The 144,179-nt window shown below is 36.6% G+C and overlaps 7 protein-coding genes and 1 long non-coding RNA gene across 11 annotated transcripts in view; 3 read left to right on the forward strand and 5 right to left on the reverse strand.

Annotated features, from left to right (window-relative positions):
• Nucleotides 1–8,258, reverse strand: part of LOC134540589 (uncharacterized) — an 11,514-nt gene extending 3,256 nt beyond the window's left edge. Inside the window, exon 1 of the mRNA XM_063383415.1 lies at nt 8,095–8,258. The gene's annotated coding sequence lies outside the window, so the exon portion shown is untranslated. The remainder of the gene's footprint in view (nt 1–8,094) is intronic.
• A 2,937-nt stretch (nt 8,259–11,195) lies between these two features.
• On the reverse strand, nt 11,196–14,880 carry LOC134540590 (uncharacterized protein PF3D7_1120000-like). Of its 2 annotated transcripts, none has more exons than XM_063383416.1 (2): nt 14,748–14,880; nt 11,196–13,307 (listed from the first exon to the last, which is right to left on the reverse strand). In XM_063383416.1, exon 2 carries the CDS (start codon nt 13,196–13,198, stop codon nt 12,593–12,595), a length of 606 nt encoding a protein of 201 aa, XP_063239486.1. In that variant the 5' UTR covers nt 13,199–13,307; nt 14,748–14,880; the 3' UTR covers nt 11,196–12,592. The 2 variants fall into 2 exon arrangements, with proteins under 2 accessions (XP_063239486.1, XP_063239487.1); XM_063383417.1 differs by having other exon boundaries at nt 11,524–13,295; nt 14,748–14,859.
• Nucleotides 14,881–19,700: 4,820 nt separating this feature from the next.
• On the reverse strand, nt 19,701–24,244 carry LOC134540682 (uncharacterized protein PF3D7_1120000-like). Its single transcript, XM_063383560.1, has 2 exons — nt 24,117–24,244; nt 19,701–21,482 (listed from the first exon to the last, which is right to left on the reverse strand). The coding sequence occupies exon 2, from the start codon at nt 21,249–21,251 to the stop codon at nt 20,106–20,108; it is 1,146 nt and encodes a 381-aa protein (XP_063239630.1). The 5' UTR covers nt 21,252–21,482; nt 24,117–24,244; the 3' UTR covers nt 19,701–20,105.
• Nucleotides 23,145–43,082, forward strand: LOC134540687 (uncharacterized). The gene is made up of 3 exons (XR_010076487.1): nt 23,145–23,226; nt 36,615–39,543; nt 42,667–43,082. It is a non-coding gene; the product is annotated as an uncharacterized LOC134540687 (long non-coding RNA).
• LOC134540683 (sorting nexin-21) lies at nt 39,159–67,486 on the reverse strand. 3 transcript variants are annotated; one of them, XM_063383561.1, is made up of 5 exons: nt 67,347–67,486; nt 61,494–61,634; nt 49,107–49,255; nt 42,653–43,038; nt 39,159–39,485 (listed from the first exon to the last, which is right to left on the reverse strand). In XM_063383561.1, the coding sequence occupies exons 2-5, from the start codon at nt 61,609–61,611 to the stop codon at nt 39,188–39,190; spliced, it is 951 nt and encodes a 316-aa protein (XP_063239631.1). In that variant the 5' UTR covers nt 61,612–61,634; nt 67,347–67,486; the 3' UTR covers nt 39,159–39,187. The 3 variants fall into 3 exon arrangements, with proteins under 3 accessions (XP_063239631.1, XP_063239632.1, XP_063239634.1); XM_063383562.1 differs by having other exon boundaries at nt 61,494–61,685; XM_063383564.1 differs by lacking the exon at nt 61,494–61,634.
• Nucleotides 66,046–75,685, forward strand: LOC134540953 (zinc finger and BTB domain-containing protein 24-like). The gene is made up of 3 exons (XM_063384042.1): nt 66,046–66,102; nt 66,343–66,438; nt 74,117–75,685. Exons 1-3 carry the CDS (start codon nt 66,046–66,048, stop codon nt 75,683–75,685), a joined length of 1,722 nt encoding a protein of 573 aa, XP_063240112.1.
• Nucleotides 75,686–81,803: 6,118 nt separating this feature from the next.
• On the reverse strand, nt 81,804–84,694 carry LOC134540684 (uncharacterized). Its single transcript, XM_063383565.1, has 4 exons — nt 84,483–84,694; nt 83,564–83,799; nt 82,849–83,039; nt 81,804–82,169 (listed from the first exon to the last, which is right to left on the reverse strand). Exons 1-3 carry the CDS (start codon nt 84,602–84,604, stop codon nt 82,885–82,887), a joined length of 513 nt encoding a protein of 170 aa, XP_063239635.1. The 5' UTR covers nt 84,605–84,694; the 3' UTR covers nt 81,804–82,169; nt 82,849–82,884.
• Nucleotides 84,695–84,981: 287 nt separating this feature from the next.
• LOC134540703 (uncharacterized protein KIAA1143 homolog) lies at nt 84,982–92,599 on the forward strand. The gene is made up of 3 exons (XM_063383585.1): nt 84,982–85,160; nt 87,396–87,528; nt 92,199–92,599. The coding sequence occupies exons 1-3, from the start codon at nt 85,056–85,058 to the stop codon at nt 92,378–92,380; spliced, it is 420 nt and encodes a 139-aa protein (XP_063239655.1). The 5' UTR covers nt 84,982–85,055; the 3' UTR covers nt 92,381–92,599.
• The last annotated feature ends 51,580 nt before the right edge of the window (nt 92,600–144,179 follow it).

The following is a 144,179-nucleotide window of genomic DNA, read 5'->3' on the forward strand; positions in this document are numbered from 1 at the left end:
ATCAGCCATCAGCACTCGTGGGAGGCCATGAGTGCTGAATACTTGTTGCATGGCACTGATGACGGCAGAGGAAGTCTTTTTGGGAAGTTCACACACATCTATCCATTTGGAATATTTGTCCACAAGAACCAAATAATCTTTCCCAGCGAAGTCAAAAATGTCTGCACCTACTGTGTCATATGGCAGCTTTGGAATGGGATGTGGGCAGAGGGGCTGTCTGTAGTTGGCTGGGCGAAACTTCTCACACACAGAGCATTTTTGAATGAACTGCACAATATCAACTGACATAGATGGCCAGTAAAACAACTGACGGCCCTTGGACTTGGTCTTCGATTCTCCACAGTGGCCTTCATGAAGCAGCTGTAGAACATATGGTCTTAGAGCCTCAGGAACAACAACCTTATCGCCGAGGAAGACTAAACCACTTTCAGCACACAAGTCATCCCGCATTTTGTAATAAGGTTTGCATACTTGAGGAACTCTACTGTAGGGGGGCCAATCTGACTGACAAAATTGGGACACTTGACAGAGAGCCGCGTCCTTAGTTGTTTCCAACTGGAACTGAAGCAAGCGTTTGTTTGACATAGGCAAGTGCTTACTGACGGAATGTACTACCTCAACCATTGCAGGATCGTCGAATACCTTGTCTGTAAGATATGACCGCGACAGGTGGTCTGCGAAATACATGAGTTTACCAGGTAGGTAAGTAACGTTTAGGTCATACTTCAACAGTTTAAGACGTAACCTCTGAAGGCGTGCTGAGCCTATATGATGAACTGGTTTGACCATAACATTCACAAGTGGCTTATGATCAGATTGCACTAGGACCTGCTTACCATAAATATAGTAGTGAAATTTAGCTGAGGCAAAAGAAACTGCTAAGAGCTCCTTCTCAATCTGGGAGTAGCTCTTTTCTGCTGCTGTAAGGGACCTGGAGGCAATGTGCACAGGGTGGAGACCCTTTGGGCCCTCCTGAAACAAAGTAGCACCAAGCCCACTCTGTGATGCATCACACTGTATAACAAGTTGGTTTGTGGGATCAAAAGTTGCCAGAACAGGGGCACTAGTGATGAGCGACTTGAGTTTACAAAAAGCCTCTTCATGACACGGGAGCCACAACCAGTCTACATCTGCTTTAAGAAGTTCATACAATGGGGAACACACACTAGACATACCTGGAATATAACAGCGAACAAAATTGAACATCCCCAAAGTACGTTGAAGTTCTTTGCGATTGCTGGGAGCCTGTAGACTAGTCAGAGCTCGGATTCGCTCAGGATCAGGTGACATGCCTGCGGCGGAGAAGATCTGGCCCACATACCTTACTTCGGAAACCTTATATTGAAGCTTATCTGGGTTGAACTTGATGCCAAGGCTGGCTGCACGCTCCACCACTTGCTGAGCACACGTATCATGGTCACCTTCTGTTTCGCCTGTGCAGAGGATGTCATCGAAGAACGTCACCACTCCAGGAATAGAGGCAAAGTTCTCTTCGATAAACTTCTGGAAATTTTCTGGGGCATTGGCAATGCCGTATGGCATGCGTAGATAGCGATAGCACCCAAATGGTGTCGAGAAGCAGCACTTGTGAGACGAGTCTTCATCTAGTTGCACTTGGTGGAACCCTTCCTTAAGATCAAACACTGAATAAAATTTTTTTCCTGTGAGCTTCTCGGACATTTCTTCCAATGTCGGTATTTCATGGTAGTCTCGAATCACCACCTTATTGAGGTCAGTCGGATCAAGACATAACCTCAACTTCCCACTTGACTTTTCCACAACAACTAGGTTGCTCACCCAAGCGCTAGCACTGAGCTTGTCAACTTTACATATAATGCCTTTCTGTTCGAGTCTGTCCAGTTCTTGTTTTAACGCAGGTCTGATTGCTCTAGGGACCCTTCTTGGAGGCTTACAAACAGGGTTGCTATGGTCGCGAATGTTAATTCTACATACTTGGGGGAAACAGCCAAAACCAGTGAATACTTCATTGTGTTCTTTAATGAATCTGTCCTTTGCCTCGTGGCAAGCTGAGTGAACCCTTTTCACAAGATTGAAGTCAACACAAGACTGTAGCCCTAACAAAGGAGTGCTGTCAGAGTCAACTATAACAAATTCAACATAAGACTCTTGGCCTTTGACAGAACAACACAAATTAACTACTCCTTTTGCTGCAAGAATGGTCCCACCCCAAACCTCAATTTTTAGGGATGTTGGCCTGACCTTGAACTGTTTGTCAACCATCCTGAACAAACTGAGTGGCAAAATATTTATTTCAGAACCGGGATCCAATTTTATGTTCACTGCTTTGTCCTCAATCAGTATACGCTCCCTCCACTCATTGATGTGGGTTGTTCCAGTCCCTCTAGGATACACAGAATTGACTGTCACCGCATCACAGTATAGACTCTCACTAGAAGAATGCTTTGCTTTTACCTCCCGAACTTTCCGAACTCTGCACGAGGCAGCAAAGTGATTCATAATGCCACATTTGGCACATTTTTTTCCATATGCTGGGCATTGTCTGGCCTTGTGCTGTGTCTGGCACCTTGAGCAGTTGTACTCACCGTTATCACCAAACTTGCTGTTTTGTCTTGGGCGTGACGACTTCCTATCCTTAGTGGACACAAAGTCACAACTTACACTATCGTGAGTAGAACTCCGAGCTTGAATCTCCTTTGCTTGTTGTTGACTTTGTTCCATCAGACGGCAGTGTGCAGCAACTTTAGTAAGAGTAGCATTGTCTAACCTCAGCAGAGACTCCCGAACGGACGAATCTCTGATGCCCTGGACGATGCGGTCAACCAGCATATTCTCTTCCTGCGAAACTGGGCGCTCATAGCCACATGTTTTAATCAGGCGGCGGCAATCAGTCAAGAAATGATCAAAAGTCTCACCCTCAAGTTGCACACGCTGGTTAAAAACAAACCGTTCATACAAAGGATTTGTTTTTGGTGCCACGAACACGCGATACGCTTCCTTTACTTTAGAATACACAAGCTTGTCCTCCGGTGGGATGTCGAAAGTTTCAAAAAGGGCTCGTCCTTGGGAGCCTAACATGTTTTTGAGTAGGGCGATCTTAACCTTATCTGGGCCCTCATCCTGGCCCGTTGCGATTAAATAATTTTCAAAATCTCCTTCAAACACTTCCCAGTCTTTTCGGGCCGTGGGACTCTCCAAGTCGACAGAGTCAGGGAGCTTTACAAGATTGAGGCCTGCCATGGCACAAACAGAAAAAAACTATACGATTCAGTCTGTCAACAACATTGTTCGATATTCACTATTAACCACCGACGTCCGACTAACATGGACGAACTGAAATATGAACACAATTCCACACGACTGCGCCATGTTTTACTTGAGATCATAGGTTTTAAGTTGTAGATAAGCAAGTACATGTAGTTAGCACTTAATATTCTTTATTGTCCGTTCACCGTGGTACATATACAGGCGCCATAACCGGAACTGACATTCACCTGTTATCAGTGATGCCAACCATCACGAGCAAGGCAGATGTACAACAGTAAGGATATATTTTTGGGGGGGGACTTCAATTGATTTAGTTGTTGAGGAATATCCATCCCCTGGAAAAAAAGCAGGGGGCCGGGGGTTCTCCCCTGGGAAAATTTGGGGTTTGAAGGTGCAAAAAGGTGGTTTTTAGGTATTTTTCTTTCCTAAATATTCTAATTTTAGTTGGTTGCAATATATAATTTATTTTTTATAAAAAATATTTTCAGAGAACAAAATTTGTAAAAACACAGTTAACATATCTGCTGGTGCTATATCCACACAAAATCGTTAATTTAAACATCAGGAGAAACCTGAATTTTACACTTAAATGCCGCAGCAGTATCTTTGAATATATATACTGTATAGAAGTCGCGAGTGGATATGATTTACTCTACGTTTTTCAGAAGCGTATGAGAGCAGCTTGGGAACTTCACCGCTGCAGTGCGCTGCCGTAACGCCCTGTATCGTCTTAGTTGTTATTTACACGTTAGAGCGCAGCACTGTCGCCCGCTGTCATTCCCTGCACCCCCCACCTATCATTCACTGCAGCTCAAGGTCGTTCAACAGGAGGGGGAAGGGGTGTTTGAAGAGTTCGACACTTGTCCGCCAGGGACCACCACAAGTTGATGCCCCAGAGATGGTGGCAATTGCGGCGGTGAATTAACCAACTACCTCAAAACCGTATTAGAAATTTTAACCTGGGCTGGTGACTTCTATACAGTATATATATTCAAAGGCAGTATTAAGAATATTTAGCACATGTACACAAACATAAGTAATAAAGTGATTATATTCACTATTATTATAGTCCCCCCCGGTTGCGATGCACACGTCAGGTAGACTATCCCTCATTAACTCTACTAGCTGCAGCGTCCCAGGGAAACTTGGCTAACTTCACTGTGGGCGGATGAGTGTTCTCTGGTTTTTCCCGGTTCCCTTACGTACTCATTCTGTCAGTGCTCGTTTGTTTTATCATCTCACCGTCTCTCATCGTCTGCATCACCTTCATGTCGGCAGTATGTTAAACTGTAAATCAATAATTCATGTAGAAGCAACTTCTTATATTTAATTTATACATTGTTGCACTTTTCGTTAGCATGAAGTGTAAAATAACCTTTACCTCTTAAGATTTCATTTAAACCTCCATTTTAAATGTAGCTTGAAACTGTCTGCTACTCCTACAGGTCATTTCCAATTATATTTTGCCCTGTCATAACGATAAGGCATCTTAGTTAAGACGGTGGCTGTAACTAAGATACCACCATTTGAACTATGATGCCTTAACATTATGACAGGGTAAAATGAGATCAGCAATCGATCTGCAGGCGTAGCAGACATATTTTTTTATTGAATCCTAGTGATGTGATATACTTTACATATAGCTATCCATTGTAGGTACTTCATAACTGAACTATATGTGAAACCTTAACGATCGAAAAAAAACCTACAATCACAAAAATAAACCAGAGATGTTACATGTACTCTTGCTTAGCAACAGAATTCATATACAAAATTAAAATTAATTCCTGTTATCCAAAATTTATGTGTTAATTAATATTATTTTGCAGTGAATAAGTTTACTTGATGATTTGTATGGCCATGACAAATAGTTTTTTTTATATAACGGAATTTTCAGCACATACTAAAGATTAGACATATGATAGGTTTATGTGGTTTTTTTTCGGTTTGATTTTTAAAATGTAAAACACAGATATGACAAAAATATGTACTTAATGAATTACGTAACTTGAGAATTTTTGTGGCACCACATAGGGTTTTTGGTGGTTTAATGTTTTTATTAAAGATTTTCATGAATATTTGGCAAATATTATATAGCACACAATCAAATCTTGGGTAAGCCATTGATGAGTGTGGTGTTTTCAGCACCAAAATGAGGTTGAGTTAATCTTGTTAGCTGCCCCAGTGAACAGCCTATGTCTGTAAGGGCCCAGTATGTGGAGTGTTAAGAACCTGAAATTGCATTCCAAAGGATTTGGCTTTGAACCCTGGCTATTCTGACTTTCCAACAAATACTAAATATCACCATTAAAAAAAATTAAGCAGAATTTTCTACTTAAAAATTCTTAGTAAAGTTTTTTCTTTAGCACTTTAGCACAGAACATTCAGTATGTCTGCCTGCCTATCTGGCATAATATACAATATGTGTTGTTAAGTATGGAAACTTACATATGAACTGCCCCGAAAACAATAATAATAGCAGTGAAATTAAATAACCAAACACAAGTTAGTCTGAGCCAAATTCACTATAAATGAAAACTAGAACAGCTGTAAGCTATTAACACAAGGGAGAATGGGAAAATAATCTCGCTGCAAAGGTTGACAATACATTAGTTGTTTGATAATAAATAAGATAGTTCTTTTGAAAGTTTATTTTTATTATAAAATATGAAGTAATAGTGCATTATATTCAACATAAATCTGTGTACTAATTGTAAATGATTTTGCTTAGAGGAAGGAAAGTGGTTTTGGTACTCGTAATTGCACAAAAAATCTAGAGCTGTTCTTACATAGCATGTGTGATAATCTGTAAAATTGTGAATTAACTCTGGTTAGCAATTGGCTAGCCAAACAAGCTGTAGTTTGTGAAAGCTAATGCTCAAACTTTAAAAGACTATCATGACCTTTCTAGGAAGAATCGTATGAATGCTGTCATGTAGTGAATATTGTCAAACAGACACAATAACTAGAAGTTGGCCAGGAATTAGCGTTGTACTTCACTACGTATATCGACAAATGTTTTGCCCACCAGAAGGGGAAAAGAAATAAGTTTTTCTTGTTTTAACTGTAATTATCGACATAGTAAAGATTTTGCAAACTTTTTTATAAATTTATTTATTTATTTTATTTTAATTGCTTACCTCTGTGGACCTGTTTGGTATTATACTCTTAGTGTATCTGGCCAAGCATTTACTCAGGCACATGAGCACCAGGTCAACTATTAGTGCAGGGTGGAACAAATTTATTTTCTTGTGAGCTAGTAAATAGAAAAGATAATTTTTAGAGTTGGTGTTCATCTTGTAAAAAAAAAATTAAATTTATATTTTTCTGTACTGTTTGTTTTGACGTCGACCAGCGCTACGCCCTCCCTAAGCCCGATGTGCCTCACGCCGCTGCCAACCCCCTCTCCTTCCACCGACACCCTCTGTTTCAAACCTCCCGCCCCGTGTGCAGGTGTGTGTGTGTGTGCGTGTGAGGCTGCCGACAAGAGGCGAGAGTAGAGTCTGTGCCACGACCCCTTTTGTTTTCTTATTTAATCTTAATGTTTACGTAATTGCTACATGTCTTTTCTTTAAATTATATTCCCTAAGGATTATGTTTGCAGTGCTAGTTGGTAAGGACGGCACAGCGCCCCATGCGGCAGGCAATGGAACTAACCGCAACCAGTTTGAAACATAATCCTAATTAAAATAATTAATACTTGGTATGATTTTATTATAGAATTTTTAGTGTGTTTGTTTTAGTTAAATATGTAGTAACAAATAACAGGAGAGACTAACGGTAAATCCAGCGCTTTCCAGCCGCCATGCTGCCCTGGCCTCTTCAGTCACTTCCGTCGTCACCCGGGGTAGGAAGCTTGGTGAGCACTGCGCAACTTCACATTTTTTCAATCAACTGATCTCTTAGCATCCGCCGGACTTTTTATAATTTCTAAAACTTTTTTGTATCTGCGAGGCCTACTCCGGGTGGCTGACTTGTTTTAATAAATATTTAAGTTCACTTTGAACGTTTAAACACGAACCACGTCTTAGACTCACGAGGCCAGGCCACGAGGTGACCTGGTCAGCCTGTAAACTGATTCTTTCCCGCCGTTGGCGTTATTAACAGTTTCATTGAGTGTATGTAGATGTAGCGCAACTGGAGACGTGTTTGTAACATTACTGGAATAAAAGGAGTGCGTCGAACCTGTGAGTATTAGTCGAGTGACTACGTGTCTCTGCTCCTGAACCTCGAGGCGTGTGGGACGCCTGAAGAGCCCACTGTAACGATATCGCGTGCTAATGGAACCGGGCCTAGCCTTACACGGGTCATGTCACGCCCTGAAGGGAGTCTCCGCCGGGTCCACGTGCCCACATCACGTGGTGGCGCCCACTCCGACATTTCATTTGTTACGTTCCCTTAAGTCCCTAGTACACCATTTTTGAAAAACCCAGTTAATTTTTTTCACTCTTGCTAACTTAACCAACAGTTCACACCATTCTACAGTATTAGAGTAATTCATATGTAGCTAACCTAACCTGACCAACCTTTTTAAAACATTATTCTACTAGAAAATTACTTAAAATATAGCAATGTAGTGAAACATTATCATCTAATAGAATGAGAGGAACTCAAAAATAACTTTTTTCAGAATTTTATGTTGATTTTTTTTTAGAACACCACCTACTCTAGAAAATAGACAATGATAAAGTGCACTAGAGCAAATAAAATTTTCTATTTTTATGCTAAAGTGTGCTGATTAATGCATTAAAGTCTCAATGTACGAATGATGAGTATAGCAATGTAACACATAAGTTTTCATGCCAATTATTTTACTATATTATATTATTATAAATTTTGTATACTAACCTTAACAGCCAACTAGAAATTTATTTTTCACTGAGAAGCCACATTATTTACTGATGGTAAAAATTATTGATGGAAAATATGATGAGTAAAACAGTGTTGATTGCAAAGAGAAATTAAATGCTCTTCTGGAAAGAAATTTTTGGTTTAGCAACTAAGTGTGTAATATTCATAGAAAAGGAAGCAAAATAGATGTTTGAATTTTACTTTTCTTATTATTTTTTTTGAGTAATTGCTTATTTTTGACACACCATTATTGTGCATGCCTTGTTTTACTCCAAAATTTTGTTCAATGTGCAATGTGTTATGGAATGCGTTTTTTAATTTAATGTTTTAACTGCCCTTTTTTATATGATGCATAAACATTACAAAAAACATTTTTGCACATTTTATTCTGTTCTAGGTAGGGTATATTAGATCAGTCAGTGAACTATAATTTCCTGTTGGTACTCTTTAAGATCTTTTGCATTAACTTCACTTACATTCAGCTGATGTTTCTTCATTAAAATTTTTTTTTATAATTTAATTACTTCTTTTTTAAGTAAATCAAATTTTAGAAATTTTGGCCATACATTAAAAAAAAAATATTCTTGTACTGTTCATTCTTTGTAGGTTTGGCAGATCAGTTCATTTTCTCTCATTGTGAGTCTGTAAATTGTCTGTTTGCTTTGCAAAAAAAAAAATTAATAAAATGTTTATTACTTTTTTTTTAAAGTACCTAAATCAAATTTTAGATATTTTGGCCATAATTTTTTAATGACCTCAATTAATTATTTTTTAGTTAATGCCACTAATAAAAAGTCAGCACATAACATCACACAAAAATTATATCGCTATAACTATCGCATTAAAACAGATTTCACAAAAAACAAAAGTGTGTGCATTTATGCTTAGGTGTAACAGCCTGACAAGTAGGCCACATGTGCAGACATAATAATCTAGGATGACGACAAGCATATCTGAGCCAATGAAGTTCCACACCCTACCCACATTTCCAATCAACTAGCGAGATGTAGTGGAACCAAGTGGTAGGTGATGTTTTGCTTAGACCACATTTAAATATTTTAAACACTTATTTTAAAAACTAGCTGCCCGACCCGGCTTCGCATGGCTATATTAATGGAAAAAATTAAGCCACATCTCCCATTTACAGTAAATAAAAAAAAATTCAGTGAAAATTTATTACAATGCTGTATAATGTACCGGAGAGAAAATGAATAGCACGTACAACTGATGTACCCGTACTTTGCTACGGCAGTCTACAGGCAGATCACTCTTGCGCCGCTCATTATACATGCCCCTCCTTGTGGGTACGCCACTGCCGCGCGATGCCCGTTGCCATGGAGACGCAGAAGGCATGAACAATGCAAAATCCTGTTCTCATGCAGACAAAGTACCCACTGTTGCCTGGTTTTAACCACCCATGGGATCTAATTTTCGGAAAATGTCATCCTGCGTAACATAAGGAACATTACTGTGAAGTTTCAAGTCTGTAAAATATATATACTTGAAAAAAAGGGCAATGAAAAAACAAATTAAACACAGAGAGAGGAAAAAAAATAGTTTAGGTTTGTGATTTAAAGTGATAAAAATTATTTAAATACTAATTGAACTCTTATAAGGGTACTGATTGCTTCATTGTTAATATCACACGGGTGTTTTTTACTTGTATGGGAAAATTAAGAATGATAAGGCATCTAGTGTGTGGCAACAATGTTAATAGGCAATAGGAAATAAACTTCTAGCACCTGCGGCATTGTCAACACACTTCGTACGTGTACTGCATGTTGTATCTAACCCCCTCCAATGCATTTGATTCTAAATTGGACTTTTAGTAAGGATCCCTAATGTTATTGATAATATAATATAGCCTATAGCCTTCCTCGATAAATGTACTATCCAACACTGAAAGAATTTTTCAAATCGGACCAGTGGTTCCTGAGTTTAGCGCGTTCAAACAAACAAACAAACAAACAAACAAACTCTTCAGCTTTATAATATTAGTAGAGATTCACACCAGATAATCCCTTAGTAGCCAACATGTTCTTTGATACATCGTATAAATACCCAGCAACTCAACATTTACAACACTTTCCCAGCTCTCTTCTGTGGCAAGTAAAAATTATTTGCACTTAATGATTGCAACTTTTATATGTTTTGAATCACGCTAAGCCATTTCCTTAATCCTACATATTATGTTTGAAATATGTATATCCTTCACCATTTTTTTTAACTACCTTTGTATCACTTTTTCCCCCCACAAAATGTAGGTATATAAAGATAAGTTTTCTACACTTTGTCATAGACAAATTATTTTTTCTCACCAGAATTGGTTAGGTGTGTGTAATATCAAGCTGTAAGAGACTAGGGCAATGGAGATTCAGGTATGAAGTGATAGTGTAAACACCACCTCAGTAACTAAATAATACCTACCTTGGAAGTGGAGTTGACAGTGATCAGTGAACACGTGACAATGTTGTCCATATTTTTTTTTTTATCACTGGTCTACTGAAAATATTGCACAATTATTGCATTATTTTATTGCATTATTCCACAATGAGTTTTATGAGGTGCAGAAATTCATGGACACACAGAAACCAGTGAAACTCAAATGGATGCCATGCGCATGATAACATAACCACGGGTCTATTTGGTAGTTTTTCAGAGGTTAAGTTTAGGAAGCATTATACGCCATGAATTGATTCATTCAGATGGCCACTGTACCTTGATCTTCAGCTGAGCAACCTGTGGCAAATGGTGCAGAATTCATTAGAAGACTTCAGTTTACTCCACTCAGTATTCCTAGACTTTCTCTCCCCACTACCCCCTACTATCTGTAAGTGAAGTGACTTGGCGTGTTATGAGTTATGGCAGTCGAGAAGTCGGTTTACAGGGAAAAATAAGTTAGGGTCAAAAGCCTTTATTGTCTCCTGCATATCAGTCACCAAAACAGTTTTTTTTTATTAATGATAGAATTCAAAATTTTCTCAAATTCGAATTCCAGAGAGCAGGTACGTCAAATGGACCCCTCAAATCCAAATATAGGTGTCAAGTGTCAAAAATAAATTATGTACAAGAAATCAAAAATACTAACTATGTAACTATGGTGTTAGAACATTCAACCTTTTTAATGTTTGTTTTTCAAACTAAGTTTCCAGAATCAATACATATTGTAGTTTTTATTTTTACAATTAGATGTTTAAAGTACAATATCTTGGAGAATGGAAACTGGACAGGTATTAAGAAAAAATTGACCTAGTAAACTCCAGAGGTTATCAGTGTTGAATTTTTGGTAATTTACTGTATCTCCTGTGATATTTTTCTTTGAATCTTTTTACTCAAATATTGAATCCTTCATTTACTAAGTATTGTACGGTATTTGATAAGCCCAACCCTACTTTTTAAAAAAATAAAAATGGACTTAGCGACTTCTTTAAAGCTCACTTCATTTATTGAGCTGGTGCTCTCGGCATTCAAGTTCGATAGTTCCATTACACTCAGAGCGTGTGGCTTTCGGTTTGTACAGAAGATTGAGTGTAGGAAGTATGAGGTATGTGAAAATAAAAATCAAGCTTTTCTGCTGCAAATGTGTGCCAGGAGAAATGATACTGTGTGACATGTACAACTTCTGTTCTTCAGTTTTATAATGCACCTGGAAACATTTGGCACTTCTCGCTGCCTTGCGCCTTGCTCATAAATCACTGTTTGTGAGGAAGATGTGGCAATTTTTACAGTCAGCCAACTGATTTTCTGAGGGCTCTTCCGTTTACCCCACCCTATTCATTCCTTCGCCGCTACATCTCTGTGTGTGACCTTGATCTCGACAAGACATTAAACTCTAACTCATCTATTCCCTCGTTACTTCGGTCATTCCCAGGGTGGCGCAACTGAATAGGTAGAATATGGCAAATAAAAAAACTGTGCGGTTGATAAATGCCAACAAAACAAAAATTAAGTTTTAATTATAAAGAAAACTTAGAAATTCCTTAAATATAATGACATAAATAAAAAAAGTAATTTTACAACATTATTATTTCAGAATTTATGATTCTGGTTTACCATGTTCTCCTGAAATCACTCGAAGCAACGTTTCCTTGCTAAAATGCCATGGTCAATTTCCTTCTCCAGCGCTACTTGATATGTAATATTTGTTTCCGTCCCTAACAGTTTGGACGTGGAGCACATTAAAAAACTATAACTAATGTTGTCATAACACGATAACAGTTATTAACAAAGGTAAACTGACTTCCTTGACATGTAAAATAAATGAATTTCTTCAATTCAAATACCATCAAGAGATTTTTTTTTTATATAAATGCCAAAGATCATACCGGTTATCACTATAATTCAAATGGATATATGTAAATTTAAAACAGTAAAGTGTCTATTGGAATGTGTTGTTGCAGTTTGAAATTAGTGTAACTTAAAATTTTTACACACACACATAGTATTAAATCGTTTAATCAAGACTGCATTAAACTGTATTGAAAACCTTTTTTTTTTATCCGAAATAATCTGTAAAGTCTGAGGTGATCCCGACGAAAGCCTCCTTCAAGTTGTCGGCCTGCTCCTTGACCTGCTCTTTCAGGTGTGTCGCCATATCCGCCATCGCTTGCTTCATGCTCTCGAACATCTCATCCATGGCCTTCTTCATGTTCTCCACCGCCTGTTGCATTGCCTCTTTCATCTGGTTCATCCTCTCCTCTATCGCCTTTTTCATCTGCTCCGCCTCCTTTCTTATGCGTTCCGCCTCTTCTTTTATGTGCTTCGCCTTCTTTATCTTGGCCGCCTGGTCTTTCAGCTGCTGGGCCTCGTCTTTGGTGAGGTCCAGCTCGCCTTTCAGCTGCTCCGCCTCCCCGTTCAGCTGCTCCGTCTCCTGCTTCAGCTGCCTCCCGTCCTTCTCCATTTCCTCTTTCAGCTGCTTGACCACCTGGATCAGGTTCACCACCGACGTCTTCATTTGCTCCATCTTCTCCGCTAATGACTCCAGCATTTCCTCCATCCTCTTTTTCAGGTCTTCCGCCTTCTGTTCCAGTTGCTCCAACGTCTCTTTAAGCTGCCCCATCTTCTGCTTCAGCTGCTCGAGTGTCTGTTGCAGCTGCTCCATTTCTGCTTTCAGGTGCTGTGCCTCTCCTTTCAGGTGCTATGTCTCTTCTTTCAGATGCTGCACCACCTTTTGCAGATGTTCGACTCGTGTGCTCCACCTGTTGCAGTAACTGATGTTTTCAATATTTTGCGTAAACCCATTTACACAATTTACAACATCTTTGCTTACAGTATGGGGAAGAATATCTTTTTTACAACCTCATCCACTAGTATCAGTATATTTTACCCAACACAAGGTTAATAGCTTGTATCGTGCCATATGTTTGCACGCCTGGAAAGGACAAACTTATTTTGCCGGCTACCACCAGATGCAGTTAACCTGCCAACAACTTTAATATTGTATTTGAATTCTTAATGTTGTTGAAAATTCAAGCGCCATGAAATCTTGTAGCTCGCAAAACGTAACAGATACCTAATGTAATGTGTTTGTAACTTAGTGTATGACCTAGATGATGTTGCAGTGACATTTTGGCAGTAAAAACTGGTAAACTGAATTCAGCAGAGCAATGCTTCAATCCTTTTACATCGACTAGGGCTGTGCTGTCCCTCAATCCCTGTGTGCCTTGCTCTGGTCACCCCCCCCCTCCCCCCTTCTGTGTTTGTCAAACGTCTATGAACCTCCCTGAAGCGAGTTTGTGCGTGTGTTGTGCCCGAGCGGCAGATGTAGAATCAGTGCCTCGCTCCTCTTAGTTGTCATTTTAAATAAGTTGAATAAATAGTGCAATGAACGGTTCTTGTTATGCCCCAGTGTACTTGTTTTTTTTTCCCCCCAGGAATATAAAAATAGAATATGGCTCTGTCATTTGGAACACCATTAATAAAACTCATTGTGATAAATTTTAGAAATAATAACTTAAATTAATCAAAAATTATGTCTACATAAAAATTTCAATAACATTGTTGATTTACACTCCCTTCTTGGTTCTTTGTCATCAAGAAGAGATACATATATTAGATGCGCTGTTTGTAAGTAACTCCTATGATGATAAACTTAAAAAAACTTAGAAAACACTGGAACTAAAATATTATCCTTCAACAGTAGTAATCAACCACTGTTAGGTTCTTTAAACAAAAAAAATTATATTTCATTTAGTTTTGTTAAAAACTTTGATAAATTCAATAGCTAAATTAATTAATAGATTACGATGAACTCAAAAATGCAATTTTGAGCACTTACTGTAGAAAATTACTCAATTATCCACTGCAGTTATAAAGTTAAACTGATAGCCTGCCATTGGGTGTGGAGCAATCCGTGCTGATAATTTAAATGAATTAAATTTACCTACCACCAAGTTCAGAAAGGTTTTTTTTATTAAATATTTCTGAACTTAAAAAAAATACACACACACTAAGTTAATAAGTTTTTTTTTTAAACTTGGAAATGCCAATTGTAATTTCTGGTCTACCCAGGAACATTCATAACAAGTGACATGACTGTTATTGTCTCTGTGCTTCTAGCAGACAGTTCAAAATCCATTGACCAGCTGCTTATAATGTATGATAACTGATCATGTATAGATAGCTACCAAATATATGTAATACATACATACCAACCTGGACAAAGTAAACTCATCAAAACTTTCTAATCTCAGTTAAAATTATTGGCCCGTTAGAACTGTATTTTAGGAATTTTTTAACATTTTTTTTTTCTGGTTTGTTGAACAAAGTTTACCATAGAGAATTAAATCATTCAAGCAAAAAAAAAATTATGTGAAAAATTTGAAATTCATTCAAACTAAATCTTCTCTCATTTTTTTGTGATATTTTTTTTTAGTTCACTGATTTTGGTTTCGATCAAAATGTTGTAGGAGGCATTTTATGTTTGCAAATGTCACATCAAGCCAACAAAAATATCTTTTTGTATGATTATTTTTTACTGTGGCATTATATGTTTCCTTGCTTCCAGTGGCATTAAAACTATTTTTTTTGTTACCTTTGCAATTGGAGTCAGGCCTGTGATTGAATTCTGGAAGGAATGGATGACCATGTCTTTCAGAAAAGTAGCCAAATATATTCCCCTTCCCTCTTTCTTAAAATAATTTAAGTTGCTGGAATCTTGGAACAAATAATCTAATCCTGTTTATAGAGTTTTGTGAATTTTTTCAACTAATTTACAGTTTTTTTCCTCTGTTCTTAAGAAAACACACATTTGTGCTCTTCAAAGAAAATTGAAAAAATAAATAAATAAATAAATAAATAACAATTAACTTACTGCAACCCTTTTTTCAGGGTTGTATTGATATTGGAATACTGAATGCAGCACCAAATTTTCAATCTTATTTAATAAAATTAAACTGAGAATTTATACTGACTATCAAACAACAAGTAACTTGACAGAGAATTAAGCATTTTTTTTTTTTTTGTGAATCAATGCACCAAGTATAAAATGTTAAAAATATTTTGTTGCTAGAAAATCTGTATCAGATTATAAGTATGTACTCAAAAAATTTTCTGTTATTGGCATCAAACAAAAGCTCAGAATGATCATTTTTTTATTTTGTCGTTGACACCTAGAAGATATAATCTCAGTTGTAGTTTACATAAGATTCAGGTCTTGGGTGACCTTTATTTTGTTGATAATGAATATTTATTTACCAATAAAGCTGTGTTGTTCAGTTTTAACATTTGTTGACATTCAAATTGGCACACCTGTCTTTGTGTTTGGTTAGTTTAAAGTTTCCATTATCTCCCACCGAATATAAAGTGCTGTATATGAACGAGAAAGGGAGAGGACAAGATAGAGAGAGACATTGTACTTAATTAAGAAAGAGTGTTTGTGTCTTAACAGTGTCTCGTTGGCGATAAGTTGACCGGAGCCACGTAATATGTCGAGAGCGTACATTTTCTGAACAGCGTCTGCCATTAGTTTTGAGTTCTTGGTGATGTAACCAGGGTTATTGTGCCAGCTGGTAAAGAGATTAAGTAGGTAATCAACACAAAGCTTAGTACATTACATACCAATGACAATTTTTTTAGTTACTCAACATTTGGTTATAAGGATGGCATTGTTGACATAAGGCTGTTGTTAAGAAGGTAAAATCACTTGTTGCTTAAAATCAATTGTAATTAGGCCCCACTTTCTTGGATTCTTAAATTTTATTGCTTTAGTTTTAATTTTTTTATTCAAAGTATTTAATTATCGTGCCCACCACCCAAGTCTTAACGACTGTTGGTCGGCATGTCACCATTCTGAATAAATAAAAAATAAAATCATCACACGGCACTAATAATACTTTACCCATATTTTATACTGCTTACCGCTTGATGTCTTCTGCCAGGTCACTGTCTCGAACCATTGGAAGGAGGAGCTACTACAACTGTTGTAGTTGCTGTGCCAGTACTTCAAGGCTAGGTACGAAGCCAAGTCGAGCCTTAAAATGTAATACAACGCTGTGCTCCAAACTGTACCTTCATATTTAAAAAAATAAAAAGTAACAAATAATTTTAAAATTAAATTTATGACAATAGTATATAAGCAATACTAGTATAAATGAGAAAAAAGCTTGAGGCGCTTTGTGCCATATTTTTTGAATATTAAGCGCCCCATGCTTTTTTCTCATTTATACTAGTATTGCTTATATACTATTGTCATAAATTTAATTTTAAAATTATTTTTTACTTTTTAGTTTGATATTCTTTAAAAGCATGTTTTTTAGTTTTTTAAACTATATTTATTTTTAACTTTTTAGTTTGATATTCTTTAAAAGCATGTTTTTTTAGTTTTTTAAACTATATTTATGTATAATTATCATAGGGAAATGAGTTACCGACACTACCTATTACCATCTGAGATAACTATTTGGAGTTGCAACGTCACAAAGAAATGGTAAAGTCTCTACGAATCATTTGCAGTTAGATGTATGGATATAATATTAGAATTTACCGGGGAAAAAAAAAAACATTTTTTTTTTTCGGCGTGGCCGGGAGTAGAACCCACGATCGCTGAATCCGAAAGCTGACGTCACAGAAGTCGCGCGCCTTAGACCGCTCGGCTAACGAACGTAATGAAATGGGTGGGACATTTTACAGTGATGAGTCACTCACTCTTAGTCGAAAGAGTTACAGACGGACAGACAGAGTTATAGACGGCGGACAAACATACAGGTGAAGCTAATATAAAGCATGTAAAAAGGCAAGATGGTGGGGCCTAATATTCCTTAGGGCGACGCCCTACACTTGATTAACAAGTAAGAACAGGGATAGACATTTTCCAAGGATCCAAGGTACTGAGATTTGTGGCGGCTGAAAGAAAGTTTGCGAACTGATGAATCAAAATGTGACTGCTGTATTGGATGCGGCAAGTATGGAAAGTGAGTCAAACAGCCACGAGCTAACTGTCATTAAGAAGCATATTTACGAACCATATTGGTTATTTAATTTCTATGACTTTTTTTATTTTAAGGGCTATTAGTATGAATTATTCATGACAGCTCTTCGGTATTTGTTATTTTTCTTTTGTCTCAAATGTTGTCACCACATTTTTTTTTTTTTTAATCATATTCAAAATCTGTGAAATGTCACACATGTTATCATAACTAATCATTGTTCTGTAAAAGTGCATCATGTATCAGTCAAAATGACACTTGTTTTGGTGAAATAAGTATCATTGAACAAGTACGTGTCATATTTGTTGAAAATGGTGCTATCTTTAGAACAAACAGATTTCATAAAAAAAAAAACAGTAACACCAAAATCTGTTGTTTTAAAAATGAAATTGGCCTAAAAATAAAACCATAAAATGTTGTCTTTAGTCAAAACTTAGTGCAGCTGGTTCCAAGTGATTATTTCCCTATCCCAGGTTTGACGCCCGACAAAGTCGAACCTTGGATTTCTTGCGAGTGCGAAAAGTGGTGGAACATGACTTGCAGCGGTTTGAAGGTGTCCTTGGCTTATTGTTCCCTCCTCCTCACCATGGAAGATGGTCAGTGCCCATCCGGCTGATTCAACCCTGATCCATCTGGGCATGAACCCGACATTGTACCCTGGATTGTCTGCTCATTCAATCTTTTATTCATCCCTTCAAAATAAAAAAAATTGGTCCAAAGCACTGGTGGTGACGGCAGGCACAAACTCCGACTAATGTTTGAATGAAGAGAACCTGTAAGCAGGGGCGTATGCATGTGGTAGGCAAATATCCATATAAATAAAAAAGAAAATGTTCATTTGTTAAAAATTTCAAATCTCTGAAAGTTCTTCTATGATTGATTTGAAATTAGGAAACAAAGTTGCATTCGAATAAATGCGTGTTTTCATATACCTATGTCACACCTGTGCCAGGAAAAAAGATAGATAAAAATGTAGATAGGTAAAAATATATATAAATTAAAGTTTTTTGTTCATATTGTTTTGTAAATATAAATAATGGATAAGAAGATAAAGAGAAAAAGCTATAGAGAGAGGGAAATATACAGACATAGATAGAGCAAAGGATATATACAGATATAGAGAAAGGGTTACATAAATATATAGAGATGTAAGAAGATACAGATAGAAACATTGGTAGAGAAATATAGTGAGATATATAGGACATATATATAGAGAGGGATTATTTGCAGTGTTGTTAAGTAACGAATTACAAGTAATCGGATTACTTGTAACGATTACTTTTCAAGTAATTTATACTTGTAACGAATTACATTAAAAAAATGTAATTCGTACTTGTAATCGGAATACATAACATTAATTGTAATCGTTACATTAAGGTAATCGATACTTTATATTTACTTGCCGTTACTTTTATTCTCGGAACGTATAATGAATACAGTTAAGAACAAGAAGAACATACATTTTTGTATTAGTAAAGTTTATAATTTTACGCTTGTAGTGCTAATGACTTGCAGTGTATCCAACTTTTACCCTATCCTAAAATCTGCATTTTTAAAATTTAACACATCACTGCCGTCAAGTGCTCCCGTTGAGCGTCTTTTTACTGTTGGTAAAGATGTTTTAGCCATCAAGAGAGGGAATATATTTGATGAGAACTTTAAAATGCAATTGTTTTGTAAGGTCAATTCCAGAATTTAAAGAGTGTTACTTTTATTACAGATAGCTACTTGTATGAAGTCTTTTGATGTTATTCAAGAATGTTTGTCCTCAAATATTATTCATTTAATTAAAGATAATATATTTAATCATTACATGAAATAATTTTTTTTAACAAAACATATATGTATGTTTATTAATGTAACAGTGTGTAAAAAAATTGAATCGTAAGTCAGTTATAAAATGGTAGTGGAAAGTAATTGTAATTGTAATTGTAATTTTACTGATTACTTTTATGTAAAGTAATTTTTACTTGTAATTAGTTACATTGTCACCACAGTAATTGTAATTGAGCCCAATTACTTTTTCCGAGTACTTTTAACAACACTGATTATTTGTATATATGTACCTCTTCAAACATATGACAGAAAAATTGAAAGATGCATTCTAACGCATTCCAAACATTAGCTAGTGTATGTCTATATACACACACTCATACACACACACACAAGCCCCTCCCTTCCTTGAGGTAGTGGTAACTTACCCTGAAGAGAATTTAAAATAAGTGACTTTATTAATATCAATAACAAATAATAATATTTAGTTAGTGAAGTTATTACTTCTCCAGTTTTATTTATAATCATTAAAAACAAATTACCAGGTTTTTTTTAACTATACAAAATCAATAAATTATATACATAGTTGTCAAACCAACAAGAAAAGTTTATAATATCAATAAGCATTAATAAAAAAATAGAAAGTTATTATTTAAAAACATAAATATTTTGCTTTTGAATCCATATACAACTAATCAAGAAATTGTGACTGAAACTTTTTTTTTATTGAAATTGTTATGTAAAGCCAAAGTTTATTCCTGTAAAAGCTTCTTTCATGTTCTTTGCGTATTCTTTTATCGCCACTTTCATTTACGTGTCCTGGTCTTTCATGTGCTCTCTCAGATATTCTATCTGCTTTATGGCCTCTTTCAGTTTTTCTTTTATATTCTTATCCTCCTCTTTTATCCTTTCTTTCATGTGCTCTACTTTACATTCCATCCTTTTTGTTGCCTCCATAATTTTTTCTACCGTATTTGTTTCCTCTTTCATTACCTCATCTATGCATTTGTCATATTTCATCTGTCTCTCTGCAATTTTTATTTCCTCTTTCATTACTTCATCCATGTCTTCCATATCATATTTCATCTGGTTTTCTGCATATATTATGTCCTCTTTCTCTACTTGTTCCATGACTTCATCATATCTGAACTGCTTTTTGGCATCTTTTATTTCCTCTTTCATCTTTTCTTTCATGAGCTCCACTTCGCATTTCATTTGTTTTACTTCCTCTTTCATTTCCTCTCTCATATTATTTTTCAATTCTTTAATCACTTCTTTAATGTGCTCCACCTCATACTTCATCTGCTTTGCTGCCAATTTCATTTCCTCCGACATGTTCATTTTAGCTTCTCTGATCACATCTTTAATGTGCTCCAGCTCATTTTTCATCTGATTTGCTGCCTCTTTCATTTCCTCTCTCATATTCTTTTCCTCTTCTTTCATCATCTCAGTTACATGCTTCATGTTACGTTGTATCTGCCGTACCGGCTCAGTCATTTCCTCTGCTATGTATTTTTCCTCCTCTTTCGATTCTGCTTCCAGGTGCTCTGTCTCTTCTTTCATGCGCTTTGCCTTTTCCTTCATGTGCTCTATTACTTTGTTTAACCGCCCTGCCACTTGTTTTAATAGCTCTGCCTTTCTTTTCACGTACTGTGTCGTATCTTTCAGTTGCTGTACCTTATCTTTCATGAGCTCCAGCTCGTCGTTCAGTTGCTGTCCCTTCTGATCCAGCTGCTCTGTCTCGCCTACCAGCTGCTTGCCCAGCTCTTCCATCTGGTGCCTCACCTCCGGTATCATGTCCAACACTCTCTGGTACAACGTCTTGTTCATGTCCTCCAGCATGTGGTTCAGGCTTCCGGTCTCGTGTTTTATCTGCTCCATTTTCTGTTTCAGCTGCCCCATCTTCAGCTTTCGCTGCTCGGTCATCTGTTGAAGCTGCTCCATTTCTTTGTTCATGTTTTCTGCCTTTCGTTCCAGGCACTCTGCCTCTTCTATTAGTTGTTCTGCCTCTTCTATTAGTTGTTCTGCCTCTTCTATTAGTTGTTCTGCCTCTTCTATTAGTTGTTCTGCCTCTTCTATTATTTGCTCTGCCTCTTATTTTAGTTTCCTGCCTCTTCTATTAGTTGTTCTGCCTCTTCTTTTAGGTGCTGCACCACCTTTTCCAGATGTTTCACTCGTATACTCCACCTGTTGTATAAATTAACATTCTCAATATATTTATTTAAATCAGTGTATGAAATTTATAACTTCTCTGCTTAAGAAGTGAGGGAAAAAAAACCTTAACATCATCAACCAAAACATAAGTGTTTTAGCCAACACGAGGCGGTGGCTTGTATTATACTGTGTTTGGTGGACACGGCTATCTACTGAACTGAAACAACATAGAATCAAATAGGAGAGAGTAACCTATATTGGACCACTTTAGACATAATGGCACTTATCACGGAATCCTGTCAAGCTATAAAAATGAAACATTACTCATAATATAGTTTTATTCAGTAGCTAGGTAATATCAATCTGTTAATATTGTAGCATATTCAAAACTAGTAACAAATAATTATTTATGTAAGGTTGTCATTCGGTCCAATTAGCGTAACCGGTATCTTAAATTGGACTCCCAGGACCCTAATTTGTACCAAATCTAAAAGACATATAACTACACAAAAAATATACACAGTTTAGGATCATTATCATTTATATTTATTCTTTAAATGTAATCAGACTTTCAAAAAAGAACAATATTGCTTTGGTAGTCCGTGGAAATCTTACTTAATCAACATGAACACAATATCTCAAGCTTTCTAACATACTGTAAAGTCATTAGAAACTCATAAGTATCAAATAATTAACTAGAATAACTACTGAATAGGATAATAATATTGTTTAATTAACGCAATCATCACATATGTCAGTGTTTGTGGTGCAAGGTCACATGTAGCCATCTCTTGCACCACACGCATTGCGGCCACTTCATTTGAGGCCCACTTTCGTTGAAGCTGTGCTTACAGCATGAAGTGGACACATTTTCATCATCTTCATTATCATTTAGTTCAATTACATCATTACAATCGACGTAATATATGTCCAACGTCGATACAAAATGGTGGAGTGTTAGTGGCACTGCGGTCTCCTCTTTTTTTTTTGTTGCCAGTGGAAAAAAAGTGTCATTTGGTAGAAATACAGACGTGGTACAATTTAAGCATCGGTCCAATATATGTTACACTTCCCTAGCTTTTGGCGGAAAAAAAAGTAGGGGTAATGTAATGAGTTTATAAATAAGGGTACCTTTATAAAAATATTTCAATAAAGTTTTGCAGTAAAAACTGGGAATAAATTTTAGTAGATGATAACTTTTTAGTGTAAGTTTATAGTAATGAACAAAATATAATCTTTGCTTTACTCATTTTATGTGCCTATAACATCAAAAAATTACAATCTAAATGAAATTGGTCTGCAAAGTAAGCGGATGATATGTGTGCACTAAAGAGACTACTTGTCAGCTGGTTTAATGTTTCGTCTTGTACGTACTAGTAGATTGCAGCCAAATTGTGGTACACAGCATGTTATCAGGCTGGGAAAACTGATTAAAAATTAATAAAACTTACATCTGATCATTTCTCGGTGATCACTGCAGTTTGCTGCATTTAAAACTATTTGAAAGCATTCTTCCTATTCAAAATTGAAGTAAAAAAATACCAACATCTTAGCTTAGAATATTCCTGGATTTATTATTTACTGTTTTAACTGGAATTCTTACGAAAAATAGAACATTCACTCTCAGAGACTAAATTCTTCACTTAATATTCCTCTTTTTGTTCGGCACCGCCAATTGGCAACCCAGGAATATTTGGAACGAGTAACTTTGATAATTATTGTTGACGGGTTGCATGAAGCAGACAGTTCGGAGTTGAATTGCACAGCAGACTAGTATGTAAGGAAACTAAAAATCTGTTATTACGCTTATTACACTTATTACCAAAGTGCATTGTTTTTGAATACTTTCTTAAAGGACCATTAGCAAAACGGATGTCAGTCCAATTAGTTGCAAGGATCCTTACAGAATCACTGATGCAGCCTTTCATGAAAGGGCGAGTCACTCACGTCTTTACATCAAATATTGTAGTAGATTAATGTAGGAAAGTTGAAAATCTGTGAGACAAGTGATGCTCATCATTTTAAACTAGTTATGTTGTTAGTACAAGATTTTTAAGTTTTTATTCACTGTTGATATTTATTTTAGATATATAATTTTGAAGTATGAATACGTTTTCAGAACTGTGGAGTAATATGGAAAATACATAAGAGCATTATTTTCTGTACAAGAGTTTTTTCTTTCCAGAATTTAGAGAAAAAACATGCCTAAGACATGGAGGTATTACTTTCTTACCTCCATGGCCTAATTCACCCATTAAAACATACACAAATTTTAATTTTACGAGTATACTTGCAGCTCACACCGCTAGAAGTGCTGTAATAACGCGTCTTGTGCTTCGCCCATGTTAACAGACCTGAGTTTCCTATATTGTCTTTACAATATTTCCTAACCTTTTTATGTTTACATGTTACAATCAAATAAATTTAACTATAACATGTACAAAAATTAACATTCCCTGAAAAAATTGTGTGGAAAATTTGTAACCACACACAAATAACTTTTGAAAAATTCAGATATCCTTTCATAGTTAGTTTCTCACTGAATGCAGCCTTGAAATTAAACTATCCTTTTGTTAAGGTTGCATCGATAAAGGACACATCCTTATTATTTGGAAACAGCATAAATCCACAATTATATACCGAACATATGCATACATGCATACCAACCTGAACAAGGAAGTTATCCTGCACCTCAGGCTTACAACAAAACTCATAAAAACTTTCTCTTGATGAAAAGAATTTGTTCCTTAGAACTGTATTGTAGGAGTTTCAATGAATTTTTCCTAGTGTCTAACAAATTTTCCAAAGAGCAATGAAGCACTTAAGCAAAAAAAAAAGTTTAATTTGGTTATTGAAATATGATAAAAAAATTGATTTCATACAACAATTTTTTTTTCTGCTTAACATTTTTTTCCATGTTTTCATGCTCGCTAGATTTTGTTAGGTGCAAAGTGATGTAGGAGGCAGCATATAATTTGTATCAAGACAACAAAAGTAATTATTTTATAGTGGCAGTATACATTTCCTTGGCTGCAGTTACATCAGCTCTTTCTTTTCCTGTTTAGATAATCATAACAGCTGCAAATTGGACATTGCGTAGTGTCAGTTTTCTCCTCTTTACAATTGCAACCTCAGAGACTGGGCCAGTTTTTTTATGATACCTTTGTAATGGGTTTTAAGCCTTTGGATTTAAATTCTAGAAGCTACAGATCTGTACATGATTTAAACAAATAGCCAGGTTATAATGAGGGTAAAGTACATGGGGGTACCCAAAATATAAACACATAGACTTATTTTTAAAATACAACTTTAATCTCCTTCAAAGTAATCTCCATTAGCAGTGATGCATGTGTTCAAATGTTGATTCTACTGTTGGAAGCACCTTTCAAATTCGTCTTCTTTGATACCTGCTACAGCCGTCGTGACATTGCTTTTTTGCGTCGTCAACATCAGTGAAAAATGCTTTCCTTTTTTTAGTCCCCTTTCATCCTCTGAGGGAATGGGAAGAAGTCCCGAGGGAGCTAAATCTGGCGAATAGGGTGCGTGGATCAAGCTGGTGGCTTTCGTTGAGGCAAAACACTGGCGAGCAGCGAGAGCCGTGTGCACCGGAGCGTTGCCACGACGCAGGATCCACTCGCCGGGATTCCACAAAGCCAGACATTTTCTTTGCGCCAGACTTCTGTGCACCTTTTCGTAACGGCAGACTGGCTCAAGAGAGGTCCTATAACAGCTCCTGGCGGCGAAAACTGGTGCGCAACTAAATGTTGCGTAACATTTTGATTCTGTTATTTTTGGGTCCTCCCTCATACGTTCCCCCTCCCCCTTTCTTAAAAGAATTTAAGTGGGTGTAAATTTGCAACGATTAATCAGATCATGTTTACAGAGTTTTGTAAATTGTTTAAACTACTTTACTGTTTGAACTTTTCAAGAGGAAACCATTCCAAAGATTAAAATTTTGCATCTCTAGTCGTAAGGAAACGGGTACTTTGTGTTCTTCAAAGAAACTCTAAAATAATATTAAGGAAACTCTAATTTTATTGAATGGAACTGAGAATTTACACTGATCATTAAACAGCAAGCAATATTGACAGAGCATCTGAGGAACGTTTTTTTGGAAATCTTTCTTCCTGAGGCTGCACCTGCACTAGAACAATGATGGCCTACTTAATTTTTTTACGGCCAATATTGCATTTTTTCAAAAAAATATTTATTTTAGTCTTATATGTTCTATACAGTGATTAACAAAAAAAATGTGTGGCATGTACCTAATGAAAGAAAAACTTTTAAAAACTATGTTTAAAAAAATAAAACAATTATTATTAAAAAAATAGATTACATGAATATAAATTATACAGTTTTTCTTGAGTTTATAGTTTTTTTTTTCTGTGAGAATTTTGTGACTTCTAAACACTCCCAAACATTTTATTCTAGACATATGCATACGAAGACAACTAATAAATGACAGTATATACGTATCTTATAAGTGTTAAACTCTGCAGTTACTGTTTTTCAGCATTAATTAATTTTAATTTTGTTTCAAGAATATTATTATACATATTTTCATTAGATTTCTTTGTCATTAATACATGTATCTAAATATTGTTATGAACGTGACATTGGCCGGGACAAGTGCAGGTGCAGAGCTGGCTGGCGACTGCCGCAATATGATATGTGCCGCGCGCGCCTGGAAGATAACAAGGATTGTCGCTTTTCCCCCTCCTTCCCACCACTCCCCGTGCGGCGCACTGCCTTTGACACGTAACTGACACCGGACAGCTGGGAGTTGCGTGAGCCGCCGACACGTGTTTAGAGAGATTTCTGCCGTCGGGTCGGTGCGGAATGATGCGACTGGCTCCGGCCGCGCTCGCGAGTTCTGGAAATTGTGGCTGATAGATAAAACGAGGACGGCGGCCTCGAGAGTTGAGTCTGAGTTGAGAGTGAGAGTTCAGGCGGGAGCTTTCCCGCGGCGGAGTTTCCAGGCGATAGAGCGGCGAAGTCCCTGGACAAAGGTTCCAGGGCGAAGAGTTCAGTTCTGGGCGATAGTGTCGCGGGCGCGGCGGAGTCCTGAGCTAAGTTCCTAGCGAGGCGTCTAATGGGATCCCGGCGAAGGGAAGTGCGGCAGCGGCGGAGTGCGGCGATAGAGTCCTGCGACGTGTGCGGTGTGTAAAAACGAGTGACTGAAGAAGCAACTTTTTTAAGTACAGTTGATTAATTGGCATTTTTAGATTATTTGCTAGTAATGTAAATAGTGGCAATAAATAAAACTGTGTGTGTAATAAAATCTTTAATTGGGCTATCCTTTACGAACCCCGCAATCGTAACAATATACTGGTTGGTAAATATTTTATTAATGGTTTAACTGTGAATAACATGTTTACCGTGGTGGAACGGAAAAAAACCCATCATGAATGTAATTCAGCTGTTTTGTTCACAGCGAAGCGTCATAAACATCTCGGTTGCAGACGACCAAAATCAATGCCATGTTAGAAAGATTATAAACAAAATATATTGGGAAATTGCTGAGGAAGCACACAAGTACTACCTTACAAAACAGGGTTGAAGAAAAAAAAACACTTTTTGTTTATTACATTAGTTATTTTGGTTCTCAGATTGTTCAAATGAAAGCCATACAACATCCTGCTTTCTGCCAGTCACGTTGAACCAAAAAACTTATAATATGAAATAACTGACATCCAGCAAATCATCACATCTGACTGGGACTTAACCACAGAAAGGGTATTTCCCCACAGGAGGAGGATTCTCCATAGAATGGATGTTTCTCAAAGAAAGGGGATTTACAGTAGTATCAGGGATTTCCCAAAAAATAGTAATTATTTAAAATAATAGATTTATTTCCTTTTTGTACATTTACAATTTACTAATAAATTTAATTTTAGAGGAGTTTTTAGCTGGATAGAATTTACAACTTATTCAGATAATTTAAATGATAAGATCTTGATTAGTATATAATTATTTGTTCCCATAAATCACAAGAAACATTAATGAGCAAACTATTGTTATTAGAGTGAATTAGACCTTTAATTAAAATTATTTAAGATACCTATTCTATTTAAAAATATATTATATATTTTTTATAATAAAAACCAGTTGATTTAAAACATGGTTTACACCATTGTTGTTTAAATCACCAAACTCTGCTTTCAAATAAAGGTTTTATTGCAATAACAGTATCACTCAAAAACAACTTTTTTTCCCCTTGCAATGACGTACACGATTTTCTGCGACAATGTTTTTTCTACCCAAGGCACAATTTTATTTTTGTATTTTGAGCTTTTTAACCATTTTAGGATTTTTCAGCAGACGTAGATGATCGCTACCGCAAACCTTCGGCAATCATTGCCATGTCTTCTCACAGAGAAACAAACTCACAAAGCGCAAACTACATGCAAGATGTGCACCGTTCCTTAAGCAGTAGCAGGTCAACCAACCTTGGAGCTTGAAGGAACCTGTGCATTATGCAGCGATGCCATGCGACATTGTAAAGTTTTGAATAAGCCTTGTACCATAATTTTTCAACACACATTTTACGAAAAACTGTGCACAATTTACAGGTAAATACGGTACAAGTCCAGCCAAAAACGTAAAGCAAGACGAGTAATCTAAGTTCATCATTACATTCACCATATAAAATTTTTACTACAGTGCTCAACAAACAATGAATTTGTGATTAGTTCCTCAGATTGCTGTACCAGTTGCATCACGCAAACACATCAGCGTGATACGGTTCCCCTCGTGGCGGCGCCTCTTGATATGGGGGCCATAGTCTCTGATATTTAAAGACTAAATTTTAATGCATGCTCGGGTTTTATGGGCGCCACTGTGCCACGTGCACGGACCGATGTGAGACTCTTTCCCAGGGTCGTGACGTCGCCCATGTGAGGCGTGATTTTAATTTCCCTTCGAATACACCTAGCACGAATCCCTGCCCGCTCTCAGCGTCGGGCACGCTATTACCTACGCAGTGGGCTCTCAAGCGTCCCACACGCCGTCACACTCCACGTGGTCGAACAGATATAAATAAGAAAATAATACATTTGATTTACACACCTGATTTATTCGGCGAATGCAACTTACACACGTACACGATTGAAACTGTTTAAAACGCCCGCGGCACGAATCGGTTTAGGTGTGGAGACCCCCACGTGGTCACATCTTACATTACGTAATACAAAAGAGAAAAGACCGTTGCTGGTCGTAAGACAATTAGTTATGCAGTACCCCGACCGAGAGGAGCTCCGAGGACGAAAAGAAAACGATTTAGACGGAATTAAATTGAAACAGAATTACTTGGCGGTGAAACAAGCGGTGAGGTCATCGGAGTTCTGGCGCGTCTACTCTCGGTCGTTGATGGCGGCGGAATGGGGTGAGATCATGGCTCGGCTCGACTAACATGGCGTCCTCCCGCCGAAACAATTGCCGTTAACGATATTTAGGAATTCGTGCCACGGGAAACTAAATTAACATGACAAAAATGAATTAAAAATTACGTGACATTTTTTGAATAAAGAGAAAGGATTGTACAAATTATAATTATTAAGATTTAAATTTAATTATTGTCTGGCTTCGGGTTTCCTCGGGAATGTCCGGAAACACTATTATATTTTGATACCTTATTTTAAATAAAAGTACATAAAACCCTCCCAGCCGATCTGCCGTCACGCACTTAGGGAACATAAAAACACATAACACAATTATATTTAATTATGTATTAGGGGTGCGGCGCACTGACTCGACAGCGCCCTCTTGCCGGGCGAACACACACGCACGCACACGTACGCACGGGTAGGCGGGAGGTTTGAATGGAGGATGGGTGGTGTTTGGGCGGTGGCATATCGGACTTAAAAGGGGCCGCAGGCCCGGACGATGTCAAGCGAATGGCTAGTGTTTTGTGGTTTATTCGTCAGACATTATGCCTCGAATGAGGTAAATGGTGTACAGATTGAACCACCTCACAAAGGATATGAATGCAAGCAGACGATTGGTTGAAAAATATATTGTAACAGCATGCGACGTGAGGCAAAGGTTTTGACAGTCATGTTTGTTGTTGTTTTTAAACAATGGTTTAATAGTTTTATAGTTTAAGAGTGTAAAGATAAACTTAATTACATTTTTTTTTTAAATAATGAAAGTTATATGCGGGAAGCATCTATAAACGCAAACGCAAGGGAATAATTTTTCAAATGTTATAAAATGGAAAACGTATTGTGCGGGAATGTCTTAAGCAGGATTTACTGTAGTTTTTCATTCTTAAATTCAGTTTATTGTTTTGATTGAACTGGTTTTCAGGTAAAATTTTAAAAAATTTTTCCACAAAAATATACAGTTTATGTAGATAATTAAATAATTATTTTAAATTTAAATTGGGGGAAAAAAAATATTTTACTATGTTAATAAATATTTTTAAAAAAATTCTGCAATTATAATACAATTTTCATCTGATTTTTTTTTTAAATACTACACAAAATAGTTAAAAATATTTATAAGGAATGTTTCTTATCCACCAGAGATTTAATAAACAAAACTGTTAAATGAGAACCTGGATTGAGGTAGTTTTGATGAATGATGAGTAATGCACTTTTGAAGCATTTTTTTTTCCTACTGGATTAAGCTGGATTTGTCCAGATCTGTCTTAAAGTCATAGGAAAAACAGATTCTTTTAAACAAAATTTAAAAATAAAAATAAAAAATTCCCCCCAAAAATTGGACTGAATTGGTTTTCAACCAAATGTCTCTACTTACATATCTGTAATTTTCACCGAAGTATACTCTGGTTTTCTTAGTGCACAATCCCAGGTCTACCTATGTGAAGTGTGAGCAGTTTTCAACACAAAAACATTGCCCTTACTTCGAGTTAATACATAATATGTAGGGATTTTGCAAAGTAAAATTTAAAAAACACAGATAATTAATACAATTTTATTTGGTATTTTACAATTGCATTCTTACAGCTTATACTTATTTTTAAAAACATAAATTAACTTAAAAAAATTTGCTAACAGAACATTAGGTAAAATTATTTGTTATTAATAGTAATCGTAGAGATTCAGCTATAGATAATTTATTAAGTATTAAAATGAGCGACAAAATACCTACAGTGAAAGTCAATGTGATATATCCTGCCTATCAACAATCAGTGAATAAATGTGTGTAGCTTATATTGCATATGAAATTCAACAAACACAGACATACAACTAAAGGTGTTTAAAACACAGCTGTGGTATAAAAAAAACTATACCTAATTTAATTCAAGATAAAAACTAAACTTTGTACTAATGAGTTCTTAAGAAAAACAACAGATCTAAGGCTTGTTCCATATCAATCAACATTTAAAACCAAAACATAAGCAGCACAAAATTGTGATTAGTTATCAGCTCAAAAACTTACAAACTATTTAAAATTATAAACTGCACTTAGTCACCACAGAAAAAAATCATTATAAAAATACTGAAAAGTTTATACTATTTTTTTATACTATTTTTTTACAATGTTAAACTAACAAGGATTACAACATTCTTGAGGCCATCTACAGACAGCTGTAACAAACACAAAATATCTTGAATTCACAGAGTTTTAACTGAAAAAAGATTTTAAGTGCAAAAATATTTCTGTAAGATTGTGCATTCAAAGTCAATGGGTTGCTCTTTTCCCCCAAAACTTTTGCTCATCTAATTTTATGCTGAAATATCAATAATCTGGCTTTTTTTAGAATGCATACATTTTTTATTTTACTGGAAAAATTAATTTTTCAAAACACTTCAGTCAAATTCGAATTCCTGCATAAAAGAAAATATTGATACACACAACACAATTACAAATATTTGAACTGTTTAATACATTTATATTTAAGGATTATAAAATTACAATATTTATTAATTAAATCAATAGTGGGGAAAAACATAAATGAAAGAAAAAATTCATCATTCTGCAACAGTTTCAATGTAGGAATGTTACTTCAACTCTAAAAACTACATACATTAGCCTCCCGATTATCCATGTGTGGGTTAACTGTGCCATATTTCACTTCCATAAACCATAAAACACAAAAATATTTTTTGACTATTTATTGTTTTTTTTTTTTAATTTCTGTGATCTATTGATGTGACAGAGCATTTTAAGCTGGGATTTAAGATAAAAATGTTGCCAAACACGGTGCATACATAGTTGGTAGGAGATAGTATGCATCAAGAACTCTGAAATAGCTAGAGCAAAATGTATGCTTGAGTTCTGTGACTAGAGTGGCCTGTGTAGTTTTTGGCAAAAGTCACAAAGCAGCAGTTTTTTTTTTGTCGTAATCTTTGGACAGTTAACGTCTAACAATAATTGCAAAACGAGAGGTACTTGACATGCAAAAAAAAATTAGAAATTACCGATCAGGCGATCAGCTAGGTGTAAAATACGGCAACATAAATTCAACTGTGTTTTAGTGATACATGTGTACTGATGTCGACCGGAGCTACGCCCTCCCTAAGCCAGATGTGCCTCACGTCTCCCCCCCCCCCCCCCCCCCCAAATCACCTCCCTGTTTCAAACCTCCCATCAAGAACCACCTGCAAGAGGCGAGTAGTCTGTGCCACGCACCCCTCAAATAATACTTTAATTAATATACTTTGTAATTTTACTTATCTAATTATAACCTCTACCGTTTTGTTTTCTTTCAGCCTAAGTAAGGACGGAGTAGCGCCCTATGCGGCAATTGCCAGAATAGCCCCAGCGCGGGCGCCTCTCATTTAAACTTAAATAAATATTGAGCAATTTTTAGTTAATGTTTTATCAGGGTAACATCTAACATGTATAATCTTTAGGCAACTAGTTGCAAAGGGTTTGCTCTCTTACACATTATTCAGCAACTAACGGTAACTAACGGCCGCCATGACACCCTGGCAAAATGCCAGTTCCTCTCGATCGCCACCCGGAGTAGGATGTAGTCGCTACACCTCGTGGACTTCAACTGTTGCATCTCTGATCCGTTAACATCCGTCTGGTATCAGTTGATTCTCCAACCTTTTATTTTGCTTCGGGGCCTACTCCGGGAGGTAGACTGCTTTATTAATCATGTAAGTCCCCAGGCAGACATTTCGAACCGGACGACGATTATAACTGCTAGGCCAGGACTGGGGTGTCCTGGTCCGCCCCTGAAGTTAGCTCTTTGAGACTGTGATATCGCGAGACGAGAGTGTGATTCAGGTGTAGAGTGCAGAGTCAATAGAACCTGTTCAAACTGCGACACGTGTTGTTTTCTACGCAGAGGCTGAGACGTGTGAGCCGCCTGGAGAGCCCAGACAACCATCCCTCGGTAAGATTACAGCGGGCTGGCAGGTTGGCAGGGGGTTGCGAGCCTCGTCGCACTTGGGCCACGTCACGGCCCTGAGAGGGGATAGCTGGGTCAACGTGCCCTTAAACCACGTGGTTGCCCCCATATCCGGTAGATACTCACAAAGCATAGCTATTTCCAACCCCAGTGTGACAGCAGCACTGTGAAATTTTTCGGTTAATGTCTAGCACGTAAGTATTACATTAGTACGGTAATTTTAGTACTCTTTAATACCTTGAACAGCGTTCGACTCGCTGGGATAAAACAAATTTAACAGAAAAGTTTCTTTTCGACATTGCTGTAACCGTCAGTGCCGGTCATTACCACCAACTAATTGGATGTTTACTGTAGACATGTGATGACAAAATAATACCAAACAACATAATCTAAAAAAAAATGGCACGTCTAACTTTCAAAACAATTAAAACACAGATAAAGAAAGGTCTTTGGAAATAACACAAAACTAGAAACTTGCAGACACGTTTCAACCATTTAGTGCTCTGCACATTCGAATACCTCCACAAAATTTTTCTAATGCATTTGAAAAGTAGATATATAAATATAAAATATTTATACAGCAACAATTATGCGGATTAATTAGCTATGTTTTGTATGTGTTGGTCTAATTTTGAACACATTCTCCAAAGTCAAATGTTAAATGTCCAAAGGAATGAAAGCTGATACAAAATTGTTAAATAGCATTTCTTATAGTTACCATAGCACATCTTAAGCCAAACAATTCAAGTAAAATTAGATTTAAGCATTTTATAGCATTTCTGTTCAGAACTATTTTCATTTAATCACACAAAACACTCTTTCTTGCTTACAGAAGAATGCAGAAGTTAATTTGGTAACAACATTTCGCCTCGTATTCTGATCATTTTGGAAAAGTATACAGTGAAAAAATTTTTTTAATTAAATGGATTAGACCCATTCATGTTCAAAATGGTGTACTTCAAGCAAATTAAAATGTTTTCTTTTTAAAAAAGATTTTTGTTACATTGGATGTTTGTTCTATAAACCATAAAATTTTATTTGACTAATGATCATGATATTGACCCACTGAAGAAAACATAAATTTAATATTTACACATACTCAAAAACTATGCATGACTACAAATAAACAACTTGACCATCATAATATGAATGCTATAATCTTGATAACAATTAATTCTTAATGACAAGCAATTAACATGCAGATGAGAATCTTAAAACTACTAATCAGTATACTGCTTGATTTATTTTCATTTAAGTTGAGACTGTTCAAACAGCATAGATAAAAAAAATAAATTTATTTTTACCTCACACACCTGTTATCTTAGATAAGATATTAATCACTGTGATGTATTAAAAACTAGGCCTGTGCGAAGTTTAGACTAAGTGAATCAATCGAAGCTCTTTTTAATATCTGATTGGACCTTGCAAGGAAATTTGCTATTCCTTTTATTTTTATTTAAAGCTTCGGTTCTATGCAAAGCTTCACATTTGATGTAAAGCTTCGTATTTTTTTTTTTGTTGCATATGTATTGTTTGAATAAAGTTGGTTACTTAAAAATAATGAAAAGGTACCACTCTGTTTGGTTTTATGAAAGCTCTATGTATGGTTATTTTATCACTTTTATTGAATTATTATGTTATATGTATAGGGCCCAAAGGTTAATCACCTAATATGTTCAAACATTACAAATGTTAAAAAGTTTTTTTTTACTCCCATCCTGTATTTTATAAAATAAGTGTAATACAGCTTCGCCGAGAACAATATTCACAATTTGATAAACTTCAATAATATTTTTAACATTCCTAGGATTCACACAGGCCTATAAAAACAATAAAATAAATCAATATTTTACATATACATATATATATCATCCACATTACAACATAACTTTTAATGTCAATTCAACACATGGAATTCTGAATGAAATTTTTTTCCAATAAAAATATAACATTTTCAACTATTTAGCTACATACCATCAATACTGTTTCCATTCCTACTTAACAGTGCAAAAACACTGATATAACATTTAACACACTTTAATACAAAATCAAATCAACATACACTTTTGTGCACAGAAATGTAAAATTTTTTTTTTATAAATATGTACAGAAATTTGTTAGCAAGGGAACATTTTTTTTAAGTCTTTTAATTTTTTTGTACTGCATTGATGCATAGAACATCATTAAGCGTTAATGTCTCAAATTAAATATTTGCTATGGACTAAGCACTGAATGCCAAGCTACAGTAATAACATTTTTTTTTCTCAGGCAATCAATAACTAAAATACTGTATTTTGAAAATATACATATAAATTTAAATATTTTAAATTTCTTTCCCCACCTTTCCCCCCCTCAAGAACACAGAAGCTCAAGTAAAAAACAGTCACTTACGTTAGCATTTAAACTATTAAACTTGTCAATACTGATTCTTCAGGAAATTTAATTAACCTCAATCATATATAAAAAAAATTAATTCTAGCACTGTTTTCGACATTCCTAAAAAAGACTTTATGGTAAAGTAAACTTGCGTTTAATTCTCGGACAGAACAAACACATTTTGGTAAAATACACAAACCACCGTTCTTATTTTAGATAAAGGTATTAATAAAATAGATTCAAAATTCTGCTTGCAGGACAGCTAAAAAAACTACATTTACAATGTAGCTGGGGCAAAGCTCGAAATCGTTAAAGTAAAACACATGCTCAGCTATCGCAAATCTGCCACCACAATGCAAAACAAAAAGAAAACCTTATGACACGCGATAATCACAACCTGTGAGAATTCTTTACCATGCTACATGGCAGGAAGCTAATAATGATCTGAAACTTGAATCTGAACACTGCACTGTAAATATAAGGACTTAAAAGGGAAGCAGAATCCACAGTATCCTCTGTTCGCTAAGCATGCTACCGTGAGTTCTTACACAGACTGATAAAAAAAATCTTTGAAGTCATGCGGGAGTTCTGGAGACCCTTCCATTGCCGTGCACGCAACAGGCAGTTGTTACACAGATTGAAGAAGGGCTTGAGTGGCTACAGGGTATCACTACAGTGAGGTAACCGGCTGCAAGAATTCAAAGCAACCCTCCATTCACCAAGCATGCAACAGAGAGCTGTAACGCAGTCTCACAAAGGGCTAAATCAGGGTGGCCACACAAATCTGTAATAAAATTTTCCCTGTCTTTCCATTACCAAAATTACAATAGTGGAAATCCAACATCCTCCTATCACCAGAATCTTGCATATGTTATTTGTAGGGACAAGATTTTATGGTTTTATTTCTAGGACAATTTGGTTTTGAAACAGTAGATTTTGATGTTATTGTTTTATATTTTTATATATTGTCTTTATTCATTTAAAAAAAGTGCATTATACAACAAATATGAAATTACAGTATTTCTTAATACTTATTTTACCAAAACAGTCTCATTTTGCTTGACACCTCATTTACTTACACAGTAAAATCATTAGTAATAAGCACGTCTATAACTGAACTACTCAGAAAAATGAAAAAATTAATTGAAAATTTTTGTGCATTTGAAACACGTGCCATCATTAAAGTAAAAAAGTGTTACTAATGTAAAAAATGCAAAATAAACAATATAATGTATGAGGTGTAACACTTATGTAATAGGAAAACTAGTATGCAGATTCAAACTCGGTATACGGCAGGGCATTCATGACAATGATTGCCTGAGGTGATTTTTCGTAAGTGCCTAAAGTGGGTTCGCAATTGAGTTATGTATTAAGGGCAGAGAGTACGCAGTGACAGTCTTCAGTCAAGGGGCAGTACACAAGCGGTAGTGTGGCTGATCTGTGCGACAACTCTCGTGCAGAAACGAGTGACTGTTCCAACTGCTTGCTGAGCGCTGGGAAGACCTGGTACAGAGAGATCCCCTGGCAGCGAGTGGTTCGCACGCTTCAGTCCGCAGCGAGCGGAGGACGACACGACTGCTGGAGCCGGCACCAGCGAGCGCGAACTCCGCCGCAGCGCAGCAGAAACCAAGGCAAGTTACGATGAGATTCACGACCACCAGAACCGAGCGGTGGTTTTAAAGACTTACTGATGTAACTGTCCAACACTGACTCTGAACACGCTCGGTGCTCTGATAATATATTTATATTTTAATACTTGTTGTTGATTATGCATCTTATTCGCACTAGTCCTTTGGTGCACACAGTTACCTAGCGAATTTGAATTAACAATTGTCTGCTGAAACTGCATTGTGAAACGGGCATTAGTATTAACATAGTATTTATATTTTTGTGTAGGTGAGGACTTGCCCTAATTTTTTTGTCCCTTTTCAATGATTTTCTTTTGGAGTACGATAGGCCATATTTATATGACGATCTAATCGTGTTGTTAATTGGTTTGCATGCCTTTGTATACCGCTTGTGAGGCAAGATTAGTAATGTTGGATTTATCTGTTCCAGTGCCATCTCCAAGTGACACCCAGTATACGTTTCAGAAGCATTGAAGTATTGAATGAATGATTGATGAATGTCACTTATTATTGTGAACCTGTTTATTATAATTTATTAATAAAATTTGTGTTAAAAATTACGGTGATGCCTTCTAGGTTATTTACGGTGTCATTTGGCACCTCAGTGATAACAATGTAATAAATAGTATGAATATAATATAATGTAATAAAATTATTTTTTTCCTATACATTTAGGTAATTAATTTTAGTAAAAAACTTATGCTAAATAAATTACATTCAATGATTTTACCATTATAAAACATTAAATTGTGGTAATTTGAGTTCTTTTTTATCAAAAGGCTGAATGCTGATTTCATGTTTTTGGTTAAATTTTGGTGCTAAATCGTGTGTAATTTGAAGTGACATACTTTGCGATGTTATTTCAATTTTATCGCAATTTACCATATAATCTTGTCCCTAGCTATTCACACCAAACCCTCACTTAGCATGACTAATGCTCCATAAATAGCAAGGCTAATTTAATTAATGTGTTCCAAAATGTGTAGGGAAATATTCTTTACTTAATATAAATGTGTAGAATAACACTGAAAAATAAATATGCCACACCATTTATCTTGATACGCCTACCATAGGTACTTTGCATGACAAATACAACACCGAGTATATGTGGTTATGTGCTTATCACATCGGCTGATTGACTTGTCCACCCAGGCGTGACCTTCAACTCACGTCACATATCTTTCCACAAACTTTCCAAACCATCCTTTACTGCAGTGAAACCGATATTACTGTCCAGATATATTAACATTTTAATTTTTCAAAAATTTAACTGCTTGGTTCACACCAATCCTGACAGGCCTGTGATTTTTTAAATTGCACCATTTATTTAACAACCTTTTCCTTGTAAATCATCTGTTCAATTCTGTTCCAGTATCTAATGCAAAATATATTCCCGCTCGTACAACCAACAGCATCAGACTTTCATAAAACTTTTGATAGAGTCATTTCGTAAAATTGTGCGCACAGTTGACTTGCTTAAAACTAAAGTGCGACCAACATAAGTGTAGTCTTCACGACATTCAGCACGCCGTATTACTTCTAGTTTTGCCTCAAATACTTGAACAAGATGCATTACAATCTCACTTGGAAGCTACGATTACACTATGATTCCAACTGCAGGTGCTCGCGCATGTGCAGTTACCGGCAGATAAATGGGCAGACGTTACTTGTGTTTGCGCGTGCGAGTTCCCTGCCACTGGCTAGACTGAAGTTCATCACGGCCCGGTCTGTGGCTGGGCGACAACGGTACGACGACCCAGTGTTATACGTGCAGACAACATAAACATTTGGTCCTTTACACCCCATAGCCACAAATGAACTTGCCATAGCTGATGTTTGTACAACAGCAATAGCGTAGTCAGACCTGCGTGCGCATCTCTTTTCCCCCCTCGTATGCCACGAGACATCTTTTGTTTACCAAGCTGAAGCAGACTTTTTGGCGTCATTCCAACTTTTTTTTTGTGTGTGGCAATTATTGTGCTAACTGAATTTTACAGCAGTGTTATTCAATACTGGGACAGTAAAATCAACACTGTGCTAAATTAATTTGCGGCACACATTTAAGATGTGCTAAGTGAGGGATTTGGTGTGATAGTATATATATCGCACTGTCAAAGTAATAATAGAGCCATATCTCAAAAAAAATTGTGAAATTGAGTTAAGATCGCCAATGGAAAAAAACATCTGTCAATCTTACCAATGTAATGAGGCCGTACCTGAATTTTGAGAAAACAACGGTGAAAACACGATGCTGCGACGGACGCAACGTCTGAAATATAACCGTGTTATCGCAATGACATAGCCTCCTGTTTAATTATGTTAAAAGTTTCTACTCTTGACATGTGGCCGTGTTACTTCGACAGCGCGATGTGACTACGTGATGAGACGCCAAGGAAGGAGAGACCTCACAGCAGCCCCTCGCGGGCCAGCGCGTCGAGCAGCGGCAGGCAGCCGTCCACGCCGACGCCGCGCCGGCGCAGCTCGCCCAGCCGCGCCTCCAGCGGCCGCTTGTCCTTGCCCAGCCGCCACCACAGGCGCGCGCACAGCTGCAGCAGCGGCACGTAGAAGCGCAGCAGGTCCACGTCGCTGACGGCGTCGTAGCGGCGCAGCGCCAGCTCCGCGAAGCCCTCGGCCCGCGCCGCCAGCGGGTCCTCGCTGCAGCAGGCCACCAGGCGGCACAGCGCCACCATCACCTCCGGGTGCCTGCGACACAACACTCTCTCTCACCTCGCCTGCAGCCTTCCCGCAGGTACCTTCTCAGGTAAATACCATCACACATTTGTTTTTGAAAGGTTGATATAAGTTATCCAATAATTTTTTATAAAGATTTTTAGGTACAGTAAACTCCCTATTATCCGCGCATGCTACGAAAAAAATACAGCACATATGTAATTCTGTATTTTATTACAAGTCAGTAAATTTGAACTCTACTGACGAGTGTATTTTGTGTGCAGTATACAGTAAAAAGCCACAGGCCTTCTCGAAACTCACGCAGTGTCTAATGATGTCTCTGAGTACGTACAGTACTGTATCCTTGTAACGAAGCAAGTACCAAGTACTGAAATATATTGTATGTTAATTATTCAGTAAAATACTATAATTAACATAATTTAAATTTTTTTACTGTTAATTGTAACTTTTACTGTACAAAAATATTTAGATTTATGAGTTGAAATTAATGTTTCCTTTTTTGTTTCCCATTTTCGGCTCTTTTGCAGATTATCCGCGATTTTCACTATCCGCGGTGGCCCTGCCACTTAATTTCGCGGATAATCGGGAGTGTATTGTACTTTATGAACAGCAAGTTTCAGTTCCTATCAGTTCGTAGAAGGTAGCACAGGTTATAACCAAATATTGAACGTTAACGTAAGACCAATGCAGTGATGTTCTTATCCTGCGGATGCATTTGTGAGTTGTAGTGGGAAAACTGAGTCGTAATAGGGCCCGTATTAACGTTATATAATAAAGAATATCTACCAACACCCTTTTCAATAAAATACAAATTAGATGTGCACCAAATGGTTGAACTTTCAAATAGAATTAAATAGTACTGAAAACTTTTAAAAATATATAAGAAGCATAGATTTTAAAAATCGCTTTAAAGTAAGGGATAATCGTTTTGATAACTTTGTAAAATTACTATTATATTTGGTAATGTTAGGGGCGGTTAAAAATAAATTATAAATATCATGATAAACTATTATTTTGTTAAGTAAGCATCCCGTAGACTTATGAGCCATTGATCATTAGTCTATGGGATGCTTACTTTGTAAGAACTTTGGAATATCGCAGGAGGTCTATAATGCCAGATTCCAAAGTTCTTTTTAAATTTCATAGTAATTTAACAATTTACCCTTTCATTGTATTTATCCGCTGTAGTAGACAATATTTCAATGATAAATTAAATCTATACAAAAAACAATGTGTGTCATGGGGGTACATTCTTGTGTACATCCTCCTTTACAGCTATATGTACATTATTTTATTTATTTTATTTTATATTATAAAGTTATTGTTATATATAATATTATTGTAATTATATTTTATCAAATGCAATAATTTCCAATAATGAGCTCTGTTTAAATACAAAGAAGTACAATTTTATGTTAGGAACTTATAAAGTGTGATCAAAAGCTAAATACCACAGTAACTTTAATTTTTACATGTAAAAATATTAACTATGGTGTTTAAACATTCAACCCGTTAAATGTTTATTTCACAAACTAAGTTTCCAGCATCAATACATATCGTAATTTTATTTACATAATTACATGTTAAAAGTACAATATCTTGGGGAATAGTAACAGGATAGGTATGAAGGAAAAAACTGATGTAACTTTAGAGGTTATCAGTGTTGAATTTTTTGATTCACTTTATTTCCTCTAATATTTTTCTTCAAATCTATTCCTTCAAATATCCAAACCTTTGAATACTGAGGATTTGATTGGCCCATCCGTAGATAAAAATATTAAACCTAAATTACCGAAGAGCACTGGTTACAAAATATTCACTGATCTTAGTGGATTATCGCAGACTCAGGTCGACTGCCACCGATTTTGCAGTCAAAAAAATCATTTATTACAGACAGAAAAGTTTTGATGTCACTACTAAGGTACTTGATGTACCCTGCAAAATTAAGTTGCTGCTAACACAAAATATTCGGTGAGGTCTGCATTGTCAAACCGTGTCTTAGGGTGGAAAAAAAAGCTGTTCCCTCTCTCGCTCTTTCACTTCCCCCCATCCTTGCAAGTCGACCATTTAGAATCAAGAAACTCCACGACTTAGAGTTTTCCACCTGCTCAGAGCAGTATGGGGCGTCTCTTATTATAGTATTACTAGCGACCTGCCCCGGCTTTGCATGAGTGCAATGCTGATACTAAATATACTACAGAATGTTTTTATATACAATGTTCACAGCTTTTTTGTCATTAGAAGCTATTCATAGGCACGCGCCGCCGGCCCCCCGGCCGGTACTGCCGCAACCGCTATGTCCCTGCACTTTAAATCTGTAATATCTTCCAAAATATTCATTTAAATTACATGCTGTAAAGGGCCATATTGATCTATATTAAATGCACAATGCATTTAAGGTACTTAATTGGATAAGGATTAATGCTGTATTGCTTAAAATCGCTTCGTAAATAAGCCATTATTTCTCGTAAAAGGTAAAGGATAAAAAATGGTTATTGTGGGTTATTCCTAAGAGATATACACATACCATCGCAAACTTTTTTGTAGACCTATTTAAGATGTACAATACTGTAGTACATTATTTCGATCTATCTCGTAGGGTTCAGCCAGTGTTTGCAATGTAAGTGCAAAAAAATGTGTTTATTTACGACATCACATTAGAAACCTCTAAAATTATCAGTGTTTCTCTACTATATTATGCATGTATTATACATATAAACCTTCCTCTTGAACCACTCTAACTATTTAAAAAAAAAAAAAAAAAAAAGCATCAAAATCCGTTGCGTGGTTTCAAAGATCTAAGCATACATAGGGTCAGACAGACAGCGAGAAGCGACTTTTTTTTATATGTACTAGGTATTATTTATAACATGGATGTAATCGGACGGTCTCCAGGTAAAAGGTAAGAAGTCAAGAATTCACCTTTTTGCAGGAGAAACAAAAAAACTCTTGGATAACAATTGAATTTAATTACTTAAAATTTTTCTTGCATTATTCTTTTATTTACCAACATAGTTGCCAATGATTAAAAAATGCATTACATATTCTAAGTATACTTAAGATTTTAAGTGACTTGTTCTCCAAAAATCACCAAAATGTGACTTGTTACCTCTTACCCGGGGACCGTCCAGTTATCAAACATGACATCGTGTTGTCCTGGAACGAGGTATGCCGCTCACCGGTCCGTGTGCAGCTTGTTGAGCAGGCGGAAGGTGTTCTCGAGCAGCGGCACGGCCTGGTCATAGCGCCGCGCCTCCAGCCAGGCGCGCGCCTCCTCCAGCTCGCGGCGCTGCAGGAAGCGGCTCAGGCCGCGCGAGTTGCGCAGCCGGTCCTGGGCGGCCGCACGGCACAGCAGTCCCTCGAAGCCCGCGCTGCGCTCCGAGATCAGCCCCGGCTCGAAGTTGCCCAGCAGCACCTTCTTGGGGAAGGCCACGCCCGCCATCAGCCCCGCGTGGTCGCGCCTCAGCGACTCGTACAGCTCCAGGAAGTCCGAGTAGCGGCGCTCGATCACGGCCGGGTGCGGGTCCGGCGTCGCCCCGTCCTTCCTCAGCATCACCGTGTACGCCTGCGCAACACGCTCTCGCCCTGAGTTCACCCTGCGTCCGTGCTCCGTCGGCCAGGGGCGCAACAACTGAATTTACAAAGGGGGGGGGGGGGGGGGCAATATACCTTTTTATAAAGAATCATCAATCCCCCCTATTGAAGCGGGGGGTCCGGGTATTTCAAGGTGGAAAATGGTGCTATTTAATTAAGCAGTTTTATTATCTAAAAATTGATAACACAGCACTTTCTTTGCCCCCACTACTTCAAGGTTTCAGAGAAGGGGGGGGGGGGGGGCAAACTACCCTTCCCCCCCCCCCTCTGTTGTTGCGCCACTGCCGTCGGTTCAATTCGACCTTCAAGCAGCAATTCGTCAACTGTATAGTAATAAAAGTTTCTAATTTCATACACAAAGTCCTCATGTACACTTTAGTTACAATTCCTTCTTGAAAGTTATTCGCAATCCCAAACCTATGCCTTTCGTGAAAATATAAATAAATACAATATTTTGGTTCATGTTTAGCTAAAGAAAAAAAACTTCTGTACAAGGACTCCAACCCGCAACCCTGGTATTACGAATCCGAACTCTCACCGCTGCACTGCCTGGAAATCAAGCTAACATAAAATAATTATTTATTGACAGCTCTGACACTCAAATTTTATTTCTAATATGCTTGGCCAACTGGAGCTCCCACTAACATCACTTTCATTTTTCTAGTCAAGCCCTACACATAGTGTGAATCTGGACGAAATCGGTGATGACAAGTAGTCAACACTACTGAACCTGTACATTATAATAAATTACTTTAAAACTCATCATTTTACTTTCCATTCACAATAACTTTCAAGCATTTTTGAGTACTGTACATAGGCCTGCCTACAAATGTATTTATTTATTTAATATTTGTTACATGCCTACCTACAGCTTATGGCCTTGGGTGGTAGGCACTAGTGATGGGTCGTTCGTGAACGATTCGTTCAAAAAGAACGAATCTTTGAGAGAACGAAATGTTGCGATTCGTTCGCGGTGTAAAGAACCGGCTCTTTGAGAGCCGGTACCTTGAAAGATTCGGAAGAACGAAAACGCGGAGAGAACGAGAGAACGAGATGAGAGAACCGGCCACGCGCCCGGTCTGATTCGTTCGTGAAATGATTCATGACGTCAGGAGTCTGAAGAATTAGTAATCACAGCGTGCGCATGTTCACAAGAGCAAACGATAACTGATCAAATAAAATAGTGTAACATGAAAAGTATCTATACCTGAAAATGTCAACTGTTAAGTAGTGGTTTAAAATTGCTTTTTCACATTCACATACACAAATTTGGAAATAAAAAAACTAAAAAAAAAAAAAAAAAAAAAAAAACGTATGAATTAAATATAACAGGGAAAGTAACTACAAATGTTCACACTTACCATTTTTGGGTTAATTAATGTACTTCATTTGTTTCTCTTCATACTGAATCGCAGTAGTAGTATTAAATTTTTGCCTTTTTTTCTCTAAATGTGTTGGTCTACATGTAAACACTTTACTGTCACTAGAGTGTAAATAGCCTATATATTAATATTTGTAACTTAAAAAGTAATAAATTATAAATAATCTTGTTTCATATACGCAACTGTGATTCACTGGCTACGGAAAGCAATGTTCAAATTCAAATACAAAAACACGTACCTAATACTCTAAAGGATGAACGAGTTACGACACCTGATAAAAGAGCCAGATCCCATACACAGAAAAGAACGAATTGACCGAGATGAACGAATCGTTCTGAACGAATCATTTCACGGTACTGATCCAAAAGAACCGATTCGGTCAAAAGAACCGTTCTGCCCATCACTAGTAGGCACGATACAAACAACACATATACATACAGACGGAACAAAACAATACAAAATACAAGACAACAAAACAAAACAAAACGATACACACAACATGCAACATTTAACAATTAGTAAATAATTTATTTGTAAATTTTATAATGTAGAAAATAAGAATAACACACAAAAAAAAAATTATTATTAACCACAAGAAAGAAAAAAAAATTAAGTTAGGAATAGTTGTATTTTTTTAAATTTTATTTTGCTATCTAATTCAGGAAATAACCTTGCATATTTATTGTAATTTTTAGTTATTCTGTTTAATAGATCATTAGTTTTACTTAACATACAAATTAAAGATTGATTACGACTATTGAAAGTAGGTATTCTAATTCCAGTGTTGTGAAGAAAATAGTTACAATTAATTGTATTTTTGTAACAATTGTGTACAAATAATGCATCTAATACTTCTCTTCTTAATGGTAAGGAACCAAGAAGGGAGTGTAAATCTACATTTAGATTAATGTTGCTTTTTAGGTTTATAATTTTGATCAGTTTGAATTGTATATAATCCAATTTGTCACTATCTGATTTATTAATGTTATTCCAAATCAAAGAACCATATTCATACACCTAATTAAATAAATTTATAAAAATATAAACTGTACCCACAGGTTATTCTGATAGAAAATATAAACAACTAGATGCAGTACCCGGCGTTGCCCGGGCTGAACACAGGGTGAAGGGGACCTTTTTCGAAATGAGATGTAGTTAGTAATTGTCTTCTTAATTTGAATGTCAAGTGTGCGAAATAATTTATATCGCTTTCAGATCCCGACAGACATTCTGCCAGTGTATAGTTATTTACCTGTATATATCTAAAAAAAAATGGTGGTCTGTATGTAATCTAGAATCTATAAAGAACTATAGAAAAAAGCTGAAAAATAAGAGATTACTAATATTGGAAAGATTCCATTATCTTGCTAATGCTCAGCATGCATTGCAATGCCTCATTCAGTTTTGTTTTGTAATATGTTTGAAGTAGTTACACATATACAAATAATCTATCCATCTTTCTAAATATATATTTATCTCTATCTACATCTGTATTATCTAAGTATCTCTCTTATCTCTATTTATCTCCTTATATCTACATATATACATATATACCTCCCACTATCTCTATCTCTTCTATATATACATCTCTATATAGCTCTATACATCTATAAATCTCTTTATCTAACCCATTTCATTCTCTATACCTCGCTCTATCTCAACTTATCTCTCTGTCTCTCTCTATCTCACTATATATATATATATATATATATATATATATATATATATATATCACTATATCTGTGTCTTTCTTTTATATTTAAATCAATAATGTCATGCATGCGCACTTATATAACAAAAACAGACGAAGTGCCGCTATATAATATGAAATAAACACATTTTTTGAAACGATTCGTGCTCCAACTATCGCAAAATAGTTATACCGTCTTAGAAACCTTCATGGACATGTTACTTACACTTTATAAAACATTAGTTAGAATTAAACTTGAATATGGATCTGTGATCTCCGATAGTCATAAACTCTAAAACATACAATCTAAATTACTCAAAATTATTTATCAAAATCATCTCTCAAAACCTTCCTTACTTCCCTTAGTTGAACGCAAAAAGCTACTAGACTCTCTCTGTCTGTAACTGTTATAGTGCTATAGTTCTAAAATAAACCAAAATTAATTCCTTAAAAACTCTGGGCTCAGAGTACTTTAATTTAATAGTCGCTCTCAAACATTACTTTGTAGTCTAAACAATTTCAATGATATTTTATACTGATTAATTAATAACTTCAATAGCACAGACAAACATACCGATCTTTTGAATAAGGGAGCGTTCAATTATTACGTAACGCAATTTTTTGATATTTTTGACCCCCCCCCCCCCCCCTAGTAAAACGTTACGTAACCACAAGTGAACATTTTTACCTAAAAGTCACAATTATGTGGCGTAACGTACCGGAATAAGTCACTAAAATACCTTTGCTATTGTTTTAATCGCGTTAATGTTATTTATTAACATTTGAAATGTCTTGTTTTTAAAAGCAAGAGCTATCTAATGTTTTTTTTGTCCTAATAAATTTTTACTACTCAATCATACATTTAGCAATCATACATTTAATTACGTCGTTTTCCTGACTTGGCCCTGTCCTTACACACTTTTTGCTTTATCCGCCATTGTTCTTCTCATGCATTCTCCTATCTTAGCGTTTTACTAATAAAGCTATTAAAATCGAATAACAAATTTTATTTATAATAATTTATTTTTATCTTTGGCAATGCAATTACAAACATAAAACTAACTGAAATAAAATATATTTGTCAAAATATAATCGTATTTAAGAATACAATCGAACGAAAACGAAAATATTTAAAATAAAATCAGCCATAATTAAAATAAATAGATTGTAAAAAAACCAATTCAATTTGAGTTTTACTGCTCCTCTGTCCATGGGTTTGCCAGCCACTCAGATTCTTTCATTACAGGCATCCGGAGAGCAGACGAAGAGGGTTCCGGAATTGTTAACCCGCTTGCATCAACTTCGTCTTCGTCGAGCCAATCGGCATCCTCAGACGATGTTTCACTGCGACGCACAATGCAGAGAAGCTCATTTGCCCTTCTTGCAGCAAGTCGCTGTGGCCGTACTCGACTTTCATGAAGGTCTTGGGCAGTCTTGCCATGCATGTGACAATTGTGCATTTGCACACTCTTGTGGGGTGTAAAATAAATCCCACAGGTTGAACATACTCGGTTCTTTAGGTCGGATTGTCCTGATGGGCAAAATAAATTGTAACGCACCTGCTTAAACCCTTCTCGAGGAGGCGACAGATCAACAGACAACCTCACAAGAAGTGGCGAAAACTTGCATGATCCTTTGTCTATCTGACTAGGTACCACCAGCTTGTTTGTTTTAACTACTTTACTGGAGTGACGAGAAAAACTATCACAGCTGTTGATATATATATATATATATATATATATATATATATATATATATATATATATATATATATATATATATATATGCTTTACGTTTGGAGTTAAAACATTATTCACTAATCCTGTACAGCAAGCAGAAGCAATTTTGTGAAGGTAAAAAAAATTAAGTTATCATGCAATTTGAAATTTTGAGAAAAAAAAGTTTTAAAAAATGTGTGAAAGAATCTGTCTCTACGCGACCTTTCTGAAGGGTTAAAAAAAAAAACCAATGTGACGTAACACGTAGGTCAAACAAGGACCCCCCCCCTCCCCCCAAATTCGTTAGGTAGTACTTGAACGCTCCCTAACAATTAGACTTAAAAAATTACGTAATTTGTTTACTCAATAATAAATGTTAATTAAAATGGTATCCGCTTAGTAACCATAAATCTTGCTGTTCTAATACATTCATACATACATACATACATACATACGTTCATTCTTGATATTTTTATTCTACCCTAAATGTTTGGTTTCATTATTATGTATCTGTTTGCCTGTTCTAGTGTTATCATGTTTTGTATTGTACTGTTCTTTGTGTTTGTCGTGTGTGCTGTAGTCCCTGCAGATATGCAGTGCCTGCTAGTGTTAGCTGGCTATCTGCTGGTAGTGCCTGTCTATTTGAGTTCTCTCCCTGCAGGTCTGGTGCTTGCATGTCTATAAGGACTACAATTGTCCTTTGTACCTGTTTGTATGTCGTCTCCACCTATAAAGTTCCCAAAACTGTTGGTGGGCATGTTACAACATTAAATAAAATAAATAACTCTTCAGAACCATTCAAAACATCACAGTAAAATTATGACATAATTAACTCCAAGGTTACTATCTAAAACAAGATTTAATTTCATGCCAATATCAGTAGTTTTTAATTTAAATCACTACGCACAGACATACAAACATGATTTGAACTTTATTTTATTATATAAAAATTATTACATTTTAATATATTATATTTATTATATTATAAATTATTATATTTATTATTCAAAAATTATTTAAACATTTGCTAACAGGAAAAATATATTATAATATGAGAGGATTTGAAAACCATACATGCTTTAGTTTTATTTATTTGTCTTTATAATAAAAAAATTACCACTTCTATAGATAGCATACCCAACTTACAATGTTTCAGACTGATTGATCTTATTTTTCCCAGCATCTCCTTGTGTTTAGTGTGATAAGCTCTCATTCAAGAGACTAAGATGATGGGGGATTTTGTACATACCACGTGTTTCTTTTCGTTTTCCTGGTCGACGGTTCTCGCGTGGACGACTTCAATCTTCAAGGTGGGGGCGACCGCGACGGGCTCAGCCTCGGGTTCGTCCATCTTCGTTCTCACGACGATGCTTCCTCGCTGCACATTGGCCCAAGATTCTGTCGGCCAACCAACGCATTCAATACATCAGTCAACACAAACAAATGATCTGCACGACATCCACACACGCTAGAAATGAAACTTCACAGACTGAGGGGTAGGGAATTCGAAATGCAATAGACTCCCGATTACCCGGCGTAATGGCTGGCAAGGAGTCCACGGATACTGGAAAGACCCAGTTAGAGCAATGTAAATAAAAATTGATTAAAATTTTTTTATCCCGAATATCTAGAAAAACATTGTAACACCCGCCCCATGAAATAACGCCCTAATTAGTTCCAGTAAATCAGAGTGCTAATCAAAACAGTGCTAATCAAACACTTTTTTTCTTCCAAAGAGAGTATTTTAATTAAAATAATGTGTTTTCCAACCAACTTGCTGACTACCATTTTAATCAAGACACTACTGCCATTAAAATTAATTTACAGTACTAATATACATACATCTAAATACATTTCAAGTACATTAAAATAAATGTTGAATAACAATTTGAGATTAAATAACCTAAATTAAATTTAAAAATTCACATACCGCATTGTTTACATAATAGGGCTTGGGAATAACAAACAATAAGTTCTGTGTAGGCACTACCAACACATTTCTGAATTACAAAATAATGTTTTTGATATAAGATGTTCATTTCGGTTATAATAAGATTCAAACAAACTTAACATTTTCTATTATTAGTAAGATTATTTAACCTGTTAACTTGATTCCTGACTCTGTTGTTTACTAGATGAGTTTCTGCCATGATTTGCCACTAGCGCATCCTAGCACGCACGAGGTGAACTAGCCCTGAAAGCTTCTGGCTTCTCTCTCCGGAGCGGCTGCTGACATGACTCACATGCGGGATGGCTGAACACTCGGGTGTCATCGGAAATAAACATACAATGAAGGGAGTGATAGCTACTGTGGTATCACACACCTATTGTGGCGCTGGATTGAGATATAATTTTCACAAGACGTAAACGAATGAACTTTATGTTTCTGATTTTTGCCCGGCAGTCTTACCAGCACGTGTTCTTAGCGAATAGCTTGAGAGGCAACCAACCATAGCGTATAATAGATATCAAGTGGTGTTGGTTTTATAAAATTAAACTAGTAATAAGATTCAACATTATACTGGTGTACAAGTGCGTATCTACTTTATACCGTCATAACGAACACAGGTTATTATATGTGTTGAGCTGGAACCATTATACACAATTTTAAGTGTTGTTCAAACTTAGTGAAACATTTTGTTTGCATAGTATCGAACATCTTAACTTGAAACATATGTTTAATACACAGCTATTTCTTACTTGTAGAATTTAAACACACACTTTTACGTGTGGAGAGACTCTACTAAACACACACACAAAGACAAAATTTCCAACGATTTTTAATATAATTATAAACTTCAAAGGTATAAGCATATTTAAAAAATAAAAAACAAAGATGTTTGAAATGGCATGAAAAATTCGAATTTTCATCAAAAGATAAGACAAACTTAGAATTCCAAAAAAGTGAAAAAAATTTTCACGTTTTAGTTTAGAGCTAAACTTTCTGAGATACAAGACTTTTTAGTAATTATAAGCAGAGTTATTTGTAAAACGCCTAAGGTACTCAATGAATAATGATGAATATAACAAACACATTAATTTAATACTTATGGTGTGTTCCACTCACATAAATCTATTGTTACGCTTCTATTTTATATTTTATACACATCTTTATGAATATGTATATGAAGAAAATGGTTCCACTACTTCTACTATAAACGTCAAAACCTTGGGTACACACTTAAAGGACGCAAATAAATTAATGAACTTAGGTCTGGCAATACTTATGTTCATCGCTAGAGCACACGAGTTTTAATGGAGCCGTGTTATGTGGAATGCCATAAGGGTAAGGTACACAACCAACAACAACTGAACCTACAACATGCAGACGGTGTGCCGCGCACCTCTGCCGATATGGCATTCCACATGAAAGGGATACAATGCATCTCATTATACATGCTCTAACAATTAAGGGCTCGGTTCAAGGTCACGGTTGTGATTCTGTCCCGCTGGAGAGCGCTAGTAGTCACGATCAGTTGAACACTCGTTATCACAGATATATATTCTTCCCGGGCGTTATCTGACACGTGACGCTCGCACCAAGGGCTATGGGCTACCGAAGACGTGGTCGCTCTGCTAGCTATCCGAGGGCAGCTAGGCAGTGCCTTCTGCTTCCGAATGGGCCCTAATTGGCGGCGTGTGCTATTTGCTTGCTGGTTTAACCATGGATATATTGAATAGCAGTCCGTGGACCATTTGGCCGGCTGGTGGGAAAGGCAGTCTGGTACGATTAAGGAAAAGTTAAATAGAATATTACCTACAAAATTATATTTAAAAAAAACACAGAACTAAGGGCAAAATCCTAATATAGTGATTCAAGAATTAAAACATAATCATTTTTTTGTGTATTCTTAGTTTAAAGTTATTTCCATAAAGAACATATACATTTATTTCAATGGTTTCGATTTTGGCAAACAATATTTTAATAAGTTAACGTAACTTTTTTTAGTTTCCTGATATCATCATCCAATCGGTTTTAAGTACAATAAATATTTGATACATTCAGCAAAATACGTACCGTTTGTTTGTTCCAAATGTTACTATATTTATATAAATTTGAAATTGTACCGTATTAAACTAACACTGGATTGAAAAGAATATGTTGTGTGACAAACAGAAATTCTTCAGTGCAATATATACTAATCCAGGCTAATACTTTTTTACCAATAAAAAATTTATATCTTTGAGGCCTATTGACTCGCGTTTTGATTAGGCTGGGACAATATGTTACAAAACGCAAGCAGAATTAATAATAAATAAACGACATTTTAGCATTTTTTCTACAGTTTATTTTCATCTCGTGGTTCCGGAACATTTAATGCAATACTTTACTTGACCCAATATTTTTCACCCAAGATATATGTAGCCCGTGATTGCCTTGAGATCCTTACAATCTGGAGCCTCGGCTTATAACTTATATTGGACACAAAAATATTTCCTTCATTGCTGCGATGAACCTCCCCGTTTTTCACAGTCATTCGAAAGGAAACTTGACATTTGACTACTGTAAACGTAAACACTGATTTATATTAACATAATTCCATGTAAACAATTTAGTATTTATTGAAATAATTTAGGCATTAAATAAATAACGCCCAAAAGCACCTCCTGTACTTTGAACCTCCGGAAAATTACGAATTCTACTCATTGAAAACAGAGACTTTACCACTCGCATCGGAACTACACATGCAGGTTTTATTTAATTCCAATAAATGATTGATATAAACTTAACCACGCAATGTTATGATTTATTTTCATAACCTACTTTCATTTTCTTACTAAATGAATATGACTGAATTATGCACAAATAATCAAATACTGAAGTGTCAAATTCATCCGACCTTTTCTTATTCAACATTTCTTATTATCCGACATCTCAAAAATAAAAACTATTCTATCGGAAACATAAACGACAATTTGTGTCATAATAATTTTTGTTGATCCCGACTCTAGGTACTGCAACTTATTATTCAGCCAGATATTTTTGTTATATTTGGTTGTAAAAATGTTTATTAGGTTTGAACTGTTTAAAACATTAGCAAACTTTTACTTTTATAATGTTTTTATTAGCAATTCCCTATAAATCCGACATTTTAACTATCCGACTTTCTGCTGACCCGTTTATGTCGGATAAGCGAGACACTACTGTACGACAACACCGGGACGGCCTCCACTGGGTGACTGAGGGGTCCCAGTGTGATGTAGGCGCCAGCAGTGCTGCTCCAGGGGCTAAGGTGAGCTGAGCGAGCAGGGGGCCGAGGTGGTGTACATGCTGGGAAGGGTTCCTCAGCCTCTGTGCATAGCCGGAGCTCTAGCGACTTTTCCGATTGCGTATGTGTCGCATCCATATCCACGCCCGTGGGGGCCCGGGGCGGTAGGGCCTTATGGCTAAGAGCGCCGGGTCAACAAAGAAAAGGGGGGAAACACCTGAAAGGTCTATGTACGACCACACCAAAGATGTATAATGATTTTGTTATAGGTATTCGATGAAACTCAAGCAATATTTAGTTTCCCAGGTAAACTTGTAGAGTTACAATGTAGATCGTAAAAAAAAAAAATATTTCTCCATGGTGCGATTTTGGTTTGTGATTATTTGAAGTATCACAATTGATTTGTCTACTATTTATATCAAATATGATGTATTAATTACACTTAGCTTTATGCTAAGTAAAAAATTGGCATTCAAAACATATAAACTCTCGTCAGTGTTGTAATGTTACACAAATTTAGGTAAGTAAATATAAAGATTTACCGTGATAAATGTTTCAATTTTTCAAACATCATACATTTCACTGATTACAAAACCTAAATTCAATCACAGAATTTGATTTAGTCTCATATTACAATAAATCCAGCTACAGCTTTCTTAAAAATAGAATAATTGTAGTAATAGTTTTAAGTTGTTTTCTAGGAATTGTAAGAGGCCTGAATCGGTCTGCACTTCAGAGTCAAGATAAATCTTCTACCTGTGTCGCGGTAGTTACTTCGGGATCGGGAGGCTGGGAGTGGGGATAAGAAATACTGGAAAATTCGTGAACACAATGCACAGTGATACAAATAAGGCCAGAACTGTGATTGATTAATTAATTGCACAAGTACTGCAGTCTTCCTTACTTTACTCTCTAGTTTTGAGTTCATTTCAAAATCGTACTATATGGTAGCAACTCAATTAATAAACGTTACACACTAATTTTGTGAAGCTACGTAGTAAATAATCAATATCCATGTTTAACTTGAGTAAGTCCCATAAATAATACATTATTATCAGTTAAAAGTAATAGGAAATAAATATTCTAAAGACCATGACGAATTTCTTTTTTGAATTGAATGGTTCCTGTAGTGCACTGTCTTGTGTGCTTTTCTTGTAGGTTTAATAAATATGGTATTACATATGAGGGTCTGAATATCCTGTTTCCTTGTAAATTTATCCATGAAGAACTCTCAATTTGGCTGTTTTCAACAATGTTTGGTAAATGCTCATTAAAATCTTCACAAACAGCCAAACTGTAAAATAAAAATAAGAATAAAATGTGCTTAACAAAAATAAAATAATAAATTAGTACAAATACATATTTTAACTAAATGTTAAATACATGACTATTGTTAAGAAAGCATGCTTATTACACAGTTATTATTTGGCATTTGATTCGGAAATATTGTTTTCAGACGTGTTAATGATGCAAAATGGTCATCTGTTAATGAAATGTATCGCTACAAAACCTCGATATTGTATAATCCTATCATCTTATTAAACGTTTTTAGGGCTTAAAAAAACAAACTTTTTTAAAATGATTATTAGTTCTGATTTTACTTAAAGACTTTATTATTAATGAAATGCTCAGGATAACATGCTATATTTTGTTCTTATGTTGAGAATGACAATGGAGAATATTCTGTATGAAAACTAAAATTATTCATAAAATGTTTGTTCACATCGTAATTATCACTGGAGACAAGAATGATTCATTTAAGTGCATTTAAAGTAAATCTTAATTTCCGCATCGTAATAATGTAAGATGTAAACTTGCCCTATTATGTTAAAATTTTCCGTAGCAGGTTTCCTTTAAAAAACTTACTGGGATGTACATCTAAATAGCCTTAGTTAAATATTAATAATTGTTTAATTATTTCATGTATTAAAAATAGCAAGACGAATAGTGGAACGATAATAATGCTGTGGCTATCAGTCCTCGCGTATCTTTATATTATTTTTTTTCTGTCGAGGTTTTCCCACTACTATGCCGAAACACACAAGACCTTAAAAATCACAGTGAAAACCTACAGCTATAACGAACATTTCTCTACTTCTTAAAAATAAAAGTAGCTATTTTGTAGTCTTTTTTCCCTGTGTATAAAAAAAATTAAGAAGTTGTGGTTCCCAGATAAAAATGAAATAGCTTCACACGAATTCTTAATTCACACTTTTTTTTCCAGCTCTATTTAATTCTATTTTAGCTTTTTAGCTAATTTTCTCAACTCTTTCAGCTCTAATATGTATTGCAGTTGTATTTTGTATGCGCCGGCTTGAATATATGTTCTTTTTTGGGGGAAATAATTATTTGCACTGATCTGACCTGAAGAATAAAATTTAGAATACATTTAGATTTTAAATGCTAAGGTACATTATAAAATGTTCATAAACTAATTCTATCAGTTAAATAGTTCGTTCATGTTTATCTTTTTCAAATACATGGTGAACAACGTGCGCTGTGGATGTAATAAACAACATTTATTATTTTATTTAACAGTCTGAAATAAAAGATAGAAATATTCAGTTTACCTATCTATTTACAATATTAAATGAGTTGTACAATTTAACTTGCTTTACATGTCATTTAAATGTTCAGTATTTTGAATATACATATTCATAAATTAAGAGGTAAAAAAAATCGCTGCTACTAATAACTGTCCAAGTAATGTCACAACGACTCATCCATCTAGTTGCTCGCTCAATGGTCCTCAGAAAAGCACTGTTTACCGTAGCTCAAATTGCTAACAGCTCGGCTGTAAGCAGGCTATTACCAAGATAACGACTGGACATTGAGTCAGATGTTCTTTGATGTGGTAACGCACAACATCGTGAAAATTCGCCCGCTAAGAAGTTTGGCGCAAATTATGCTTAAGATTATGGGAGAAAATAAACGTAATTGCAGTTACTAAGTGACCACTTCACTACATAAACCTACATGTAATATATATATATATATATATATATATATATATATATATATATATATATATATATATATATATATATATTCCAGCCTCATGAACCATCTAAATTAACTTACAATTAACTTTGTTTAACATAGGCCTAATCAATTACCATATCAAAATTATTTTCAAGGGCCTGTAGAATTACTACAATTTCGTAAATATAGTTTGTAAAGAAAAATAATTTTTTCCTGTTCTTCAAATCAAATACAACCATGTTATAAAAAGAGAAACATAATAACATTGTGCGTATTATAATTGTAGTCATTGGCATGATGATAGTATTACATTCTCTTGTAAGTAAGAAATTGTTTAACTGATAACAATGTATTAATATCGTACTTAGTAATAATCATTTTAAAACATCCAATATTTCAACTCCATTAATTTCAGCACTGACTAGTTTTAAAAACTTTGATACCTTATTTTATTTTACAGGTTCCCGTGTGCCGGCGGGTTTGTTAGGGCTCGGCGTATCAACTACCTAATCTTAGGAACACTAATGCCTAAATTTATTGGCCAATAAATGCGAGACAATGGCCGCGAAAGCCGGCGGAATCTTTATTACTAATGCCTAAAATTTATTTCAAAATCTCTGATCCAGATTTAGACGTCCATAGGTTTTTTGATAGTTTAAATAGTTTCATTGCATTTTTATGCAGTAATTAAGCTTAGATAGTTTCTTGTGAAATTGTTGCTTTTAAGCGCTCGCTCTTTACGTCTGCCAGTCCGGGGCGGATGGACAAATAAATTATATAAAAAAATTATACAATTTTAACTAAATTCATGGCACACCCGAAATTCTGATCCAAATTCCTTCCAAAGGTACATAGTGACTTCAGCTACGGTCACCTGAAATAATACTGGGGAATATCGCATAGAGTGGTCATTTCATGTTGCACATTTAAACTATATTGCTTGCAATCTTTTAAAAAGGCTTGCTGAATTTATAGGCAGGCAAAATAATAAAACTTTAAAATGTGTATTGTTTTTCTTGTAAGGCTGTATGTACCATACACAACCTATAAGGCCAATAAATCATTTTACGAATGAAATATATATTCATTTCCCGCTGGAAACCTTTAGCCCTAAGCCGGTTGTTCACTACAGAATTATATACTGTACTGACTGTGTTGATTTCAAAAGCATACTCTAGTCGTAAAACCCATAAAAATCATATGAACGAGTGGCCGCTATGCGCGTTAGAAGTGATGTATCAATATATGTAAGTGATAGGGGAATAATAATGTCTACAAATGTGTGGATTGTGTGCAAGTATGCAAGTGAGCAAGTAGACAAATGCGCAAGTATTCAATTAAGCGAGTGGGCTATAATGCAAAAATTTCATTGAGCACCTCACTCCTGAGCCCCGTTCCCCTATCCTCCTTCGAGTACGACACTGCTGATAGTTAGTTACCCTGTAAGCATAACGCTTTTGTTATGCTGATTACAACATCGCCTCATCTTACTTTACCAGCTGTAAAAAGGTTACAATTAAATTTTCTTAAAATAATGGATGCATCATATAAATATATACCATTTACTTTGACGTTTAGATGCTAGAAGAAGCTTCATTCGATTTTTCATGGACTTTCTACGTTGAGATAAAGGTCGCGAGATCTTGGAACACTTACGCCAATTTCTTCCCATGGCTGTAGCGTAGCAACTGGAGAATTGAACCGAGGAACAAAATCACTTGAAGTGCGGGTTTACTGTCGCGTGACAGCTGAAGGTAAGGGGTGGATGAGGGGGAGATAGGCGAAGTGGCAACTAGGCCGTCACTTCTCTCATTCCACGCGGCCTTTATCTCTTGTCCGCCGCCGGCGGAGCACGTCTTATTACCAGCGTGCATTGCAGCCTATACATCAGGCACTTCCACAATATACATTTAAAAAATTTGGTGTTGCTTGTATATTTAACCAGATACATTGCCAAAGCCAAGGACTTTTCGTGATATTGAGATATGACCAACGTTGTCACGAGATGATTAAGGGGGTAGAACATACTGACTGATAATTGTGACAAAATTAAAACTTAATTTTACAATATCAAACTTAAAAACTTAAATTAAATTAAAATTGTTTTCGTAGAAACCTGTATGCTTATAATATCTACAATTTGGCGTTTGTTTTAGTTTTCTATTACAATAACTGACGGAATCGCGTGCATTTAAGTTTAACCTGTAAATCCCTATCCCGCCATTCGGCTAGCATGGGAGTGAACCGAGCCCTTAACAGAAGCATTTACGGACCTATGTTCTGCATCCTCTACATGTCTTGCATACATACCCACAGTTTTTATGTGTATTTTAGATACATCCTATATAACTTTACGGTACAATCATACAATCAAGCACATAATTACCCCTTCCCTAACACACCTAAGAATACCTAATAGGCACTACCAAGTTGGTCTAGGAGTAGTAAATACATGCCTTATCTATTACACTTTATGAATTACTTATTACAAAACATTTACAAATACTGAACACTTAATTTATGTTTTTAGCAAAGTATTACAGGTTATTCTTGTCTAAAACAAAACAAAAAAACTTCAACATGCAACAAAAAAACATTAGCTTGATGAAAGCATACCATAAAGCAAGCCATGATATTTGACTACAAAGGTGTTAGTAACAAGTGAAAATATTTTGCATCATCATTTCTTTCTCCCTAAAAAGGCATCTGGATTTCAGAAGCCAAGCCAATTTAGTTGAAAGTCTATCGGTTTGAGTGAAACACATTTTGCCTTGCAAACATTTTCCCAATATTGTAAGGTAATTACCAAGTGCAAAAATATTCTTACATAGCCTATCCTTACTTAAAGCTAGTCAATAGCTATTAATTACATATTTCACTATAATGCTATATTTAAAAAACCTTACACTGATTGCTGTTTTTTTAGGTTACGCACCCAAATGAAGCACACTAAAAACTGTCTATGAACTTAAAATGTTTGGCCAATGCAAATTTTTAAGCTGTTGCTACTTCTATTAAAAATTTAAAAAATAAAATTATATTACTGCAGTTTTACAAATACTATTTCATGACCAAAGACAATGTTCTGCAATTAAATTTGATGTACATACCAACTGTACCTTCTGGAACGTCTCTTAAGTTAATAACTGAAAGTTAAGTACAATATTAAAAGCTCCTCTATTGTGTGATTTCAAAATTTTGACAAACTCCAAATTAAAAAAAAAAATTAAGTTCTTTAGATTACATTTATGATTTTAAAAGAAGGCAAATAGCGAAAGCGAAACCCAAGCAAACACAAAGTGTGGAAAATAAAAGAAAAAAAAAATAGAGGCAAGCTTTGCAACTACAGAGTGATTATAGAGGCAGAGCGTGGACAGTTATAAAGTTTTCAAACGGCGAGAAACAATTTTTTTTTTGCAAGTAAACATAGCTATAACTACACAAATGAACTAGTAAATGGGTGTTTCTGGTCATTATTTTATTTTTATGTTTAACAAGGTTAATCTTTTAAATGTTTTGAGTGGCCAAAATTCAACAAAATAAATCAATTATACAGTGAATAACTTACTTATTACATAATTAGCTGGTAAAGTTGAATATTTAACATTTCTGTACAGTCTGGATAAGGAGAACCAAATGGAATAAAAATATGAAACTTTTTGGGTTTAAAGGCAATGCTGTTGGCTACTGCATGGTATGGTTAAATATTCTTCCAGAAAAATTTATTTAAATATATTTAGCAATTTATAATCATAACAATTCTGATGAATTTAAAAGGCCAGTTAAAATTAATTTAATTTTTTTTCATGAAAGATATAAAAACCATATTACATCGCAGAAAGTCAAATTGACGTTAAACCTAAAAATATCCAGCTTTATATTCCATTTCATTCTCCTTATCCATACAGTACAAAAATGTTAAAAATTAAACACTGCTAAAACTCTTTTTTTCATTTTGTCACCCAACATCGATAAAACTAGTTCTACATGTATGGAAAATTTCTCATTCTCTGGCACAAAAATTCATCACCATCACCAGTAAGAGGAAAAAAGTTGTTTTTTGTACAAAAGGATGTACATCTTGGCATGGCACATGGCCGTCCACTCTCGTTCCGTATCTACGATCACTCTACTACGGTCGCAACATTCTCATAACTAAATCTGGGTTGCTACAGGCTTCAAGTTCCAAAATTTCCAGACTTTTCCAGGTTTTCCAGATCTGAATCGTCATGTTTTTCCCCGACCAGACAAAACTGGTTGCCCGATGCTGCTCCATGCAGGTGCGTCTGAATGAATAGCTGTGCAGAAAAATTAACGCTGTTTTAGATTAACTCATGTGTTTGTAAACGACTGCTTTCGATTTAATGTAGGCTATCGAAATGATATGTAAACATGCCAGAATCAGTTTTTTTCCTTGCAAAGTGTCCACACAAATCTGCAATAAAATTTTCCTGACCAAAATTTCCAATTTCCCTGACTATCCCTACTAATATAATATTATAAATGCAAACGTGTGTTTGTCTGTTTGTCCTGTTTTTACGCAGCAATAGAACAATGGATTTCTCTATGTCTGCCACACAGTCATATAGCTAGGTCTGGCAACTTCCTATCCTTCTACTAGACAAAACCCGTTCTCTTAGAGAAGCTCACGCCTGCTAGTGAACTAACGGCACTAATAACAGTTTAGTTTAAAACTTCGTTAACAGATGGCGTCGTCTTGAATTTGTAATGTGCTATTGTTTGATGCATTCATCACGTCTTGCCTAAGTGTTACCTGCCTTCCCACAAAATGAAGCTGAAGATTGGCATCCCGGTTTTGCTGATGCGTAGCCTTGATGCACCGAGATTGCGCAATCAATGGGACTAAGAGTGTGTCCTACAGACTTGAAACTCTGTAATAATGTTCCTTATATTATGATGTTTTTCAGTCTGGGCAACGCTGGGTACTTCAGATAGTTGTTTATATAATTTAGTATTTTGAGGTTTTTCATAAGAAATTAAATGAAAATACACTCATAGCTGGCCTATAATTACATGAAAAAAAACTTAGTTTAAACAGAACTTTGCATATGCCATTTTATAGTGAGCATGACTGTGTACTAAAACATACGAAGAAACAACCTTACACAGTTTGAGTGAAGGCAGACTGGAGCATTACATTCCCCATGGGGAATTTCTGTGAATTTTTTCACGTATTACAGTAAACTCCCTGACTTTCCTGAATGTACACCCTGCCTTGTTAAATTTATAGTAAAAATTCACGATTTTGCGAAGCAATCGAGTTCCATGATATTCAAAGCTTTACTGTTTCGTGAGGAGCCTGATTGTGAGTGTACGATACAGCGGCTGCAGTAAGAAACTAGCACACCTGTAGCAACCCCTGCAGGTCCCAGGAAGGGGAACGCGAGCTCGCCATGCGGGACGTGCCAGGGGCCGATAGTTACTGATGAGGGCGCTGGCCTGGCTGTGGGACGCCGGCCCGTCCGTGAAGCTCAGCACGCCCTCGCCGAGACGCGAGTCCGGCTCGTCGTCGAGCGTGAGGCGCCCCAGGTCCTCGCTCATGGCCCCGCGGCCCTGAATGCCCGCTACCACACAAGGCCACCGATCACCACGCTAGTCGTTTCCTTTCCTCGTCACTGCACGGAATGGTCGTGTGAAGAGACTGGGGAAATGATGGAGTTGAAGTACACAGGAAGAACACCCCAAGGAAGACCAAAGGAGGAGACGGGAAGAACAGATAGTTCAAGGAGTGCAGGAGAGAGGAGAAGACTGGAATAAAGTGGAGGAGGAGAAAAGGTGGAGGGACAGAGGACGATGGAGGCATTTTACTTCGCTAACCCAGCCCAAGGCTGAATTGTTTCACCTGCCAATTTCCTCACCAAATTGTTACTAAACACTAGCCTGACTTTTTAGCGCTATTACATAAAACTGCAACAAAATATTTAAAAAAAAAGTGATAAATTTACAGGAACAGCCTTTAAGGCTCTGCTTTACCAACACGTTGAGTTGAAATAAATTTAGCCGATTTCAGATTTTTTTGAAGCAATATTTCAAAAATCAGACAGCAGAAACAATTTTGTGTGAAAACTTATAAAATGAACTTTAAGTTAGTGACCAAGACATAATTAGTAATTTTAATTATTAATATTTATCACTTTTTTTTTTTGCAAATATTTAATAAAATTTAGCATACATCCAGCAAAAAATATTTGCAACAAAACATCAAACCTACTGCTTATATAGTGAAACATACATAGAAACTATCACACATAAAAATGATAAGAGAATGAAACAATTTACATGCCACGTCTTACCGAGATATACAGGACTTACTATCAGCCATCTAAAGTTTTTTTTTTCGTTTGAATTTATAATTAAAGTTAACCATCCAAATTTATTTCAAAGCTTTCAAACCTCAATACTTTCTGATATTTAATTACAGGCTCCCATCTGTAACCATTAGACAGAGATAATACATTGTTTCACTCAAGCAACTACATCATCATTATAATTAGTACTAAGTTCACGAATGCTGACCTCAAGGTGTGCACAAAGCTATGTTCTAAGCAATATTGAGCTATAAGATGTAGCCTCTTGCAAGCTGTCGTGAAATATATTTTTAAAAAAACAAGGCACGGGGTACACATTACCATAAATGCACTAATTAAAAATCATGTTTGAATGTTGAGGAGTTATGCTGCGGTGGTTAAGGCCACAATGTTTCTGAGTTTCTCTTAGCAAGATGATTCTGCGATGGTTGAACATTACCTTTGAAGCATGTAGGTTGAAGGAAAACACAGCACAACACCCCTGAACATATAAAAAAACAATCCTTCGTAAGTAAAAAATCTCAACCCAGCCAGGAATTGAACCTGGTGTGATTCCCCTCACCCCTGCCTTCCTGTACCTACACACATCAATTAGACCTGACTAACAGCATCAACAGTCAAACCCACACTTCCATATGAATGCTATATAAATAAATGCAATTAGATTATTTTTAAACAATTGAATGTATTATTTAATTATTCTTAAACTTCTTAAACTATTAAGGCTACAAGCAATGAAATACGTTGTCTTGTCATTTGTCTTAAAGCTCCTTTACATTCCATGTGCATACATATTTCAAAGTGCTCTTGCCCGAGACTTTCCAATGTGCACTTGCCCGAGACTTTCCAATGTGCACTTGCCCAAGACTCTCCAATGTGCCCTTGCTTGAGAACATCCCAAAATAAATTTCAAATTATTTCATGTATACTGTGAGCAGAAAGCTATAGTACTTATTGTATTGTAGCAATCACAGTTGGAAATAATACAGAACATGGAGTCAAGTTCACTACACGATACCGTGCATTACTACTGGTTGGAAAGAAAAATGGGGAATTGTATGACATGGAAGTTGACCACTGATACCATACTCGCATGGAGGAATAAAGAAAAATACAATATGTATTACTGGTAACAGTGAGAGACTAAATGGCATTGTGAAAATAAATAGGAATGATAAGGCGAGTTTGAGTTTTGGAGTGATAATACTGGTTGTAGTACAAGTAGGAGTAAAGTAATAAGTAGAATGTAAAATCTTTACAAAGTAAATTAATATGTATGCCTACACAGTAAGTATTTAGTAGGGAGTAAGAAATTGATTGGAAATGTGTGGTAATGAGTGTACGTAGTTATAACAAGAGAAATTAATGCAGGTTCTGTTTATTTATATTGAATTAATATAACAGTACAGGATACAAAAAAAATGAATGGTTGTGATTGTAATAGTGACCAGGAAAGCTATGGTTCGGTTTCACAAAATTTAAATAAATTAAATGATTGAATGGGAAAATTTTTTAGCTATTCAATTATTTACAAGAGTAATATTGATAGTAAACTATTATTGCCATAGAGCCAAGAAATGGAAGTGGTTTCTTTTATGGTTTTTAAATGTTGGTGATTTGTAGCTGTGTTTTATGTGCAGTTTGTTTGCTGTGTTAAAAGAGGGGTGTGTTAGGTAAAACATTTATTTTCTTTAGTTAGATGAATCATAAAATTTTTAGGTACGTAATGTAAAAAGGCTTGTTTTCGTAAGGAAGGTTAGTTAAGGAATTTTTGAAAGGATAAAAACAATGTGAAATTTTTGGTGAGGGTATGTGAACTGATAAAAAATTATTTAATATTTTTACATCGCAATATGGTAGCTATATCGATTCAGTCGTCCACAAACGGTGCTGTAGTAATAACAAGTACCTACCTACGTTCTTATGGTACAAGCAAGAGAATAAGGTTCTAGAGGGGGAAGAATCACAGGGATGTATTATAGAATATGATACCCAAATGTTAGTTTAATATAGAAAAGAATTTTGTGCAAAACAAGCGTGTAATAGCTCCTCGCCCAAAAACCCCATATTCCTACGCTGGTACATTTCTTGAATCGTGGCTTTTCCATGAATAAAATAATAAAATTACGAAAGTGGTGTTATTCAACACTACAGTCCTACCTCTATGCACAGTGTTTAAAATTCCTATTGGTTTATATGAGAAACTACAGTTTATAGGTTGGGGTCCCTGTCCCCTGTTTTTCAAGATAATGAACGATATCGGAGAGGGGATGGAGGCCAGGATGAGGTAAATATTTACAATCGCGGTAGATGCCAAAAAAAATGCTAAAAATCCGAAAATACTTTTATTCTATGCTCTTTCACTCCCTCTTTTCAAATCAACCGGCGGAGATAAGAAATTCCAAATACTTTAGGAGATACGGAATTTTTAAATTTTGAACATGTAGAGTAGCGGTATTTGCGAAAAATAATTCTAAAAATCTGAAATTACTTTTATTATATGCTCTTTCACTTCCTCTTTACATTAAAACCGGCGGAGATAAGAAATTCCAAATACTTTAGGAGATATCGAATTTTTAGATTTTCATCACAATACCTGTGAATTCAGGCGGCCACCATTGTTTCTTGTTTACGAGATGAGTATGATTTTTTTCCGCGTAGGTGAACCGACCATTGTTGCTTGTTTACGTTTATGATTTTTTATTTTCGCGACGTAGGTAGAACGACTACATCATTTTCTACTAATGGCAAAGGAATGTACCCGCCTCTAACGTATGTGAGTTTTTAACGTTTCAAATTTTAATGTTTTATTTGTTGCGCAAGTAATAAGTAAAAAAATTACGTGAGTTCCTACCGTTCATCCTTTGTCCCGGTTTGTTAGGTCAGGTCAGCTACATTATAAATACTTTAAAACTAAACAACCATTAAAATTAATTTATATTATTTTTAATGTCTGCTTAGTTTGAAAGTATTAATAATGTAACTGACCTGACCTAATCGACCATTTTAATTAATTAGGCATTCACGAACGGTAAATCAAGACGCACATAAAGTTCTGCCATTCCCGATTACACCAAACCATTTACCTTCGGCCAACCTCGGTTTTATTTATTAATATTTATATTTCCCTGTTTATTTTAATGTAGCTATACTAACCTAACTAACCGTCCATAGTGTTTTAAAGTGTTTTAATGTAGCTAACCTAACATAACATAACTATAATAAAAGTATTTTCAGATTTTAATAGATACTCCTAAACAAGCAACAATGTAGTCGTTCACCTACGTCGCGGAAAAAAAAAATCATACTCGTCTCGTAAACAAGAAACAATGATGGCCGCCTGAATTCACAGGTATTGTGATGAAAATTTAAAAATTCGATATCTCCTAAAGTATTTGGAATTTCTTACCTCCGCCGGTTGATTTGAAAAGAGGAAGTGAAAGAGCACAGAATAAAAGTATTTTCAGATTTTTAGCATTTTTTTTGGCATCTACCGCGACTCTACATATGATGAAATTAAAAAATTCGATATCTCCTAAAGTATTTGGAATTTCTTACCTCCGACGGTTGTTTTGAAAAGAGGAAGTGAAAGGGCACAGAATAAAAGAATTTTCAGATTTTTAGCATTTTTTTTGGCATCTACCGCGATTGTAAATATTTACCCAGGATGAGAGTATCTGCAGAAGATTGTGTAGTGTATGAGGCGGTGGGGGAATATATAAATGTGGGTGGTACGACGGACAGAGGAGAGTGGGATGTCGCTGAATGTTGAAAAGACGAAGATGGTTAGATCCACAAGGAAGAGGAAAGCAAAGAGAGAAGTGTATAGCTGGAAGGGGCAGGCAATAAAGGAGGCCGACGATTATATGCATCTGGGGGTTACCCTGCAAAATAAGCAGGGATGGGCAAAATAAGTGCAGCGGGTGCTGAGTAAGGGTAAGAGGGTGCTGAGGCTGTTTGGCAGGACCCTAAAGGGTGCAGGGAGAAGGCATACTCCACATTGGTCAGGCTCCACCTAGGGACTGAGGCAAGGGAGCTGGAGAAGGTGCAGCATAGAACAGTGAGGTGAATGATGGGCATGTGGAGGAGAAGGGAGGAGCAAGAGGGGAAAATGCATGGTCTGATTGAGATGATTAAGGATCTAGGGTGGAAAGCATTACAAGGAAGCGAACAGGTGGAAAAGTTAGCCAAGAATGTATAAGGTGATAAAGGGAGAGGAGGGGCTGGGTGCAGCTGGGAACTAGGATACACACAGGTGGGTACAAAGCGCAGAGAGATCACATGCGGACGCTCCAGAGGGAATTGAGACGAACAGAAAGCAGTAGGAACGCTTTCCTTGGGAGAATAGGGAGGGAGTGGAATGGGTTGGATGAAGAGATGCTTTGGGTGAAATATGTGAGGGATTTGAGAAGAAAACTAAAAAGGTGGGAAGGGTGGGGGGGGGGAAGTGAATGAACAGGAAGGACTTTTTGCCACCAGGTGGAAGCCCAATTGCGAGCGTAACATTCAAATCAAAAATAGGTAGCCTGTGCAGTGACGAGGCCGTCACCATGTTATTGAATAGCGCAACCAAGACTGTTTTAAACGAGAGATATACCTGATCCTGTAGTCGCCACCCTACTGTTTACTTAATATTAACTGCAATCTGATCCTGTGGTTCTCCAGATACTTAGGAATACAGCGTAAAACCAAAACTGATTTCTAAAAGACAGGTATATCTAATGTAAATACATTACGGCTGGGACCAACAAAGTTCAGCCCTAACTTGTTTTCCACCCTAATAAGGTACAAGAAAACTAATCTTTCATCTGCTTTAAAAAGATGACATATTTGGCAATTATATTATAAGTTAAATAAAATTAAATGTATAATCAATATTAATTAATAGTCCATTATAATAGGACCAGCTTTCGGTGTAAATAAACAAATCTTAACCTCACAAATATTACATTAACACGGTCAAGTTACCTGTAACCACGTCAGCACAAAATGTTCCTTCCAAGTTGTATAATAACTTCTTGAAATAGTTTCATCTTCTAGCACAAAGCAGTCATCTTAAACCAGCTGTAAGAAGCTTTGTTTATCTCCAAGGTCTTTGATTTCTTTTGTTCTGGTTTTTTCAAGTACAAAGCAAAGAAAAGTAAACACTACGAATATGTGAGACTCATCAGCAATCACCTAAAAAAAATATAATATATTGAATTTTTTTTTTTAAATTTTAAGTAATGATCGGCTTTTGCCAACAACCAGACACGATTCACGTATTCTTTTCATTATCATATTCAGCTCAAGAATTTTTCAGGAAATACAAGTTTCAAAACCATGCTTTTCCCAGGACTCGAACCCAGAACCCCCTCGCACATTAAGCCAGTGTGCATCTGTTTTGGAAATCGGTCCTACAAGATATAATTATTTTTGTTTGTTCATAGATCCGTAATAATCTCATATGGGAATCAGGTTGCCAACAGCAAAGGATTGCATTTCGGATTCCAGGGTGGGCCTAAAGGAATGAAGAGGGGAGGTTCCAGGTTAGCTCTTGGTGTCTAACCACTTAGCTATCGTGGGTCGTCAGCCCCAACAGGGTTCACTAAGTCCATGGCTGGACTTAATACAAGTCATTAACTGTTACACGGCTAAACTCTCTAATCAGTAGATACAACTTATTCCTAGATATTAACACTGGAAAACTCAGAAGAAAAACATTTCAATTACTGACACATTTCATTGCAAATTACGAGAACACACTTTGACACTTACATTGGTGTTAAACATGTCACAATCATTGAATGCTATGTAATATTTACTATGCTTAACGCATGTGACGTAGCTGCAGTCTCACAGTGAATGGTTGCTTGCTGAAGTTGGCCAGCACCGTAAGTTTATAATGATAACTGTAAGGTTAGGTGCGATATGTCACCACCATGAATCGACTCTAGTAATTGCAATTGTTACTTCTCGCAGCCGTATGCATGAAAGTTTTAAGTAAGATTTGTCCGTCCTGGAGTCGGCCAGTACATACCATAAATCTGTGGTGCATTGGCGATGCAGGGTAAAATTGAAATGGTAGGGATAGAACCTATATCAAAATTTCCCAGGGATGTGTATGGCAAAAAGTTAAATAAAAGGGTTTCGGAGAAACTATATCTACCAGAATGATGTTCACAGTTGATATTCCCCTTGAAACAATGTGTCCGACCCGAGACATGTCTGTGCTAGACTGCTATTAGGTTCTGCAGTGCGAGAGAGTATAACATGTCTTATGCTTGACGTCGTACCGACCATGGTCGTTAAGCCCGTGCTCCGCACCGCCAGTACCGTATCCCGTTTTCGGAGCGCGCCCCTTGCCCAGCCGGATTGAGTCAGGCGAGCGCCTCGGGCGTGACCCCAATATACATAATGATATTTAAAGGTACGGAACCCCGGAGGCTCGAACCCATAATTCAATTAAGGGAAAAGCCATTAGTACGAAATTACTAATTACCCGACATGTAATAAATGCGTCGTAGCCACTCCGGGCGAGTACACCATGCACGGAGCAGACAACAAACCTCATTAACAGTTACCGCGGCCACTGGCCTTAATTAAAATGCCCGTGACTATGATCAAGTCAGAATAGGAGAAATCCCTCTAAAACAATTCACAGTGGGACAATATGTTAGTAAATTTACAGTCGCCAACTTGATGTCACAATTTAAATAATTAAATACATTAAAACCATTGTTAAGCCTTAAGCACCCAATTACCAGGTGCTACATTTTTATTGGGCACCTGGAACATGTTTTAACTGGTAATAGAGTAAATTCAATTAATATAAGTTTATTGACGCCGACTCACAAATAAGAGAAAGTTTCTCTTCCTTGCGAGGCGGCCATGTTCGGCAGTCTCCAACCACTCTGCGCCGGGAACAGACGTGTGTCCGTGGGCAGCATCCAAGTTTTCTTTCTTTGATTATTTTATTCTATACTAAATCTTTAAATTTAAAACCTCTTATTAATTCATCGCTGCCCACGTCGACTCGGCGCGTATTTTACGGAACCGGGCCTATCCCGACCGTCTTCATCGTGATACCGCGCTGTGGATCGTATTACTCACGTAAGTGTTTCGCCGAACTTAGGAGCCCGCTCATTGACCCCCCCCCCCCCTGCACCCGTTAACTTTCGGCGCTGGCCGTCTCCAGCGAGCATCAACCCACGTCCCGCGAGACTGCCGCGGTAACCATTGTCATGTAGTGTTGTGTTTAGTGTTGGTGAGAATTTTTGTAGCGGGACTGAACCGCGGAGCGGACTTGTAGAGTGTACCGTGTACTCACATGGACCCCCGGTGAAACTCCCAAATTAAATGTATTCTCGCCAACTCGTATATCATTTTCCGTAATCTCCCGGCCTCCACACAGCCGAGCGGCCTTCACAGTCAAGGTAGAACCATTCAGGTTACATTCAAGCCGTGTACCTGGTGGGGCACGCGGGGGCAGAGTACCCACGACCCCACACCAACGGCCTAGCAGCCCGCTAGCCTGGCGCCCCTCCGGACAACAAGAGCATCGCGACGCATGTAGCGCCCGTCAGGTACCCCCCGGACCTTTCACAGAGGTCGGGCGACGGCATGCTCAAAATCATTTCAGAAAAATAAATATAGTCTACTGCCTTTCTAAGGACGTTATTAGGTGTGCCATTTGACATGTGGTTGTTTTTACTCTGGGTGATATCGTGGCGTGACGTTGCCACATGACCTTTGGGCAGTAGTGCACTGTCCAGACACTGCTAACATGGATGCAAAACTAGAGTATTTACTATGGTGTTTGTTGCATTAACACACGAATGATGTAGACATTTCTGATATGACGCGTTCATTTAGATAGAGCACTCTTACTAAACACACGTCTCCCTGACTCGTTGCCTAAATAGAGCCAAGGCTTGTTGTTGTACGATGCGAAGTTTGTGGGCTATATCCAGAGACCAAAGGTGAGAACAGGGATTTACCAAAGAGTACGAACTAGGTGCGAACATGAATTGACTTTTGAGAACATGTGCGGTGCAAACATGATGTGTCCCTAAAAAAAGACTAGATGTAAACATAAATTGACTCTATAGCATGAGGGGTTCACAACCAAATTATTTGTCCCTGGGCCCTTAGTTTTTTTTCGACAGCCCTGAATGATGGTGCGACCATTCGAACTAAAGACTACGTGTGTAGCAATGTAAAAATTGAGATGCCTAAGATGTCCATCAAGTTCTGTCCCTGCCCGAACACGCCCGAATATTCACCTTCGGCCAACCTCGGGATTTGTTTTATTTTTGCACAGGCAAAATTAATTCAAATAGTAAAAGTGGTCGGTTAGGTTAGCTAAATTTAAACACTTTAAAACATTATGGACAGTTAGTTAGGTTAGTATAGCTACATTAAAATAAACAGAGAAATATAAATATATATAAATAAACCCGAGGTTGACCGAAGGTGAATATTCGGGCGTGTTCGTGCAGAGACAGAACTTGATGTACATCTTAGACTTTCCGTAAAAATTAGTTAACAAAGTCAAATATCTTTTAAACACAAATTATAAATGTCTCTTGAAAAGAAAACACATGCTACACACTTTAACTACCTCTCCCATGACACTCGATGTGTTCGCAGCATACGCTGGAGCACACTCGACACAATATTTGACATGACTCAATAGCTACCTTAAGGGAGGCATGTGGAAGGCTACTCGAAACTCAGCGAGGATTATCAATAACATTAAAAAAATAGTATTTTAAATTATATTAATTCTCGTATAATAAAAAGGAAAGTTCTACAATATTCGGAAATTATATAAATATAATTTCCGTTTTTTCCAATTAATTGCTTTACTTACGAGATCCATATTAAGACTATTATATGTGGCTAACGTTTAAAAATGATGATTAAAAAAACTTATATTATTGCTGGAGTTTGATGTTTGTTCAGCACTAGTCATTTATATTTCAAATGTTTGTATCATGTGGTGGCTTGAAAACAAAGTTGTAAATAGGGATGCAACATCGCTCTTAAAAACATCGATATCACGAACATCGATGTTCAAACGAAAAAACATCGATGTAAAAAAACATCGTTCTGACAACCGATACATCGATGTTTTAACCGATGTTTTTAAATATCAGGAAAAACATGCCAAAATGATTTAAATTATAGTATGTAGCGAAAAACCATACCTACTACAGGTTCCTGACCACAATATCCACAAGATAGCTGTGAAAGTTGAGCGGTGACCGTAACATTATATAGCGGAGAAATAAAGATAAAGGTGTACTGCACTGCCCTTAAGTGGTTTCAAGATTCTGTATCGGTTGTTTTATGCCTAAAAATTACTCCAAAAACACGCCTTTTAGCCATTTTCACTCTACTAAAAACACAGTTTAAAAACTTAATCCGCATTCAAAAGTACCTTTCGGCATTCAGCGAACACTTAAATGCTTTTCGTAAACATACCCCACTCGGATATCTTGAGTAGTTTTCAAATCACGTTTTTCCTGGCGAAGCCGGGGGGGGGGGGGGGTTAGGGGTTCAATCCCCCCCTTAGCACCAAATCTTTAATTAAATTTCTTATCACTAAACAAATTTCATATTAAAAATTAATAAAATTTTTACCATTACAATATTTAAATTTAAGTACCGAAAACTGCTGAAATAGCACTATTTTACACCTTAAAATCCAAATTTTCCCGGGGGAGGACACCGGACCACCCACTTTAATGCAGGGGGGCGGGGGCCATGCTTCTTAACACCCCCCTATACACAAATCCTGGCTACGCCACTGACCGTATGTGTGCCCGGGCAGCCTGCAGCCTTATGACACAGGCTTACTTAAAATAAAATTACCCTTGTTTTTTATGTTTTTAGTTATCATTTCGTGAATATATTGTAAATAGTACAGATCATGAGAGATCTATCTATCCAAAAACCATTGCGATACGACATTTAGTTATCAAGAAACTTTTTTTTAATTTTGTATACTTATAAAACTTACATTTTTAAGTATAAATAAATGTTGTAAACGCTAAACCATTTTGTTTGGTATCCTTATTTTTTTTACAGTATTTGAAGAAGTCTATATTCATTTAAAAAATAACTATTTTTTTACACAATTTATTTTTAATTGGAAAAAAAATTAGGAAAAAGCATGAAGTGTATGTGCAGGTTTAAAATGTAACATTAATTTTCTCGATAGAGCTAGCGAGACCGTATCGGTACCAATTAATAGCTTGTATGTACAACAAGCTATGAAATTGTCCATAAAGTCTCGCTGCTTTTTTCCTTATATTTTTCAAAATTTAAAAGAAAATTCTTGTGTAAACAAATTTTTTTAACGGTACCTATTTATTTTTTCCAAATAATTTTACACATCTTAAAGTACTGGGAAAAAATTGATACTGAAATCAACCAAATAGTTCAGTAGGTATTTACAACATTTTTGATACCTACTTAAAAATGTAGGTTTTTATAGTAAGTATAGATAGTTAAAAAATTGTATTTTAAAAACTAAATGTATCGGAATGTTTTTTTTATATATTCAATAAATATTCATGAAATGATAGCCAAAATATTATAAACAACTAGGGTAATTTTAATGATGAACGATGTCGATGTTTTGGACTTTTTCGTCGATGCATCGGCGATGTATCGCTCTTCAAAACATCGATGCTAACATCGATGTTTCATGAACGATACATATCGTTTGCATCCCTAGTTGTAAAGTTGTAATGTTTGTTTTGTTTATCAAATGGCTGATAGTATTGCAGGCAATGCTTTAATGCTTTAAAGCTTGTTATGTATTGTAAACGGAAATGAATGGAACAAAAAATAATCCTAATGGTGTCGATTTTAACATCCCAAATAAGTTATTATACAACCTACATTCTCAAAGGCGTAACGGAGAATTCTGTGACGTTAAGTTTTGTATAGCGGATACCGTATGTTCAGTTCATTCCTGCGTTTTGGCATCTTTTAGCCCTTATTTCCAGCATATTTTTGCTCACACACTGTCTGGCAATAAAACTAATTCTGTTGATTCTTCTGAAGAAGTTACAAACATGAACTTGAAAATGTGGTCTATGAAAAACCCAATACAAATACACGTGATCTGCGAAGACACGTGCAGTAGTTCATTATGCCCAGAATGTCTGATGAAGGTAATTGATTTTATGTACGTAGGGAAAATACACATACAAAAAGAGCACCTCAATCACATTCAGCAGTTGGGTAAAATTTTAGAAATATCAGAGTTACTATTGATTTGTGATAAGTTTTTTAAAAAAAATAAAGGAAAGGTAATGAAATCTTTAGGGTTAGGAAGAACTGTTGATGCTGTTGTGAAGATATATCTCCAGGTTAACCTAAGCTCTGAGGATTTTCATGAGTCCAAGGAGTGTCGGAATGTGTCGGTTGACGCTGTGACTGAACAGTTACAAATTGATTCCAGTAATTTACCAGCAAATGTGATTGACAATAATAAGGAATATGAACAAATCAATGGCTGCGAAAAAACTTCAGTGATCATACGTACGTCAAACATAAACTTAAAAAAAGTAAAACAGGCTTCTGATTCAGACCCATACATATGCTCCAAGTGCAGCATTCATTTTGCCAACACGAGCCTTTTACGTCAGCACCATCAGCAAGCACACTGTGGCAGACTCTACACGTGCTACACATGTAGATTTTCAGCCAGAAAAGCGTATTCGCTGTTCAAACATCTTCAGAAAGCAAATCACAACGAGTCGGTGTGCTCGCTGTGCATGTTTGAAGCGAGCAGCGCGGAAGAACTGAAAGTCCACATCCAGCAGCACAACCACCCGAAACCCTTCTTCTGCGACGTGTGCAACGCGCGGTTCCCGACCCGCGCCAGCGCCAACTCGCACCACCCCACGCACTCGACGGAGGCCCCGTACTCGTGCGAGGTGTGCGAGAAGAGCTTCAAGTGGAAGCACGGGCTGCAGAACCACATGGTGGTGCACGGCACGGAGAAGAAGCACTTGTGCGCGCAGTGCGGCTTCTCGACGCGGCACCTCCGGTCGTTCCACACCCACGAGCTGCTGCACACCAGCCCGCTGCTCAAGTGCCCGTCCCCGGGCTGCGCGTTCCAGACGCGGGTCAAGAAGTACCTCGGCAGCCACCTCCTCACCCACAACAAAGAGAAGCCCTACCAGTGCGAGATATGCGGGCGCTCCTTCTCGCAAGCTAAGAACCTGCACCGCCACGCCGACAAACACGACAGCACCACCTTCGTGGAGAAGTGCCACCTGTGCCTGTACCAGACGACGCGTGTGGACAAGCTGGTGACGCACTTCAAGAAGCACCACCCTGAAGGCGACCTGCAGGAGTTGGTGGCGCGGCGGAAGAAGCGGAAGATGGAGTACCTCCGGAACAAGGCCTCCGGCGCGAGGTCGCTGGGTTCCAAGAGCAATAAGAACAGCAGCTCGAAAAGTGTGACTCCCGCACCGACGGACGTGGTTCAAGCGGAGAGTGTGAAAGGCGGCGTGGTCTCGATGGAGTGTGGCGACGTGTCTAGCAATCTTATCCTTCAACCAGAAACTCAGTGCCAAGACATAATAATAGTGACTACGGGTGGTTTGTTGTTGGACTATGATTCGATGAACTACGCAGAGAGTGACGCTATAACACACCTACAATTCTCGGAGGATGCCGTGGTCGTGGGCGGTAACCACGGAGGAGAAATTTCGTTTGTTCCGGTCGGGGAGCAGGATTCCGTTCTTCTCCGACCCACGGACGATATGGAGAACCTGTGCCTGGCCATTCCTCCGCAGCCGTCGAGTGGGCAGGTGGTGGACGGCTGCATCTTGGAAGAAATACTGGATCCGGGTGTGACAGCCGTCACCGCCGGCGACCAGCTGCAGTCAGACTGCCCGGGCGACGGCTTGCGGCACGTGGAGGGCCTGTCACTCGCGGAAGGCACGGACACCTGCGTCACTCTGCCGGGCGTGATCTCGGCTCAGTACGAGCAGCTTCTCGAGAACTTGGAGCGAGGCTCCGCCAAGGTGGGCGCCACGAGCACGGGCGAACTGCTATCAGCTTCGGTTCTGGACGCAAGCGGAGCCGTTCCTTTCTCTCCGCAGGACGTAGAGAGCGACAGTAATTTCTTCTCGGATCTCAGTCACATAGTGAGTGACAAAACCCTGGTTGATATCGTGGATGACAGTTCCTTCGTGGCCGCCGATGTCGGCTTGCTCTCGTCGAATCCTGATGATGTTCATCTGGATGCAGACAGCAGTATTTTTAATAGTTTACATGAATTATCATGGTTCCAATAGAGCTTTATGTATGTAACCATTAGAGACAAGATTATATGGTGAATTGCAATAAAACCGAAATAACACCGCAAAGCATGTCAATACATAACACCGAAATGCAAGTTAATACATCATTTGGCACTGAAATGTAACTCAAAAACATGAAAACATTCAGCAGTTGCCAAAAATTAACTCAAATTTAAAAGTGTATTCTTTTATTATGGCAAAATGATTAAAAGTAATTTATTTTGAATGAATTTGGTACCAAAATGTACATGGGTAGGAATAAATTAATATTAAAGGTTGTTTTATCTTGCATCTCATTTTAGGAACACATTTTGAAATTAATAGTCAGCACATTTTTAAAACACACAAATATTTGGAGATTTATTCAAATTTTCTCAGTAGTTCTGTTTAAATTTGCTTTTTAGAAACTAATGATTTTATGCTATAAGTGCATAATGTGTCAGATAAAATGTGACTATTTTGTTGAAATAAGTACTAAGTATTATTTTATATGCATATTTGTTGAATAATACACATATTTTTATGAATAAAGACACTGAATGAAAAGAAAAACATTAACACCAAAATCTCCTGCTTTAAAAACAAAATTTTCGTAAAAATAAAACTATAAAATCTTGTCCCTAGTAATAATAAAAAGTACAAGTTACATAAGTGCTCTCCCACTTGACGAACTAGTAACATAACATGTACACATTTAAATTCTTCCATTAAAAATAATAATGTTTTAGGTGATGAATAGGTCTGGTTTTATATTAGCCCTATTAGTAGAGACCTGCAAAATTTGCGGATTCATTTCGTGTTATGCTACAATTCAAATAATTATACCTTAGCGCTGCTTCTGCCATTGGTTCACTGTTAATCTGGAGTAATGAGGGCCAATTAGAGACCCTCGCTCAAAGAAGTGTCGAATCACAGGCCACCCAGTCGTGACGACTCACAAGTCAGCAGCCAATGAACAGGTGGCATTTACCCGAGTGTGTAGAGGATATTGGAGTCTATCCTGGAGGTCGTTGAACCCGCAAATTTTGCAGGTCTCTACCTATTAGGTATGAAACTTGCTAATTGCCATGGTGATAATTGTAACTTATCTAGTGTTTTAATATTTTCAGTAATTTATAATTATTATTACTTCAAAAAAAAGTTTAATATAGATAATCCATTTTGTTCCAACTGCATAACATATAGTGATGAGAAAAAGAGTACACATTCTCATTTACACACAGAAGGTGAAAATATTTGCAGATGTGACAAGTTTACTGTGATTCAGATTATTACATCCACGAGTTAAATCATTTTTGTGTGTAGAAGATTGTACACAGGGATTGACAAGTCATCAAACTCAATAATACAATTAAAAAAAATTAGTTAGTAGAAGAGGAAAGAAAATTTATATGCACTGAACACTAATTTTACAAATACATTGTTAATCATGACAAAAATTTTCATTGACTATAGAAAAATATGCTATTAGGAAGTATTTTTGTTTCTTAAATAACTGTCCATTAAAATAAATTTTTATTGTAAATTTTGTGTCTTTTTATGAAGAAAGGAGGTTTGTAATACCAGAGAGTTGCACACAAATCATCTTTGCGCTCATCGAAATCTACGGTGATATGTTATGTCAGCTTGCAGTTCTTTGTGGTCTCTATCGCAAACATTTCACGCTCGTTTGGTGAGGGTCACAGATCACATCATTACTGAGTCGGAACCCAAGTGTTTCGGAAGCTACATTCCGTCATCCTAAGCTTCTCTGATCTGATAACTAACTGTGTAATCAAAAATTAAGGAATTCTTAACGACCCCTTATCTTCATTGCCTTCACCACTATCCAGAGGTAAATATATATATATTTTTTTGTAATATTACAAAATCCCTCAGCATAAAAACAATGTTAAATAAGTAGTAATTGAAGAAAAAAATAATTTCTTTGATGAGTTTAGTTCTTACAGATATGCCTCCATTGTCAACCATTATCTCTGGAACACACTTGAAATTTGTAACCCATAACATTTAATATGATCACTAATTTCATTTACTTTAGAAATCCAAAGTAAGACAGTAAAATAATACACCTTTTTAGTTCAAAGATGAGATACAAAAATTGACAACAGAATTAAAAAAAAAAAAAAAATAACATTAATACAATTGAGTACAATAGCTACAACATATTGTAAAAAATAAATAATACAGAAAAATGTATCAGTTAAAAAAAATTATAATATTTATGTTATTTAATCCCTTATATCAATTTATTTTAAGTATTAAGTATTGTATACGTCGGGGTTCATTGACAGAATTTATTTTTATGACAATCAAAATGGAGAGTGCTTATGTTAAATGTGCTTATTTGCTGTTCCGTGTCAATAATAATTAATATTATTACTGTGTAGTATTATAATAATTTAATATTATTGAACTGAGCAAAATGCACATTAAATTTATGTATATATAATATATATACACACCTGCTATGTAAATAAAATTTTTGCATTTTGTCCTTGAATTTGTACTAATGTTTGGTACTTTTTGACAGATTAGATTAAATTTTATTTTTACAACAGTGGTGCTTTCTTTCTGTTGTGTACTTGCGAATACCATGCATGCGCTGCAATGCCACTCAAAGAAAGAAAGAAAGAGCTTGTGTTTTAATTGTTTCGGATATACAAATTTTTTTGTTTTTCCATCTGGTGCACACACAAATAAATCAGAAGGTTTGCCGACCCGCGAGTAGGCTACATGTAGTTGTCCGTGTGAGAAGCATGGATTTTCCAAATTTAGCCCTCACGCTTGTAGCAATTGTCCTTGTGCTTTGTTAATGGACACTGCAAATGCGAGTCACACCGGAAACGGCAAAATTTGAATTCAAATGGCATTACTGTCAGAATAATTGGAATGCGTGGCAACAATACATCTTCTCCTTTAAATTTTTAATTTAAAATTGTAGCTTCCATGATATTGTTGACCATATTTTTCACTGAAAGCCTGTTACCGTTGCGATGTCGTGGTGGATTCATATTTCGGAGAAGAATCATAGGCATGCCAATTTGAGGGCACTGCAATACATGCATGATTTATTTATTATTCCAACAATCACACTTGGATGAAGACAAATTCTAATTAGCATCGTAATGGAATGCACAAAAAGTAAATCAGTGTGTGGTGTTCATGTGGATGGAGCGGTGCGTACTTGAGCAGTATCAGGTCTTGCTTCCCGTTGTTTGTCTGTTTCTGATACTCGTGATGCCTTTTTATTTTGTGCTTGGGGTGTAAACAGACCAATCACTTGTCGTTTGGGCGGCGTAACTGATTTGACAGCGAAAGTAATATCTTCTAACAACTATTACAAATTCACTTGGATAAAGAAAAGAAAATGAACTAGATATCTATTGACCGGCAATCGGAAATTCACAATCAACACCACTTGTTACGTTACGCGCAAACTGAAATGTCGCTGTTTGCATTTGGTTCCATTCAATTCTGTTATGCGTGCGCACCCATACACCCCCAAACACAATAACAGCAGCTAAACTATATGAAATACATTTGTTGAAGCAATTTGCGTGCCACCTATTGTGAAATGGTTGTACTAATTGAGAAACCTTTGCGGGTGTGCGCACAACTCACCAAAGTTTCATCGCAATTGTATTGATGGTATACAAACACATGCGGGATAAACAAAGAAATATTCATAGAACTGGCATACATCAAAACCAGGATTGTCACGTGTGTGTAATGACTAGGAGCCACTTTCAGTCACATTAATCTGTAGAACTGATATAAACACAATATGGTCATAGTTACATATTTATTTGAAGGTAAGTATAAGGGCCATAAATTAAAAACAGAAATAAAAATTACACTTTTTGTAAAACCAGTGAGTTGCAAACTCAAGACTTCAATGGTCATTCAGCACAAATAATATTGTTACGATTTACCGCGGGTTCGTAAAGGATAGCCCAATTAATAGATTTTACTACACACCACAGTTTTATTGATGGCCACTACTTATGTCACTTACAATTAATCTTATAAAATTGCCAAATAATCAATTACACTTAAAAATGTTGCTTCACCAGTCACTCGTTCCTTACAATCCACACACCTCCCTGGGCCGCACCTCTGGCGCAACTCTCGCCGCAGTGCCCCTCGTGGATCTCAGCCGCGGGACTCCGTCACCGCACTCCGCCGCCGCCGACGCACTTGCCTTCCCCGAGATCCCACTCGTCTCGCTCGGAACTTCGCTCGGAACTCCGCCGCGCCTGCGACACTTTCGCCTGGAAACTCCGCCGCGGGAAAGCTCCCGCTTGAACTCTCCTCTGACTAACCCTCGGCCGGCGTCCCAGGCACATATATATAGGCCAAGTCACCTTCCAGAACTCCGGAGCGCGGCTGAGGCCAGTCGCGTCATTCCGCGCCGACCCGACGGCAGAAATCTCTCGAAACACGTGTCGGCGGCTCGCGTAACTCCACAGCTGTCCGGTGTCAGTTATGTGTCAAATGCAGGGCGCCGTGCGGGGAGTAGCGGGAAGGAGTGGGGGGGGGGGGGGGGGAAGGAAGCGGCGACCCAGGTGCGCATGGCACATCTCATGCTACGGCGGCATGTGATGCAGCCCAGCTAGCTCTGCACCTACACGTGACGTGGTCTTGCTCACGTTTGTAACAATATTAATGTACTAAATTCAATGAATGTTATTTTGTCAGCATGAAGTTAGTACCAAAATGTATTTAAATACATTGGGAAAAATTAATTTAACTCTTTTGAACATGCATCTCGTATCAGTTATTCATTTTTATGTTTCCAATGTGTGTACATTTTCCACAATCAAACATACACTTGCAGATTTAGTTTTAATCTGATTAGTTATGCCCGCCATACATATTACTACGTAATTACATTTCTGGAAACATGTACCGTATTAGTCAAAATGGCACTATTTGCATGAGATTATCAAGAAATAAATTAGTATATATAATTTGCTGAAAACCACACTGTCTTTCTGAATATAATGAGTTTATAAAAATAAAAACAATAACACAGAAATATGCTGTTTTAAAAATTAAACTTCCTTTCATATAAAACCATAAAATCTTGTCCTTCTCGTACATCACAACCTAAATATTGTAAACTACTCTGCACGTATCGGATAACTTGTAAGGTTTCCAGTGAATTTGGTTAGCAATACTCATAGTTTTGGTCTTACTATCAGGATAAAATCGCACATTAAAAAAATAAATATGAATCTCCACCAGACTTCCTTGGCACCTAGAGATTTTGTCCCCTCCTCTGATTGGCTTCTGATAGGGCTTCCGCCCGGTGGCTAGGATTCCTGGACTTTCCTCACTGAATTGTCGGAAGGAATTCCAGCAGACGCAGAAAACCTGACGGTTATAAATTCTTGGCTCTTACAAACCAAACTAGGGAACATTTCCTGCCCCATTTAAGCTAATACTACTGCAACAGCAAAAGTATCAACCAAAAAATTCAAGTACTTCAGCTACTGTGTTGGTTTGACAATTTTAGGACAGTGGTTCATTCAGAAGTCAAACACACTTTTGTGGAATGACAACTCGTTATTTAAACTCATTTGAGATCGGTTATCATTCCATTTAACTATTTTCCAAATTTCTCTTGCATGAAAGTCACAAATAAAAACTTTTCACCTTTATACAACAAACATAATTTTTTGTCCTTAAGGCTCACACACCATGTTTCATTCTTTCCTATTTTTGACACAACTTTTGGACATTTATAAAATTTTAAATTGAGACCTCCCTTGCATATAATGTTCTGCCACAAATATTTTCAACAGTCATACACTTAAGTATATCATGGATGTAAAAAGTCGTGCAAGTATTGTTTATTACATAGAATTTCATTCCCTTTTACACCCAATGTAGGTATTACACCAAGTGAATGTCTGTTGAAAATATTTGTGGCAGAACAAATGCAAGGGAGATTGCAAGATAAAATTTTAGAAATAGGCCCGTAATTAAAAGAAATTACATAAAGCTAAAAAATTCAACATGGCATGTTAAACTCAGACACAAGATAGTAATGCCTTTAATAAATATTTTAAACTACAAATTGTCTGAAATTATTTTTAAAATTGTAGCCAAGTATTTGACTTACAATCAAGAAGGCACTAAAATACAAAATTAATTGTCCTAACATTTTCTCAGTGAAAGAAGGTGTCAAGAATACTAATTATGACAGGAAAGACTGAAATTGAGTTCAAAATGTTCAGTATTCACAACAGATAAATTATTTAATAATATCAGCATGCAGTTGGTAGGAATGTGGGATAGAAAGCCAAAGTATTTTTCTCATATTCATTTATTCATTTGATTGTACAAGTACTCCATGAAACAAGACATGTATTTACAAACATCAAAACATCTTGCTGTTGAAGGAGTTGCAATCTCTCTCAAACGTGACTTCTTTCACGGGCGAAGGTAATACAGCAACAAAACCACCAGTCTGCAAAAAAAAACAAAAAACAATTGTTATTATTTAACAGGCCATCAGAAATAGAATTTTTCTTATAGTTTTACACAGTGACTATTTACAATAACATCAATAATATCAGATTATTCTATTACTGACTGCTACCGGCTTTAACAGAGCAGCCAAAAATTATTTTTAAGGGTGAAAAATGTCACTGCAAATACAGCAAAAGGTCTAATCTGGCATCTTATGGTTCAGAATATTCTAACATGTTTGTTGCAAAGCTTTAAAACATTGGAAGACTAACATTCGCTTATGAAATTTAGTTTTTTTTGGTTGTATATGTTTAAAATAATAAAAGTTGGTTACTTAAAAAAAAATCCAAAGGTGGCACTCAGTTTACTTCTACGACTGCCCAATATTAATGTTATGCAGTAATATTTTATAATTTTTTTACTAAATGGTGTTATATTAAGGGACCAATCGGTTAATCACTTCATCAGTTCAAACATTGCAAACGTTAATCCAATATTTTTATTTATTTAAATCCTGTATTTCTTTACGATAAGTGTATTAGTACTATTGCTAGTTGCATTTCACATATCCACATAAGGTACTCCTGTTAAAACTAACACAGATGTTTGCTAATCCCGCATAGCAGTGGTTGCCTGATTAAAGACCCCTCACTGCCCCGCAAAGACACTCGACTCACCTGTTCCAGAGACTGGCGATGCGTCCGTCGAGTGGCTCACAGCCTCATGCGACGGCGCTTGTTGGCGGGAGACGAGGCACTGGTTTTGGGGGGGTGCTGGGGCAGTTTCCGCGGGACGGCGGTGCCCTGTGCCAGCAGGCGAGCCTGGGGCATCGTCCTGTTCCAGAAGCGAGATGCGTGCATCGGGTGGCCTGCAACAACGACAAAGCTAAATAAACCAACCGTTGTCGGCCAGACCTAGCTCACCAACAATTACATTTAAACCATCTAAAAGCATAACAATTTACAAAGGCCATTAAAATTTGAAGGTTAAATCTGTGGTGGCAACACACACGGTCCTCTTTAATTAAAACTTTGACCACAAGGGCATATTATATTTTTCCCAAGAACTACTAAATTTTAAATTGGGACTTTAAAAACCTGAGATGCTACTAACCCAATTGACCAAAGCTACGAGTAACACTATTTCAGTAGCTGTCAAAATAGAGCCAAGTTTATAGGAAAGGGAAAGGAAGGTGAAGAATGACTGAGGAAGGAAGTTCAAGGATAGCATGCGGAGAGAAGGAGAAGTCATTCTTAGAATTTCGATGGGGCCAATGACTAGGGGATTTCGGGCGGTGTTGTGCACATTACAGTTAGTTGGGGAGACCACTGCTGGAGATAGCAGTGGACGATGAAAAGGGTGTAAAAGTAAAATCAAATCCCTCCAGCTTACCTCGCTGCTCTGGCACCTGCACCTTGAGCTGGCCGTTGCGAGGGGCGAGCAGCCGGAACTCGGCCTGCACGTCCCTGAGCACGGTGCGCTGTGCGGCGCGCGGGTTCGAGCGCTCCCGCTGCTCCCTGCGCAGCTGGCGCCGGACCCGCCCGCGGAGGACGGCGTCCGAGCGGCACAGCTGCAGCCAGCGGCGGCTCACCAAGGCTGCAGCCAGCAGCGACTTGGAGTCCAGTTGCCTGCAACAGAGATTGTCACATGTTCAGAACTCATGCAGCAGGGGAAGACACAGGCAAAGATAATTTTTTTTGTAATGAAGAGTAGCTGCCTCTAGGAAACAAGGTGAAAGGTTTGTTAGGTTATGTTGGCAACATTAATATGTTTTTATTTATCTCACCAAACAAATCTTTATCTTTAATGCAAATAAATAAATATACCATACAATGTTCCCAATAGAGGTTATAAATATTATATTTAAAGCAGCATTTTAACTATCTAGTAAAGCATTTATGCATGAGTATGGGTAGGTCATAATAAATTGCACCCGTGGACTATTATAAAATGTCTTTCAAAAGTGTTAACTTAAATTTATAAACAGTTTATTTTTGCAGCATAAAAATAAGCTTGAGAAACAGTTTTTATTAGCGGCATAAAAATTAGCTCGAAAACAAACGAAGCAATTCAAAACAGTTTCCAAAAAGGAAAATCCTATTTAATATGCTATAAACCAATTTGTAGGTTACTAATAATTAAAGCTTTTAAACCACATGTAGGCCAAATAAAGCATTTACGGTTTATAAAACATAACATTTGATAAATATATTACCGATACTCGATACTACTATTTCAGAAACGTACATTTAACTGATCATATAATTATTTAAATTTTACTAGAAATAACAGCAATGCATGCATAGCTTACCTTAAGATCATTTGGGCTATTTCCACAGGTAATTTGCTGATAAAATCTATATTGTCGGACTCTTTCCCTGCAGCTGCAGAGTTAAGTCCCATAACAACAAGCAACGAGTAGAAAGGCTCCATTATCTTCACAACAATGCCTCAAAACAATCAAACACAGCAGCACGTCTCACACACGATACTTGCACGTCGCCTGCCGAGAGCACACTGATAATACAGTTCCGTATGATGCGCAGTAAATGAAAACAATGATGGTAGCCAATCACAGACAAGCATTTGTTTGACGTCATAAGTCAAACAGTAGTGCCAACCTATGAACGTAACCACTTCATATTTTGTTTTTAATATAGATTTTAAGTTTTTATTTTCTTTATAAATATATAAGTTTAATTATTTAAGGGTTTAAAAAATAAATGAATTTTAACTACAAAGTACAACAAATTCTCAACACACCCAAATATTTTCCTTCGTGAAAATTCGGTTCCCGAACATTTCCGAAGTGTACCGAAGTTTAATATTTACTTTAGTACATGATGTTGAAATTGTAAATAGTGTAAATACAAATAATTGTATTATGGCGAAGAGAAATGTTGCGTTTATTAAACCAGAAGAACCTGCATTTCTGAAGAGGTTAAAAGCAGAAGCAGGCTATGTTGAAAAAGATACTGTAGATACAAAGGTACATTCATTATTGTTTAAAGATATATTATTTTGTGTTTACATACGTATACGCCCAACGTTATTATCATAATGTCGAGAATATTTATAATCTGATGTGTGCATAGAAAGGTTAGTTTGATAATTTAAGTGGTTTAGTCATTTTTAAAACAAGGGAAATAAAAGATACCGTACTCGTTTTGTATTTTAGAAACGAACAGTTAATATGTTAATTGCTTTCTATTTCATCACAATACTGAAAACATTTGATGGGGATGTAAATAATGAAAATTGGAATAACCATTAATATTATTATATATTACGTTATTCATGTGAAAGTTATTTACGTAACTCTGTAAGTAATAAACATCTGAACAGGCTCTTACCAACTGGTAACCCAACCTGAAGCAGTACCTAATTGTGTAGTCTACGGCCTCTGGGCCATTAAAAGAATGGAAATCAAGCAACAAAACAAGTTTTTTTTTCAGTATCAACAATTAATACTGTGTTACTTGCCTGCTAGGTACCTATTGTGATTTTACAAGAATTTTTTTTAACTGAATTTATTTTTGTGTGTTTAAAAGTAACATTATGCTTATTTATGGTATCACTAAAATTAGGAGTTTACTGAACTAAATAGGTACAAAACTCTAATGTACCCTTATTTAAAATTTTAAAAATTAATACAAATTCCATAATGATTTATTTTACTTCCAGAACATATTTTCCAATCATTGTTTTAGAGTAATTAAAGTAATTTACCATTAATTGACAATTTTATAGTGTGATAAAATTAGGTTTGGTACTTTAAAAGTGGTGTAAAATCATGAGTGATGTTTAGGTTAGGTTACATTAAAAATACTTTATTATATTGTGTGTTTTTTGTTCGGTTAAGTTAGTGACATCAAAAGTACTTTAATATTGTGTGCACTTTAGGTTAAGTTACTTACATTAGATGTACTTTTAATTGTGTGAATGGGTGGGTACATTAAAAATAGTCAAATAATAAAGTAAGTACGGTTGGTTAAGTTAAGTTAGCTTCATTTTGTATTGGTAATTTCTAACCAACCGTACACACTATTTTAAAATATTTTTAATGTTAATAGCTTAGGGTGACCAAATAATAAACTTGAAAAAACGCGACACATCCAAGGAGGGTTTGGGGGCGATACCCTCCAGCTAAAGGGGGGTCCGAGAACCTCCATCGAGACGTAATCATTGAAACATGCTCTTTGTTTGCTAATTTGAGACCTGTAAATATTTTTCAATTTACCTATGAATATGTAATTTAATTTAATTGTGAGGCGTATAATAAATAAAAACAATTTTGCAGTGAATACTTATTTATTATAAGTATGTCTGACATTTAAAAACATAATTAAACAAGGTAACTAAAATGGGCGAGTTCAACTGTCGGGGAGAGGGGAAGACGGCCCGAGGAGAGGTGCGACAAAAGTGTATCATCAACCCAACGTAAATACGGGACATTTAAGCGTCCCGGGAGACTTTTTCGGGACCCCGTGTACGATCGTTAAAAAACGGGACAATCCCGTTTTTAGGGACGTTTGGTCACCCTATACTAGCTGTACCTAACCAACCATCCATACTGTTATAATAAAGTATTTTTAATGTAGCTAACCTAACCTAACTGACCATTCTCACAATATCACAGTATTTTTAATATGTAACATAACCTCACCACTTGTTAAAATGGTAAATAACTGGCAAACTACTTGAAATATCACAACCCACTCTTAGAGAATGATTGTAAAACCTGTCAGGAAGTAAAAAACAAGTGGTTGTCCTTTAGAATTTCTCATTTTAAAATATCCATGTTAAATTTACTTATTGAAATGTAGCTATTATAATGACATTTTTAAAGCAATATTTTCAAACACACTGAGGTGGCACATATCATCTGTAATATAACTCATTATAATCTATAACAGTTATAATTTTGTAATAACCAAGGTTTTAATATTTAATGGAGGTTAGTTACACACATTTAGATGTTAAAATTTGACAAACTACTCACATTACATAGGTTATATCAAGCTATTTTACAGTGAACGTCTGTATTCAAATTGGGGTTATCATCACTTCTGGATTGCTAAGCTTAAATGTTTATTGTAACACCTGCTGAAACTGCCCTGAATTGCATTATCTAATAGGAAACACTCTTTTATTGTTTTTATTCACCACAGGGTTAACAGCCATGTAACTGGCCTGTAAGTCGGAGGTGCACTATTATTTGCAGAAGGAGGCGTTGCCAGCAATCACCGCAGAGGACGAAGAAGACAAGGACGAAGAACAGCCGGTCGTGGTGGTCGTGAAGCCGGGTGACTTGTCAGCTGAAGAGGTTGCTGAAGTGAAGGCGCAGATCGAGAAAGGTCTGTGTCCGCGGTTGTGTTTCAACGTTTCAGGTCACATTGTCATGCGGCCATTGGAATCATGTTCTGGCTCTTAAATGTCTTTATTGGTCTACTGACCTTGATTGTCTTTGGTCTCCAGGCATATAGGTATCATATTTATGTTGTCTGTATCAAGATAACCTTAACAGGGATGAATTATGAGTCCATGATATAATCTGTCAACATTTTGCACCAAATTTGATCCTCCACGCAAACATTTTAGTTGGTATAATTCAAACATTGGGCCTACTTTTAGGATGGGCGGGATAATGTACAATCTGCTACACACCCCGCTGGAAGTTGTTGGTAAGGAATATCGATTTGTGTGTGTAAACTAGTGATGCTTCCTTCAATTTCTGCAATTTGTCAAATAGTAAATAATAATAACTACCGAAATGAGCAGTGGTAAATAGTGCTCCTTTCAAATTGCTCCCAGGGTGCCAACCATACCTGCTTCTGCTTCTACTAAAACTTAGCTTACCTATATCCCATTTACAGCCTGTACTATCCACATGTGAACCTTTACGTATTTGTAGAGCCAAGATTATTTCGCTGATTCATTTTGCTCTTCACCTATACATAATTAAGTTTTCTTAGAGTGTTCCTTGGTCAGTAACAAGGTCACATCCTTTGGTGAGTTGAACTTGATTGGTAGCGTGTCTGCCGGTCATAGAAGTCACAATATTAAACTCATGGTCACGTATAAGTCACGAAAGTGTCCATATTGGTTCACAGTTTTTTTTTTCATTATAGTGTGAGAAATAATTATCAATCTACAACTGTGGGTGCTTGTCAGCAACACATTGGCATTTTTCATCATACATTACAGCTTCATTTTATTTTAAAGTGTTCATTATTTTTTTTTCAACTTCTCAGCGAAAACTAACCTACTTGGATGTAAACAAATACCTTAATCAAAGAATGTAAATATCAAATATGTTTCGTAATGCAAATGTCTTGTTATGTGTGGCATGATGGTTAGTGAAGTGTTACCTATGTTGACAAAATGGCAGTGTGAGCCTGTGTGCCTTGTGATGACGGCTGTGCGGTTAACAGTAATATTTTTGTATGCAGTAGAAGCAAAAAGTTAGTAAATTATTGTGGAATTGATGTTTTCTGCGTAATAAGTTACCGATAAAAAGTAACAAGTGTACCGGTAAGATGTAGCAGTGTTTTGAGGATGTGTGTTTACGAAACTAATGTGTTTTCAACATTTTTATTTGGTTTTAAAGATCAGTACTCAGAATGAGAAAGGAAATAAATATGCTTGAAGAGAAAAAAAAGGAGAATTATTAGAAATAAAAATGGAATTGAAAAACTCAAGAAAAGTGTAAAAAATGTTTTTCGTTCTAGTAACTAACCTAATTTAAAATATTTAATACATTTAAAAGCTTGAAAATTTTTTGTTTATCCTATTAAAAAATTTTTATGCATAAGACTTAAAATTTCAGGTCTTAAAGAATTATTTAAATGTGCCCAAAAGTCCCCAAAGAGTCACAGATTTATGCTGTTGGAACCTGGTAGACATGCTGATTGGGTAACCACTTCTCCTTGTTTGTAACTGGTTTAGTCACCAAGGACAATAAGAGCACTGTAGTCCAGCCATCAACGCGAAGCTACCAAAGGAATCCGCGGAAAAAGATCATGGCTTATCTTATTTGAGTTCCATTTGGAATTGCAATAAGATGCCAGGTAATTAGTTACTGGCGCGGAGCCCTGTGTCTTGGTTGGTCGCCCAGTGAGACCAGGCGAGCAGCACCCGTTCATGAATTATGCTGATGCTCCTTGCTGCCCAGGTATCTGCTCCGGTGTAGTCTTGTGTTGTGTAACTGGTCTTATGTTTGACAGATCTCACAAACATTTTACTAGTTGTAGGTACCCATTTCCCAAATGTTACTTGCAGTTACAGTCTCATTATGTTTTTACGTTTGACACAACATCAGTGGCTGTAGGATACGGTAATCAGTTTGAGAATTGTCAAATCTGAGAGAAGTGACATGCACAGAATTCATCCGAGCAATCTTTTTACAATACAAGACACAGTATAAGATAATATTGTTTTTAATACGTTCTTTGAGTGATTCTTCCAGTGAGTTAGATTAAAAACATTTTTATGGACATATGTCAATGCTGGTTCCACTAAACATATGTCTTGGAGAAGAAAGATGAATATACATCAAACACACAGAAAAACAAGCCAAGTCAGCAGTTGTATAATGTTCAATGCAACTGTTTTGTCTTAGGAAGCTTACCGTGTTTGTTTAAGCTCACATCTTTGTGTTCTCCAGAATATCTATTTTGTATCATCTTTTGGTTCTTCTGTTTGTCGTTGTGATGTCCGAGGTTATAGTTTGTCCATATTTTGTGTTCTTTTATTCTTTTAACAACTGTCTTGTCATCAGCGCACTGTATTTGTATATGGTGTGATATTTTTTCTGATTAATTCTTTATGCCGAATCTCTGTGCTATCTGTATATTTGACATTAGCTGATTTTCTTTCTGTGAAATTATTTATTCAATTTTCTTGTCCATTCTTGTGAAAACCAGCAATGTTTTTAAAATTGTTAAAAATAATTGTTTTTGACATCATATGCCATCTCGGATATTACACGAAAACATGTGTATTTTAGGGGCTACAGTAGCTGGATCACTCACCTTGCTCTGAGGAGATCAGGGTTTCACTTGTGATGGCAGTCACACCCGGATTTCTCGTCATTGGGGAACTTGGCAGACTCCGCATTGGGGTTCTCGTGTTTCCTCCACCGTTGCATTCTGCCAATGCTTCATCCTTGTCATCTTCACCCAGTGGGGGTCCTAGACTTTGTGGGGCACTGGGAAAGGGGGGGGGGGGGGGAATGTGAAAACCAGGCCCTCCTCCGAAAATTTTTAAAAACAAACACTTTCAAACTGCGTTTATAAGCAAATCTTAAACTTCAATTTCACCTCATTGGTTTTGCTAATTACAACTTTAAAAATTTTGATATTCTTTCCCAATAAACTATCCTCCCGTTGGTTTTTTAAATTCTTACGTTCAAATTATGGTTAAGTTGTATCATTATAGGGAGCAGTAAAATATTTAAAAGTTTTTCAAATACAATATGAATTGAAATAGGTGTTCATCAGTGCTTTAAGTGATACATGCTATTAACAAATCAATTAATTTTTTTGTTCCCATTAATGTCCAGATTTGTAACAGAACAGTAGAAAAACAGGGGAAGTAAAAATGAAATGGGCTGGCGCGGGGCCCCAAAAGCCATTTGGGGGGGGGGGGGGGAATGCACGTCTTTCCTAGTCCTGGAGCCGCCCGTCTCCAGTGGATCCCCAGTGTGGATGAGATGCTTTGCCCTATTTCGTTTGTTCATTCTTTGGATGATTCTGCAGCGAAGAAGATAGATTCTAAATGTTATGCTTGGCATATGCCATTGCTGGTCATTAAAAGGTTCAGACTGGCACTGGCATTTGCTGTTATTTTACAAGCGTGTTTGCTGTTGTATTTTATGAGTCAGTTTGCATTTAACTGGACACTTTACAGTGAATCTGTTCGGAACTACACCATTGCTGCGACATTTGCAGCGGAAAGTCAGGTTATTTGAACACAGAAATAAACATATTATTTTCTTTCCCTGTTTCCGAATTTACTGATGCGTACTGGCTCAATACTGGGCGTTGATATTTTCTTTGAATGATTTTTGAAATTGTGAAGATTAATTTAAAATGTAATTCTGAAAAACAAACTTATTATTCAAACCAGTTATTCTTGTTAGTTTTTTTTTTTTTTTAAATTGTTTCGAGTAACCGTGGAAATAATTGCAACATTGGCAGTGAATGGGGCAGAGGAGTTATCTCGTACGTTTTGTTTCTGAACGTTGTTGGTTTTGAACCCCTGACACTCATCACATTAGTTTAACGCGTTTCCTGTAATTTCCCAGAAAAAAATTTGCCAAAATAGAATATTTACAGAGTTATACTTGCAAACAAATCTTCTCAATATTTTTATACAAACATAACCAAAAAACAAAATATTGAACCATTAGGTGGTATAGAAAGACATTATTTTACTTATGGGCATACTTTACAATTCTTTAGCTAGTTTTTAGCTCCAATGTTTTTTACCTGTACTTATATATAAGGTTAATGTTGAATTTTACAAGTGGTATAAAAAGTTTTTAATAGAATATAAATACTAAACACTGTACACGTTTTCAGAGGAATAGATCGTATATCAAACTGTCTTAAAATTTGTAAATTAATTTTGTTATTGGAAAAAAAATTTCCATAAAAATACTTGGTTATTTTTTTCCAGGGAAAATAGCCCACTCACATCCCTAGAGACCCCGAAATTCACGTATTCATCTGGCCTCAGGGTAGAATTCAAAGTCATAGGTGTTCTCAACCAATTTTTGCTTTCCCATTGGTTGGTGTATTAACGAGAACATTTTTATCTTCGTTATTTGGCATTTCCTGAGTCGCTTATTTCTCTCCTAGCTGTGCATTGTTGGATCATAGTAGTACAGGAGCGTGTCCAAATAACTGCAGTCCAACCATGAGCACAGTGAGAGAGTTCGAAGGTTTGCATTCTAGCTTGCGACGTAATGATTGTGCAGATTTTTCGCATCCCTACATATGTGTATTTGTGTGTGTTGTTCCAGAGAAAGAAGACGCACCGGCGGATCTTTCGGAGCGGATAGTTTTCAAAGCCCCCGTCAAGGCAGCCAATGAGGATGCTGCGGAAACCCCGCAGCAGGTGAGCAGAAGGGCGCACAAGGACAGGAAAGGCATCAAGAACGTGAAGATGCTGTCGTTTGACGAGGAGGAGCACGATGACGGCTGATGCCGCGCAAGCGCGAAACGCTCTTGCCATCACTTTGTTTTGGAGAGGTGTTCCGCCTGTCGTCCGTCTGCGTAGTGAAGTTGACGTTCAGGTGTGTGCCTGTGGATACAGACGAGACATTACATTAACTTTTATCACAATTAGAAGACAACGCAGTTTGTACAATACTGTTCTGTGACTTATGTTGTTTTCTTCCAAGTAAAATTGGTTTTTTATTTATCTCGTTCTTGGTTTTATTTAGTTTTTATTTTACTGTGATACAAAAGTAAATGGATTCAATTATGTTCATTCTAAAGTTAATGCACATCCATAGTTTGAAATCTAAACTGTACCACATTGATTTTTTCTGTTAGTTTTGGTAATTTAGTATGTTTCTAAGTTTCTCAAGCAGCATATTACACTCACATCTAAGCATTCTAAAGTAATATGTGTGTCACTTGTCTCATGGAGGTTTGTAAGTAGAGAATAATGAGAAATAATTTTATGGAAGTGGATGGACATGGGGGTGTTGAGAAGTTTTTTTTTTTGCAGCATCCGAGGTAAAATAGGGATTTACTATTTGGGGAGATTGGTGGGATGATCATAGTCTATTGTCATAACTGTAGCAATGAAATTGTACCGTATTTGAATTTTTTTAATTTTTTTTAGTGTAGTTTTTTTTGAAGATAGCATACTTACCACCTACACTCCCTCGCTACATAGCTGTTAGCAGATTAATGAATTAGATGTGAATTAATATTATTTGTGTAATTTGTTGCAATTGTGTCATCATTTTTTACAATGTGACTGGTTCAATATCATTTTGCAAATGTACCTCATGGTGATTGCATTAACGTAAATAGTTAAAGTAACAAAATTTATAGCTAGTTTTGTTATGAGATTAAGTTTGGCATGTAGGGATTTGGAAAATAAGACTGGACAAGCTCAGAATATAAATGCAGATATTTTTATGCAAAGTAAGATAAATAATATTAGAAGAGCATCTGATTATGTAATTGACTCTCAGGTATCCACATGGTCCCAGAGGTGAGTGATTCATCTTACTAATAAAATAAGTTTTCACCAAGGATTATATAATAAAAACCAAAATTATTATTTTTTAAATACTTATTTTATAGTGCTTTTGATATTTCTCGATCACCTTCCTGGAGTTTAAAAAATGTTACCTTAGAACTGATAAAAAGAGTAGGTATAAATTTTTTTATCACTATCTCCTAAACTTTCAAACATTTAGTACAGACCTTTTCATCTCTACTATTTCTACTAATATTATAAATGCGAAAGTGTGTTTGTTTGTCCTTTCACACAGCAACGGAGCTACAGATAAACATAATTTTTTGCATATAGCTTAGATTGTTTATGGGTTGGAGAGTGACATGATTTACATATAATTATTAAATTCCATCCCCAAGGGAGTGAAAAAAGGGGTAAATTCAGATTTATAATAGAAAATAATGAGTAGGCAATAGACACACAAACATTGAGTTTGTGTCATTTCTCTATGTCCGCCACATGGTCATGTAGTGAGGTCTGGCAACTTTCTACCCTTCTCCTTGGCAAAACCCATTCGCTTAGAGAAGCTCACTGCTGCTAGGAAACTAACGGTGCTAATAACAGTTTAGAACTTCGTCAATAGATGGTGTTGCTTTGAATTTGTAACGCGCTATCGTTTGGTGCGTCCGTCACGTCTTGCCTGGGGGTTACCTGCCTGCCCGCAAAATGAAGCTGAAGATTGGCGTCCTGGTTTTGCTGATGCGTATCCTTGATGCACCGATATTGTGCAATCAATGGGACTTTAAAATCAAAATTTCCTCTTTTTTTCAAGTGTATGTCCTACAGACTTGAAACTCTGTAGTGATGTTCCTTATATTATGAAGTGTTTATCCTGAACAATGCCTGGTAGTTCAGCTAGTTATTTCATTAAAAAAATTATTGAATGTACCAGTTCTACCATTTAAACAACACCTTAATTTGATTTGATTTTTATTGCTTAAGGCTTAGGGCCCTTAATTGTCTGAGTAAACATTTTATTCCATTTGCATAGAATCACAAGGTGTTAAATGTATTTTTTTTTTCCCTTCTCAGACACTGGCAGCAAGCAATATTTTGCACATGTAATATGTGAGTGTTTCTCAATGCTGTATCTGTACTGCCAAAAATACTCTTTGTTTATGCATTTCTTTTGTTGATGATGAAACAGAAGGTTATCATAAGTGTTGTTTTCAGTTGGTGATGGTAAAAAAGTATATCTGAAGCCATTAAAATTCTTAATTGGCTCTTTAAAACTCCCATTACATTTATTAATGCATAAAGGTATGAACCATTTTATTTAAATTGGTGTTAAATTGCTGTCGCTGCTTCATCGTGGTATATGGCACACAAGACTTGGTAATGGTGAGCATACTGTGATATTAGCATGTCTAATAATCCTGCAACTCACTGTAACTGGTCTTCATTTTGACAGTTATCAAAAGTAGTACTTACAAGTAGTACCCATTTCCCAAACTGCCACACTTACAAAGCACCACGTTATATTTGTTCACAAACAGTGACAACCCATAGAAGTTGTTTACGTACAACCGTGACAGGAGGATATCTTCACTTAGCTAACAATGCCGCCTGAATAACAGAAAAAGGGTTTCAAAAACTGCTTATTCAAATATGTAAGGTGTGTGTTTTATGTATTGATATTTTTATTTTAAAACAACATTTTGAATATTTTTTTTTATTACACATGTCAACCAACTACACACCTCGTATCACCTCAGCATGAAACCTATTGCAGTTCGTAAGTCTGCTTTCTGTATTTTTGGACGATGGTGTTGCTGTCTATGATTATTTTTTTTTTTTCAGAAAAAATTGTATCAATGAATGCAAAACGTCTACAAGAGTGCATTGGAACCAAAAAGTCAATTTTGCAGGGGTCGAAAATGGTCACTTAACTCACTTACAGTCACTTATTTTGCATCAATCACTTTTTTTTTCAAACAGTCACTTAATTTACTTTTTTTTTTCGATATTGGTGCCCAAAATTTGCATTTCCGTTTATGAAAGTGACATTAAATAAATGCTTGAATTTGTGTTTTTGACCGTAATCAAGGTATTTGCCGCTTGCCATAACACGGATTGTGTCGAGATCGTTGTTTACATGCGTAAAAGCGTAAACAACAACTGAAGTCGAACTATCCATTAATTGATTCGACCTACAGTATCGATCGGCTGACGTAATGGCAGATAACCTATGTTCGCGCCAGTGTGTTCTGTAGTTTGTCCTTAGCGGCCTTGGCTAGCGATATGACTTGTGTCATGCTATACTATTATTTGAGATAAACAAGTAACCGGGAAATAATATCGTAGTGTTTTGATGTTTTCTTGTGTGGTGAAGATGGGGAAGTGTCGTTTTCGTAGCGAGTGGCTAGAGAGGCGCGATGATAATGGATATATCATTAACGAGTGGGCAAAAAAAACGTAACGATACTGATGTTTTTTGTGCAGTTTGCTGTGTCACAATCAAAATATCAACCAAAGGGTATTAAGCACTATCTCAACATGCTACTTGCGAGCGACATAAGAGTGAATGTCGGAATAAGTTGGCTCCTACTCAGCTAAAATTCACGGTCGTTCGACCTTCATGTTCAGTTTCCACATCAATTGAAGTGTCCTCAGAAAACCATGTTAAATGTCTTTACAGTGTACGAGATCGTGCAACAAGTGCAGAACTGAAATGGGTAATGAAATAAATTATTTCAAATTATTCAGCATCATCTTGTGGAGGAATAGCTGATGTTTTTAAAAGTATGTTTGGTGAGGGTGTGCCTGAGGACTTCAGCCTGAGCAGCACTAAATTTAGGTATCTACTAACAGATGCATTAAGCCCATATTTTCGCAATGTTATTTTGAAAGACATGGATTGTGCATACTATTCAGTATGCTACGACGAAACGACAAACCACACAGGTAGAAAGGAACTGCAAATTGCTATCAGGTATTGGTCTAAAACGAAGCTACAAATTATCACTCACCATCTTGAAACCTTTTTTATTGGATCAGCTACAGGCGAAATACTAGTTGAGAAAATTAATTCTGCACTAGACAATGCTGAGTTACCTCGTCAGAAGATATTAATGTTAGGGAGTGATGGCCCTAATGTCAACAAGAAAGTTGCTCGTATTATATGTGAAGAGTTTGTTTCTATTCGCAAGGCACCCCTTGTTAATATTGGCACATGCAGCATCCACACACTTCACAATGCATTCCTCAGTGGACTTGATAAACTTGGAGAAGATGTAGCTGATTTGGTAATGGCTGTCCATGATTTTTTTGATGGTTGGCCTTCAAGATGTGAGGACTACTTACAAATACAAGATGACCTATCTGTTCCAAAACACAGTTTCATCAAGCATGTTCCGTCAAGGTGGCTTACCTTAGAAGGAGCTGCATCACGATTGATCGAACAATGGGAAGCTCTCAAAATTTTTGTTACAAATGTCATTTTGGCGGTATTGTTTGCTAAGCGACTATGTGCAGAACATTGGTACTATATTTGAGAACCGTAAAATATTTACGTGACGCACACTATAGCAGCTGGTACCTCGGAGAAAGCAAACTGCCATTCCCCCCAGGGCCGGTCCTAGGGCGGTGCGAGCGGTGCGACCGCACCGGGCGCCATCAAGGGAGGGGGCGCCGAAATCAACCGACACATGAGACGAACGACGGTGACGATCGGTCTCACGGGAAAATGGACGAATTGAGGTACCCGCCCTCCGAAATCACGGTGTCAGATCTCCAAATTGAATGAATCCAAATTAATAATGATAATGTGTACGACAGCTCTTTTAACGTGGCTCATTCGTATTACATTACTAGCAATTGTTTATTTACATCCTGTGTCCCACAATTTACAGTGGCGCTTCATCCAGCCGTTACTTGAACTGCTTGGCGCCTGAGTCTTCCAATTTCCAGTCGTTCATTAGGTGCAAGTGGGGCGCGGGGTTAAATTTTGTCCGTCACTTGTTTCGCTAGGCAAGCATTGTCTATTGAATTGCCAAGTCGTTCAAACATGCGCGAGTGTATATCTGTATTGTACAGTGTGTGTGTCGTTAGATTATTACAGAAGAATCCTTAATAGAAAACAGAAGTAGGTAAGTATTGTTTATATAAGTTCCTTTCTAGTAGTGCAGCACAGATGCGGATACCGATTAATCGCATATTAACAGCAACGTATCCAAAGTTTTGTATATATGGCGTCTTCGTGCATGTTCGGCGATGTTTGTTTTAACGAATAAGAAATACATATTGCGACAAGACGTTGGCGACACTTAATTTCCATACATATACATTGCATTGAAATGTTACTAACATTTACTTGTTCTAAACGTTCGCAATCGTTCTGAAATTATCTCCGTTATTTTAGTACAGTTATTTTCCGATAAGAATCTTAACTTATTTAAATGTTAACATATGATTATACACAAAGGCCAAAAATGAATAGCGTAATAATTTATTACCATATAAAGCGTACGTTTCAAGAATCGGTAATCGGTAAAGTCATATCAGTGCACCACTACTTTCTAGTGTATTCTGTGGTACTGCGATAAGACATATCCACTTATCAACGAACGAAACCACACGGCGAGATTAAACACGGTGTATTAGGCATTTAATGATTATGCGCGTTCGTCGAGTACGTTTCTCCTTGCAGCCCGATGTACTGCGCTTTTGTAGTGTATTTATTATAGTGTATGTATGGTAGCTTTTGTATGGAAGTGATGTACCTGTTACGTAATAACTATTATTTAATCTTTGCCTATACTGCGTTTTATATATAAGGTGGTAAAGGTGTAGGTACTAGTTTGTTTTAACAAATTTGTATAGGCCTTCTATATATTATATATCACTCTTGTTAAAGTTATTTATTTTTTGTCCAATAACTATTAAAAAACGTTTTGTCTAAGGGCCTGTTTTACTGCCTTTATTTAAGTGACAATTAGCGTAACTGAGTTTTTACGTATTTTGAATGGAAAATAAATGAAAAATCAATCAGTTATACTAACTGTTGGATAAATAAAGGTGGTTAAAAACAGGTCCGTAATTAATTAAAAGTGCAAAAAACGGGTTTTTAAATAGTCCCTGAACTTAAATAAAGGAAAAAACTTAATTTAATTATTTTATAACTGGCTACTGCCGGCGATTTCGATCGCGTAGGTCCGTGGGAATAGATTATCGCACATCAGAATTTAAATCTTTAACTCAAGTATGTCCTATTCTATGTCACTGATTTCCTCATATCATGTATGTAACGAGTGATGGTTAAATGTGTATTTTACAAATTAAAAAACATGTCACAGTCTTCAAAAAAATTGTCTGGTGCACAAAACTTAAAAAGGAAACGGATAAAGCAAGCCGAAACTGAAAAATCTGCAAATTTGCTATCAAAATTTTTGAGAGTCGAAAAGTTATCTGACCCTTCATCACCACAACTTCAATATCAACAAGCAATAGAAGAAGACCCGCTTGAAAAAAGTTCTGATCTTGAAGATACACAGCACCATTTTCAAGAAGATTTAGCTGTTCCTGGAACCTCATCTGCATCTCAAAATATTACAGAAGAAGTTGTAACAGATGAATCGTTATCATCATCTTTTAAAGAGAGAAAACTAGATGATATTTCAAAATGGCCGCTTATTATTGACTCTGCAACAAAAGATGAAATCCTTCTTCGAGGCCCTGTTTGTAATGAAATGAAAAACGAAAATTACCCAAAGAATTGTGACGGCCGTCATTTTTCAAATTCGCATTTTGAAAAAGTAATGCCAAATGGGGAGATTTTTAAAAGAAGATGGCTCGTGTACTCTAAATCTGCAGATAAAGTATATTGTTTTTGCTGTCGTTTACTCAACACAAACCCCAACTCTAATTTGGGAAAAGAATGATTTGACGACTGGCGGCACTTATCAACGCGTCTCAAAACACACGAAACATCCTCAGATCACCGACGTGCTTTGAACAGTTGGATACAAGCATCGTTTAGGTTGAAGAACTGTAGCGGGATAGACAAACAATTACAAAAACAGATTGAAGATGAGAAATCGAGATGGGTTGCTATCCTCGAAAGAATGATTTCGATAGTGTTCTTCTTGGCAGGCAATAATTTGGCGTTTAGAGGGAGCTCTGAAACATTATACACCCCTAATAATGGCAACTTCTTGGGTTTGGTGCAATTATTAGGAAAATTTGACAATGTGATGATGGAGCACCTCCGCCGTGTTGTAAATAAAGAGACTAATGTCCACTATTTCAGCAAACGCATTCAAAACGAATTAATTGGCTTACTTGGAAGTGAAGTTCGAAATAATATAGTGAATATGGTAAAGTCAGCTAAATACTTCTCCATCATTATGGACTGCACTCCTGATGTAAGCCACATTGAACAAATGTCACTAACATTTCGGTTCGTTGACGTTAATGAAGAAGAAGTGGAAGTGCGAGAGTGTTTTGTTGCTTACAAGCCAGTAAGTGACTCTTCGGGAGCAGGACTCACTGGCCTCTTTCTTGATTCGATTGTACAAGAATTTGATTTAGACATCATCTATTGTAGAGGTCAAGGCTACGATAATGGAGCGAATATGATAGAAGTGAACAAAGGTGTACAAACCAGAATTTTAAACCTATATCCTCGGGCAATTTTTAACCCATGTGGCTGCCACAGCTTGAATTTGGTGATAGCAGATGCAGCCAAAAGTTCCGTTAAATCTGTTTCTTTATTTGGATTTCTCCAAAGACTATTTGTTTTATTCTCTGGATCAACCAAACGGTGGGAAGTGATATCCAAGCACATAGACGGATTATCATTAAAAAAAAGTTTGCGAAACTCGCTGGGAGAGTAGAGTTTCTAGTCTTGCTGCTGTTTGCTTTAACTACACTTCAGTTCGTGAAGCCCTTCAAAATCTTCATGAAGAAACTAATGACTTAGTTGCAGCATCAGAGGCATTGTCGCTTATTCAGAATATGGAGCAATTTTAGTTCATAATTACAATGGTGGCTTGGTATGATATATTGTTTCAAGTAAACATTGTAAGTAAAGCTATGCAGTCTGAAACTATGGACTTACCAAATGCATCGCAATTACTGAAAAACCGTTCGGAATTCGTGAAAGAGTACCGTAGCTTTTCCTCAACTCTAATTACTGCTAAAGAAATAGCGTCTCTAGCCGAAATAAACAAAGATTTTAAGGCAGTCCGATCGCGAAGAAAAAAACTGTTATTTGAATACGAAGCTAAGCAATGGCGTATGTCCAAAAGCCTACATCAAATCATGCACTCCCATTGCACAAATCTTTCAAAGATAATGATCCGGAGGAATTATATAAAATGAACGTTTTTTACCCGATGATAGACACAATTGAGAATACATTGGTTACACGTTTTCAACTGTCAAAATTCAATGATACATGGTCATTTTTATACGACATTAAAATAATTCCAGAAAAATCCATGTTGGAAAAAGCCTGTGCCGAATTGCAAATCACTTTAACCGATGGAGAAAAATGTGACGTTTCTGGTCATGAATTGGTTGAAGAACTTGTGAGCCTGAACCCATTACTAAGAGATCTTCAGTCAGGAGAGCCAATAAAAGTACTTCGACTTATAAAAAAAAAATGATTGGCAAGATATTTTCCCGAATGTATGGACAGTGCTTCGTATCTTGCTAACTGTGCCTATAACTGTTGCCAAAGGAGAACGAAGTTTTAGTAAATTAAAACTTTTAAAAACCTACCTACGGACTACTATGTGTCAGGAAAGACTGTCCGATCTTGAAATTTGGCTATAGAAAATGCTATTGCCCAAAAGTTGAATTATTCTGACTTGATAAAAAAATTTGCAAGTGCTAAAGCTAGAAAACTGATTATCTAGGTATTTTTTAAATATTTTTACTACATGTCTACATACTTTTTGATTAATGTTTGCATGGAACATAGAATAAATTAAATTTGACAATCATTATATTTATTATTATTATTATTTGTCATTTGTACACTACATCTATCACATATAGGTAATCGCACAAACTGGTCAAACGAACATTTCTAAGATTTGACATTTTAGACAGCAGTAATTCGGCTTAATAATCTGAGGCGGCTGCTTTTTTTGGTGGAAAATTAAGCAACTAGTTTAACAATATTTTTTTTATTTAGAGGGGCGCCATTTTTAGATTTCGCACCACCTAAAAATTTTGATAGGACCGGCACTGATTCCCCCGTTCCCCCTCATAACTTCTAGTTTTTTTTAAGCAATGATCATGCACACGGTCTCTGGGGCCTTGCATGTGGTATTGTCCGAGTACCCCGCTTAGTGGAGGAGGAAAGAGAAGTGGGACTGCTATTGGAAAGCAATTCAATTAATGGCCAATTTCATCGAGAAAAAATGTTTTTTTTTGGGGGGGGGGGGGGGGGGGGGAGGTTAGTTACAGCTGACGTGGAGGTTATGTAAGCTTTCCCACTTTCAGGTCATTTTTGGGAAGACCCAGACAAACACGCAAAGGTAGGAAGGAGACCCCTCTCATTTTGCGTGTTTTTTTTGGGGGGGGGGGGGGGGGGGGGGGGGGGTGAATTGAGAGCGTGCATGATGTGACGTAGTTAAAGCCATTGTGCACTCGCCAATAATTTCTCAACGTCCAAAACGTTGCGGAAAAGGTGCTTGACCACGCTTGACGAAGATTGAAATATTTAATGATTCGGGTTTTCCGTCGTTAAGGCCAGTTCTACAAGGAAACGGATATCGCGGAACATAATTTTTACAACAGCCACGGAGACGGACAATGCTGAGCTCTTCCGTTTACATTGCTCCGTGCGACCAATAGAAGCCGAGTACTTGACTGCTGTGGTAGCCATGTTTGTTTATGTTCTGAATACGTTAAAAATGGTTTCAAGTAGGTACAATGACAGCTAGTGTTCAATTATTACGTTGTCGTTTATTTTCGACGTGACAACGTCTATTAAATCGATGAACGCCAGCTGCACGCACGAAAAGGTATCCCGTTACGCACATTGTCCCGTTACGCTGTGTCCCGTTACGCTCATTGTACGCTTGCGCCACATCTATCTCTCTTCCACTCGATTGGAACAACCATCGATTTGACTTTTTCGAGGCACATTAAACTTGAAACACTCCCATTCGTTTCCTACTTTTCCTATCATCGTCCTTACCTTAACAGAATAACACAGATAAATAGAAAACATGTATAAAAGTTATAGTTAAAATAATCTTCGTTAAAGTATTAAACATATTTGAATTAATGAGTGCAAATAAAAGTAAATTCATCAATTAAATTGTAGATTTCATTTCACTCCTTCTTTGTATCCATTCAAAATAGTGATAATGCAATAAAAATGATTCAATTTTATTAATAAAAGTATGCAATCATTTCATAAATGTTTTGTTATGACGTCACGTTAAACTATCATCCGTAAACAGACTTTACAGACAACCAATTTTTTAAAATTATATATGTAAATTCTACCCGTGCTATGGTCTCGAAGGATTTGTTACGTTTCCATGCATTGTAGAAGCACCAGACGTAATAGTAAAATGTTCCGTCTCCGTTTCTTTGCCATTGTATAACGGGCCAATGTTTCGCCTAGGTACTCGGCAAACTTGCGGACCATCAGCTGGACAAAAAAAGCAGTGCCCACGTAGACATGCCAATATCATGGTTCACTCACCGTTATCAAGTCTGGTGTAGGTACCATATACCATGATGAAGCAGTGACAGCAATTAAAAAAAAAAACGGTTCATACCGTTATGCCTTAATAAAAGTAATGGGAGTTTTAAAGAGCCACTTAAGAATTTTAATGGCTCAGATATACATTTTTACCATCACCAATTGAAAACAACACTTATGAAAACCCGCTGCTTCACCATCAACAATAGAAATGCATAAACAAAGAGTTTATATGCTGAAACATTTATTCAGTCGCAATAATTAAAACCTGTTTGTTCTACTAATGGCAACAGCGGGGACAAGATGCTAATCTCTTAAGAGTCAGGGGTGTTAGGTCTGGTTTATTAAGTGTATGCATGTATGTATACACAAGGTGCAAAATGTTTCGCAACTACATTCTAGAGTACATACTAGTTTTTAAATTACACAAGGTGCAATAACGCAAGTATTATTTAACTTAAAAACTTTCTTGATTTTTTTTGGCTTGCGTTTTCTATGGCCATATCTGATGTGTTTATATAAATATTAAAGACGCAGACGTTATGTTTATAGAATCCCACGATATTTTTTGTTGTATTAATCATGTTTACAATTGTTAAACTTTCGCATGAAGAAAGAAAATAAAACTTTTGAATCAAATTATTGACTTTTTGTTTTGTTTTCATGAATAACACTAATTATCAAAAGAATTCCGAGGTAGAAATTTATTTTCTAGCGTTTTAAAATTTTAAGTTGTAGGGTTGGAACGTGTTGCGTCATTGCGTAGAGCCCAAGTGAAGTGGGATGATAAGCGCGACGCTCGCTGGTGCTTCTAGCGCGGTGTCTCCTCTGGACTGGCGCGCAGTCTTCTCGTCGTGCATAGGGCAACTGTGCCAATTTGAGCGGTAATCATTACATTCTAAAGCGAGAAATTAATATAAAAGGGTAACACAAGACCCTTGAGTGCTTTCAAGACCCTTTACCTGGCATTAGGTACGTGTCTAATAATTATGAGGAATAACGCCTCTTTTGCTTATTTAACTCAATAAAAAAAAATTGGTTGTCTGTAAAGTCGGTTTACGGACGATAGTTTAACGTGACGTCATAATAAAACATTGATGAAATGATTGCATACTTTTATGAATAAAATTGAATAATTTTTATTGGATCATCACAATTTTGTATGGATACAAAGGAGTGAGATGAAATCTACAATTTAATTGATAAATTTACTTTTATTTGCACTCATTAATTCAAATATATGTTTATTACTTTAACGAACCGATTATTTTAACTATAACCTTTATACATGTTTGGTATTTAACTTCTTCCTATCTCTGTTATTCTGTTAAGGATAGGACGATGATAGGAAAAGTAGGAAACGAATGGGAGTGTTTCAAGTTTAATGTGCCTCGAAAAAGTCAAATCGATGGTATTTCCAATCGAGTGGAAGAGAGATAGATGCGGCGCAATCGTACAATGAGTGTAACGGGACAAAGCGTAACGGGACAACGAGTCATCCTGTTTCGTGCGTGCAGCCGGCGTTCATCGATTTATTAGACGTTATGACATCAAAAGTTTAAAAACGAAATGCGGAAACAGAACCACTCATCCGTTCTCTGCGCATTCCTAAATTCTTTTCGTAAACAGACCGCACTCTGATATCTTCAGTAGTTTTCAAATAGCTCGACTACTTCTGAAGATCTGCCCCGGTAGGCGGGGCTCTCCAAAGAATCTAGCCCTGTAGAACTGTTGAGCCCAGCTTAGGCCCGTTCTACAATGACTCGTAAACGTAGACGTATCTCACGGAACAGAGTTCCTAAACAGCACGCCGACGGAGACCGACCCGTACGAATTAGCTCGGCAATGCTTAACTCTTACGTTTACGTTTCTCCGTGCGACCAATAGAAGCCGAGTACTTGGCTGCGGTGGTATACCTGTTTACGTTTTAAATACGTTAAAAATTGTTTCAAGTGCAAGAACTTCTGGTGTTCTATTATAACTCCGTAGTTTCATTTTTATTATAAACAAGCTTTTACCCGCGGCTTCGCATCAGAGATCATTACAATACAAATGAATCAATAAAATATATTTCTCTGTAACAAAAATAAATAATTTTGAATTTTGACCGTCGATAATACAGTTCAACGGTATTACAGTACTCAGGGTTGGAACTTCATAACTGGAATGCTAGATGGCGTTTAAGTTGCTAGATTTTGAGATTTTTTGACAAACATTTTTTTATCTTTCGTAAAAAATATTTTTTTTTTTTTTCAATAAAAAGTATCCTGTGTTACTTCTAATACCTCCAAGAAAATATGTACAAAGTTTATGGTGATCGGTTAACTAGTTTTCGCGTGAAAGCGTAACAAACTAACTTACATTCACATTTATAATACTAGTAGGGATGTAAAAATCTACCCTGCTATAATCTCAAAGCATAATATTTATTTTTAAAATTAAATTCATATTTCGTGACCTTGAAATGCAATCTCATTGGTTGTCATTTGTTACGTTTCCGTGCATTGCGGAAGCATCAGACGCGGTGGTGAAATGTTCCGCTGTATCCGTCTCCGTTTACGAGCCATTGTATAACGGGCCTTACTTGTACAAAGGCTGGGCTACATTCGTAACAGCACGCACGGAAGTGGAATGCACGTAAAAACAGCTCGCGCGTAGGAAAACTTGTATGCAGTTGTTGAACTTGTAACTTTCCTGTTCGCGGCCAATCAGCAGACGCCACGTCAGCGGCACGGAGTTGCCAACGATTGTTCAAAAGATAACAAGCGAAACTACTTAATTTGAATAAAATATTAATTTGCGAGGCAAAGCTTTGTAGCCAATCATTAAGAAATGCTGAAAACCAAACTGCGAAATTAAATGCTTGGATTTTATTAGTTAAATAACCGATTAATATAACAATTTTTACAAAATCCAAAACTAGGACAGAAGTAAATGAGAGGAGAAATAAAAAAAACTGTTGAAATGTTTCGAACCTCTGTGTTGTGGGTGAATGTAGCTTCAAATTCTGTGCTAAGCGTGTGCAACGGTTCTATTTGCGTATTATCTCGCTCGAAATTTTCTTTCACACTTCGAATCAGAGGTTAGCTACGTAGGTATGAATGATTACACGGTTAGTGCGTGAAGCAGGATTATTGTTCAGATAATTGTGTTCCATATTTATTAGACGCCCAAAAGCTGAAGTATAGTGCTTTGCATTGTGGTAACAGTTTTAAATGATTTTTTTTTGACGCGATAACGTCTTGTAAATCGATGTACGCCGGCTGCACGCACGAAAAAGCATGACTCATTGTCACGTTCCGCCTGCGCCGAGCGTGCAGGAACCGGTCAACCATCATGCGAGAAAATCTTCTATAATATCAAACAGGTTAAGGCGGGCTTTTTTAAAACTAATTGTTCGTGATTATATTTAAACAAATTAATTTAAATTAAATTTTGCAAAAAACTGTAAATAATATTTGAAAATTTAAAAAGTATGCAATTTTTTCATCAATGTTTTCTTATGACGTTATCACGTAAAATTATCGTCCGTAAACCGACTTTACAGACAACCCCCCCCCCCCCCCCCCCTTTTTAATGAACGTAACTGTTTCCAATTCATACTTACATCATGTGACGTGGTCAAGCGCCATTTACGCAATGTTTTGGGCGGAACAATATGGTGATGACGAGGTTATAAGGTAACTCCAACATACGTCACAGCATGTAGTCTCCTGGCAGTTCTTCAACTCTGTTCGGACTTGTAAATATTGTGTGTAATTTAGTGTATAGTGTTTGAAACATTCGAATTTTGAACTTCCCGCGCTGCTTGCTAGCAACGCCAAGTTTTTCAAGTTGGCTGCCTGCCGAGGTGGGTAGCCCTGCAGATTCCGGCAACGAAGCAACAGTTGTTGTTGAACCATCATGGCGGTAAGTCGTGCTATCGTGCACGCTTGCTGCCAATCGAGTTGTTTGCAAGTGCATCAGCATTAATTGTGTCGTTTTATCTGGATTTGACAGTCTCGTACGTCTCTAGACAAAACAAACTCCATGCCTCGAACCAGGCGGTCCACTGTGTTCGTGTTGTCCAGCATATCTGTTCTGTTTGTCGCAGTGTTGTCCGAGGTCATCCTTGGTCTGTATTTACTGTTCCTGTTTTTGCAACTGTCTCGTCGTCTCCAGTCACACTCGATCAGTACAGCTCCTAGTGCGGACTGTTCAGTCCGAACTGACAGTTTGGACTGAATTGAGGCCCTCTGCATGCACGATCAGTCCATGTGCTCATTTCGGACCGAACAGTTTGGACCTGAACTGATGCCCTTTCCCAAACACGATCAGTCTTCTGGTTGCAGTTTGGTTGGAGGTACTTATCGTTTCATCGTAAAATGTGGAAGAAACTTTTGGATGTTGCAATTGCAGAGTTGGGAGGATGCATTTTGGCAAATTCTGCTAGAACGATTGCAAAACTTTTTTTTCTGTTACTACGAAGTTTAACTGTAACTACATTCCTTCGTGGCGAGTTCATTTCAAACTGTTTAACAAACTTCTAGCATAATTCCTTTATACAGATACGATTTGTTATGCTTACTAGTGGCAAGATAATATGGTGAATAGCAATAAAACCGAAAAAGCAGCGAAATCATCTCAATACACCGGCAAACATTGAAATGGAAGTTAATAACACCTCACAACACCGAAATGCAGCAAAATTAACAGAAATCATCTCATTTAAGTTATTAAAATATACAATTTATTTCATAAATCTTTAGTTTGATTTTTATTTAAAAAATTATGTAACGAAATAATTAAAAAGAAATGATATAGTTTCTATCAATGGTTTTTTTTCGAAGTAAACAAAATCAGTCTATAGCTGATACCATACAGACATGGGTAAATGCCTACAGAGAAATAACACATGGAAATATATAAATATTTTAATTTTGGGATTTTAATATTTCATACTGATTTTTTTTATTATTGCATATTTTATTTGCAAATTTTGTTTAACTTACTCTTATCAGTATATGTGTAGTATTTTTTTTTACATAAATATTTTAAGTGTCCTACCAAAAATCGTTCAATCAATTGATCAAAGTATCTGTGCTTGATATGTAGGGTACGTATTATATGTGTTTTAATTTTTAAAGGATGATAAAGAAATCCTCTATTTTCAATGACAAAATTAGCTGTTTTATAACACCATAAAATCTTAGCTCAACTAATTATTTACCAGAGTAACTCAATCTCAGAACAGACGCACTACTGTATGAGCTAACGTAGTGTTTTACGCCTCTTTAATAGCCTCAATAAGTCCTTAATTTATCTGAAATTAAATAAGGGCCAATAAAAGTATTTCAATTTCAAGAAGTATCAATAATATCTCCTTAATAAAGACTGATATTGTACAAGTACTAATGGATAAATGCAGATATTTTAATGTTCCTTTATTTCTGACTGGCGGCAAAAAAAACTGCGTAGTGCAATATTGTCGTATCGGGTCACGTGATTACATTTTTGTACGTAAAAAATCCATCGTGAATTTATTTTTCTTATTTCGTACCTTTACTTCAAACTAAAAAGGTGCGTTTTGCATATGGAATAAATGTAATAGTGATCAACGTTAATGTTAGGGCTACAAATTTCAGGTAGACACAATGCTTGGGTTAGATATGTATTCCAAGAGATAATTATGGACGAGACCTTATCTGTAAGAATCGAATTTTCTATGCTCTAACTATTTAACATCGTTATTTTCTTGAGGGATTTGTGATATCACAAATTCTTTTCTATCTCTCGATAGTAGCGAAGGCGATGAAGTAAAGGTGTCCTCAAAAACTATGTAATTTTTGATCGCACAAGAGGGTAAGTAGCATGTAACGCTGTAAAAAAAAAAATACAATACACATGCGCTGTTTTAATCGTTGTTTCCAACAAGGGCATTGCATTTAACAGGATTCTGTAAACGGCCTTTTTCCGCCTCTTCAAATCGCGTTTTATTTTGCGTGTTCCTCGACAAATGCCTCCCTGCAGGCCAATGCAAGCCTAACAGTTTGTGAAGAAAGGGGGGGGGGGGGGGGTCGGGGGTGGTATCCTTACGGCGACTCATTCTCAATGCTTCACTTGGAATGGCCACTCAAATAAGATTGCCCATTAGAGCTAATGTGCCATGGAACAAAAAAGGAAAAACAAAAAAGAAAGCACCAGAAGGGGTGGAAGAAGCGTCGAAACGATTTTCCGACACGCAAATGCTCAGTGTTTACGGCTCGAAGCTGTCGCCGGAGCTTGGAAAAAACTACTTGTGACATACATATGTGCGTATGTATATTCCCATATGTGCATATGTATAATCCCATACATATGTGCATAAGTATATATAATCCCATAAATGTGTGCATATATAATCCCATAAATGTGTGCGTATATATAATCCCATAATTATGTGCAAATATATATAATCCCATACATATGTGCATATATATAATCCCATAAATGTGTGCATATATATAATCCCATAAATATGTGCATATATATATAATCCCATAAATATGTGCATATATAATCCCATACATATGTGCATATATAATCCCATACATATGTGCATATATAATCCTATACATATATAATCCCATACATAGATATATGTGTATATCATCCCATACATACGTGCATATATATAATACCATACATATATGCGTATATATAATCCCATACTTATGTGCATCTATATAATCCCGGACGAAAGCCAGAAAAATCTTCTTAGTTTTGGTCAGAGTAAAAAACCACCCGTGGAGTAGTTTGCCTTTTCAAATCTAAATTATAAAAAAAAAGCGAGTCTTTCAGTACTACTTGCCAGAGATGTGTAAAATCTAACCCGAGAACGAGCAGATTCATCTACCCTCATGTTGAAAATAACACTTATACTACGAAACTCTGAACACAAAATTTAACGTGGAATTCTTTAAAATATTGCCGAGCGTAATAAATATACGGAAATGGGTTTTTGGTTTTTTTAAACTACATTTCTTGACGCGAACCGCACGTAGTTTCTGCACCCGCCGCTAGAATTCGCTGCCGGAGCAGCTACGTCGATAAAAGCGAAAAGAAAAACCAACAAAAAACTAAACCCCGGCTTGTTACCTTATTTTCGACAAGGATTTTTATTAAAATACCATAGCCTTAAGTAATATTATTTATAAACAATCTAAAACTTCATTCCGAAGCTAATAGACGTAGGGACGCATTAGTGGATGCGAGTGTCGCATGCCTATAAACCTCGAGTTCAGTGGACGTATGTATGGATGTATCGGCATCCCTTGGGAGAGTTCGGAAGCAACGCAGAGATGACCGCGTCCACTACGTAGCCCTTATAGTTGATCCCTTAGCTCAGGGGTCCATTGGGAAGCCTTATTTTCACAGACGAGAGAGCTAAACGCCCGATCGTGCATCTTCGCGTTTTTATTGTTCATTGTAAAAGGTTAGGTTAGCTACATTATAAATACTTTAAAACATTGCGGACGGTTGATTTGGTAAGGATAGCTACATTAAAGATACTGTGAAATCATGTAAACGGTTTCCTAGCCCTGGATAGCTACATATTAAAAAGTTATTTGCTAAGCAACCATAAAATGATTTTACAGTATTTTTTAATGTAGCTATACTTACTTACCTAATATAACCAACCATCCACAATGTTTTAAAGTATTTATAATGTAGCTAACCTATCCTAATCGACAGCAAAATTTAATGCCACACCGGTTTATACAATCAGATAGAACGAAAAAAAAAAGCTAGCATGAACTTCGGGGAACTTCGGGTGTGGCTCTCTCGTCTGTGAAATGAAGGCTCCCCGGGGTCCATTAGGCTAGTGTCAGGATGCAACTTTTGTTGACAATTATTTTTTTACGCTCGCGCATGCGCTGAACACTGCAGCCATCAGACGGTCAGCTCGCGACGTAATTGGAGCAGTCCTTGGTATGGTCTGGTGTCCTATCGTGACAGGTTTTGTGGCGGTCGCGCCGTGTTTGATTGTGCGAGCTTCGCTTGTGTCGACGGGGACGCACCACAACGCCGAACGTACAATGACGCCGAAAACCATAACGCCGAATGCCAAATTGACTACAACGCCGACAGCTAGAAAACTGCTGTGTACCACAACGCCGAATTACCACAACGCCGAATTACCACAACGCCGAATTACCACAACGTCGAAATACATTAACGCCGAAAAATGTCATTGCAGGACTGCCACAAAGGTTAGGTTAGGTAAGGTTAGCACACAAATTCATTCATTTGTTTTACATTTTGCTTCTGTGCCCCCCCCCCCCCCTCCCCGCAGAAATATTTTTCGGCGTCACTGTATTTCGGCGTTGTGGTACACAGCAGTTTTCTAGCTGTCGGCGTTGCGGTAAATTTGGCATTCGGCGTTATGGTATTCGGCGTTATTGTACGTTCGGCGTTGTGGTATTTCGGCGTTGTGGTAACGACCCCAAAATGTTGCGTCGCTTCGTGACTCATTTCGTGTGCGCCCGGCTTGAAATGACATTCCAAGACTCGTGCGGGAAGGCATGTTTATTAATCATTGCTTGATTAGGTCAGTAGATTTTTAAAACAATATTACAACCTATTACAACCTGTTCCCTCCCTCCCCCCAAATTCAGCAAGTAGTAAAAAAAAAAGTCGGCAGAATTTTATATGTTTATAAATCATACCGAATGACTTAACATCTTGCTTGACTAGCTTCGTCGTTATGACTTTCATGATAAAACAAAACTGACTGCCTTTTCGCCCCTTTTGCGGCTGAGTAAGGAAAAAAAATATGGTAAAGAAAAAAAGCTATGAAATAATATTATGTATGTTATTCCTGGTAGTTTCTTACCTCCCGCTTAATTTGCTTGGAGATATGATTTTTTTTACTATAAAAACTAACTTACATTTCACTACTTTTGGGGTAGAATTTAGAAATATAGTAAAAGCAACCTATGTAACTAATAATTCAGATTAGTCATGCTCAGTTTATTACCCATCACTTGATTTTCTTTGGAGATATATTTTTACTAAATAAAACTTACTTGCTCCTTTTCGGTCCCCTTGCAGTCGAATATCGAAAAAAAAAACATAAAAAACATGCAAGGTAACTCATATTCTAGGATCGACTGGATAAAGCACATGTCAAAAATCCCTCATTTTATAGGGGAGAGTTTTATTTGTTTAGCGGCAGCTAATAATAGTAGATATTCTGGATGTGTGAAAAAAAAAGGAATTATTTTTAAGAATATGTACAGCCATAATAATGTTTAATATATCGCTTAGAATTAATACAAAACCATGGCATGTGATATTGCCCAATACAAAATTTTAATTATGTGATTTTTCCCGCAGACCCTTGGTATGCTATTCGTGATGTTTCTTACCTCAAGCTTGATTTGATTTAGAGATACGATTTTTTTATGATAAAACAAAACTTACTCATTCTTTTTATCCCCATACTTATAGGTTAAATTCCTAAAGAAAAAATTTCTTAAGTATACCTATACTTGTTCATTTTTTATTTCTTACATTTATATCTTTTAGATTGCGGAAGTATGCATTTTTATTTTTAAAATCAACGCTATCCCTTCTGAAGCTCTTAAGAATGGACTCGCAATGTGGTAAAAAAATGTGAGATTTTTTTACTACAATCGCCAAATATTTTATGTCTTACTTTATTAGCTTCGGAGAGACAATTTTTATTAACACACAAAAACTTACCCCCTTCTTAGCCCCTTAAAGGACAAATTTCATTAAATGGAAAGCTTAGATACAATATGTAACTGTACATGCACGTTATTGTTCTTAGTTTCTTACCTGTAGTACTGATAGATTTGGAAGTATTCATTTTTATTTTTAAAACCATACCCACCCCCTTTAACAATCCTTAGGGTTTTAATTTTGCAAAGTGGAAAATTTTGGTTGGAAGTTTTGGTATGTTTATTATTGATACTTTTATTATACTTGATTAGCTTCGGAGGTATAATTAATTGTCTTAAAACCATATTTACCTCTTTTTCACCCCATTAGTGGTGGAATTATTTTGTTTTGTATAGCCATGTATTTAAATTAGCCAAATACCTTAATAATTAAAAGGTTTCATCTAAATCCGTCTTGTAGTTTTCTATCAATGCCGAAACCGACAGACAGACAAACAATTACAAAAAATTTTCGTAACTTAATAATTCTAATATTTTTTAATTATTTAATCCAGTGTAGATACGTTTTCCCTCGAACAATTATAATTTATAATTAGTTAGAAAATACAAATACCCCCGACTTACCATCTTTCGAAAACAATATTCGGACACGCATTTCAGTAACGTCGCACCTGCAACGCAATGGAAATGAAATGATAAATTCCATAATCGGAATGTCTTGGCGCTTCTGAACTTTTATTTTTGCGCTGACGTCACTGATGGGTCGAACGCAATTGGTTAGAAAATTGTTATTCGTGACGTGATCATCACTTCTCGCTGTTATGATTCCAGCAGTACAAATGATCGTTGCCTAATTTTTTCCCCCGGTATTATCGAGTGGGTAAAAAAAAAAAGTTTTGAGGAATTGTTGCAATAAATTGATCCAATAATTACATATGAGAACGCAAGACAGCGATAACATTCTTTGAATTATTCTTGCAAGTAGGAATCTTGATTCAACATAATTTCACGGAGTTTGTCATACATAACCTACTGTTTAATGTAATGCAGTTTTTTACATACGCCATTGCAGCTTTGCACTGTTTGTCATGAAAAAGTTTCGAGAAAAAAAAATAGGAAGAAAATTCACAGAAAACGAAGACTGAATTAGAGGTTGAACATTTTTTTGTCCGTGCTGTTGTTGTGTTGTCCATAATTCTTGTTTAGTTTCATCTTTGGTTCCGTTAGTCCGACATCAGCTAATTTAGTCTTGCTTACTGTGAATTTTTTTATCTTCATATTTTTATTTTATTTTTGGAATCTTTCCATGACAAACAGTGAAAAGCTGCAATGGCGTATGTCCAGAAAAACTGCATTAAATTAAAATTCCCAATTGCATGAATCATTTAAAGAATATAACCTACTGTGTCCATCCGTGCTTTTGTCATTGTCCAATGTCGTTGTTAGTTTTCTGTTATTACTGTTCTTGTTTCAACTGTCTCTCATTGCCAGCCCACAGTGTTCATATCTGTATGCTGTAATTTTTTTCTGACCAAATTCCGTACACACTATTATCTTTGCTGTCTTGGCATGTAACATTTGACATCAACTGAGGCCCATGTCACACACGTATTAGTTATTAACCCTCGTGCATAATTTTACTAGTTTGTTAAAATGTATTGTTTATATTTTAAAAGTGTTTGAAAAATGCACTCTTGTAAGCTTATAAACATGAAAAATGCACTCTTGCAAGCTTATAAACACAAGTCAAGTTTACAAGTGAGTTACTTGTCATCTACCGAAAAGAATCCGGTTGTTGACAATATTGTATAACAAAATTGTAGCAGACATTTGTTGTCTACTACTAATTGTCTACCTACCTCAAAAAGGTAAGTAAATTACAATTACAATTTAACTAATAATTATCGTCGAAAAAAGTTGTCTAATTTTTGCCCTATTAAGTTAAAATTAAAAGTACAGATAAACTTAAATCATTAACAAATTCACTCCGCAACTAAACAGTTATAACTTTTAACATTACATTAAATAAGGTTATCTTGCTAAAACTTGTTAGTTACAAGCGTAGTTATGTTATCAAATTTTGTTTGTTACAAGTGTACCAACTACTACACTTATCACACACACCCAAAAATTTTACTTATTAATACAATTTTTTTAGACAATCTATGTGAATTACCTGTTGGTAACAACTTGTAATAACAGGTGCTAATTTATTACAATTGTTACTTGGCAATATTTGTACCTTTGTGAAAAGGGCTCCTGGTAGAGGCTTGTTCTTCGTGTGTTTTTCGTCTTTGTTGACTATTCTTGAGGAATTCTTATGTGTAACATCGTAGCTCTCGGTATACGACATTTGGTAGAAGTAATCTCGTGAATGGAACGGAAGTCGCATGGAACGGAAATGTGTAACCACGGTGCTGCCATCTGTGGCGGATGGAGCGAACCAAAGTTCACATGTCCAAAAAGGAAACTTTGTAGTATTAACTGTTTAGTGAATTTTAACAAGCTGGGCTGTGTTTTGATAAAATTTCTTGTCGAAAATCAGGTACAAAGTCGGGGTTTAGTACTTTTTTTCTCAATCCTTTTGCGTTTTTATTATATAGTTTAAAATTTCGGCAGATGGAATGATTCGCTAATCAACGTAGCAGTTCGGACAGCGAATTCTAGCGGCAGGTGCGGTAACTACGCGTGATTCGCCTCCAGAAATGTAGCTGAAAACACAATTTCCTTTATGTCTATCACGCTCGGTATTATGTTGATGAATTCTACGATAAATTTAGAATCCTGGTTCGTATGGTAAGTTTATTTTCAAGATGAACAACATGAGGACACAGGAATTTGCTGCCCTTTACCGAGGTACTGGCCAGCACTGAAAGACTCGCACACATTTTCATCTCTTCAATTTATCGTCATTACTATAGTTAACGGATATTTCTGTCAATTTAACACTTTTTGACGTGACAACGTCTAATAAATCGATGAACACCGGATGCACGCACGAAAAAGTGTCCCGTTACACACATTGTCCCGTTACGCTGTGTCCCGTTACGCTCATTGTACGCTTGCGCCGCATCTATCTCTCTTCCACTCGATTGGAACAACCATCGATTTGACTTTTTCGAGGCACATTAAACTTGAAACACTCCCATTCGTTTCCTACTTTTCCTATCATCGTCCTATCCTTAGGAATAACACAGATTAGAAGAAGTTAAATAGAAAACATGTATAAAAGTTATAGTTAAAATAATCTCTTCGTTAAAGTAATAAACATATTTGAATTAATGAGTGCAAATAAAAGTAAATTTATCAATTAAATTGTAGATTTAATTTCACTCTTTCTTTGTATCCATACAAAATAGTGATAATTCAATAAAAATGATTCAATTTTATTCATAAAAGTATGCAATCATTTCATCAATGTTTTGTCCGTAAACCGACTTTTCAGACAACCAATTTTTTTTATAGAGAAGATTTTTATGCTATTCATTTTGCTATAACTCACCATTAAATGGCGCTGCAGCCCATAAACTTCTACACCGATCAACCGATCGCCATAAAAATTGGTATACATAGATTATTAAGCAGGAAGAATATTTTCAAAAAAAAAATATTTTTTATCCTTTAGCTAGATATTAAAATAAGTTTGAAGTATTTTATGTTTTTTCTCTCGATTATATAGTGATTGGAATAGTAAAAACAGTGTTTATTCAAGTAAATAAAATATTTGTTTGAATCAACAAAATATATTTGTTTCGCCATATGCAAACGAATATTTTGTTGAGGCAAACAAACGTTTTCCTCAGCGATTCGGACGTCTGATACGGGTGCAATGAATCCCGGGGGGGGGGGGGGGGGGGGGGGGGTGTTTCTCGGTTACGACGGAGCATATTGCAGATGGCGCAGTTTCGGGGGTCCCGAGGTGTTGGGAAGCCGAAGGGAACTTAACTTTTAAACTCTCTCGCCGATAAACCACATCTTCACTGGCGGGGACGGCCCTCCAGATAAGACCGGAGTCGGGGTCGCTGCGTACTTGCTCTCTACGTCGTTATTAAACTTGTTCTCTTCCCCCCCCCCCCCCCAACCCTCGTCTACACTCGGAACCAAACCCCCCTACCCCACTCCCTCAACAACCCACGACTCGACGATGGCCTATTTTACTTGTTTGAACTCCCATTTACCCTCCCTCCCCCCTTTTCGGCCATCCTCGGCGGGGGAGGACATTTGACTCCTCCGAGCGCTGTAGTAATTCGACACCACTTCTCTGTCGAAAACTTTAATTAACTCCTCAATCTGTTTTCCCCTCCGGCCTTCTTTGACGAACACGTCTTCCTTGAAGTGCCATCCCCTCCCCCCCTTTTCTTTCGGATGGCCTCCCGTGAACCACATTTGAAACGCACGGTGAAGACTTTCAAGTAACGAATTAACAGTAAATGCAATCTCTTTTCTACTACTTTTCCCCTTCACAAACTGGAGATTTTTATGTACGGCGTGCGTGATGAAGCTGTAAAGGAAATTTTGTTTGGTAATTTTTAAAATATTTTTACACGATGTTTCTTGACCAGAGTTTATATATATATACATATATACAGTGTAAACTTTATATAATGACACTTAACGGACTGAGCATTTTTCGGCGTTATATAGAGTGGTCGTTAAATGGAGAGAAATAAAAGATATAATTTTACACACGAACATTAATATTCATACAAATAACAACACTTATTGCGTGTAGTCTTATTTTTTCTTTGTTTTTCCATATTGTAGACATGGTAGAGCGGCTAAATCCAAAGCGTCTTCCATCACTGCTCTTTTTTCCCGCCTCTATTGAGCGTATTAATACAACTTTTTAGTCAATCCTACTAATATTATTAACGCGAAAGTTTGTAAGTATGGATGTTTGTTACGCTTTTACGTAAAAACTACTGAATGGATTTGAATGAAATTTGGCCTACAGCTAGCTTATAACCTGGATTAACACATAGACCCCATATTAATATGAAATTCCATCCCTAAGGGAGTTAAAAATTGATAATATAATTTTATAACAGAAAAATCATAGGTCATAGACATACAAATAGTGAGTGTCATTTATCTATGTCTGACACACGATCATACACATAGTAAGGTCTGGCAAATTAATATTTTTCTCCTTGGTGAGACCAGCCCGCTTAGTGGAGCTCGCAGCGGCTAGCAAAATAAAGGTGCTAATAACAGTTTTGTTCGTCAATAGATAGAGTTGACTTGAATTTTAAACGCACTCTCGTTTGATGCGTTTGTCATGTCTTTAATTTTCGTTTGTTTGTGCCGTATGCGTTCCTATACCATTCATCCGATTGCGATGAAATTTTGGTGATTTGTTATGCGCATGCCCATGAATGTTACTGAGACGGTATAACTATTTTTCAATAGTTGGAGCACGAATCGTGTCAAAAATGTGTATATTTCATTTTATATAGTGTAGCACTTCGTCTGTTTTTGTTGTATAAGTGCGCACGCATGACACAATTTATTTAAATATAAAATAGAGACAGAGTAAGAGTTATATATATATATACAAATCATTTATCCATCTCTCTATATATATCTCTATCTGCATCTATATACATCTATGTATCTCTCTATCTCTATTTATCTCTTTATATCTTTATATACTTCCCACTATATCTATATATTCTATATATGTCTCTATATAGATCTATACATCTATAAGTATATCTCTTTATCTAACCCATTTCATTCTCTATACCTCTCTCTATCTCAACTTATCTCTCTGTCTCTATCTCACTATATGTATGTATATATATATATACATATGTATGTATGTATATATATACATATGTATGTATGTATATATATACATATGTATGTATGTATATATAGTGAGATAGAGACAGAGAGATAAGTTGAGATAGAGAGAGGTATAGAGAATGAAATGGGTTAGATAAAGAGATATACTTATAGATGTATAGATCTATATAGAGACATATATAGAATATATAGATATAGTGGGAAGTATATAAAGATATAAAGAGATAAATAGAGATAGAGAGATACATAGATGTATATAGATGCAGATAGAGATATATATATATATAGAGATGGATAAATGATTTGTATATGTGGAACTACTTCAAACATATTACAAAAGAAAACTGAATGAGGCATTGCAATGCAGGCCGAGCATTAGCTAGATAATGGAATCTTTTCAATATTAGTAATCTCTTATTTTTCAGCTTTTTTCTATACCTTTTGCTTTATAAAGTCTAAATTACATACAGACCAGGTAAATAATTATAAACTGGCAGAACAACGTCTGCAGGGATCTGAAAGTGAAATAAATTAATTTTCACACTTGACATTCAAATTAAGAAGACAATTACTAATTACATCTGATTTCGAAAAAAGGTCCTTTTCACCCTGTGTTCAGCCCGGGCAACGCCGGGTATTGCAGCTAGAATAGGGTGACCGTAAAAACGGGATTGTCCCGTTTTTTAACGATCGTACACGGGGTCCCACAAAAGTCTCCCGGGACGCCTAAATGTCCCGTATTTACGTTGGGTTGATGATACACTTTTGTCGCACCTCTCCTCGGGCCGTCTTCCCCTCTCCCCGACAGTTGAACTCGCCCATTTTAGTTACCTTGTTTAATTATGTTTTGAAGTATGATAATTGGATAATAAATAAGTATTCACTGCAAAATTGTTGTTTTTATTTATTATACGCCTCACAATTTAAATTAAATTACATATTCATAGGTAAATTGAAAAATATTTACAGGTCTCAAATTAGCAAACAAAGAGCATGTTTCAATGATTACGTCTCGATGGAGGTTCTCGGACCCCCCCTTTAGCTTGAGGGTATCGCCCCCAAACCCCCCTTGGATGTGTCGCGTTTTTTCAAGTTTATTATTTCATCACCCTAAGCTAGAACAAAAATATTTTCGTTTACTCGCCATGTTTACAGTTCGAAAGTCTGTAAGCAACTGCGATAATGATAAAGTGTAACAACTTGACGGAAGTCTAGTGACCTAGGTAAACATGTGTAAGTTCATCATACAAAAACAAAAGACAAAATTTCTTAGATTCTCCGGTACGTTAGTCGAAGTAAACACATGCTAGATGATACAACAACAAAACAGCAAACAAAAGAACTTACACAGCTGCAGTTCTTATCAACTTCGGCAACTTACAAAATACTGCTTAATGATTTATAATGTCGTATTGTTGTCGTTAAATAGAGTGAGCGTGATGCTATATAGAGTGTATTATTGGTGTATTATTGTATAGAAAACAAGGTAAACCAACCTAAGTCAAGCAATTTCGACGTTTTAAGGAGTTTGTCGTTAAATCGAGTGACGTTTAAAGAGTTTACACTGTATATATAAACCGTACTTCAAGGAAAGATATAGGCCTAGTCTATTTTCAGTGGTTGTGTTCACATACATTATTTATTTCAACAGGCTTTTTTTTTAAATTTGGTTTTCAAAACTCTGGTTTTTAGCTTTTTGCATGGTCAAAAATAATAGGCTATCTTTAAAATTTCCATTTTTTTTCCTTTCAGCTAAGCAATAATTCGGCGAATAATGTTTCTTTTAACAGACACATTACAATTGTAGGAACATAGTGGTCAACGTAATACTCCTTCAGTAATAAAATGGGGTGTTCCACCCCTTTTTTTTCGATATGCAATTTTATAACAGTGCTGTAATCGTTTTTTGTTTAATACTATCAAAAGTGAATCGAAAACAAAAAATTTAAAAAAAGGCGCCTCCGTGTTTTTATGCCTCAATTTGTTTTGCCCATTTTTGAGTTTTTTCTATGACAACCGGTTTAAACCAGCATTGGGGTATGTCCATAAAATAGTGTAATATGCCCATTTCATTTATTTGTTATTATGCATGTATTAAAGACAATTGAAATAATCATATAAAAATATGATAAATGATTAATATTAAATACTAAGAACTGTGCAGTACAGCTGGGACGAACGGCACACTTCCGAAGAAGCAGCGACGGGGCAAGTATCCCTTGTCAAGGGACTTCGTGCTCTTCCCTTCTGGCCAATAGGCAAGCTGCATTTGAATATCTGTATAAATAAAAATATAAATGCTCGTTCAGAATCTTAAACTTCCGAAAGTTCTTCACCGATTGCTTTGAAATTTGGACACAATTATTGCATTCGAATACACGCGTGTTTTTATATAACCTATGTCACACCTCACACCTGTGACAGGTTGAAATATAGATAAAAGTAGATAGGTAAGAATATAGATTTTAAATCTTTTCATTGATATAGAGTGATATATAGATGTAGGTATGCAGAGGAGAGAGATAGAAATACATGTAGGGAGATCTAGATGTATAGAGTTAGAGATATATATGTAGATATAGATATAGAGAGAGAAAATTAGAAAGAGAAATGTAAACATGTGTACCTACTTCAAAAAAATTAAAAAAAAAAAAGATTGAGGCATTGCAACGCCTGCCGGGAATTAACTAGTTAATATAAAATACTTCACAAAAAATGTTACACAAATATTAATTTTGATTTAAGAAATTCATTTATCAATGGATGAATGTATCATACGTAAAAATTCAAAATAAAACTCTGGCCCCCGCTCAGGTCAGTGGCTTAATGAAGCAACCCCCTAGCAGACTCTCGTCTGACTGACAGGGATCTCATCATCGCCAGTGTGGGCCTAGGGGCCCGGATGCTGCAACTTGGCATCGAACCCCGAGGCCCTTTAGGAGTACCAGGTCGCTTACTGCCACACATAACCTCTTGTTTTCACCTATAAAAGTTTTGTTTTGGCTTTTTCTGATATTGTTATTTAAAATATGCTGCGAAGCAGTGGTGAATGCAAGCGGCCTTAAATATTTAAATTTAATTTCGTGTGTTGAATTTACTTTAATCTCGTGGTGTTGCCCAGCCCTCCCTTTAAGTTTTAGTTTAAAGGGGGAGGGGGGGGGGGTTCATATTAAGTTGAGCTGAACAGTTGGCCTTAGCTGCTCAGGTTGTCTTTATTATTATTTGTTTTAAAAACTCTGGCCGCGAATATTACATTTGGTTGCTGGGGGGGGGGGGGGGGGGCTAAGGGTTTTCGACGAGAGCTGATTGGTGGACCGGGAGAGCTCCTCGTGGGACAGTGTGCGGGGAGTGAGCAGTAGTCTGGATGCTGCCTCGAAGCCGCACTGGCGCGTCCGGCCTTCGAAGGGTTCCGACACCGTTTGGTATTTGATTCGGTTCTGGGGCCTGAAGCGCAAACGCCAACCCCAGGGAATTATCTCAACCTTTGGAGGGCACTAGAAGGTTTTAATAAATAACCTTCCGTTATTTTCTGTAGAATACATACAGTAATTTTATAATTATTATTTCGAATTATTCACAAATTGAACCTCCAGCAGGCAAGTTTGAGTGCCGTTTGTTTTAAAAATTAAATTGTTTTTATTTATGTCTTATGTCGCAACCACAGTCTTCTGATTTTACACCGAGCCCAGTTGGAGCAAAGACAAAGGACTTAAATGCCGTCATTCATTGAGAAGGGCGTGTTACTGTAGTTTTAATCAATCGTCATTATTGCGAGAATCGTGGAAAGAACGACGGAGAATTTGTATACAGAAGGTTTTTTTTTTTAAATAATGTAATAAATTAATAATCAGGACTTATACAATCAAAACACGTCCATACAAATTAAGGAAAAACCTAACATAATTGACATATTGACACTGATTGATGTAATGTTGACTTAGGAGATGAAAGGTTAAGTTCAGTAAAGTATCAGTAATCTGTTACAGCAAGATTGATTGTATTTAAAAATATAACTCTTTGAGTACCAGCATTCGTACCATGCTGATAAAACTTTCTTCGGTCTTGAGCGCACAGCAATATGAGTTCACCATTTTTATGTTGAATTTATATTTTATCGTTATAAATATATTAAGGTAACATTTTTTGTTATTATTGGTGTTTAACTGCTCGTTAACAATCCAGAAAGAACGTATTTCTACCAACAGACATAAAAATACCATAATGCATTGAGCATGGACACGATAGTAATAATAATATTTCATCTGAAAATATTTGACCGTTGTTATTTACAATATTTTGCATGTACGGGTAATGAAAAGGCCCTTAATATAATGTTTAAATTCTACGTAGATATTTCATTAATATAACATAACGTTTCTAGGCTTTAGTTTGATGAAACACAGTTAAAGAAAATTAGGCTATTTGAGTTACGAAAATTGGGGAATTTCTTGTCGTATAAGTTTCTGTTTTGCGATGCGCTCGTCAATCTTAAGTCACTGCAACACTGATATTGAACTCTGACGTAGATAAAACGCAGTGTCTGAATACTCTTCAAATGTTCTTTATCGCCAACACGTTTTCATGACTCCACGACCGTCTTTCCTAAATGCGATTTGACTAACTGCGTTTTATCGAGTAGCTTTGAGGGCGTGTTCGAATTGGTCAGTTCGTAAATTTGTAATTTGTTATTTGGTAGGTTTCATTTCGGATGCGTTTATCAATCTTTTATTTCACATTTAACGCAGTTAATATTTAACAATCAATAAACATGAACAAAATCAAAGTTTCTATGTGATTTTAGAATTATTGAATATTTTACCCGTTAGCAAATTAAATACCAACACCTAATGTAACGCAAAAAAAAAAATATCGCCGGTCTGTTACGAATTGACTTTACTCAAAAACTACGTGTTCTATTGAATTGAAATTCAAACAAGCTTTATGATATAATAACCATAGGAATAATTCGATCTTCGTTTAATAGTCATATGTCAAACGGTTCATAAGATATGATTCAAATTATATATTAAAATGTAATAGCACGTATCATTACTTCTATTTTGATAGTAAAATTAAAATTTTTTTTGTAAATTCATAGATAAATTCTTTGCAAGAGCAAAAAATAAAAGTGTGAACTTGTTTTGTTATTTGCTAGTGTTAGTTTAAAATAACAACAATATTAAATTACGTAACTCCTGTTTTTAAACATGGCCCTTTGACCCTCTAATGACAAAACAGTGGAAGATACTTGACACCCAAAATCGTATTTTTTACTTTTCCAAGAATAACCTAAACCCTTATTGAGGATTTCTATCACCTGCTCATTTTATTTAACTATGCCATTAAAACCATTATTGTCAGTTGTAATTAAATTGCAATTTAAGTCATTTTATACGTAACCTAATTTTGGTTTAAGTTGGTTGACAGCCACTGTCATTTTAATGACCACCAAAATGTACAATCAGAATAATCTCCAAAATTATGTACTACATCAAAAAATTGGTTGTCTGAAAAGTCGGTTTACGGAAGATAGTTTAACGCGACGTCATAACAAAACATTGATGAAATGATTGCATACTTTTATGAATACAATTAAATAATTTTTTATTGAATTATCACTATTTTGTGTGGATACAGAGAAGGAGTGAAATGAAATCTACAATTTAATTGATGAATTAACTTTTATTTGCACTCATTAATTCAAATATGTTTATTACTTTAACGAAGAGATTATTTTAACTATAACTTTTATACATGTTTGCTATTTAACTTATTCCAATCTGTGTTATTCTGTTAAGGATAGGACGATGATAGGAAAAGTAGGAAACGAATGGGAGTGTTTCAAGTTTAATGTGCCTCGAAAAAGTCAAATCGATGGTTGTTCCAATCGAGTGGAAGAGAGATAGATGCGGCGCAAGCGTACAATGAGCGTAACGGGACAATGAGTCATCCTTTTTCATGCGTGCAGCCGGCGTTAATCGATTTATTAGACGTCACGTCAAAAATTCATAAAATCAAAACGTTCATAACATAGTAATCCCTTATTAGAACAAAATAAAATACTTAATAAACAACTTACACCCCAAGGCTCATATGTTTAAATATGGAATTTATACTCTTCCACAAATGATTTTCATATCATTTAGTTTTTACGAAAAAATATCTAATATTGCTTTCTCACACCAACAATTTACTTACAATACTAACGGCAAAATTGGTGAATAAAGTATCTTATATAAAAAAATTATACAACAAAAAAGTTTTCATTTCCAGGTCGCTCTTAATGTTGTCTAGAACAATAAAAGAGTAGTTGAATTTTTTTTATAAAGTAAGATAACTATTTATGTTAACGGAATATGTTTAAATTTGATGCATCGTTAAAACATTTATTTTGGCATGGACATTTATTGACAAACACTGGAACTTTATTTGATTATAAAATTACAACGACTGCAATAACTCTTAAAAAAATCGTTGATCAGAACGTATGTTTATTGAAAGCCACTGTTATTTATTCTATCCTGTTCGCGAGTCTTAAAAGAGTTTTTTACAATTGAAAATTATGGTATATATAAGTTATAAAATCATTTAAAAACATTCTTCTTTAACATCTTTTAATTAATTATTTCGTGTTGACAGTATTTTAAAAATGTTTTCGAAAATATTTATAACATCTTAGATGAGTCATTAAATTATAAAAACCGATGTTTATGGATTGTATAATTTTATATTGTAATTAAAAAGTGCTCGAAAATAGTGAATTAAGCTCAGAGCTCTTTTTAAAATAAAATTAAAAAAAAATATATGTTTACTACAATTTACCTGTGGATAGCATAATATAATTTTAAGTAATTGGAGATAAATTAAATAAGATTTTTAAATCACAGTCTCTTGAGTTTAAATACAAAACAATATTCTTAAAAATGAAAGCAGAAACAAGGATAAATTACTTGGAAAGAGGTATAGGCATATTTTTCCGAGCAATATAGGCTATGTTTATTAAAGAATATAATATAACTTAAGCTATTTTTATCCCTGATACTTCTAACCTGCAATGAATAAATGCAACGAAATACCTCGTTGGGAAGGTTTTTTGACGGATTTTTTTAAAGATACATATTACACTTTGAGTGCGTACGGGCGTGGTTATTTTGTAAAGAAATTTCCATTATGAAATATATATAAAAAAAATAAGTAGACTTTTCTCAAAAAAATTAGTTTTACATGAAAGCTTGTACCGTTATCTATTTTTTTGTCATAATTTCCACCAATATTAAGGCACTCATCGTATCGTACAACCAGCTTTTGAATCCCATCCTTATTGAAGTCTGCCGCCTGAACCACTGCAGCACGGCCGTTTTGACCCATGACCTCTGTGGAGGCGCTGACCACCCAGGTGCAGAACACGAGGTGGTCTCTGGACGGTGGGTCGGGACTGTATGGAGGGTGATCAAGGTGTTCCCAGTGAAGTGACGCGATGAGATCTATTGTTCGATTAGCCGCGTGTGGACGGAATTGTCATGAAGCCTTTATTTATTTATTTATTTATTTATTTATTTTCTTAGCACCCAATATACTCAGTTGATGAGCAGTGGCTCTCTGAATATAGGGCTTGTCAACATGGTTACAAAATTTATGAAATACATGTAGGTTATGATTACAAACACTATTTCTAATATATGTACAATATATAAATTAGCTGGCATTAAAGTTATATTACAAATTTCTAATAATGGATATTATGTTACACAATTAAAATAAGTATTAATGAGCAGAGTTTGTTGAACATTAGATCAATTTGTCTATTTCTAGTCCTATTAACATTAATCACCGTAGTTCACATCATAGTTAATATTCACTCACTTGTTTCGAATTGCACGGCGAAGTTTTCTCAAGGTCTCACAATACGTTGTAGAATTTGATGTGTCACCCCGAGGCAAAAAAAAAAAAATTCACAAGCAACACCCCCTTTTTGTCTTGCAACACAGCCATGGCCCCCACAAGGGTGCGGCGGGGTGGACCCCTGGGTCCAGGGCCTAGCTCTGTTTATTATTAAATGTTTAACTATCATAATTTTTTTACAAACTAGAAAACATTTTGAATATTTTATAAACAAAGCTTAGTTTCGTCTTATAAAATAGTAAGCATAATTATACCCTGTATTTTCAGGTTAAATCACCTTATAAAAAAGAGTGTAGGCAAGAAATAACCATGCAATTATAATGTAGCACGTGACTAAAATGTTAGGGGGGGGGAGGATATCCGTAATTGAATGTGGGGGTCATGAACATAGCACACACGATCCGGGCTGAAATGGTTTTGCTTGAAGTTGTCTTTTGCGGGTGATGTTTGAATGCCGAAATTCAGTGGGATCGCTGCTTTGATTCTGGAGTAACGTAAGCCAATCATGTTTCGTCTCCTGTAAAGATTTGGCTTGGAAAAATTGGTTGTCTGTAAAGTCGGTTTACGGACGATAGTTTAACGTGACAACGTCAGAACAAAACATTGATGAAAAGATTGCATACTTTTATGAATAAAATTGAATCATTTTTATTGAATTATCACGATTTTGTATGGATACAAAGAAGGAGTGAAATTATATCTACAATTGAATTAATAAATTTACTTTCATTTGCACTCATTAATTCAAATATGTTTATTACTTTAACGAAGAGATTATTTTAACTATAACGTTTATACATGTTTGCTATTTAACTTCTTCCAATCCGATAGGAAAACTAGGAAACGAATGGGAGTGTTTCAAGTTTAATGTGCCTCGAAAAAGTCTAATCGAAGGTTTTTCCAACCGAGTGGAAGAGAGATAGATGTCAGTGGTATCTATAAACGCGAAAGGGCGTAGACAGCAGTTGGTTGGCTAGAAAACAGACCAAAGTTACATTTTTATGAGTGATGGGTCAAATCCTAATATTCTCGAATCCAAATCTTTGTGTCCAGGATTAAAAAAAAATTATATTAACTAAGGTGTTGAACGATTCAATCCTTTAAACGGTTGTTTCACAGACTAATTTTCTAAAATCAATACAAATTGTAATTTTATTGATTTAATTACATGATGATAGTAAATCTTGGGGATTTGTAACAGAATATGCATGAAGGAAAGAAAACTGATATAGTAAACTCCAGAGTTTTTTTAAAATTTTTTTCTTTCCTCTAAATATTTTCCTTAGAATAATTTTCCTCGAATATCGAGTCGTTCGATTAGTAAGGATTTGTTGGTATTTGAGGATTTTATTGGTTCATCCCTAATTTTTACTGAAAGGACACTAAGATGCATGCAAGGTCGTGAGATACCCGTCCTTTCACAAATGGCTGACATCCTTTAAGATGTTCTTTTCAATGATCCTATAGGATAAAATGTCTTTTATGGAGATTTTATTAGGAAGTAGCCATACTGAAGAGCCTGATGTTTAAAACCGGTTTTAGATTCGCCAAATTACTAAACTACTCTATAAAAATGAAATTGTTACTGCAAATCAGTTGAATTTTATTGGTGAACGGTTAAAAAAAAATATTTCACACAGATTCAAAATTGAGCTGTTTCAACAGTCTTCACTTAAATCTAAAAGATGCGCAGTGTTAAGGTGTGTTAAGTGTATAGGTAGTACTTTTTTTTTCTGGCGTGTTTTTACTCTCAATGATTTTAAGAAATAATTTTGCCATGGCGACAAGTTTAGCCGTATAAACATGTGAGGGGATAGAAAATACAGTGGTCTAAGTCAAGAAGTTTGCAGATTTGATTTTGTTGGACCAAATAGTAATTTGAACGTTTTAGCGTATGTAGCGGTCGTGTACAAAAAAAAAATAAAATAACCCTGGATCCATAACCAAATAATCCACACCAAAACACAACCTGTTTTTGACGTAATTTTGTTTTTTTATTGCTACTATACTATGGATATTTTTATTTTTCAATGGGTTATAAATGCGTTAAAATATATTTTTATGTAGTTATTGTGTGTAACATCTTAACTCTGGGTATACTGCATTTTGTAGGAATAATTTCGTGAAAGGAACGATAGTCACGTGAAACGGAAATTTGTAACCGCGGTGCTGCCATCTGTGGCGGATGGCGCGAACCAAAGTTCACAAAGCCAAAGGGAAACTTTACAGCATTAACTATTTAATGAATTTAAACAAGATGGGTAGCATTTTAATAAAACTCTTAGTGGAAAGTAAAGTCCAAAGCAGGAATTTAGTATTTTTTTTAAGTCTTTAGACTTTTATCGGAGCCGTTTCATTATATAGTTTAAACCTTTCGCTCTGCAAGTCGAAAGTTTCTATAGTTGACGTAGCTGCTCCGGCAACGAATTCTAGTTGCGGTTGCGGAAAAAACCTGTGATTCGCGCCAAGAAATATAGTTGAAAACATTATATTCGTATTTTTTTTTTAACGCTCGGCACTATTTTACAGAATTCTACGTTAAACTTCGTGATCCGAGTTTCGTATTATAAGTGTATTCACAACACGAGAACACAAGAAACTTCTCGTTACCGAGGTTAGATGTTAAACATCTCTTGCGAGTAGCGGAAGACTCGCTCACACATTTCTATACTTATTTGGTCCAGAGCTTTCAGTCAGCTACCAGAAACTCTCTTCTCCATCGATACTCAAATTGCTGTTTATATCTGTCTATGACCTATGAATTTCAGTGGAGACCTAAGATGCACATAAAGTTTGGTTACTGCCCGAACACGCCCGAATAATTCACCTTCGGCCAACTTCGGGATTTGTTTTATTTTTGCGCAGGAAAAATGAATTCAAATATTAAAAATGGTCGGTTAGGTTAGCTACATTAAAACACTTTAAACACTATGGACGGTTAGTTATGTTAGTATAGCTACATTAAATTAAACAGAGAAATATAAATATATATAAATAAACCCGAGGTTGGCCGAAGGTGAATTGTTCGGGTGTAATCGGGAATGGCAGAACTTTATGTACATCTTAGGCTTCCAGAATTTCTGTTGACCCACGGCGATCGGTTGAACGGTGTATAATTCGATGCACTGCAGCGCCCTCTAGCGGCGAGTAAAAAAAAAAACACCTCCATGTGCCAACTTTCATGGCGATCGGTCAAACGGTGTCGGAGTTCATCGACGTCACACATACAAACATTCAATTTTATATACCTAGACACACAAAATTTGGAAAGAGAAATATTGAAATACACTTTGTTTTATTTCATCAAGGGCATCGTCAATATTAAATTAAAACTTCTAAGGGAACACTACTGAAAGACGCCAGATTTCTTATTATTCAAAAATCTTCTTAACAATGCAAAAATACATACATATATATACACCACTATAATACTAATAAACACTTATATTCCTTATCTATGCTAAGATATTTCTCGAAAAAAAAAAAAAAAAAAGGTTCGATGCGGCAGTCACGACACAAGAGCCCTCCCCCCCACCCATAAAAAAAAACCACCACCACACACTATGATAACTGGGAAGCCTTCTTTTCACAGACGAGAGAGCCAAAACCCGAAGTTCCCCGAAGTTAATGCTTTTTTCCCGTATCTTTAATGTAGCTATCCTAACCAAATCAACCGTCCACATGTTTTAAAGTATTTATAATGTAGCTAACCTAACATAATTGACCATTAGTATCCTTTTATCAACACGGACATATTTATTTACAATGAACAAAAAAAAAAAAACCCCGAAGATGCACGATCGAGCGTTTGGCTCTCTCGTCTGTGAAAATAAGGCTTCCCATGATAACTACAGGAGAATTTCAATAGCTGTCGACGATAGTCTGCCCCACACTAGATTACAGTACCTACAGAGTAAGAGGCAGACACTATTGTCATATTGATGCTGCTCGACTTGTTAGCATTTAACATTCTTATTTCTTACAATAATATTTATTTTATATATTTACTTTACATAAATTTCATTCTGGAAGAAAAAATATCAATTCTAATCACAAATTATTATTTTACAGGAGAAATGGTTTTAAGCAGTCGGTCACTGTAAATAACTAGACGTTCCATTAATATGTGTTACAGTGACAGCCAAAAATGTTTAATGTTAAATGATATAAAACAGATTTAATGACATAAACGGGTAAAACAAATCTGGAGTCTTTCAGTAGTGCTTACTTAGAAGTTTTAATTTAATAATGACGATGCTGTTGATGAAATAAAACATAAAGTGTATTTCAAAATTTCTCCTTCCAAATTTTATATGTATATATAAAATTGGATGTTGGTATGTATGACGTTGATAAACTCCGACACCATTTGACCGATCGCCATGAAAGTTGGCACATCGAATATTTTTTGTAACTCGCCGCTAGAGGGAGCTGCAGTGTATCAAATTATACACCGTTAAACTGATCGCATGCGCTCATCTAAAATTCAACATTACATTAAGCGGAGTTACGCTATACTTGTGACCTTGAACCAACACACCACCAACGCTTACCATTAAATTTTATAACTGGAACATTCTTTTATGAACGTACTGTATTACAATATATATATATATATTTTTTGGGCAACTGGTTTCTAAAGGAATCTTTCAAGAGTACAGAGAAGGTTTGCCCCGTGAGGTTTTTCACGTCGAGAATGTTTGCTGTAGGAGATTATTCACCTTGAGAATGTTTGCCCTGGGAGGTTATTCACCTCGATAATGTTTGCCCTGTGAGGTTATTCACCTCGAGAATGTTTGCTCCGGGAGGTTATTCACCTCGAGAATGTTTGCCCCGTGAGGTTATTCACCTCGAGAATGTTTGCTCCGGGATATAATACACCTCGAGAATGTTTGCTACGGGAGGTTATTCACCTCGAGAATGTTTGCCCCGTGAGGTTATTCACCTCGAGAATGTTTGCTCCGGGAGGTTAATCACCTCGAGAATGTTTGCTCCGGGATATAATACACCTCGAGAATGTTTGCTACGGGAGGTTATTCACCTCGAGAATGTTTGCCCCGTGAGGTTATTCACCTCGAGAATGTTTGCTCCGGGAGGTTAATCACCTCGAGAATGTTTGCTCCGGGAGGTTATTCACCTCGAAAATGTTTGCCCCGTGAGGTTATTCACCTCGAGAATGTTTGCTCCGGGAGGTTAATCACCTCGAGAATGTTTGCTACGGGAGGTCGTTCACCTCGACTGACCCCACTGGCTGTTCTCCGGCAGGCGCCGTACTGCTGCTGTGCGTCATGGCGGCTGCCGTGCTCGTCGCCGCCGAGGAAGTGGAGGTCTTCGACGCTGGGGAAGTCGACGTCGCCGGAGGGGTCGACGTCGAGGCGAGGCGCCCCCGCGGCCGCTGCCCCGCCGCCGACCCGGCCTCGGGACGGGTGAAGTTCCTCAAGGACCGCAGGGACTGCAGCAAGTTCTACATCTGCTCCGGAGGGCAGGCCTTCGAGTTCCTCTGCCCCGCCCAGCTTTACTTCAACTCGCGCACCAAGCAGTGCGACTACCCCGAGAACGTCAAGTGCTAGCGGCCCGAGGACCCGAGCTCCGAAACTGTCGACGTTCCTTCCGAACGATTTATTTTTTCTGTAACCCGATTCAAATAAAAAAAAATCAATTGTTAGAAACTTAACGACAATATACTTAATTATTCAAGGCTGCTATCCGGAGAACTAGAGGCGCTAGTTGCCTGAGGATCCGAGGTACAAGACTACTGACCTTCCTAATGAATAATTAAGCCACAACAACAACAACCCGAACAGTTTCGAAGTAAAAGGTTAGGTTTGGTTTGGTCTGAGCAATAAATAATAGTTCTTAAATTTTTCCTGAAGGATACGAAAGGCGAGGTTATCATAACTAAAATAAAAGGTTGGTTAGGTTAGCGTTATTTCAAATATTGTTAAGACAAAATATATATAAATTTTTTTTTTCACGAGCGATCCACAAACTTCGGAGAACTTTGAACCCGTTCGGAAGTGGCTCTCACCCCTAACATTCAGAAGGTTAGAAGCAAAGGGATTGTGGCAGTGTAAATATATTATGTCTTGTTGTTAATATGAAGCTGTTTGTAGGCATAGGGAAACTGTTTGGTCCCAAAGGGATTCATGTGTGCTCTTAGATTTGTGCTGCCACGTAGCAAGTTTTAGTTAGCTTACTTAACGAATCGTTTATTCTCTTTGGAGGCTTTGAAGCTTGTTTTCTTAAACTATCACATATTCACCATGGAGCGGGTGTCAGCTCTGAAATTAATGTCAACCATTCCAAACCTTGTTCTATGAAGTCAACTGGTTAGCAATTGGATAGTAAACCGAGCCGTAGCTGTGTAAATGATAATTTGTTAGTAGGGGAAGGTAGGAATGCCGGACCAATAAATAAATGTAAATTGCCTACACTGAAAAATCATTAGTTCTATTGTTCGCTGCCCCTCCCCTTCCTGGGACCACACCCCCTCCACCTCCTTCTCTCATTCCTCCCTCATTCCTCCCTATCTAACCCATTAATAATTATTTATTTAATTTTTTCAGTAATGATTATATGGTGTAAGTGACATGTGTACTCCTCCGCCCTTCTCATCAATATTCCTTCTCCCCCTCTTTCCCACATTTTTTTTTAAATTTCTGCTGAACTTAGTTGAGAAGTTAGGAGGTAGGTGACACTGTTTTCGGACATCTTGGATGTCGGTTATCTTGAATGTCGGACATCTTGAATGTCGGCCATCTTGGATGTCGGCCATCTTGAATGTCGGCCATCTTGGATGTCGGCCATCTTGGATGATGTCACACTTGGTTGAGAAGTTGGAAGGTAGGTAGCACCACAGTCGCTAGATGTTATTTTATTTTTGGAAAATTTGAGTGCTGTGGCCAAGTGTATAAGTGCCTCTCTCCCAACTAAGAGTCACAGGAGTGATCATGTATCGAATCCCAGCCACCACACTAAAATTTTTCCAAAATAAAACAACTCCTAGAGACTGTGACACTACCTACCTTCCAACTTCTCAACTAATTTAAGTGGGAAATTAAAAAAAAATAATTTGTGCGAAAAAAGAGGAAGAGGGGGAGAAGGAATAGAGGAGGGTATGGGAAGTACACATGTTACTTACACCAATAAATCATAACTGAAAAAATAAATAAATTATGATTAATGGGCTTAGCCCCCTAGAGGGGAAGGGGTAAGGGAGGGGAAAGGTGTGTGGTCTAAGGAGGGGGAAAGGAGAGAACAATATAACAAATTATTTATGACAAGTGGAGGTGGAGGGTGACAGTTATTAATTACCTAATTTGCATCTCTTGTTGGTCCAGCATTCCTATGCTCCCCCTACGTATGCAATAAATTAGTTTAATATCTTGAAAATAACTGTCTAGGAAGAATCGTCAAGATGCCATCATGTAGTAAATATTGCCAAACAAACATAATACCAACACATCTGCAAGAAATTATTTTTAAACTTCATTATAACGAAAATTTATTTTGCTATGGAATAGTAAAAAAAAAAAGGCGAGGAGGGTGCAAATACTGCACACACCAAATCCCCGACTTCATAAATCCATGATATTTACTTAGACCCATTTTGCTTCTGACCACCAACTATCCAATGTACCATGGGGAAAACAAACTATATATAATTCACAAAATGGCCAACACGGGATTAAATATACTGTCTGCTGAGAGTAAGAGCGTTCGCATGTGTTCCAAGTGGCGTAAATCAACAAGATAAAGTTTTTTATTTTAAGATTTAACAAAGTTTTAATATTAAAGTTATAATTTTCAAATATTTTAAGAGAGGAAAAAAAAGTACAAGTCAAAACTTGAATCTCATACTCTCTCTCCCCCCCCCCCCCCCCCCCCTAAATGACAGCCTATAAATCTGTAGAGGTAAATAAAATAAACGATGTACAAAGACTCATGTTTATGGTTCCTCGGTGTAAGCGGTATGGTTTGTTCCAAAATAATACTTATTTTGTTTAAAATAAAGCTATAAACATGGATGGGTTAAAGATAATCGACATGGAAACAATTTTATTTTACTTGCTTATTTTTCATAAATGAAAAGAAAAAAAAACCTTGACTGTGGTCATTATAAAATGTAATAATGCAGAGTTAACGAAGTGAACCTTTCATTTAAGGGATGCCCTTTAAAATGCACTGCTCAATGTTCCTTTAGGGTATTTTGAAAGAGCCTTTGTTTGGAAGTTCTTCCTATTCTTCTTCAAAGTTCCTTTATTTTTATTTTTCATTCCACTATTTTATACTTGATTAAATACATACACTGGAATTAATGATTTTTTGTTTCGAAATTAAAGTTATTTGTCAGATGATCACACAACCGGCAAAATTTAAATTCTAGAAAACAATATTATTTCTTCTATTGTTTACATCAAAAATGCTAAAACAAAGATTCATAATCAGCATATCTGATTTTGGCATTTTCACAGCATTAGTGAACTCAGGTAAGTAATACACCAAAATAAACTGATATAGGTACTTATAGGCATTGAATGCCTATTAAAACTAAATTTTTTAAAATGTTCTTTAAACACTGTGGTACTCCTTCGCTGGAAGACAAAGTATAGTTTTTTTTTATAAAAGACTACTTATTTTGTTAAAAAAAAGTGAAGGACGTGGTTCAAGATCATAGCTTTAGAACAACATGACCTATTTTGTTACCTGCTTATTTTTAATAAATGAATAATGTGACTATAGCCGTTTTTGAAATGTAATGATAACTTTCTTTACTGAAGCAACATTTACCAAAGGATACTTTAGTATAATGGCTCAATTTATTGAGGAATTAGTGAAAGGATGCCCCCTTATAGCATTTTAACTTGGTGCAAGCCTGTAATTGACTTGAATAAGGGTTGTCATGCGAGCCTAAAACTAAAAATCTTGATTCAAACTCAGATGTGACAATCAAGTCTGAGATTTTCTATCTGCAAGCTTGATGAAGGCTTGGATTTGGCTTATTCTATGCATCTAGATTCGGTGGTTAAATTCTGGCCGTGGGCTTGCCTTGGCAGGCTTGCTGCAAGCATCGTGCGTGGACGGAGTCTAGTCAGCTTGAATCAAGCTTGATGCAAGCTAACATACTTGCCATTAAAAGCTTGCCACAAGCACGATTGTGATGGTTTAAATCTGCTGGATAGCGAGTACTTTCCATTAAAAAAAAAAAAAAAAACCGGTGTACCAACAAATAAATACTCATTTGGCATTAATTTTTTTCTTCAGATTTTTTTTTACTATCTAGACACATTTGTAAGTAGTTATAATTTGCACATGTTTGATTCATTTACAGCAATAAATACACAGGGAAACAAGGAAAATGTGGATAGCAGTTTCTGATTCAAATACAGTCTGTCGCCACATTTCTACCAAAGGGAGTACCACAAGCTCCCGAAAGGACTCAACGATGCACGAAAGGACTCAAGGATTCGTGAAAGGACGCTCTCGACTTCAAAAGGTCAACAAAAAGAGCTGACATCATTTACAATAAAATTTTCAAGAACACTCATAGGGTAAATTACCTTTTTGGAATGCATTCGGAAACAGCCAGTTGTTGCACAAAGTAATTATTTACAACTTTTTAGTTTTCATTAAACTTCAGTTATATTCGATTTAAAACAGTGAAAATAATTTTTGTTTCGTATTTCAAAACTATTTTTGTTATATGATCATACTGTCAGTTGTATTCATAATCTAGGAAAAAAATGCACTATTTTAGTTTTTAGGACATGCCAAAGCAAAGTTTTTAATAAACACATCTACTGGCATTGTCACAGCAAAATATAATAATTAGAAAACTTACAGAATATAACCCACAAAAATATAACTGACATAGGGACTATTATTGCATGAGCATTGAGTATAATTAAAGTTTTTAATTATTCTTAAACCAGAAATTTTAAAGAATAAACAATTGATTGACAGTATTGGAAAATAAATACATAAACACTCACAGAAAATATGTCGTGTCTTAATCCATTCGTTCAATGATTATTGCTTGGCGATTATGTAAGCGCATTTTAAAATAAAATATATACAAATTTAAAAAAATAAATGTGATGGCGTTTATAACAATATTTCAAAATTCAAAAGATGGCGGATTCAAAATGGTGGTCTCGACATCACAAATCTAGTATGGCGGCCGGCCACTCCTACTCTTGGCCCAGGAATGACTGTTTTATACTACTAATTTAATCTATATTTTTTAAAATAATTTTTTATTCATTAAAAATTTTAACTAATAAAAATATAAATGGGGCGTGAATCCATGAACGAGCCGCGGCGAAACTCCATGGATGTTCAATGGGTAACTGGAAATTTTTTTTGTGTTAAATTACGTTCTAGTAAAAAAAAAAAAAACGTCGAAATCGAATGAGGTCTCGCCAGGACCGCGGAGATAGTAATGACTTACCGGCGCATGGTCCCACGGAGGGGAAAAGAAAGAACAAAAGAAAAACGGAACGGGCGTAATTATCGCGCCGACAACGCCCGTTGCGCGCGCACGATCCGCGCGGGAGAAGGATCACGACCGACGACGACCGTCAGTTCCCCTCCCCCCTTCCCCTTTTGAAGGACATTTCGAATCTCCACCCACCCCCCCTCGCTTTCACCCTTTCCCCCAACTTAGCAACCGTCCACGGAGCCCGCAGCATCGCAATTATGTTCCCCGCACGGCGTACCTCGGTGCGTGAGGCGGTGGGAACGGAAGGGGTTGGCCACACTGCAAGAACGAAAAAAAACACACACACACACAAAAAAACAAATGTATGCGTGGCCGGCACGCGCAGGAAGCCAAAGGCTGGGTTCACAATAAAAAAAAAGGGGTGGGGGGTGGTTGTCCGTAAAGTCTGTTTACGGACGATAATTTTACGTTATAACGTCATAAGAATACATTGATGAAAAATGGCACACTTTCCCCTCTTTCACAAATCCTGACTACGCCAATGGTTGTGTCCATCTCAAAAGTTATGCAACTGTTGATAGGCATGTTACTAAATAATAAGAAATATATTGAATATCTTGGAAACCAAAATTAATAAAAGTCTAAAGAAAAATAAACAAACATAAGAAACAAAAAATACAGCACCAATAAACGAATTTTGACATAAAATAACAACAAAAACACATTAACACAAGATATAAACATTAAAATTTGACAAAACACGAAACCAAACAGATATATAAAGATTGATAAAAATCAGTTAACCAATTGGTTAATTTGGTTTTCACAAAAATTGGTTGTCTGTAAAGTGGGTTTACGGACGATAGTTTAACGTGACGTCCTAACAAAATATTGATGAAATGATTGCATACTTTTATGAATAAAATTGAATCATTTTTATTGAATTATCACTATTTTGTATGGATACAAAGAAGGAGTGGAATGAAATCTACAATTTAATTGATAAATTTATTTTTATTTGTACTCATTAATTCAAATATGTTTATTACTTTAACAAAGAGATTATTTAAACTATAACTTTTATACATGTTTGCTATTTATCTTCTTCCAATCTGTATTATTCTGTTAAGGATAGGACGATAATAGGAAAAGTAGGAAACGAATAGGAGTGTTTCAAGTTTAATGTGCTTCGAAAAAGTCAAATCGATGGTTGTTCCATTAGAGTGGAAGAGAGATAGATGCGGCGCAAGCTTACAATGACCGTAACGGGACAATGTGCGTAACGGGACACTTTTTTGTGCGTGAAGCTGGCGTTCATCGATTTATTAGACGTTGTCACCTCAAAAATAAATGTATTACAATAATGGAGTAGGAATGTAGATATTCGAATTTATATACTTCCATGAACGCCTTCCTACAAATAAAATAAACCAGCCGTAGTTTCTGGAATATTTGGCAACACTGCGTTGACGTACGTATTTCGCCCAGTCAGAGGTGTATGTGTGTTAGAGAGGCGGGATGATAAGCGCGACGCTCGCTGGTGCTTCTAGCGCGGTGTCGCCTCTGGACTGGCGCGCAGTCTTCTCGTCGTACACGGCGGCAGGCATGAGATGTTGAGCGGCGACCGCGACATTACACGAGGAAAAAAAGGTGCAATGCAAGTACCTCGAGCACTTTAAAGAACCTGTACAGTGTTTCGTGCCTAGACACATGACCATAGTGATTACACTGGGCAGTTCTCGAATCGCCTGATGGGTTTATTCTGAAGCTCTGCTCGCCGTATGTGTGTCCGGGTAGATTTCTGAGCCACGCAACTCGTATGTGTGTGTGTGTGTGTGTGTGGGAGGGGTGGGGGTGGGGGTTGCACGTCCCAAAGAGCCTGCCGTAGAAAGATGGCCATCCATGTTTCGGGGGCGTTTCGAGTCGGCACTCGACGACAAAGGAACTTCAAGGCTTCCCCCCCCCTTCCCCTCCTCACCACGCTAAGCCACCTTTTTTTTGTTTTTTATCCCCTTCATGGAGAAGGTGGCTGTACAAAATAATTTCTGCCGCCCCGCGCTATTAATTGCGCTGCTGTATTACAGGGTCTTGCCGCGCCGCGTCCCAAGACCGCAGGAGCGTTTACCCGGGTGGGGGGGGGGTGGTGGTGGGGTGGCATCCCTCCCTCCCTCAACCCCACCACACCCCGTGGAAGGGGGAGGGGGAGTTAGGGTTGTTATTATTCTTGCGCCGCCGTCACCAGATGCTGTTGCTGCCGCCTTTCCCCCCCAGGCGGCAAGCAGGCCTTGCTTGGCGCGCCACCACCGCCACTTATTGAAATCGCTATGATTACACACTCGCTACACGCAGACACACACAGTCTCTCTCTCTCTCCCTCTCTCAAGGCGCGCGCTCTACGTGCATACGTTCATTACTCTCCATCTCTCTCTCTCACACACACTCGCAGAAGCGCGCGCACGCGTACAGACGTACACACACGTGCTCCGAGACTGCTGAAGAAGGAAAAAAAAAAAAAGGAGGATGAGAGAGGAACTTGATTTTTCGTACATATCCTTTCCTGCTGTACCGATCTCGCTTCTTCTTTCGCAGGGGCTTGCTGTCTTAAAACGTGTTCTTTGTGTTTGTGTTTGTGTGTGTGTGTGTGTGGGGAAAAAACCTACTCTTCATAGACCCCGAGTCAGACGCCCGGACAAATAGCTACACTAGAAAGCTCTATACTAACAGCCCAGGATAGTGTGTGAAAAAATAACCAATTGGAAAAGTTGTGACTAAATAAATATTTGATGGATAAATTATTAAAATAGGTAATATATTATGTGGTGTCAGACGTGATTAAATTATTTCTGAAATGAAACTTCTTTGGGCGCGATGAGAATAGATTTCCAAGGCCGAATTTTGAGCCAACGTTTTCGTGGAACATTGTTGTGAAAACGTTTCTGACGCGAAAAGGACAGGGAATATGTAGGCTACTTGGCCAAAGAGATATAAAGAGATCACTATGCAATATACGTCGCTGGGCTCGTTTCCATTCTCCTCTTTGTGCGATGGGCTCGTTTCCATTCTCCTCTTTGTGCGATGATTCTTAACCCCCCCCCCCAATCCCACAAAAAATAGAACAGAGAGAAATAGATGAATGAAAGAGTAAGGCAGAGAATGTGCGCATGCGCTTGTTTCAGAAAATAGATATAGGTATCCTGTACAGTCAGCTGTGCCTTGAATTTTATATTTGCTACCAGCGCGCTCGAGTTCCTAGTTGTTTAACTAGCAGCATAGAGAGCACTGTTGAGACAGTCCCTGCATTGCCCTCATAGCTCCACCTGTGTTGAATTTAATATTTCGTTCAGAGATTTTAAAATGGCAGAATTGTTTGAAGAAACAGTAACACGCACAGTTTTTCTTTACAGTGTATTTCAACAGTGAATAATAATAATGTTGATTCATGTTTATTTGGAACATTGTCTCCTTTCTCTCTTTCTACCTCTCTGCCGTTTTACCCCTTGCGGTATACTTACGATTAGAGTTTTGAATGGCCAAAGAAGTTACACTTCTCTCACGTGTACTGAGTTACACGCGCTCTCTCCCCCACCCCCCGGGGATTGTAGGTTTGCGCACGTCTAGGTTATCGTAACCCAAGTGAAAGGTTTGTTCGTTTTGAAATTCCCGCCGCGAAGTTTCACGAGTCGAGCGACGAACTTCCGTTTTTTTTTTCCTAACCTAAGTTAAAACTATGTGTGTAAGGGAGGGGTCTAGGTAGGGAAGACTCTAAGTGCGTCTCAGGGCAAGCCCTATACACTCTAAACATGCAGGTTTTTAACCATGCTGAGAAGGTCACGTGCATCATGTGCTAGGAGGGGATTGGCCAGCCATGGCAGACGTTTTCGCCATGACTAACTCCCCTCACTCTTAATTCTAGACTAAAACTAGATAAGTTGGGCCCAGGTAAAACCTCCATAGACAGAGGGGAAAACCCTGGGCACATACATGCGGGATGCAAAGGTCATGCATTATTACAAGTAGGTGGATTACATGAATAGAAGGATGGTCCTGGAAGAAGAGTGGGGCGTGGTAGAAGTTCTACTATGCTAGGGGTGGGGCACTTGGACTTTTAGTCCGCATTGGTTTGGTCAGGTCTGGTCTTTTGGGGGCGGCTTATGCCGTTTCCCGTCGTGCTGCCAGTTAGCACTCATTGTGGCTGTGTAATATGATCGTGTAAGTGGGGCGGTCGCGAACTGTGGCGTCGGACTAGACTCCAGAGTGGTGACAGAGCTTCAGGTCGACCTGTCGCCAGTAAAGGCTCCTCGTGAACGAATATAGCGCAACACGACGAACAGCAGTACGTTTGGTTTTTTGACGTGACAACGTATAATAAATCGATGAAAAGTGTCCCGTTACGCACATTGTTCCGTTACGCTGTGTCACGTTACGCTGTGTTCAGTTACGCTGTCGGCGAGTGCAGTAAGAATAGGTTATGTTACAATTGACTAAAAAATTATGGTGATTCATTTCATATAATTGATGATAGATATTTGATTACAGTTTATTTATATGAAAACCTGTTCATAATTATATTTAAAATTTATAGCTAAACGTCAGTTTTTAAAATTAATTACAAGTCATCTACACGTGAACTGTTTCGTCGATTGTTTATAAAGTGAAGTGAATAGTTGATGTGGTTTTCATTGCTTATTACAATAACATTTTCGGCAATAAATGTTAATTATTCTTGCATTTTAAAAATCTGATTACTAGTATAATTTCAAGTAGGTATTTATTCTTTTATTATTAAAATAAAAATGATTCAATTTTATTGATAAAAGTATGCAATCATTTCATCAATGTTTTGTTATGACGTTGTCACGTTAAACTATCGTCCGTAAACCGACTTTACAGACAACCAATTTTTTTTTCGGGGGGGGGGGGGGGGGGGGGGGGGATAATTTGGTGGGGTGCGAGGCTGCGAGGGAAGGACAATGTTGCCGCGGCGAGAGAGCCGAATGCAAGAACCGTACTAGTCCACGGTCGCTTCTGTAACGGCAGCAAGCGACAGTCGGGGAGAAAGGCGAAAAACGTGGTACCGGATTAAATTACTTCTGAAGTAAATGTCTTTTTATGTGTAACATCTTACCTCTCACTATACGGGCATTTGAGCAGGAGTGATTTCGTGAATGGAACGGAAGCCGCATGGAACGAAAATGCGTGACCACGGTGCTGCCGTCTTTGGCTGGTGGCGCGAACCAAAGTTCACAAAGACAAAGGGAAACTTGATAGTATTAACTGCTTAATGAATTCTAACGATATTATCAATATTTTAATAAAATTACGTGTCGAAAATTGGGTTTCAAGGCCGGGGCTTATAATTTTTTTTTCAAGTAATTTTTCCTTATATCGGAGCTGTTTCATTATATAATTTAAAATTGCGCTCTGCAAATGGAATGATTCGATTGTCTATATAGCTGCTTCGGCAACTAATTCTAGCGGCGGGTGCAGAAACGATGTGTGTTTTGGATTCAGAGATGAAGTTAAAAACAGAATTTACGTTTATTTATTGTGCTTGGCATTATTTAAATGAATTCTACGTTAAATTTGTTGTCCGAGTTTCGTATATATATACTAATATTATAAAGCTGAAGAGTTTGTTTGTTTGAACGCGCTAATCTCAGGAACCACTGGTCCGATATGAAAAATTCTTTCAGTGTTGGATAGTAAATTTATCGAGGAAGGCTATAGGCTATATTATATTATCAATAACATTAGGGATACTTACTAAAAGTCCAATTTAGAATCAAATGCGTTGGAGGGGGTTAGATACAACATGCAGTACACATACGAAAATGCCGCAGGCTCATAGAAGTTAATTTTCTATTGCCTATTAACATTGTTGCCACGCACTAGATGCCTTATCATTCTTAATTTTCCCATACAAGTAAAAAACACCCGTGTGATATTAACAACGAAGCATCAGTACCCTCATAAGAGTTAAATTAGTATTTAAATACTTTTTATCACTTTAAATCGCAAACCTAAACTATTGTTTTTTTTTCTCTCTCTGTGTTTAGATTGATTTTTTATTTGCCCTTTTTTTTCAAGTATATATATTTTACAGACTTGAAACTTCACAGTAATGTTCCTTATGTTACGCAGGATGACATTTTCCGAAAATTAGATCCCATGGGTGGTTAAAACCAGGCAACAGTGGGTACTTTGTCTGCATGAGAACAGGATTTTGCATTGTTCATGCCTTCTGCGTCTCCATGGCAACGGGCATCGCGCGGCAGTGGCGTACTCACAAGGAGGGGCATGTATAATGAGCGGCGCAAAAGTGATCTGTCTGTAGACTGCCGTAGCGAAGTACGGGTACATCAGTTGTACGTTGCGTGCACGAGTCGGGAAACCATCGGTGCTATTCATTTTCTCTCCGGTACATTATACAGCATTGTAATAAATTTTCATTGATTTTTTTTATTTACCATTACTTTAAATGGGAGATGTGCCTTAATTTTTTTCCATTAGTATAGCCGTGCGAAGCCGGGTCGGGCAGCTAGTCAAGTATATTTGCAACATAAGAACACGTGGCATTGCTTGTTACCGAGGATAGACATTACACATCACTAGCGTGTACTGAAAGACTCGCTAACATTTATTTAAAAATTTAAATACTTGTTAAAGATGGTTTGGTGATTATTAATAAATGTAGTCTGAATCTAATAAGTAAACTAATTGATTCAGATCTAGTTACTAGGTCATTATTATATGATCGCTAACGGGAGATCGCTGAAATGTTATTCTGAGTAAAAATTTTGATATTTTAGGCTGTTCATTTTTGAAGTGAACCTTTTTTTGGGCCCAATGGGAGTAAAATTTCAAAGTCGATTTACAATGCAACGTTTCCGTGAAACATTTTAACAATTTTTTTTCCTAGCCTAAATTATTCTAAGTGTGTAAGGGGAGGGCCCAGGTTAGGGTAGGACCTAAGTGCGTCTCAGGCCGAAGCCTATACACTCTACCATGCGGGTTTTTAACCATGCAGGACAAGGGCGCGTGCATCGTGTGCTTATTGGGGTTTACTGGCCAGCCGTGGCTGCAATTGGCGCCATGGCTGACGCCCCATTGAACGTCTAGCTTAAAAGCTAACTAATGTGACCCAGGTAAAACCTGCAATGTCTAATTGAAAAATATTTTTACTAACACTCAAAATCTTGCAGCTGAAGAAAAATTAATAAATGGAAATAATTTGTTTACGCCCTTATTTCCCATAAGTTTTGT

The sequence above is a fragment of the Bacillus rossius genome, chromosome 17, assembly GCF_032445375.1.
Source record: "Bacillus rossius redtenbacheri isolate Brsri chromosome 17, Brsri_v3, whole genome shotgun sequence".
Classification (NCBI taxonomy): Eukaryota; Metazoa; Arthropoda; class Insecta; order Phasmatodea; family Bacillidae; genus Bacillus; species Bacillus rossius.

Bases quoted from the DNA above. Each gene is read 5' to 3' on its own strand.
- LOC134540590 (XM_063383416.1), bottom strand. From the start codon at position 13,198: ATGGAGCAGCTGCAACAGACACTCGAGCAGCTGAAGCAGAAGATGGGG.
- LOC134540682 (XM_063383560.1), bottom strand. From the start codon at position 21,251: ATGAACAAAGAAATGGAGCAGCTTCAACAGATGACCGAGCAGCGAAAG.
- LOC134540683 (XM_063383561.1), bottom strand. From the start codon at position 61,611: ATGAGCGAGGACCTGGGGCGCCTCACGCTCGACGACGAGCCGGACTCG. The intron at 49,256-61,493 runs GTAACTATCGGC...GTTGGCCGACAG, and splicing joins CCAGGCCAGCGCCCTCATCA to AATCTTGGGCCAATGTGCAG. The intron at 39,486-42,652 runs GTGAGCGGCATA...GTTGTGTCGCAG, and splicing joins AACAAGCTGCACACGGACCG to GCACCCGGAGGTGATGGTGG.
- LOC134540953 (XM_063384042.1), top strand. From the start codon at position 66,046: ATGAGAGTATCTGCAGAAGATTGTGTAGTGTATGAGGCGGTGGGGGAA. The intron at 66,103-66,342 runs GTGGGTGGTACG...GCTGTTTGGCAG, and splicing joins CGGTGGGGGAATATATAAAT to GACCCTAAAGGGTGCAGGGA. The intron at 66,439-74,116 runs GTGAGGTGAATG...AAACATCTTCAG, and splicing joins AGAAGGTGCAGCATAGAACA to AAAGCAAATCACAACGAGTC.
- LOC134540684 (XM_063383565.1), bottom strand. From the start codon at position 84,604: ATGGAGCCTTTCTACTCGTTGCTTGTTGTTATGGGACTTAACTCTGCA. The intron at 83,800-84,482 runs GTAAGCTATGCA...TCTCTGTTGCAG, and splicing joins ATAGCCCAAATGATCTTAAG to GCAACTGGACTCCAAGTCGC. The intron at 83,040-83,563 runs GTAAGCTGGAGG...TCGTTGTTGCAG, and splicing joins GCAGGTGCCAGAGCAGCGAG to GCCACCCGATGCACGCATCT.
- LOC134540703 (XM_063383585.1), top strand. From the start codon at position 85,056: ATGGCGAAGAGAAATGTTGCGTTTATTAAACCAGAAGAACCTGCATTT. The intron at 85,161-87,395 runs GTACATTCATTA...TATTATTTGCAG, and splicing joins AAGATACTGTAGATACAAAG to AAGGAGGCGTTGCCAGCAAT. The intron at 87,529-92,198 runs GTCTGTGTCCGC...GTGTTGTTCCAG, and splicing joins GAAGGCGCAGATCGAGAAAG to AGAAAGAAGACGCACCGGCG.